This window comes from Oreochromis aureus, linkage group 11, assembly GCF_013358895.1.
Source record: "Oreochromis aureus strain Israel breed Guangdong linkage group 11, ZZ_aureus, whole genome shotgun sequence".
In the NCBI taxonomy this organism is placed as follows: domain Eukaryota; kingdom Metazoa; phylum Chordata; class Actinopteri; order Cichliformes; family Cichlidae; genus Oreochromis; species Oreochromis aureus.
The window spans coordinates 38,096,519-38,218,414 of record NC_052952.1 but is presented as its reverse complement, the minus strand read 5'-3'; the positions used below and the strand labels follow the sequence as shown (position 1 = coordinate 38,218,414).

General features: G+C 41.5%; 3 protein-coding genes and 1 pseudogene across 4 annotated transcripts; 2 read left to right on the top strand and 2 right to left on the bottom strand.

Annotated features, from left to right (window-relative positions):
- Window positions 1-2,477: 2,477 nt before the first annotated feature.
- On the bottom strand, window positions 2,478-19,420 carry LOC120442752 (gamma-aminobutyric acid type B receptor subunit 2-like). Its single transcript, XM_039619909.1, has 9 exons — window positions 18,209-19,420; window positions 5,922-6,059; window positions 5,680-5,850; window positions 4,623-4,724; window positions 4,453-4,518; window positions 4,070-4,258; window positions 3,404-3,532; window positions 3,099-3,159; window positions 2,478-2,686 (listed from the first exon to the last, which is right to left on the bottom strand). Exons 1-9 carry the CDS (start codon window positions 18,452-18,454, stop codon window positions 2,478-2,480), a joined length of 1,311 nt encoding a protein of 436 aa, XP_039475843.1. The 5' UTR covers window positions 18,455-19,420.
- Window positions 19,421-20,701: 1,281 nt separating this feature from the next.
- On the bottom strand, window positions 20,702-26,425 carry LOC120442506 (annotated as a pseudogene).
- Window positions 25,848-38,694, top strand: LOC120442505 (collagen alpha-4(VI) chain-like). Of its 2 annotated transcripts, XM_039619034.1 has the most exons (9): window positions 25,848-25,886; window positions 28,122-28,229; window positions 29,090-29,677; window positions 29,938-30,495; window positions 31,591-32,205; window positions 32,535-33,095; window positions 35,028-35,579; window positions 35,866-36,441; window positions 38,283-38,694. In XM_039619034.1, exons 2-9 carry the CDS (start codon window positions 28,136-28,138, stop codon window positions 38,567-38,569), a joined length of 3,831 nt encoding a protein of 1,276 aa, XP_039474968.1. In that variant the 5' UTR covers window positions 25,848-25,886; window positions 28,122-28,135; the 3' UTR covers window positions 38,570-38,694. The 2 variants fall into 2 exon arrangements, with proteins under 2 accessions (XP_039474968.1, XP_039474969.1); XM_039619035.1 differs by lacking the exon at window positions 35,028-35,579.
- A 1,870-nt stretch (window positions 38,695-40,564) lies between these two features.
- Window positions 40,565-118,948, top strand: LOC116330551 (collagen alpha-3(VI) chain-like). Its single transcript, XM_039619907.1, has 26 exons — window positions 40,565-40,864; window positions 41,546-41,624; window positions 51,740-51,882; window positions 52,310-52,402; window positions 53,050-53,103; window positions 55,658-55,729; window positions 56,060-56,086; window positions 56,193-56,237; window positions 57,463-57,516; window positions 57,752-57,814; window positions 58,466-58,531; window positions 62,853-62,906; window positions 63,190-63,225; window positions 63,310-63,372; window positions 67,316-67,378; window positions 67,671-67,733; window positions 72,010-72,066; window positions 72,167-72,217; window positions 72,802-72,837; window positions 72,954-72,963; window positions 73,571-73,714; window positions 115,941-116,067; window positions 117,167-117,220; window positions 117,850-117,912; window positions 118,552-118,614; window positions 118,924-118,948. The coding sequence occupies exons 1-26, from the start codon at window positions 40,565-40,567 to the stop codon at window positions 118,946-118,948; spliced, it is 1,905 nt and encodes a 634-aa protein (XP_039475841.1).
- The last annotated feature ends 2,948 nt before the right edge of the window (window positions 118,949-121,896 follow it).

Genomic DNA, 121,896 nt, shown 5'->3' with positions numbered 1-121,896 from the left:
TTGAGGGTTTGGGTTTACACTGCAGTGGGCGTGGCACTCCCAGATGGCAGCAGCCTCCCCAACACACCTCAAAAGCAGAGCAGAAAATACTGGCAGGTGATTTTAATGTTCTGGCTTATTTGTGTACGCAACAGCATTAAGTCCCATATATCTTTCCCAAGGAGGTCAAAGTTGCAGCTTCCTGCCATCAGGTGTACAGGGAGTTATTGTGCTGATCGACAAAGACTTCCTGGCTGCTGAACAGGCTGGAGCTGCTGGAGCTGACGCCACCGATCATGGGCAGGTAGGAATGATGGAGGATGGGCAGCTGGACAGACAGACGGCGCCGCATGCTGACCGAAATCACAGACAGGAAGAGAAGCAGTAAATCTTCTTACACTTCAAATATTCATGTTCCTCTAATGTGTAATTTTCTGTTAACTAAATTTATTAAGGAAACTGATTGCCTTAAGTTTATATTTATGCAAGAAAACTGCACTGAAATTTGAAAATTTCATTATTCACAGAAATATGTTAATATTCAGATGAGGATAGGGCGCTGCTGGGATACTGCTACGCAAAGTAACCCCAACATGAAGAGGATATGAGACCTCTGGAATCTTGATACCCAACATGCAGACTGACAGCGAAACATCTGGTAGCTCAGTGCACCAACATCTGCAAGAAGTAAATGCTGTCACAACTAGAGGTTGATAAGGTACAACACAAATTCTACAGCAAGGGGGAGCCAGGACAGGTGGGCGATATCATCACCCTCACCTGAGATTGGTGAGTGTGACTGAAGGTGCGTGGAGTGCAAGATAAGCTGACCAGAAATAGGATAATGCTGTAAAATGGCAGCAATTTTCACGGAGATGCTTGGCTATAAGATGAACAGCCACAAGGAGTAGCATGGAGAAGGAAACTAGAGGCCAGGATCAAGGTAGAACGGAAGCAAGTTAGTCAGCTATCAGAGCTGCAGAAAGGTGTGATGAAGAAAGGGGTGCCTAAGAAGTACAGCAAGCAGTCCATACCTGAGACCTTGGAAACTGCCAAGCAAAGACTCACAGCTCTGGCTAAAGAGGTACACCAGAGAGATCGAAGGCAGGAAATCTCTCTCTCTCTAGGTTCTCCACAGAACCAGCCAAGGTGTACTCTCAGTGGCAGGAGAACAATATGAGAACAGCACCACCAAGGCTGGAAATGGGGCAATACTGGAAGAGCATATGGGAGAAGGACGCAGAATATAACAACAATGCCTTAGTGGATCTGAGAGCAGAGCACAGCAACCTCCCTGAACAGGGACCAGTAACCATCACAGTGGCAGACAACCAAAAAAGGGTCTGCAATATGACGAGTTGGACAAGACTGACACCTACTGGCTAAAGAAGTTGACTGCACTCCATTAGCGTCTGGGAGCACAAACGAACCGCCTGCTAATCAATGAGAGACACCTGGAATGGCTAACTGAAGGTGGGACAGTCCTGATCCTCAAGGACCCCCAAAAGGGACCGGTCCCATACAACTGGCCAATAATCTACCTCAGTACCACGTCGAAGAACCTGCCAGGCATCACAGAGGCTAAGATGAACAGACACATGGCTCAATACATGAGCAGAGCACCGAAAAAAATAGGCAGGAATACAAAAGAGGAGAAATACCAGCTACTGGTAGACCGAGCAGTCAGCCGAAACAGAGCAGGAAAAATGAATCATAAACAAGACTTTTAGGATGTTGTAACCTGGTGTTTCCAGGTGCAGTCTGAGGTTCACAGGAGTTCAGAAACTACAAGCAGACTGTAGCAGCTGACTTACCTTCTGGTTGATGCTGAACACCGAGTAGACTCTCCATGTTTTAGTGAAGAGCGCAGCAAAGCCCACAGTGTGCCCCACGGCAAGAGTCCACAGACGGACCTGCAGGGCCGGGACCCAGAATATCATTTTATCATACAGTTTGTGAGAAGGGCCAACCTCAAGCATTATAAACTGCAGTTCCTCCAACATCCAGCAGAGGCAGGAATGAGTCAGTCCTGTCCGGGTACGCCCCCATCCTCCCACAGTTTAAGGTGTGAATGTGAAGTGAATGGTTGTGTGTCTGTGTGTGTTAGCACTGTGAGAGACTGGCGACCTGTTCAGGGTGTCCCTGCTGGGATAGGCTCCAGGCAGAAGAGAATGGATAGATAGATATTAAGGAGGAATTTTCATAATATATTATGATTATTAAATATTTCAGGAGGACCTTTCACACATCACAACATAGTTTAATCCTTTTGCATCACCCTCCGTTAAAAGAGCTGTATGTTATCAGTTTGTGGTTGCCGTGTAAGACTCAGGTCAGGCGGAACTCACAGAACAGAGAACCCCAAACATCCAGTCCGACAGCGAGGCTTCATCCAGGCCGGAAAACAGCACCGAGGAGGAGGAGAGCAGGGCGCCCAGCAGGAGCAGCTCGTCCTGGGATGCACCGCCTGAGCCGAGCCGCCTGCAGGCAGAGGGCACTCAGTTTCTCACAGACGGTGTTTGCTGTAATGTGTCGATGAAATTACAGACGCCATACCGGTGTTTGTGGTTGATGATGACGAAGAAGAGGAGGATCAGAGCGATGATGACGGTCACACCAGCAGCTGATGATATGACGATGTACAGGAGGAGGCTGATGTGACGGTGCTGCAGAAGGACAGCAGGCTGGTCTTTAGCTGGTCCTGGACCTGCAGCATCAGCACATCTGATCAGTGTTTATCTTTGGTTCATCGTCACCGAGCAGCTTTAACGGTGTAATTCACTGCAGCTTTACAGCAAAAACAAATGGTTTACAGCTCATTTTAACTCTTCATCTCTTCAGTGTCACTTCCAGTTTTGATGCCTTTCAAAATAAAATGTAAAGTTTAGTTTCTGACCTTTGAACCTGAGCAGGTGGTGTATCAAGCGGAGTTGTTGGGTGCTGGTATTGAACTCCCCCACCAGGACACCACTGCTGACTGAGCACACACACACACATCATAGATTCTGTGACGTAGCATGAAATCTTTCTTTATGAGCCAGACTGACGGTGATATAGCACAAAGATGATATAGCATGGTATCATTGTTTATAACAAATTAATTTAGGGATCTTTGGCACCTTGAAACTGGACCAGCTCGATCGACGTCATTCTCTCCCCGTTCCAAAAGAAAACTGGACCCTGAAAGCACAAACATGTTCATGGTGAGCCGCACGCCGGAAAAAGGAGAGTTGGCCTTCCAGCTGGACCTCTACGCTCTGTTTTGAAAGGCCTGATGACCACTTCCTCTCAGTGACGCTCATTACTGTGTGACTGCTCACTGTGACTCCTTCGAACCGCGTGCTTCTCACGGCCTCCAGCAACATCCTCGCCACCTCCTCCTCGCTGACCGTCACGTTCCTGTATTTCTCTCTGTTTCGCACGCCTCCGTCGCCTGGCTCAGAGCTCTGGCAACGACCCAAACGGCATCATAGGCGAAGGAGTACAGCGAGCTGACCTCTGACCTCTCCTGTATCAGCTGCCTGAGGTAGGAGTCCTGGTAGTCCTGAGGAGTCTGCAGGACAAGGCCACCATTAAAGGACCATTCTGCTTTATTCTGAGGAAAAGTTGTCCTTTGATTAAAGCTAAATTTGGTTCTTCTCCTGCGAAGAGTGCTATATCTAAATAAAAGTTATTGTATCATCATTATTATTATCGTTATTATCATCATCATTATTATTACTACTATTTCAGGCTAACTCTCCATCTGCCCTGCAGAGATTCGGGGGGCTGTGAGGAACCTGAAGCCGTAACCTGCAGTTCCACTAATGACCACTTGAGGCCGACTTTGAGTGAGTCAGTACCCATAAATTTGACTCCCATGTTTTTGGCTTCATTTGTAGATGAAACCCTCACAGTCTGTGGGTTCAGTTTGCTAAAAAGCTCCTCCCTGGTGTCGCACTGTAATCCTTTCTCGCTGCAAAAGCCAACAAAGCATCAGTGGGGCCATCTTTCATATCCAGTCTGAGGGAGAGCAGTGGCCTAAAGCAGCTGCCTGCAGCTCTACAAGCCTGACTGTTGCATGTTTGTTTCAGTGCAAACTGTTTCTGACCCGTCCAGAGACTCCCGGCGTGTTGGCGTTGCCGAGCTCTCGGACCTGCAGCCGGACGGACCCGTCTGCCGCCACCAGGAGGCTGTTGGCCGTACAGCCAGAAAACTTCCACCCCAGCCTCCACCCAGCTGCTCCTCCGCCAGCGATGATCCACTGGTACCAAGCTCCAAACAGGTTCAGTCTGTACGCCTGAACATCACAGAGGAAACAAGAAAACAGGCTCGACTGTTTGAACCTCTTATTATCCACCAGGTCAGGATCGTGTCCATCACAGGCTTCTACGTAAAAATCTGGAAAACCCAGAAATGTTATTACAGAAAACCTGGAAGATTAAAAGGCCCTTGAAGTGTGTCCACATACTTTTGGCTCTGTAGTGTACTTACACAGCAGAACACCTCAGACACAGCCTCATCTTCCAGCTGTGCGATGATGATGCGAACGTCCTCATCCTTCAAAATAAGAGCGAGTAATAATCCTTGAGTTTGGGATGAGCTTCAGCTGCTTTGACTGCACTAAGAGACTGAAGTGAGCAAAAGTAAACGGACGCCCGTACCTTCAGTTTCTTCAGGCGGCCGCAGACGTCTCCAGAGAGGCTTTCTGTGACGGCGACGTGAACGCCGGCTTTCAGCAGCTGTCTGATCAGATCCTTCTTCATCTGCACAAATAAAAGTAGTCAGACGTGATGTCTCACAGCTGCTTCATCATGAGGAAGGCTCGACGCATCGTGGCTTTTTTCCACTAACATTCACAGACCTGTCCCTCTCCTTTATAGTAGTTGTACTGTGAGTACTTCATAAGTGAAAAAACTGCAAGTACATTTTAAGCCTTAAAGGTTTCATCAGAGACAGAGTTCAGATTCCTTCAACTTAAATCGGCTGGTTAGTTTGACCAACAGTGAAAATAAGAAATAGAACAACATAAAAGGCAGAAGAGGCAAAGTTCTCACACGTGAATCTGAAAACAAAGAATTTCTTTCTTTAAAACATGACTAAAAGTGTTTTATTATTCACCCCCTGTTACTCTCCTGGCAGTGGCAGAGCTCATCGTGCTCTCTTGGCTCCTGTTTTTAGAATTTAGGATTTTTAAATAAAATTCTACAAACTGCAGCTCCGATTCAGAGAAATGAAATAAATATAAGAGGCACTGATGATGGTGGTTAATTCCACAATATCAGAGTTTCCTGAAACTCTTCATTATTTCAGTCACCACTATAGACTGTATATAAAAGATGGACATAGTTATTGTGACATCAGCCCCTGGTTAGCAACAGCCTGTTTTTGAAGGTTCAGCTGTTTTCATCATTGAGATCCTAAGTTTTCGAGGTGGAGGTGAGAGGGCGGAGGACACAGCGCGCTCTCATGGTAAAGGATTGGTAACCAGAATGAAACGCTGCCTTAAATCCGGCCCTCCTGACTCCCAGAGGAACCACAGCCTCTGACTTCATGTTTCATTCAGTCAGACCTTAAACTCACTGAGACCAGAAAGTCATCAGAAAGACGTTCAGTGACTTCAGAGATCAGGTCAGCAGTAGTTTCATGTTCTCATAGACCAGTAAACACGCCCCCTGCTGGGCAGTAGAAAGAGTGCAGGTTTAAGGCTGAAGCGTTCACCTCGGAGAGTCTGGGTCCTTCCTGCGTGACCACGCCGACTCTGGTCCACTTGTAGCGCTGCAGCAGCTTCACGGCGGCCTGGTTGAGCACTCGGTCTGACGGCACCATGCTGAACAGGTTTCTGTACAACTTCCTGTTGGACAAGCCGGGAGCCGAGGCCGCAAAAGACACCTGGGAAAGTAGAAGTTACCTGTCATACACACGGCTGCATTACGTCACCAGCGTGAGGCTGAGGTCAGCACCTGCACCAGGCCGAGCGCCGGAAGAGCGCGAGCGATGAGCGCTGTCACAGGTGGACACACCCCTCCAAACAGCAGCAGGTACTGGGGCCCCGCCCACACGGCGTCAAACAGGGCTTTGAGCGCTTTAGCGGGGTCGCACTGGAAGACAGGTAAGAATAGATGTGACGTGGGGCTGAGTTCATGCATGTTTCAGCTATGAGAACATGGAGCAGGCTCAGAGGTTAAACGGAAACATCATCCATCTATTCAGCTTTGCAGCACCACCTGTGTCAGGTGTAGGCTTCAAAAAATGGACCTGAATATAACCCAAAATATTTTTAGAAGTCCGAAAAGGTTGATTCTGTTCATGTGGACGTCTTCAGCGGGAGCTCTTCAGTCTCAGCTGACTGCAGGTTTTACTGAGTGTCCGCGTCAGCGTCGTGGCTGTGAGGTCAGTTACTTTATCATTAATCTGCATATTTTCATGACCACTGATCAAAAGTCATGAGCACCACTCACAGACAGTTGGGGAATGGCTTCAATAACATCACTGAAAACTTCCAGATGAACAGAATTTACTTTTTGGGATGTCCTCACCTGGATGACGCGTCAAGAAACTTTTTGGATAACGTTTCCTTTTACATTCAGATCTTTTGTTTGTCCATTACCAACATAAAGCCTCTCAGTCAGGTGTCGGGACCTCTGCCGGCAAGTGCAAAATCTCCCAGAGGCTTCAGCTCGGTTTATCTCCAGTCAGACTGAAACGACTGCCAGCAGGTTAGAAATGTTTCATGAAGTCAGTCCCTCACTCAGCACTGAGCTGAGCCTGTCATGGGGCAAGTGGAGTTTCTGTATCAACATTTATCCTCCTCAGCAGTGCTGCACGTGGTCGATTTAGAGTCCACATTTAAAAAATGTGCATGTTTGATAGTTTGTGAGATACAATGAGGCTGAAAGTAAAATCAGCTGCTACTGATCTATTTTTGGTGAAAAGTTAAAGAATTTATTTATTTTATTAATTTATATTTTGCTTTGCTGTGTGAAATTCTGCAGTGAAAGTAAGAGAATAATAACAGATGCATTTGTTCCAACACAGGGAAAAAAATCAAATAGAAAATGTACTACATTTAAAAGCCTTTGCAGATATTCCTGTTTCCCAGGGGCCCCTGAATGCACCATGAACTATAAACTGTAAATAAACATGGGCACAGCTTCTAAATTGTAAGCGCCAGACATCTGCTTTATGTTTTTATTTACGATTGAGTTCATGTTTGTTTTATAATTCATAGATTCATTACATAAGTCATCTTTTCAGGATTAATTAATGTGAAAATATATGTGTTTACATAAAGTAATTTTAAGTTACTGTTTTGGGATTGGAACTTAAAAGGGGTACCTCTCACTTTAAGTATGTAAGTGCAATAGTAGCATGAAACCCTGTGTGAGAGGGAAGGGGAGGAGCATGGAGAGAGAGGTTAGGAGTCTCACGGTTTTCTGACCGTGTGCACAGGTAGTTATGTGTGCCTATGCCAAGAGGCACACATATTACTATTCGTCGGATTTATTATTCTTCTTATTATTATTAGGATTTATTATTCTTATTATTATGTGTGCCTATGACAAGAGGCACACATATTACTATTCGTCGGATTTATTATTATTATTATGTGTGCCTATGACAAGAGGCACACATATTACTATTCGTCGGATTTATTATTATTATTATTATTATTATTCTCCAGTTTCCGCCTGAAATTTTGCAGCGAATCTCGCCTCGCAGTTTTGAGACAAGCTTCATATATGTTACCTCATTTTGTGCGGCCGGATCTGGAATGGTGTGCTATGACTTTTGGTGTTTATGAATTTTATAGTTTTTAAATATTAATATTTTAGTGAAAATTTTCCCGCTCCTCTGCCAAACAGTTTTGACATTAGGGTTACATATGTTAGATCATTTTGTGCGGCTGGAGCTGGACTATTATGTTATGACTTTTGGTGTTTATAACTTTTATAGTTTTTAAATATTAATATTTTAGTACAAATTTAGGCCAATTCATCTTTTGGCGCCAAATAAACAGACTTCATTTGTGGTGTCTTGGCTCTCTCTAGTGGTATGCCGGGAGTGGTACAGCCTGTGTACCCTTATTTGGATTACCGTAATGATGACAATTTCAACGGTGGGCACAGCGTCGCTGCTTTCAGGAGCCCTTGGAATTTTTAAGGTTGCGCAAATCATTCAAAAGTTACGGTAATGCTTGGTGGAAAACTCAATATCCCACAATTCATAGCACGCCTCTACAGAGTGAACAATGGCGGCCACCACTTCGTTTTATATGTCTTTTATTCGTGTTTCTAGGTCACAAAATAAGCTTTTAAGATATTTTCAGGCGAGAATGTAGGTGTGTAAACTTCAAATATCTGCTTGTTTTATCAAGACATCCCATATTTAGCGACAGTGCTCTGACTACGTCGGTCCTGCCTGACAGCTAGCCGGCTACCTAGCTAGCTGCCGCGACTTGGCTGCAAATGGATAGCGAGGGACTCTCTCTGTCGTTTCACCTCCTGGTCTCTCGCAAATGCTCGCATAGAATCGGAGTTACAGCTGGATGTGGAAAAAATAACTGAGTTGTTTGGTGGTGGAGCTACAACAGAGGGCAGCTACCCACCGGTGTGTGACAGAAAGGACATGCCGCCAACGAGACATATGAGGCCGGGCAGGCGATTGCTAACGCGGTGGTCAATCATGGATCAGGGAAAGCGAAGGCAGGAGCGTGAGGTGAACTGAATTTCAGGTAAGAAGTTATGAACTGCACTCTATTTGGGTCAGATATAAACAGAGTTTAGGTGTAGTTTATTTTCGTTGTGCTGACTTTTTAATCGTACTGCGTGCTAGCTAGCACGAGGGGAGTTTATATACAGCTGTGTGCGCTAAGTTACTGACGTTGGACTTTATTTTATTCATAATGGTTAGTTCGTAGAGTTGCCGTACAAACGGAATCGTGCCACATTCAGAGAAAATATTACGATTTATTCTGTCGTTACGAAGCCTCCCCTGTCATTCTCTCGCCTGTTGAAACTTCAGTCATGAAACTGATCAATGATCGGCTTTTCTCTCTTGTTTGTTTATCGCGCTAAACAACAGCAGCACGTTTAAAGCTTGATCAGCTGTTGTTAGAATCATGGATCAGGAAAGCGAAGGCAGGAGCGTGAGGTGAACTGAATTTCAGGTAGGAAGTTATGACCTGCACTCTATTTGGGTCAGATATAAACAGAGTTTAGGTGTAGTTTATTTTTGTTGTGCTGACTTTTTACAATCGTACTGCGTGCTAGCTAGCACGACGGGAGTTTATATACAGCTGTGTGCGCTAAGTTACTGACGTTGGACTTTATTTTATTCATAATGGTTAGTTCAGAGAGTTGCCGTACAAACGGAATCGTGCCACATTCAGAGAAAATATTACGATTTATTCTGTCGTTACGAAGCCTCCCTGTCATTCTCTCGCCTGTTGAAACTTCAGTCATGAAACTGATCAATGATCGGCTTTTCGCTCTTGTTTGTTTATCGCGCTAAACAACAGCAGCACGTTTAAGCTTGATCAGCTGTTGTTAGAATTCATTTGCTTTTAATTTCTAGTATCAGCTGATGTTTGCTGCAGCCACAGCTGTAAAACGGCTGTTCCAAACCAGATATCCTTACTGAATCATCAGAGCTGAACAGGTGATGGAGAAACAGGTTTACCCTTAGGTGACATGAATGAGTTGAAGGAAGTTATGAACTGTTTCTGAGAGACAAACACCAAGCTCATTTTTTTTGTGTAGCTGACAGCTGGTAACTGTGCAGGGGCGGATCTAGCAAAGCTTTTGCCAGGGGCCAGGTAGGGCATTAACAGAGAAAGGTGGACACAAAGATATACTTTTCTTTCTTACTCTCATACAGGAGTGCAGAATTATTAGGCAAGTTGTATTTTTGAGGAATAATTTTATTATTGAACAACAACCATGTTCTCAATGAACCCAAAAACTCATTAATATCAAAGCTGAATGTTTTTGGAAGTAGTTTATAGTTTTAGCTATTTTAGGGGGATATCTGTGTGTGCAGGTGACACTTCCTGTGCATAATTATTAGGCAACTTAACAAAAACAAATATATACCCATTTCAATGATTTATTTTTACCAGTGAAACCAATATAACATCTCCACATTCACAAATATACATTTCTGACATTCAAAAACAAAACAAAAACAAATTGGCGACCAATATAACCACCTTTCTTTGCAAGGACGCTCAAAAGCCTGCCATCCATGGATTCTGTCAGTGTTTTGATCTGTTCACCATCAACATTGCATGCAGCAGCAACCACAGCCTCCCAGACACTGTTCAGAGAGGTGTACTGTTTTCCCTCCTTGTAAATCTCACATTTGATGATGGACCACAGGTTCTCAATGGGGTTCAGATCAGGTGAACAAGGAGGCCATGTCATTAGTTTTTCTTCTTTTATACCCTTTCTTGCCAGCCACGCTGTGGAGTACTTGGACGCTGTGTGATGGAGCATTGTCCTGCATGAAAATCATGTTTTCTTGAAGGATGCAGACTTCTTCCTGTACCACTGCTTGAAGAAGGTGTCTTCCAGAAACTGGCAGTAGGACTGGGAGTTGAGCTTGACTCCATCCTCAACCCGAAAAGGCCCCACAAGCTCATCTTTGATGATACCAGCCCAAACCAGTACTCCACCTCCACCTTGCTGGCGCCTGAGTCGGACTGGAGCTCTCTGCCCTTTACCAATCCAGCCACGGGCCCATCCATCTGGCCCATCAAGACTCACTCTCATTTCATCAGTCCATAAAACCTTAGAAAAATCAGTCTTGAGATATTTCTTGGCCCAGTCTTGACGTTTCAGCTTGTGTGTCTTGTTCAGTGGTGGTCATCTTTCAGCCTTTCTTACCTTGGCCGTGTCTCTGAGTATTGCACACCTTGTGCTTTTGGGCACTCCAGTGATGTTGCAGCTCTGAAATATGGCCAAACTGGTGGCAAGTGGCATCTTGGCAGCTGCACGCTTGACTTTTCTCAGTTCATGGGCAGTTATTTTGCGCCTTGGTTTTTCCACACGCTTCTTGCGACCCTGTTGACTATTTTGAATGAAACGCTTGATTGTTCGATGGTCACGCTTCAGAAGCTTTGCAATTTTAAGACTGCTGCATCCCTCTGCAAGATATCTCACTATTTTTGACTTTTCTGAGCCTGTCAAGTCCTTCTTTTGACCCATTTTGCCAAAGGAAAGGAGGTTGCCTAATAATTATGCACACCTGATATAGGGTGTTGATGTCATTAGACCACACCCCTTCTCATTACAGAGATGCACATCACCTAATATGCTTAATTGGTAGTAGGCTTTCGAGCCTATACAGCTTGGAGTAAGACAACATGCATGAAGAGGATGATGTGGACAAAATACTGATTTGCCTATAATTCTGCACTCCCTGTAAACACCAAGCTCCTTTTTTTTGTGTAGCTGACAGCTGGTAACTGTGCAGGGGCGGATCTAGCAAAGCTTTTGCCAGGGGCCAGGTAGGGCATTAACAGAGAAAGGTGGACATAAAGATATACTTTTCTTTCTTACTCTCATATAAAATATTTAGCTTTTATTAAATAGTTATCTGAATCTCACAACCAAAGTTTGTATAATAATACACAAGATTGGCTGTAGACCATTGTTCATAATTCAGAACACTGTGTAGAAATAACAAAAACAAAAAGTGAATGCATGTGTGAAAAGTGGTCTATAATGTAATGCTTCAAAGCGTGTTCATGCAAACATTGTCGGGTCTGCCGTGGTACAATGGGACTTCTGCTCATGAACCTGTGTGCACAGCGTCTGCAAATCGGCGCTGTACGAAGTAACTTCATCTTTACACAAAACTGTAAGCTGTCATCTGTGAAGCGTGAGCGGTGTTTGTTTTTTTACATAGTTCATGGTGGAGAATGGCTGCTCTTCTGAGTTTTGCTGTCTGTAGCCGTATGAATGGAAAACTACACAGATTAGCAGCGGCATAGGCACACATAAAATTTCTTCTGAAATTTTCGCTTTCTAGTTATTATTATTATTATTATTATTATTCTCCAGTTTCCGCCTGAAATTTTGCAGCGAATCTCGCCCCGCAGTTTTGAGACAAGCTTCATATATGTTACCTCATTTTGTGCGGCTGGATCAGGAATGGTGTGCTATGACTTTTGGTGTTTATAACTATTATAGTTTTTAAATATTAATATTTTAGTGAAAATTTTCCGCGCGCCTCTCTGCCTAACAGTTTTGACAATAGGGTTACATATGTTAGATCATTTTGTGCGGCTGGAGCTGGACTAGTATGGTATACACTTTTGGTGTTCATGACTTTTATAGTTTTTGAAATATTTAGATTTTAGTGCAAATTTAGGCCAATTTCCATAGAAACAGACTTTATTTGTGTGGTGGGTTGGCTCTCTCTAGTGGTATACCGGGAGTAGTACGGCCGAAATCTGTATGCTTGTTTTAAAACTCAATATCCCATAATGCATAGCACGCCTCTGCCGAGTTCAACAATGGCGGACACCTCTTCGTTTTAAACGTCTTTTATTCGTGTTTCTAGGTCACAAAATGAACTTTTAAGATATTTTCAGGCGAGAATGTAGGTGTGTAAACTTCAAATATCTGCTCGTTTTGTCAAAACATCCCATATTATATCTGACGATGTTGCCGGCTAACTAGCTAGCGTGGCTAGCGCCGCTAGCTAGCGCCGCTCGATGTGGAAATAATAACTGAGTTGTTTGGTCTTGGCTAACGCGCAGCTACAACAGAGAGCAGCTATCTACCGGTGTGTGTCAGAAAACATGCGGAACGAGACATAGGAGGCGGCGAGGGACCGCCGATCGACCGGTGGTAGATCGTGGATCAGGCAAACCTAAGGCAGGAGCGTGAGGTGAACTGAATTTCAGGTAAGAAGTTATGAATTGCACAGGAGTTTCTATAGAGCTGTGTGCGCGCTAAGTTACTGACGTTGAACTTTATTTTATTCATAACGGTTAGTCCGTAGAGTTGCCGTACAAACGGAATCGTCCCACATTCAGAGAAAATATTACGATTTATTCTGTCGTTATGAAGCCTCCCCTGTCATTCTCTGGCCTGTTGCAACTTCAATCGTGAAACTGATCAACGATCGGCTTTTCGCTCTTGTTTATCGCGCTAAACAACAGCAGCACGTTTAAGCTTGATCAGCTGTTGTTAGAATTCATTTGATTTTAATTTTGCGGCTGGTCCAAACCAGGAGATGTCCTTACTGAATCATCAGAGCTGAACTGGTGATGGAGAAACAGGTTTACCCTTTACAGGGCTCGCTAGCCCGGCGTCCCGGGCTAGCGATTTTTCCAATCGGCTACCAAAATCCATCTCAGCCCTGCCCGTCCGGGCTATCATGGGAGGAAAGATATGTCAATGCTTTTGCATTCTTTCGCAAATGTAGCTGAGTAATTATGTCATCGGCATCGATGAGCCACTGTCAATATGTGACACATTGAAATCGCGTTTGAATTTGGCGCTTGTTTTTGCTTTCACTTTCACTTTGCGCTAACTGTGTGTGAGAGCGACAGCACTAATTGGTAAGTCACAGATTAATTGCACACCAATTCCTCTGACATCGCCTTATCAATCGTTAGCTTACTATCAAACATGACAAGTGAAATCTCCTGCAGCAAGCTTAAACGTGATAGAGGCTGATTACGCAGAGAATTGCTGATCGTTATGTAAGTATGCATGTAAGAGCAGATGGATTTAAGCAGGTATTTTAGTTCTGCAGAGCCAAACAAGAGAGTCAGGGGTGAAGAAGGGCAGCCAAAGAAAAGCCAACCACAAAACGGAAAAGTTATGACAAATCAGACTATGAGGGAAAAAGAAAGCGCAGCTTTATGGTTTCATGGACTAAAGAATTTATGTGGCTGGAATACGACGAGCTAAATAACCTCATGTTCTGCCGGGTGTTGTTGTGAGTTTCCCTCGATTTCTGAGTCGACAAGCGCCTTTGTTACTGGGACCAGTCATTTTAAGAAAGACCCCATCAGAACCCATGACAAATGCAAGAAATGCATTATTGCCCAGTCTGCAATATCTTTCCCAGAACAAACACCAATTGCAAAAAGCATACTAAAATAAACCAAGCACAACAAGAAGTCCTGAAAAATCTGTTTAGAACAGCCTACTATGTTGCAAAGAGTGAACTACCACTGGCAAAATTTAGCAGTCTTTGCAAACTTCAAAAAAAAAATGGCCTAGATCTTGGTTGCACTTGCCTCTTACCTGTGATTTCAGTGGAAATGTCAAAAATAAGGATCTGACACAGACTGATTCCTGTTGTACAGTTCTTACAAGTTCATAGAAATTTGTTCAATTAGAACCAAATATTTGAGTTGATGATTGAAATTGTTGTTGTAATTTGTGTTTTAAATATTTTTTAGATTGATGTTTTGTTTCCTTTACAATATTATACTTTAATGTATAATATTGTAAAGGAAACAAAACATCAATCCAAAATTGTCCTCTTTTTTTTTTATTCGGCTACTTAAATTTATTACCAAAAACTGAAGAGTGCCTCCCGAAGGGCTACCAGGGATTTTGAAATTTTGCGAGCCCTGCTTTAGGTGACATGAATGAGTTGAAGGAAGTTATGAACTGTTTCTCAGAGACAAATAAACACCCAGCTCCTGTTTTTGTGTGTAGCTGACAGCTGGTAACTGTGCAGGGGCGGATCTAGCAAAGCTTTTGCCAGGGGCCAGGTAGGGCATTAACAGGAAAGGGGGACACAAAGATATACTTTTCTTTCTTACTCTCGTATAAAATATTTAGCTTTTTATTAAATAGTTATCTGCATCTTACAACCAAAGTTTGTATAATAATACACAAGATTGGCTGTAGACCATTGTTAATCATTTACTGTGTAAAATAACAAAAACAAAAAGTAAATGCAAAAGTGCATAAATATTTATTTTACGTGTTTGATGTGTGTGGCGGGCGTGGTCTGCAGTGCCGCTGCAGGGAGGTGGACCCACGGGCGTAAAGTCTGTGCTCTTCGGCTGTTTTTGGTGTGTGTCGGGCTGTCAGTTGAAAAGCTACAGCCGGCTGTGTGGGTACACCAAGCATGTGTGAAAAGTGGTCCATAACGTAATGCTTCAAAGAGTGTTCATGCAAACATTGTCGGGTCTGCCGTGGTACAATGGGACTTCTGCTCATGAACCTGTGTGCACAGCATCTGCAAATCGGGCTGTGCAAAGTCACTTCATCTTTACCCAAAACTGTAAGCTGTCATCTGTGAGGCGCGAGCGGTGTTTGTTTTTACCATAGTTCACGGTGGAGAATGGCTGCTCTTCTGAGTTTTGCTCTCTGTAGCCGTATGAATGTCAAACTACACTGATTCGCAGCGCATAGGCATACATAAAATTTCTTCTGAAATTTTCGCTTTCTAGTTATTATTATTATTATTATTCTCCATCTTCCGCCTAAATTTCGCACGTATCACGCCCGCAGTTTTGAGAAAAGCTTCATATATGTTACCTCATTTTGTGCGGCTGGATCTGGAATGGTGTGCTATGACTTTTGGTGTTTATGACTATTATAGTTTTTTAAATATTAATATTTTAGTGAAAATTTTCCCGCTCCTCTGCCAAACAGTTTTGACAATAGGGGTACATATGTTACATCATTTTGTGCGGCTGGAGCTGGGCTAGTATGGTGTGACTTTTGGTGTTTATAACTTTTATTTTTGAAATATTTAGATTTTAGTTCAAATTTAGGCCAATTTCTAGGCTCCTGAGAAAGATTCTGCTTTTGGCACCATAGAAACAGACTTCATTTGTGGTGTGTTGGCTCTCTCTAGTGGTATACCGGGAGTAGTACGGCCTAAAGGGCGCCATGCTTGGTGAAAACAATACATATCCCACAATTCATAGCATGCCTCTACCGAGTCAAACAATGGCGGACACCACTTCGCTTTTATATGTCTTTTATTCGTGTTTCTAGGTCACAAAATACACTTTTAAGATATTTTCAGGTGAGAATGTAGGTGTGTAAACTTCAAATATCTGCTCGTTTTATCAACACATCCCATATTAGCGACAATTCTCTTAAGTGTTGCTGATAGCGGTTAGTTAGCTAGCGCCGCTAGCTTTGCTTTAGCTAGCGCCTCGTGAAAAACCACCCAGGCTTGGCTGATAGTGAGGTGGCTAAAAATTTGTTTAATCGCCCGATCGCTCGGCAAGGGTCTGTGTCTTAGCTGGACTTATTTTTCGCTTATATGGGCCGATGATGCTGGTCGATGTGGAAAAAATAACTGAGTTGTTTGGTGGTGGAGCTACAACAGAGGGCAGCTATCCACCGGTGTATGACAGAAAGGACATGCCGAGCATCGAGACATACAAGGCGGTGAGAGGCTACCGCCGATCGACCGGTGTTTGCTAACGCGGAGGTCAATCGTGGATCAGGGAAAGCGAAGGCAGGAGCGTGAGGTGAACTGAATTTCAGGTAAGAAGTTATGACCTGCACTCTATTTGGGTCAGATATAAACCGAGTTTAGGTGTAGTTTATTTTTGTTGTGCTGACTTTTCAATCACTTACAATAACTCGTACTGCGTGCTAGCTAGCACTCACGGAGTTTGTATACAGCTGTGTGCGCGCTAAGTTACCGATGTTACCGATGTTGAACTTTATGACAGCCTCCCTGTCATTCTCTCGCCTGTTGAAACTTCAGTCATGAAACTGATCAATGATCGGCTTTTCTCTCTTGTTTGTTTATCGCGCTAAACAACAGCAGCACGCTTAAGCTTGATCAGCTGTTGTTAGAATTCTTTTGATTTTAATTTCTAGTATCAGCTGATGTTTGCTGGAGCATGAAGATGAAATCAGGAGATGTCCTTACTGAATCATCAGAGCTGAACTGGTGATGGAGAAACAGGTTTACCCTTAGGTGACATGAATGAGTTGAAGGGAAGTTATGAACTGTTTCTGACAGACAAATATACACCAAGCTCCTTTTTTTGTGTAGCTGACAGCTGGTAACTGTGCAGGGGCGGATCTAGCAAAGCTTTTGCCAGGGGCCAGGTAGGGCATTAACAGAGAAAGGTGGACACAAAGATATACTTTTCTTTCTTACTCTCATATAAAATATTTAGCTTTTATTAAATAGTTATCTGAATCTTACAACCAAAGTTTGTATAATAATACACAAGATTGGCTGTAGACCATTGTTCATCATTCAGAACACTGTGTAAAAATAACAAAAACAAAAAGTGAATGCAAAAGTGCATAAATATTTATTTTACATGTTTGATGTGTGTGGCGGGCGTGGTCTGCAGTGCCGCTGCAGGGGAGGTGGACCCACCTGAGCGGCACCTGCAATCACGCCTCTCGGGCGTAGTCTGTGTGCTCTCGGCTGTTTTGGGTGTGTGTCGGGCTGTGAGTTGAAAAGCTACAGCCGGCTGTTTGGGTACCGCAACCATGTGTGAAAAGTGGTCCATAACGTAATGCTTCAAAGCGTGTTCATGCAAACATTGTCGGATCTGCCGTGGTACAATGGGACTTCTGCTCATGAACCTGTGTGCACAGCGCCTGCAAATCGGCGCTGTAATGGTAACTTCATCTTTACACAAAACTGTAAGCTGTTATCTGTGAAGCGTGAGCGGTGTTTGTTTTACCATAGTTCATGGTGGAGAATGGGTGCTCTTCTGAGTTTTGCTCTCTGTAGCTGTATGAATGGCAAACTACACTGAATAGCAGCGGCATAGGCACACATAAAATTTCTTCTGAAATTTTCGCTTTCTAGTTCTGGATTACTGCTGTTTTTTGGAACTTTCATGCTTTTTAGGAAGGAGTTCATTGTTACATCCTCGGTTTGTAATAAATAAACAGTCTTCAAATCATAATGCAACTGGAAGCATTTCTTTTGGAAACCAGGAACACGCGTCAGCCATAGACTCCCTTTTTGAACTTGGTTTATTGGAAATTACCCTACATAAATGAAGCTAACGCTGAACTTGTTTTAACTTTAACATTCTTTCTATGACCAGCAGGGGGCGACTCCTCTTATAGAAGTCTATGTGCTCTGAGCAGAGTAACACTTTCCTGGTAGGTTTCAGGTCTTTCTGAATAAAACATGACTGCTTTTGTAAATTATAGTTGCATTAGAGTAAAAAAAAGGAGCAGAATGCAGGAGCTGGAGCATCTTCCTGACTGAAAAGTTGCTGCGTTTTACCCCCATAGGAGCAGCTAATCATCCCAGGTCTGAGACCCACCTGTGAGTCCAGCAGCTGGAGCTGGATCTCGTAGTTCCCCAGCGGTGGTGGTTGTTTCTTCAGGTCCTGCAGAGCCAGTCTTACAGCCGGAGCCACGCCCGCCGTCAGGTTCTCCCCGCCCGACCCGGAGCCGACCGGCATCAGCCACAGCACGGGCAGAGGGTGCCGACCCTGAGCCGGCCCCGCCGTCAGCCAGAAGACCAGGAGCAACCCCAACCCCTCCTGTACCTGTCCAAACCGACCCATTCCCCACTCCGCCTGCAGACGCCTGCAGGAAAACTCTGAGTAATCCTCTTGTGCTGTAAGCAGCTGACAGCCCGAGGAGGCCGACCGAAGAGATAAAAGGATCAAGAGCAACACAAGATGCCACCGGGATCACCAGCAGACTGCTCACACACACACACACACACACACACACACACACACACAGCTTCAAGCCTGCATGCTGAACTCAGATGAACTCAGGGAGGCAGATTCAAAGGGCTGCATGGAGAACAGCAGAGTTCATCCAGCTCAGTTTCTCTTTGAATCCACTTCCTGTTTGGTTTTGTGGTCCTGGGTCAGTGTCACTTCCTGTCCCCGCCCTCTTTAGTTTCACTTTTCTTCAGTTACCTGCTCAGCATACACACTTCCCCTCATCAGGTTTCGAGGCAGCTGCATGTTGGTACTCCTTATGTGTGATCATGTGACCCGGTTTCTTCACTATGCCGACCGCCTCCACCTGTTCGGTCCCTGCTTTGGATTAAAGATTTGGATTTTGTAAATCTGTAAAGGAGACGACAGCCGGCCCACCTCCTGAGATGAACTCCAGGCTTTTGTCCTCAATTCAGTTTCAATGCTTTTATTTATACAACACCAAATCACACCAACAGTTGCCGGGGCGGCTGCCCTGCAGGGTTTAGATCTCACCCTGGGTCAACACACCTGAATCACATGGTTAGTTCGTTATCAGGCCTCTGGAGAACTTTAAGACATGTTGAGGTCATTTAGCCGTTCAAACCAGCTGACACATCGAACACCTGCAGGAGACCGGCCCTCGAGGCCTGGAGTTCCCCACCCCTGCTTTACAGCGTCGTGTATGACTAACAGAGGCTCAGGTGTGCACCTGCCCGCCACCCAGCAGGCAGTGAGCTCCCGTTAACCTGACAGTCTGCTGCCTGAACGCTGCAGCTCTTCTTCTCAGCACGTTTCCAGCACTGTGATTTGGGGAATCCCACCTTGACCTTTCAGCAAATCACACCCACTCTCGAAACCCGAGCACACTTTGCATACATTTCTTATTCTATGGTAGTGTGTGAAAGTGAGGAAACCAGAGGGCTGCAGCTCCTCGAGGGAGACACCACAACACATACTGGTTTTTTTCTTACTTCCTGCAGATGCATCACTTACTGGAAATCCTAAAATCATCTGTTTTGTAAGGTTTCAATAACTGAACTGTGTCTGTTCAAAATGTGTGTGCAGCCTGGGCTGACTGTGGGCTCAAACATCCGAAACACTGAACTCAGTTTTCTCTGGAAATCCAAGTAATGAAGTCCAATAAAAACATCTCTCTGTGAGAGCCAGTTTGATGCGCGCTGACATTTTTGGGGTTCAGCACTTCAGCGTGAGCCACACAAACTGTGTGTATGTGTGAGGTGGCAGGAAACCGTTGTTAAAGACGCAGTGATGGGCTCGTCTCCAGCTGGTCAGCCTCACGTGTCTGAACGCTCTCGTGTGACACGCACAGCTACACGCTGACGTGGCGCTAATGTGGAAGCTCCACGCTGAGAACAAAGAGAGCTCAAACACAACAAACCTAAGCAGACACTTGATTTTTAAAGAAGCTAACAAAGGCCACGTGGCTAAAGCTACCCAGAGGTCAGCAGCCTCGGTACGAGCAAAGGATCGAAGCAGTTAGGGAGGGTGGCCGTCCTGCTGAGGCGTCAGGTAAAGGTGAGCTGCATGCAGAAAAGCTGCATCTCTAATGTTTAGCAAACCAGCATCATTATGAAATGTGGCTCCAGCTCTGCCTCCTCTTCATCACTTATGACATTATTCAGATTGTCACTAATGAGAATAACAAATTAAAAGCAAATCAAGTACAAATAAATTCAGTTGTGATGCAAGAAACTGAAATTAAAGAGAAAAAAGATAAACCTGATTTTACCACTTTTTATAACCCACAAAGAAACTTTTTCTTCTTGTAAATAAAATAAAAGTCACTTTTATTACAGACGGATGTTTTTTCTGGTTTTTGAAGCATGTTTTTATTTTGCAAACAGCAAAGTTCATCTGAGAAACACTGGCGTCCTGCTTTCTTATCAGCTCACACACAAATTAAACTCGGGGACTCTGAAACTTAAAAAGTTGATTTAACTCTGTGGGAGCTCCGGTGTGAGGTCATCTTCTCAGACGTGTTCAGTTTCCACCAACCCGGCTCTCCTTAGATTCAAACGGACCCAAACTCCCGTTCGTGGTCGCAGCCGTGGTGAGAGCTGCGCCTCCGCCACGACTTTTCAGGAGGACAAAGTTTCCGAGCTCCAAGCAGCTGCTTCAGAAATCTGAATCAACTCTGTCCTTTGGCCGCCTCTCTCGACCGACCGCTCTGACGGCCGGATCCTTTCCCTCTGCCGCCGCCGCCGCCTCCTCCTCCTCCTCGCTTCCTCCTGTGTCCAGGTCTCTGCCCGCTGAGCCCTCCGCCCTCCTCCCTGTTGGCCGCCTGTGCCCACAGGGCGTCGTAGCGGCCCGGCGCCTGGTACCCCGGCTGGTTGGAGTCCAGTGGATCTTTGGAGAGGAGGATCCAGATGACAGGCAGGTTCCTGCTGACCGTGAGGCTGTCGAGGCGGCGGTGGCTCCAGCGGCTCCCACACCTCCTCCACGGTGCCGTACAGGAGCTGGGTGAGCTGGTGCAGCCCTTCACACGCCGCTTCACGATCTCCGCGCATGTGATGGCTTTGAGACGCCTTCCCGCCGCGGTGAAGATGACCTGCCTGCAGAGTGGCCGCCCGAGGCCTCTGGCGCTGCTTCTACGCCGCCTTCCTCGGGTTGAGGTCGTACCTTTTCGTCAGCCGCTCGGGCTTTGGCCTCCATGCGGCTCAGAGCGTAGCGCAGCAGGTTGCGGATCTTGCTGCCATCTTTGACGTGGATCTCCGGCGTGTCAGGGGCAAGGTCGGGGAACGGACAGACGCACGGCTGCTCCACAGTGCGAGCTTTGCTGTAGTTCTCCATCTGCAAACACACAGATGACAGACAGATGTTACACCGACCGCAGTGCTGCATTCACTCCAGTCATGGTGACGGAGGCCGGCCCTGAAGCCGAGCGAGGGCGCCAGTTCAGAGAGATCTCTGTGCTCGCCGTCTAAACTTAAAGCACTTTAAGGTGAGGATGGTTTGTTATCTTTTCAGATATGAGATTAAGGACAGAAGACTTCATCTGACATCTCACTCACCCACAGAGACCCAGGTTACGTATAATAACCTGACAGGTGTGGCGCTTCGTTGTGCACTTTGAAAGGTGGGCCTGTTTTGCCTAAAGTCTAACAAATATATTCATTTGTCCCTTGTTGGCTCGAGCGAGTTCAGCCACTATTAAAACTTGCAGACCTTACATCACATCTGTAAGTATTCTTCTTTCCTCTCAGAGCAGCGCCAACAATCCCTGTGTCACACATCCAAACCTTTATTTTAGGAAAAGCGATTGGAATCCAGCACATCCTCCCAGAGGAGTCACATCTTACCCTGCTTCCTGCTTCAAATAAACTTTATTTAAACAGCAATCATTAAAGAAATAACCGTCTGACAGCGCTCCTGCTGCTGTGACCCGAGGAGCAGACAGTTTCTATTTTCCTGTCTGTGTTTCAGAACCTACTCAACACGTTTTCCAAGCAGCTGCTCCACCCGAGTGTCCCATCTCCTGCATCATCAGGTGGAGGTTTCTCACCAGCTGCAGGGTCACTGCTGCTCAGACTGGATCATAGAGCTGATGCTAAGTGAGGACCCACGCAGACTTTAACTCGATGAATAGTTTCACTGACAGGGTTAGTCTGCAGATTAGTACTTTTAAAAAGCGGAAAACAGAAAATATAAGAATGATGTGACATCATTAGACGCAACCTGAAAAAGTCATAAAGAGCTGCAGGGATAAGAAACACATCTGAGCTCAGGCAGGGCACACAGCACGGACACGGACACTCAGTACAGCCACATTTTCACCAGGTCCAGTAAAAGCAGCAGCGCTGCTGTGTAACGAGATAAGGGAGAGTTCGCGCTTATTGAGGCAAACGATAAGAGAAGTTAAGCTATGAACCAGTTTGTTTCTGTTAGAGCGAAGCTTTAAACCTGTCAGAGGTTTTCACGGAGACTGGCGCGATGACTTCAAGCTGTTTTTGCGTCCTGAGGCTGGAGCCGAGCCGAGGACACGAAACTTCCCGACACGCACTGCGGCTGCTCCGCTAGCTTAGCACTGCGGCGTTAGCTACAATGCTCCGAGCTAACCGGGGAAGCTAACGGAGACAAACCGCCCTCATTCACAGTCAACGTTACACGTTTATAGCTTACCGTAGTCTTCTCTCACACTACCGCATGTTTACTTCAGCCAACCGCTTTACTCTACCGTAACACGATACGAGCTGTCGTAAACTGCTGTGACGCCCTGTAGTTCAGCTTCATTGGACAACCCCAACTCTGTTCACCTGGACGTTTTCAGTGGGACAAACGTTTCGTCACCATCCAGGTGACTTGTTCAGTCTCAGCTGACTGCAGGTTTCCAACCTCATAAACTGGACATTTTCACAATGACTGTGAGCTCAGTTCCTTGATCAATAATATGCAAATTGTCATGACCATTGATCAACAACCACTGATCAAAGACCATTGTGCTGTTTATAAACCTGCAGTCAGCTGAGACTGAAGACGTCATCTGTTTCTCCCACTGAAAACATCCAGGTGAACAGAATCAGCCTTTTAGGATTTCCTTACCTGGATGATTGAGCATGCATTTATTGGACGAGTTTGCTCCAAGCGCCCAGTCTGGGTCCCATCAGCGACCAATGCAGAGAAAGAGAAGCTTTCATTAAAGTTTGTCAGCCAGTGAATTATTACATATGTCGTAATTTAGCTCTGCAGTTCAGATTTTTGTACAAACCTTTAATTTTATGAGGGAAAAAGTGAACATTTGTCGGCCAGTGTTACACATTCCTCACACTCTGAACCACTACACATATAATTATAATTATAACTATAATTATAAATGTGCTATACATGAGAGCCCTGCGACAGGCTGCTGACCCTGCCTCTCACCCTGTTCACACAGAATTTCTACTGAATTTCCTCAGAAAACAAATGTTCTCCTTCCAATGAATTCTTCCCATCCAGCTCTCTCTGACTCACGCACACACACACACACACACACACGCACGCACGCACGCACGCACGCACGCACGCACGCACGCACGCACACACACACACACACACGCACGCACGCACACACACGCACACGCACACACACACACCCTAACCCTGTTTGATTGTAAGAAATGATCGATGTTTAACTCTATAGTTTCCTTTTGCTCGTTATAGCTGTTAGTTGGAGCTAACATCCTGCTTTTTACATAATTCGTTTCTAGACTGTTTGTTTGCTCTGCAGTGTCACACATTAACATAGACGAGGGGCTCAGGAATATTACAGTTAGCAGTCCCTCTTCCATGAACTCAATCAGAACCATAAGGGAAAATATGACTGAGTGGGACCGTAGAAGCTTTGTGAAGCCTTGGAGCAGCTTTTGTTTTGGACAGCAGCCTCGCTCTGATGATCCCAGTGTGGAATTCATCTGGATTCATTCTGCTTGTGTTCAGGCAGAATTTCTGCAGAATTTCCTCAGAAAACAAATATTCTCCTTCCAACATGAACTCTTGCCATCCAGCCTCTTTCTCTCACACACACAGGGTTTTCTTTCCAGTGTGAGCAGGATCAGAGCAGACATGTGTTTTTAATCTTCAGCATCTCTTAATTTGCCAAATAGGGGGTTAGAGTGCAAAGTTTAGGTGCAGAATTTTCAGGACTGCCTTAAACCTGCAGTCTGTCTAATGGCCAGCAGGTGGTTTAATAAAGACCTCAAGGACCGAGCACAGACTCAGACCACGAGAACAGGTCAGAGGGTGCAACACTCACAGAGAGGAGTGGGTGGGCGGGTCGAGATTTCAAAGTCTGAATTCAGTTGTGTCGTTTGAAAACTAGACGAGAAATAGAAGCTAAAGTGAGTCCGAAGCGACCACGTCCCGTAGCTGTAACGATGAGGTGTCGGGGACACGGGGGATGAGTTACAGATGTGCTGCTGCTGCAGCTGGAAGACACACCTACTGGGATCAACATCTGCACACGGGAGGAGAGGGTGGGGAACCAGGCAAAGATAAGGGAAAGGAGGAGCTCTGGATTCATGGGAATGTGACACGGAAGCCTTGTTGCTATTTTTCTTCACATTTTTTGGATTCTCATCATGATAAGATTGTCTTTGTGAGGTTTTCAACAAAAGTCATTGTGAACTGAAAGAATCTGACATCATGGCCGCCTTTAAAAGTTTTTTTTTTAGCCATCTGATTTGTTTATTTTTGTGCTGTGTATTATTAGCTTACAGACTGCTGTTGCATACTGTTCTCTATATTTCAGCCAAGATATTGTATTTGCACAAAAGACACAATGCTAATTGGCCACTCCTTGATTTCTGTCAGATCATGACACAGATTTTAATGTTAGACAAAGATAAGCTGAGTAAACACAAAGTGTAGTTTTAAGGGGAAAAGTTCTCCAAAGCTACCTGCTCCCGTGTGAAACAGTAACCGCCCCTGTTTCAATAATGAATTCATGTGATTGACGGAGTTCAGGTTCACTGCCACACTCAGGCCTGACAAAGACCTCAGACAGCAGCACATCACAGCACCATCTGGAGCCTGACAGGGTCACAGAGACGTTTCTAAAGCTGTGAGACTCCAGCGAACTACGGTGGAGTCATTATCCACACATGGAGAAAACCCGAACAGTCCTGGATTCGTCACCGAGCGACCGGCCGCCCAAACCGGCGACTCATCCAGGAGGTCGCGGTGGCGGTAGTCTGACGGTCTGAATTCTGCTCTCTTCCAGAAGACCCTGAAGGAGGATGTCCGCCCATCAGGAGATAATAATGATCTTTCCTGGACTTCAATCAGACTGAGATGCTTTGGCAAGGTTTGTCTGTTGAATTGACAGAAAACAGGGTACCAGCGCTTTTCTTCTGTTTAAAACAGAGCTTCAAAGTGTTCTTGGTCCCTGAGAATTTCATGTGGACAGCTTGTTTCTAAAACATTTATGAGGGATCCAAATGCTGTAAGAATAGGGCACAGTAAGAAGCTCGGAGGACCCAGCAGTTACAAACTCTTCAGCAAGACTTTGACAGACTCTGAGATGGTTTTAAGCTCTGCTGCTGGAGCCACGTTCAGCTAAAAGCACACGGATGCTTCAATGTGACCAGAAAATCCTTTTGATTCACAAGTCAAACATGTAAATCCACCTCTAATGAGCAATATGACGGGAGGAGCCAGAGGAGGTGCGACCCTTCCTCCTCCACCCCCACCATCGCCCCTCTCCTCCTCTAAAAGCAGCCCTCAGCTGCAGCTCTGAGTCTGCTGTGTTTGGTTGCAGAGGTGCTGATGCTGCTGCAGCAGAGCTGTAAGTGGGTTCACGTCTTTCTCTCTTTAATCTTGTGCAGTCAGAGAAAATGTGCAGATTTTTCTGTGTCGGGTTGGGAAGTTTGGAATTTCCTGGAGTGTCAGAGAGGAAATGATTTCAGCTTTAAAAAGACTTCTTGCGTGAACAGTTTACCGTCTGTCTGCTCCTGAAAATATCACCTGATGATGTCTGATCACAGGTCAGTTTTGTTGTGATCATTGCTGTGATTTTGATTCTTCTCCGGAATCAGATGGTGTGAAAGCGGCTGCTTGTCTGCTGAGACAAGCGTGTTTCTCACCTTGGCACGCCTATGCAGCCGCCTCTTCAGATTGGGATTCATTTAAAATGTGCTGCTTGATGAATGTTCCTTGGATGGACTGACGCTGCTGACTCAGATCACTGGAGCACCAGCTTTTTATAGTTGTAGATTCATAGTGGCACCTGTGGCCAAAGCTACGCTATCGACATTCAGATCAGTATTGAGCATGTTTTTAGATCTGTCCACTTCAGTGTAGAGCAGGGGTGTCAAAGTCCAGTCCTCGAGGGTCGCTGTCCTGCAACTTTTCCATGTGTCCCTGCTGCAACACACCTGAATACAATCAGTAGGTCATTAGCAAGACTCTTTAGAACCTGACTGCATGCTGAGGTGGTGATTCAGCCATTTGATTCATGTTACAGCAGCTCATGAATGAATAAACATGGTGCAATAAAAGTACTGTTAGAAGTACATTTTCCAAACACTTACATTTACATAAATTAACCTGAGTAGGGTTATGGGTTGCCACCTCAGCATGCAGTCAGGTTCTACAGAGTATTACTAATGACCTACAAATTGTATTCAGGCGTGTTGCAGCAGGGACATGTGGAAGTGTCAGGACTGCGGCCCTCGAGGACTGGAGTTGGACCCTGGTGTAGAGAGTTAAGACGTGCTGTGTTTTACCTCAGCGGGTTTTTGTGGTGACTGAGTGTGATGCTGTTTGTTGATATGCTACAGAAATGCAGCCTCATGCGTGTTCTTATGTGCAGCTTACTCAGCTCATGTGTAAAAATTCATTCTGCCTACGATATGCACCAGGGCAATATTTAAAAAAGAATATTTAAATAATGTTATTACTTTCTTATACTTTTGCTCTTTATTTGCTTTAGCGTGTAATCAAAGTTTATATTTAATGAAAAAGGTTGAAAATAATTTTAGATCTCTAATCTCGCTGCTTTTCTCCAGAATCTATTATTAATATTAATTTTAAGAATAAAGTCAAAATATTGTTTGAACTTTTTTTTGTTAACATTTTGTTCCAGTACATGAGCGCGAGCTTGCATTTGCAGAATGAATAAGGTTTGACTTATGGTCTTTTTATTTTTATTTACTAGTGAAAATCCTCAATATTTAATGTATTAACAATTCTGATTTGAGTGTTTTAGAATGATTAAAAATCAAAGTCCCTGAAATCATTTCCAACTGACAGAATGAAAAAATGTTGGTTTGTGTTTTGTCTGTGTTATAATAAAAACAAATCTTTGGATTTCAGATTATTGTCTGACTCGAGGGAACCTTTCTTATTTGTCCTAAACACTTATCAAAAAAAGTGACCAGTGACAGATAATTAGTTAGAGACTTACAATAAAATACAAAACTAAATTTTGAAATTAAACTCCATATTGTGGGATTTTATCAATATTGGCTACGAAGTCACAAAACAATAAAATGAATATTTGTCAGCTATAAAAAGTAATTCATCCTTTGTAGATAAAGCCGGTTAGTCCAGTTATATATTTTACAGTCTGAATCCAGTCTGGGTGTTTAACACTGAAGCCTTTCACAGTATTTTATTATTCAGGATAATCAGTGAGAGAAATGACTTTTGTTAGTTTAGTCGGCGCTGAGAGGAACGCGAGTATGTAAGAAAGAAACATTAATTCATCATTTCATCGACACATGACGGGGGGCTAGACTAATATTCAGTTTTAGAGTTCATATTAACTGTTAATTGTAGCTAGGCTCAAAGTGTTAATGCTAGCTTATTTGAATAAAAAAACATTGTCATATGCAAAACTAGGGTGGCATAGGATTATTTTAGGGAGGCACATGCCACCCCATAGATCCGCCCGTGGGCAGACTTTGTGAAATTAACTGATTAAAAATTAAAGCCATGTCATTATGCGTGAAAGCATGTTCACGTGATTTATAATGTGTACATTGTTGTTGGTACACTTTCCGTCTTGTGGCTGGTGTAGGAGGAGAGAATCAAATGAGCGGTCCCAACATGACGGGGAGGACAGGTCTCCTCTTCAGCCTCATCACAGCGGCACTTTTCTGTGGCGTCGCTGCTCAGACAGTCAGAGGTAGGTACTTGAATGCAACATGCCAGGCTGTGTTTTTGAAACCTGAGTTTAGGTGCAGGATATTCCAGGTGGTCATGTGCTTTTGTACATTCATGTGATTGCTTTCAAAGACAAACTGTTAATTCTCAATGGCACGGTGTTGCTTCCAGACTAAATAGTCTATTTTATCCTTTTTAAAGGAATTGAGAAACCAATTTAATTCATTTTTCTACTGATATATTTCTGTTTACTCCATTAAAATGTGATATTTTTCAGTTTTCCACAGTGGTATAGCATTCAACTGTAAGCAGCAAAAAAACCCCAAAACAAATCATGAATATTTGATTCCTCAGTGATCTCATAGTGTGTACCGTAGAGCAGCGGTCCCCAACCCCGGGCCTCGGACCGTACCGTCCGTGAGTCGCTTGGTACCGGGTCATGAGTTGAGGCTCAGGTGTGAAATGTGTGGTTTTCAGGGTTTTATCAGTTTTCAGCGTTATTTTGTTATCGCTTTTATCGTTAACTCGGTTTTCCTGGGTCTTTTCACGTGTGTTATGAATAAATCTTCTTTTTCGGTACTAGTTTTATTTTGTTGTATTTATCCGCGACACCTTAAAGGCCGGTCCGTGAAAATATTGTCGGGCATAAACCGGTCTGTGAGGCAAAAAAGGTTGGGGACCGCTGCCGTAGCGGGTCAGTGGGATTAATAGTAGAGAACAGGAGACAGAACATTTTATACAGTAATACCTGTTAAAACTCCATAGTGTTTCATTAGTTCATCACAGTTATTGGACCTTAGCTGATAATGTTATTTGGGGACTTTGTGTCATCTTCCTGTAATACTTGTGTATGAACACTGATTTTCTTTTTCTGCTATCCAGAGTGTGAAAACGTCACCGTCGGTGACATCGTCTTCCTAGTTGATGGCTCGTCCAGCATCGATGATAAAAGCTTTCAGGACATCCGCACATTTCTCCGCAACACCATCCAGAGCTTTGAAATCGACCCCGACAAAGTTCAGATCGGTTTGGTGCAGTACAGCGATGATCCTTATCCGGAGTTCCAGCTGACGGATCATAGGGACAAGAATTCCCTGCTGGCTGCAGTGGAAAACCTTACCCACCGAGGAGGCGGCACAGAAACCGGCAAAGCCATAGACTTCCTCCAGAAGGAGTACTTCACCAAAGAGGCCGGCAGCCGAGCTGAGCGACGTGTGCCTCAGATTGCTGTGGTCATCACAGATGGCGAATCCACTGATGACGTATTGGAACCTGCCAGGAGACTGAGGCAGCACGGTGTCATCGTGTTCGCCATTGGGGTCGGACAGATCAAGCAGACACAGCTTATAACTATCGCTAACTGGCCCTCGGAGCGCTTCATCCTCACCACTGACAGCTACCAGAAGCTCCAGGATCAGACCAACAGCCTGCTGGAAACCGTCTGTCTCAGTCTGGAGGATCAGCGGCTAGGTAAAGAAAGCTGATTGGTTTATACAGTTTGCAGTGATCTCTTTATTTTACAATTAATTATATCTAAGAAACACCTAAATGCATTTTTGACATGGACACAAGAATCAACAGAAACCTGAAAATACACATTTTGCTTGGTCCATCCTCAGCTGTGCCTCTGAGCACTGTGAGGTAGTAGATCACATGAGCGCTAGGCTTGTTGTATACTTAAAACTCTGCATGAACTTGTAATAAAACACTTTTGCTTCTTTCTTCTTCAGCTTTGGTCGACAGGTTTGCAGATATTTTCTTCCTGGTGGACAGTGGAATAGCTTCAAATCAGTTTACCCTGTTTAGAAATGAGCTTTTCAGACTGTTGAATCGACTGGAACTTGGAGCGTCTGGTTACCGTGTCGGTTTGGCCCAGTACGGTCAGGACGTCAGAGTTGACTTTCGTCTCAGCACTTATGAAACCAAGCAGCAGATCGTGGCCGCTGCCCGACGTTTCCGACTGCGTTCACAAACAGGCCAACCACGAAATCTTGGACAAGCTCTGTCCTACGCTAAAGAGAACTTCTTCACTGCTGAGGCAGGAGGCCGTGCAGACCAGGGAACCCCACAGTATTTGATTGTAGTGGCTGGAAAAGATTCGGATGATCCTGTGTTTTGGTCTGCTGAAAATCTGAAAGACGAGGGGGTAATTATTGTGGGGATGGACGCAGGTGCGACACAGGATGCTCTGGACCGCTTTGCCAGCCCTGGCTATATCTTTGATTCTTCAAGAGTAACTCTGCTGATTGACCTGCTCACAACCCAGAGAGTGGAGACTGTCACTGAAGGTGAGAAAGCTGCCATCGGTTCATCATCATCATCATCATCAGTAACTACAGAGCAGTGTTTCTGAAGCAGCTATGAGTGCAACGATGGTTTATTATAAGTAAGCCAGAGTTTTTCAGAGGAAGCAGTCAGATCATCCCAACTAACGATGCAGAAAGTCTCCACAAAATCACCTGAGGTTATTTTTCCAAGGTATTTTTGCTCTTTTAAAACTAAATAGCTCTTCACTGTACTTTAAGACCCATTACTATCAACTGTGATCCAGGTGTACAAAAACCTGGATCTGGAACATGTCAGCATAGCTTTTTCTCTCTCATGTCACAGCAGACCATAAAAAACCTCAATGAAGGAAGGAATTCCACAATTTTTGTTCTTTTATTCATGGAGGCTAAGATTTTAGTAGTATGTTTAGGTCTGATGGTTGGTTTGGTGAGTGAAACTCAACCATGCCTGAAATGTGCCTGCAGCATTATCACCTTCACATTAAACTCACAAACAGTTTTAACAAAGATCTCCAACATCACTGTCTGGAACGCAGCGCCAAACCATGACAGAGCCTCCACTGTGTGTCACAGATGGCTGTAGACTCTCACTGCTGGGCCTCTCTCCTGGGATCCTTCGTACGATGTTTTGAACCATTGGAACCATTCATCTTCATCAGACCCGTTCCTCTGATCTTCAGTCCAGTTTCTGTGTAATTTTCATACCTCAACCTTGCTTTTATCGTGAAACCCACCATCGTCCATTACCCAGACCCTGCACACACACACACACACACACACACTTTAGCAGAGAAATCAACATATTTACAGCCTGTTTTAAAAAAAAATCTACAGCTTTTTCCCTTTTCATAGCAACGATATGGAAATTATTATTTTATAATTCATGCAGATGGAGTTGTTCAGGCTCAGTGCGTCTTGTCCCAGAAAACCAATATGGCAGCAGCTGGAATTCTAAACCTGAGCCTTTAAAATGCAATAGTCCTGAAACCTCTTTTATTCATCTCTTATGTACAATGTGTAACTAAATCTTGATGATTTCTGTTTCCAAACAAAGTTTCAGATGGGTCGACTAAACTGAGTGTGCTCCTTTCACAGATTGCAAAACAGCTAACAAGGCAGACATTGTGTTCATTGTTGATGAGTCTGGAAGCATTGGAGAGGAAAACTTCAGGCTGATGCGTGACTTCCTGCGCTCGGTCATCAGCGGCCTGGAAACTGGTCCATCTAAAATCAGAGTAGGCATTGTTACATACAACAACGTGCCGACTGCACACATCTCCCTCAACTCATTCAGAGACAAGGCAGACATTCTGCAGTTCATCAGCTTCCTGCCTTACCGTCAAGGTGGTACAAAAACTGGGGCTGCCCTACACTTCACCCTGAAAAACATCTTCACTGAAGAAAAGGGCAGCAGGAAGGATGTCCCAAAGGTAGCAGTGGTAATCACAGACGGTGAATCCCAGGATAATGTGACCGAACAGGCAATCGCTCTCCGTCGAGCTGGTGTCACAGTTTTCGCTGTCGGAATCAAAGAGGCCAATAAAGCCGAACTGCTGGAGATGGCATCTTACCCCAAGTCTAAGTTTGTTTTTACTGTGGACAGTTTCGTCAAGCTGAAACCCCTGAAAGAAACTTTGCAGGCAACCCTGTGCAACACCATCATCCAGATCGGGGTCCAGGACAGGGAAAGTGACGCAGAGACCAAAGAAGGTTTGAACTAAGCTTTCCTGATAAGTTGCCGTTAGTTTTCCCTGAGAAATGTTAACTTTTGTAGTAGCATTATTGATGCAATGCTCTGTGTTAATGTTAGAAGAATGTCAAGGTAGGTGACTGGATCTTACCTGATAAATTTCCAGATAAGAAAAAAGAGTAAGAAACCGCTCATCCATTATTAAGTTATAGTTGTTCACAAGCGGCCTGTAAAACATGCTGGGTGTAAATATAGTTTCTCAAACATTTCAGACTCTGAATGTTCAGTTCAAACTCGCTCTCTGTGACTGTGTGGGAAGATCTAACTCCCGTTGTTTGTTTCTCTTCAGCATGTAAAGAAAAGGACCAAGCTGACATTTTCTTCCTGATGGATGACTCAGGGAGCATTACAAATGAAGATTTCTCAGACATGCAGAAGTTTATCATTGAGATTCTTCATACCTTCCGTATTGGGCCAGACCATGTTCGCATGGGTCTTGTGAAATATTCAGATTCCCCCTCTCTACAGTTTGACCTAACACAGCACTCAGATGCTAAGACAATGGAAAATGTAGTGAAGAAAATCATTCACGAAGGAGGTGGAACAAACATAGGAGAAGCACTGTCATCCATGAAAGGACATTTTGAGAATGCAAAGACGAGCCGTGGCTACAAAGTCTCAGAGTACCTGATCGTCATCACCGATGGAAAATCCGAAGATAAAGTTCAAATTCCTGCAGAAGAATTAAGGAGGCAGGGGGTCATCATCTACGCCATTGGGGTGAAATCCTCAAATGATAATGAGCTGAATGAGATTGCTGGGGATCCAAAGAGAAAGTTTTTTGTCGATAGTTTTGATGCCCTGAAAACCATCAAAAATAACATCATCAGAGAGATCTGTATTCTGGAAGGTAATTAACTTACCTTGCTCAGGTAGACTTCATTTTATGGCACTTATCATTGAGATAATAAGAGGAGAGGATAGAGAAGAAGACCATAAACTATTTCAGAAATGTAGATTAGATGTATATATGTATTCCACTTTCTTTTACAGGACTCATGAGGCTAGCAAATTCCCTTTTTCACCCCCTTCTTTCACCCAAACTGGTCGCAGCAGATGGCCCCGCCCCTCCCTGAGCCTGGTTCTGTCGGAGGTTTCTTCCTGTTAAAAGGGAGTTTTTCCTTCCCACTGTTGCCAAAGTGCTTGCTCATAGGGGGTCATATGATTGTTGGGTTTTTCTCTGTATGTATCATTGTGCAATCTACTGTACAATATAAAGCGCATTGAGGCGACTTTAGTTGTGATTTGGCGCTATATAAATACAATTTAATTGAATTGAATTGAACTTTTTCAGAAGTGCATTTTTAAAAATGTACTTGTGAAAGAACAAAAAATATCAGTTTTCTCTGTTTTAGTAAGTCTCAAGCACTTGGAGAGTTCCAGGTATTTAACCCCAAGTGGAAGTGTCCCCTTTAACATGGTTGTAGTTCGGTTGAGTCACAAATGAGCCAATGAAGACCATAGACATCCCCCAGGACATAGTTTGTCATCTCATTGGGAGCAGGCCCCAATGTTGTCAGGCACACATACTAGCACAATGGGGGCCATATTGAGTACCATTCTGGGTTGCTGCAATGAAATGTTGGCAAAATGGACAAGCCTGTCAGGTCATTTTTGTCTCTGATTTCAATCCAGTTTTCCTAACACATTACCCTGTCCATGTCAGGGTACAGTTAGGTCCATATACATTTGGTCACTGACACAAGTTTTGTTTTTTTGTTCTTTTTACCTGTTTACTGAAACAAATTTAATTATAGTTATTTGGACATGGACATAATGTGTAGATTATCAGCTTTCCTTTGAGGGTATCCACATTCAAATTGGATGAAGGGAGTTTGAGCTCCTTAACATATGCGGCCCTCTTTTTTTTAAGGGATCAAAAGTAATTGGACAAAAGCTCAAAGGCTATTTCATGTGCAGGTGTGGGCGATTACTTAGTTATGTCATTATCAATTACTAAAAGGCCTGGAGTTGATTTAAGGTGTGGTGCTTGCATTTGGAAGATTTTTCTGGAAACAACACAACATGCTGTCAAAGGAGCTCTCCATGCAGGTGAATCAAGCCACCCTTGAGCTGCGAAAACAGAAGAAAAAAAAACATCAGAGAAACTGCTACAATATTAGGAGTGGCAAAAAAAATGTACCAAAAAAACTTCATTCATCAAGAATGTACACCCTACTTGTTTCCTTTGCATCAGTCTGCGTCTCCCACTTACTTTGTGTTTGTCCTGCAGCTCTGCACTGCTCAGGCGGTAAAAAATGCGCGTGCTTTTTGTAAGCTCGTTCCCGGCGTGTAACCAGGGCGCTCTGCCGTCAAGGGCGATGATTGTTAATGGTATCCATGTGACTGATGCAAGCCAGATCCTTTTATTTAGCAAAACTGTGATTAAATAGTTAAATATTATTGTTGAGAGGCACAGGTAGGACTCCACATGCACACACACACACATTAAAAAAAGAAAAGGTGCTCAAGCCCCTTCCGCTCCCCGCTCTGCACATGCCTGGTGAAGAGAAACCCCTTCACAGCAACCAAGTGAACAACACTCTCCAGGAGATATTGATACCCAAGTCTACCATAATGAGAAGACTGCATCAAAGTAAATACAGACGGTCCATGAGGAGAGAAGAGGGAGCAGATTAACTCAAATCTCGCTAAACAACAAAATAGCTGAGCAGAGAAGCTTTCACATGCTCAAAACTGCCAATCCTAGGCTCAGGTAGGCCCTGCAATTACCTGTAGAAAGGGAAAACCACACTAACCTCTATTTGTTTTTCATCCACAGCTTGTAAAGACACACAAGGCGACATATTTTTCCTAACTGACAGCTCTGAGAGGATCTCTGAGGAAGGCTTCCAAAAGATGAAAAATTTCACGAAATCTGTCATTAGCAAGTCCATCATTGGGCAGGATAAGGTGCATGTTGGTTTGATGCAGTACAGCACCACCTCACGCCTGGAGTTTGACCTCACCACACACTACAACCTGGAAGGAATGCTAAACACCATCGATGATATGGAGCAGATGAATGAAGGCACTCGCACTGGCAGGGCCATCACAGAAGTCTCGCAGTATTTTGATGCAGCCAGAGGAGGGCGTCCTTGGGTGAAGCAGTGGTTGGTCATTATAACAGACGGTAAATCCCAAGATAACGTCAGAGAACCAGCTCACGCTCTGAGAGACAAAGGAGTGGTGACCTATGCCATTGGAGTGGATAAGGCTAACAGTAGGAAGCTGTCAGACATCAGTGGCTCATCTCAGAGGGTCTTTATTGAGAATACCTTTGATGGATTGAAGGAACTCGAGACCAAGCTGGCCTTGAAGTTCTGTGAGAAAGGTAAGAGAGGCTGTTTTAAGCCATCTGTGATGTCAGACTGTCTAAAAAGTATTTTGGAGTAACCAAAGAAGGAGTCTGTAGAGATGTTAAATCATCCAGTTAATTAACAATTCAGGTTTTTTAAAAATTAAACCCATTAATATCTCAGCACGAATGGCTAATGATTGATTTAGTAAAATAAATATTAGTTAAAAAAATGTTTTGGCTTGTTTATATTTTAATGTGAAAACAAATAGTTGTGTCTGTCTTTGCTAACTTTCTCTCTGCCTCTTTTTCCTTCATCCAGATTGTAAAATAGAAAAGGCTGATATTATTTTTCTGGTGGATGGTTCTGGAAGCATAGATGAAGAACAGTTCAAAAGTATGCAAACCTTTATGGCTTCAGTTGTGAAGGAGACCACAGTTGGTGAGAATCTGACTCGTTTTGGAGTCATTCTCTACTCTGACGCAGCCAACTCCAGCTTTACTCTGAATAAAATTTACTCCAAAGGAAAAGTCCTTGAAGCTCTGCAGCAGCTGGTACAACCAGATGGAAGCACCTACACAGGTGCTGCTTTGGCATACTCGCTGCAGTACTTTAACGCTAAACATGGCGGCCGGAGAGAAATCAGGGTGCCTCAGATTCTCATGGTGATCACAGATGGAGCAGCTACTGACCGTGACAGACTGAAAGCAGAATCTGATGCTCTGCGAAAAAATGGGGTCACAGTCATCAGTATCGGAGTGAAGGACGCAGACAGGAAAGAGCTGGAGACCATGGCTGGTGGCGACACATCCAAAGTTTTCTTTGTTGATGATTTTAAGGATTTAATAACTCAGTACAAAAACATTTCTTCTGTCATCTGTGATTCCACTAAGCGAGGTAAGTGTATCCAGAGTGAATTATTATGCTCTTCAATTGTCTTTGTCAATTCAATTTTATCTATATAGCACCAGATCACAAGAGTTACCTGAAGGCGCTTTACACTGTAACATAAAGACCGCACAATAATACAAAGAAAACAGAGAAAAGCCCAACAATCATATGACCCTCTATGAGCAAGCACTTTGGTGACAGTGGGAAGGAAAAACTACCTTTTAACAGGAAGAAACCTCCAGCAGAACCAGCCTCAGGGAGGGGCGGGGCCATCTGCTGCAACCATTTGGGGTGAGAGGAGAAGAACAGAACAAAGACACACACAAAAAAAAAACCATTTTCATAACAGCAGAATGTATTGATCTCCTAAAATTGTGTGTTTGGCTATATTTAAGTGAGGGAGTCAGTTCAGTTACACTAAAGATAAATATGTGACAGCCTGCTACACTTGGAGAAACTTTTCCTTAACATTTCCATATATTCATGCAGTAATCATTAAGCAGCTACAATTTCCTCATTTTAATAGCTCTGTAAGTCCATATGTAAACGTATTATTCTTGATAGTGGACGCAGGCAGCACACAGTAGTGCTCCCTATTGTATCTGATGAATGAGGAGTGCACTGTAAAGTCTCGTGTTCATCCTCTGACCAAAGCAGATCCATAGCCATCCTTACAGACACATTTAATGTTCTGTGTTTGAGTTGCCTTTTGTGTGGTGTTTAATTTCAGTTGAAGTAACTGTTGTTCAGCCGTTGTTGAGCAGCGTAAGACACAAAGTGACAGTGCCAGGACATTGGAGTAGTAATTACAGAGCTACACAGATGTATAAATGTGAGCATTTCGAGTATCATATTTATGGAAGTTCTAGGGGAACATCTGAAACCAATTCTGAAAAAAAGAAAGGATACTGTGTAAAATGCAATGATTTTTAAATCTCATGAACCCATATTTGGATCACAATAGAACACTAAAAACAACCGAAAAAGCGTGCAAATTTAAGAAAGATATCAGTTCATTTTGAACTGATGGTAATGAGGGGCACGTTTCCCACTGTGTCAGTAAACATCTGGGAACCAGGGGAGCAGCTGCTGCACTTTTGGGAGAGGACCTATGTTCACATCCAGTGATTTCTGGCTCTTGAGCCCATGCAGTGATTTACATCACAGAATCATGCCTGTTATTAATGAATTGCTGCCTGAGGGTGAAACATTAAAGGCATCCAATGTTGATTTTCGGCCTTGTCCCTTTGCACACAGAGATTTCTCAAGATTTTCTGAACCTTTTGATGATATTATGTACTGTACATGATGAGATATTCATGACTGTACCCAGAGGAATATTATTCTACAATTGTTCCACAATTTGCCTCTAAGAAGCTCTTTTTATACTAGAGCTAATTAGATAATTCCCCACAAAATGTTCCTCCAGCTGTTTTTCTTTTGTACCACTTACTTTTCCAGCCTTTTGGAGCCAGATTTTCATGGGTTCTTTTGTTAATAAAATATAGTTTTGTGAAATGTGGAAATCATTGCATTTATTTACATTTTACTGTGTTACAGGTTTTTGTTGGGTTTTTTAGAATTGATTTATTTTCTTTATTCATTTCTTGTTTGGTATAATTTAAATTAAGCGCTTATTACCTCTTATCTGACCATGTTTCACAATCTTTACATGCATTTTTTAAAATGTTCCCCAAGTTCTTCATTAATATCTTATTTTTGGTTAACCGTTCTTCCAGTGTCATGATAGACTCTAAAGACTAACCAAAGAATTGGCATCAGGTTTTTGGTTGGCTTGTTGTGTATTAATGACGTCAAATGTCTCATTCTTGCTTTTTCTTTGGCAGCTTACAACCAGACAGACTTGGTCTTCCTGCTCGATTACTCGAGCAGCATCAACCTAGAAGAGCACAAAATGATAAACTTCACAGCAAGTGTGGTGGACAACTTTAATGTCAGTAAAGAGTTGGCACATGTTGGACTTGCACAGTTCAGTGACAAACCTAAAGATGAGATTCACCTTAACACGTACAACAACAAGACGAAGATGATTGGACATATCCGTAACAGGCCATATAAAGGTAGTGCTAAGGTTCGGAAATCGAGGAGGGAGACCAAAAATAACGACCACTGATCCGGCCGGGTGCAATTAGACGGCGTTTTAATGGATACACATGTGGAGTCCAAACACTGTGCAGATTCAGTGTTGAACTGTCTTACAATGGTCAGAACAAAGACTTTATAGGGTCAATCCAAAACCACAACCGTTCAGTCAACCCTTGACACAGTTTAAAAGAACATCGTCTTCGGCTCGAACCCAGGTGCTTCCTGTCACCATCCTGCCCAGGCTTATCTTCTGGAACATCAGGCCCACGTTCTGCACAAACTGTCACTCATGCAGGCACAACTTTGCAGTTATAGCAAAACATGATTAAACTCTTACCTATATAAATGAGTCTAACTAATATGTGTGTGTGTATGTGTGTGTCCACTTCTGCTGCCCTTTGTTTCACCCTTCACTTCATCAGCTAAACCTTGTAACCTTTCCACCAGACAGAAGGCCAGCACGTACACAACTGAAACTATGTGTGTGTATGTGTGTATGTCTGTACATGTGTGATCCTCACGGTGCACCTTAATTGACCTCAGCTTAAGCAACCAGGCTAAGACCATCCTGTGTGTGCCGATCTTGACTTATATGTAAAATGTATAAAACAAATGTTTCAATCTAATACAACTACTTAAAGCTTAATCAAAGCTTAATCAAAAATATAAATGCATAATAAAATGACAAACCAACTCAGACTGCTTTCAGTTTCACTTCAGCAAGCCTTGCAGAAGTGTTTCCTGTCTCATTTTGGCACAGAGTATATTTCCTGTCCCTGCAGCTCAGTTTCTCACCCACTGAAGACTTCAGTGTAAGAATATAAAAACATTCAAAAGCCTTTAAAATTATAGATTCAACTCAACAGTTTAAAGTGGTTCTTCTTGGACCTGTAATAAAAGCTTAATTGGGTGCCAATATGTTTAAACATCTAAATGCAATATCAATATTCATAATTAATGGAATGATAATACTGATTATAAAAAATAGCAGCAGAAATAGCAGCATAATATTCCAGCACTCCCAACAGTGGAAACGCTTATCTTGGAGAAGCCTTGGTTCACATTAGGGACTACTTTCATGAATCAAAGGGAAGCCGCAGAGACGTTCCCAAGAACCTGGTGTTGATCACAGATGGTAATTCTCATGATGACGTGGAGGATGCCGCAGAAGCGGTCAGGAAAATGGGGATTACAATATTCGCCATTGCTGTTGGAGATGTCTTTTACCTACAGCTCCTGCAGATCACTGGCACACCAGAGAAGGTGTTTAATGTCGACAGCTTTGACAGCTTGGCAAATATCAAGAAAAAGATCATTGACGAAATCTGTGGGACTGTGCCTGATGACGACCCCAAAATTGGTAAGTTGGAAAAAAGAGACGTCCCTGACTAGTAAGTTCATAATCAGGCGAACAGAAAATCTTTAAGTGACTATTTTAAAAGAGAGACTAAACCCAGACAGCCAGAAGATCCAAATCACCACTGTTTGTAATTAAATTCTGCAATTTCTGTATTTTAAATGGTGACTCAATGTGAGGCACCATTTATAACAGCAACTGCTTTCACACCACATTGTTCGGGGACAAGTACCTACCGGTGGTGGTCTGCTGCGTGCATTCACCCCACACTAAGTGAAATGCACGTCCCCGACTGTGAACACACCCAGTCTTCAGTTTGAGTAATTTCTGCTTGGTTTGCCGAGAGCTGCTGTTGTTATTGTAGATGCCTAATGTTTTACCTCTTATCATTTAAAGACTGTTACTGGTGCTGCATTCACAGTAAACATAAATCATCAAGTATCCACTCTGTTGCCTAAAGTTAGCAGTACTAGCACGAGCATCAGTACCTTTGATAGTTTAATCCTGTTGTTTGATTTAGTGAGCCCCTCTTGTCCACATGTTAATGTCTTTAGCTATAAAAGGTCAAAGACAAACATCCTTTCCCTGCTTCTCTTCCCATGTTCAGATTGCACCATCGACGTTGCAATAGGATTCGACATTACTGACACGAGTGGATCCAACAACATGCTGATCAGTGACTACATCCAACACCTGGAAGAGATTGTCCATCATATTTCACATATTTCAACAGTAGATAACTTGTGCTGCACTGGCGTTCCCCAGTCCCCGGTCAAGACCCAAATCGCCTTCCATTTGGTAGACAGTGATGGCAGGGCCTTGTATGATACAAGTTTTCCAGACTTCAGTGAGGACGTGTTGAAGAAAGTCTTGAGCTGGAAGTTGTCCCAGCCGACCTACTTTAACTCTGAGCTGCTGAATTTCTACAAGGAGAGGTTCAAAGCCAGGTCCAAGGCTACTGTCAAGGTGAGACATGTTTAGATTTGTGCTGTCAGCGTTAATCTTGTTAAAATGATGTTAACGCCATAACTGCAGCAAATCTCTGTTAGTGAGCTAGCGCTAGTGAGCTGCACGGTGCTAACACGTTAATGAGCTAACCGCTCTAACACGTTGACGTCGTGCAGCCCCACGCACGTGGCGATCTGCGGTAACTTGCTAACGGAGATTTGCCGCTTTAAAGCGGTTATGGCGTTAACGTCATTTTAACGAGATTAACGCTGACAGCTCTAGTTTAGACCTTTCAGAATCCTTCAGTTCTCATTTTCACCATGAAATTATCCAAGTAAATGAGTTGATATCCTGTGTTGCTAACATGCACGTGCTATTTTTCATCTTGTTAAAATTTAGCACATAAACTGCAGCCGAGGCTGTTGGGTAGCCAAATACTGGACACTACATTCAATTACATTAATTACATTACAAGTTTTTAGTTGCTGTTACCTAGCATGAAGACTGCTATTGGTAAAGAGCTTTGTTTATAACACGGGAGTATGTGGGGACTGACTCACTGCTGGAGCCTCTAGTGGACATTAGAGGAGCTGCAGTGTTTAGCACTTCTGCTGACTTCATTATTCAGCCCTGAAGATTACCACTTCATGAGACGTCATCCAAATTAAACTGTTGGACGTGGCTTACTCTGTCGTTTAGGTCTTGATGATCTTCTCTGATGGACTCGATGAAAACGTCGTGAGTCTACAGCGGGAATCAAAGCTGCTGCGAGAGTCTGGTAAAAACATGCAATTATTTACTAAGATCACTTCATTCCAAACTTTGCTTCTGGTTTTCTCATTGCGTCATCTTTACTTTTCATTGCTCATCTTTATTGACATCCCCATGCACTTTGATCTGATGTTAGCACACAAATTATTCAGTTATTATATTAGATGTATGGGCTAGTGTCCCATGTGTGTCCTAAAGCATAAAAACGCATGCTTTAATTTTAATTCTGGGCTACGAGGAAGGAAGTGATTAAAGTGGAGCAGAATAAGCGGAAGCACAAGAACAAGAACTTTCCTAAACAACCAGGAAAAAGTGGTTTGTGTAGAATGACAGAGAGCTGAAAGAACTGAATATAATATGTGGAATTACAGGGATTATTTTACATAACCATCATCTTATCATTGCATTAATTATCATTTCATCAAAGCGTTTATTGAAGCTGCTGGCATTATGTTATAATTTATATTATAGGGGTTATCATAATCAAATATTAACATGTTTATTACAGGTGCAGTTATAACTACTTTAAAATGATTGAGTTAAATATATATGTATCATAACTCATATGCTGAGTATATTGTTACAGTAAAATAGTAGCTGAGCAAAGGCCTGAATGTATTCAGCTTCTTGTGGTATTTGAGTTTGCTTAGTTACAGGTGACGTAAGGATGTCCAGTCCATGGTGACCTCAAAGGCCTTAGATCATCACCATATTCTTAAGAGTATGCCACAAGGAGGAACCTCTATGTTTGCATTTAATTCTTAAAATACATGAATGTTCTGTACATGCAAATTATGTGCTTGTAAACGCAAGAAGGGGCGTTACAATACCCTGATGTTATAAAAGCAATCTAGAGTGTATTTTGGGTAGAGATGTACAACTGTTTTGCAGTTTGCACCTCTCCACGCTGCGTGCATTAAAATCAATTGTTTGAACGACCTCTTCTGGACTATCATTGTTTTACTCTCATCCTCAATTTCGAACCCGTAACATTTGGTGCATTGGCCGAGGTTGAGGGAGATAAGTTGGAGAATGAGACTGAGAGGGTCCAAGGTGCTCAAACAGGCAGACACGAGTCAGTGGTCGAAGTGAGTGGACATAAGCCGGCTTATTCAAAGGTAAGGCACTACCTGTTGAATTATTTCCAAACAGTGCTGAATTGGTTCTGACAAAATTGAAAGTCTACTCACTGAAAATTACTGGTAAAGGTCTGTTTTGATTTTGGTGAAAATCTCATGAGAATTGAAGTTGAAGTAATGATAATGTAAGGTTAAGTGACAGTACTGATTAAAGGAAATGCAGTTGGACTGCTAAGGAAAGAGAATTTAAAGTAGTTGGACTACTGAATTTAGGATATAGGTCATTTGAAATCTGTATATGGTCATACAGTTATAATTGAATATAAAGCTGGGCTTGGACATCAATACAGTCGGTTTTGTGGTTTCATAGGATGTCTTTAAAATACAAGTAAATTTCTGTAGAACGGAACTGTGGGAAGTTCTAAGAAAGTGCATTGTTCGGAGGTGACGCCCCAATTTCCTGGGGACGCTCAGGATTTTCCGTTGACGGGATAGTCCGATTGGCAATCGTGGACAACTGGGGACGGTCCAAAATAGCTACTGATTGGATCAGTTGACCGTTTGGAACGGTGTTTGCACTTTTTTGGGCAGTAAAGCTTGGAGCTTGGGCGTTGGACGCTTTTAAATTTACTTAGGATATTTAGGATTAGAGCAGATACAGTTTGGAACTGAGACTGTCATTGATGATCAAAAACTTGGAGTTTGTCCCTTGGAGGGTTAATTCAAATTTTGTCTAAATTATGTAGGTTGTGCAATTTAAGGCCTTGTAAATATTATTTAATTTATCAGACGTCTCTGTGTTATAATTTCTATGTTTGTATATAGGCTCTGTCTGCCACGGGCACTGCAGCAGGCTGGTTATTTTGAGAGTGTGTCTGTGTCTATGTAAATGAGATGCCTGTGACTTATTTCGAGTGACATTTCCTGTTTACTAATGAGTGGCTAATGACTGACTGCAGAGCCTGGGTGAAGGACGACGTATATTGGTGTTTTAAGGGAAGAATTGCTTTTATTTCTACTTTGTTGGCATTACGGTTTGTTAAATCGATGACTACTTTATGATACATGTCTGTCTCATTTTGCATGTGTGCGATTGGCTTTCAAATGTAGTTTTGTAATGTAACCTGTACACTCCATGGAGGAAACAGACCATGGAGTTTTGGAAGAAGATAGCAGAGATATGACTGGCTTTACGTTTAGTCTTGTGTTGACTCCAATAACGGATGGTCAGACAGGGCTGGTTGAAACAGAGGTGCGTGTTTGCTGTGAAATAGGGGCCACTGACCATGACTCAAAACACAAAGGCTGTGAGATTAAAAATTACTGTGAGTAACGGTTTGACTTTTGATCAGGGAAATAATATGCTTACTTTTGGGTTTATGAAGATCTCGTAACAATCTGGGGGAGATGCCGGGGTAAAAAAGAGTGAGCTCGGACGAAGGGGTCCGAGAAAAGAACACCGTGAGTTGAGCAAGGTGTTTTAACTGACTCAGGATTTCAGAGAATCGAGTCAGCTGTGATCTCGAGTTTTAATGGTAAGTTGATTTTAAAGGAAAATCAATGTTTACCATGTTGAAGTAATTCTGATGATATTACTAGATGTGTTGTGATACAAGTGAAGAATAAGTTGTGTAAAGGTGAACACACGATTGTGTTGAGATGTATGGATCGGCTGCGGTCCACCTGATAAGTTAATACTGGGTAAACTGAGAAAATAAACTGTTTTTAAATCTTCACTGGCTGCAGTGAGATACGTGTGCTGAAGATTACTGGACCCAGCGAGGTCCATATGATGAAGTTCTTGGGCAGATAAATGACAGAAACAGTTTCTGAATTTTGAGGAGAATTCTGAAGCACTGAGGTTGAATTTTCTCTGTGCTTGGTGCGCTGTGTGGACTTATATCAGAGTTATAAGTCCAAAGGTTATGACCAGGAGGTCATTCATGGTGTTTAAAGAAGAACAGGAATTAGAAAAGGATATTTAATGTCATATTTTGTGTAAATTGAGGAAAACTCACCACATGTGTTCACCTCTTTTCATTTAAAGGGACACAGACATTAACACACACACAGTACTTGGGTGTGAGTTACTTCCTCTTTTAATTTTAAACTGCAACACGTGTTCATTGAACTAGAATTTCAGCAGTGGATGAGACAGGATTTAGGTTAGGGCTAGTCAAAGATAAAGATGACCTTTATTAGTCCCACAGCTGGGAAATTTGTTTTGTTAAAGCAAAAGTGCAAAGTTATGCAGCAGAAATTAGAAAACACTGGAATGCAATAAAATAAAGTAGAATAGAATAAAATAGAATACCAATACTATATACAGCTGAGTAAGAAAATACAAAATACAACTTTGTCAAAGAAAGAATTGCACATATAGCAGTCTTATTGGACGTATGAGGGTTCTGGTAAAGTACTAGTCCTGGTAAAAGTAAAAACTTAGGTTTAAAGTTTTATGCCCTGGAGGCCAAGAGTCGTGTGTAGAGAAGAACATGACTTAGAAACGGACATTTAAGGTCACATTTTGTCTAAGATGGGAGAATTGTCCCATATGTGTTTATTTCTCTTCTTTTTAAGAGGACAGACGCACTGAGTGTTGTCTACTTGCTCTTTCTGATTCTCAGCAAGCATGTTTGATAAAATACTCTTAGGAAAGCGTATTTTGAGTGCTTCTAAGTGTGTGAATGTTGTGAGTACTTGATTTGAATGATTCTGTGTGATTTGTACAAAATAATAAATAAGTAATAATAACTCATAGGCGAAAAGCGTGAATAGAGGAGGCCTGAGAGAGTGTGTGTGGCCAAACAGGAAGTCTGATTATAGCTGGGGAGAGACGTTGCAGCATGAAAAGAGAGCAATTAGAGACTGAATGTCTTAAGAAAAAGTAATAAAATATATTAATTACATGTTTTAGAAAAAGAAAGACTGAGAAAATAAATACATGAACTAACATTTACATTAATGAATAGAAAACACACGTACACAAATTGTTACAGGTGAAATGTTGGGAATAATCAAGAAGTGAGATAGCTTAATATACTGATGAAATGAAGAAAGCAGCTTACACTCCTTTGATTTCCAGAGTCAGTGTGTCCCCTCCCCTCATAGCACCCGTGCCCACTTGGCCCCCGTATCAGGCGAAGCATGGAAGGCTGGACAGCCCATGACGGGTAAATGGCCTGTATTTATATAGCGCTTTCTAGTCCCTAAGGACCCCAAAGCGCTTTACATATCCAGACATCCACCCATTCACACACACATTCACACACTGGTGATGGCAAGCTACATAGTAGCCACAGCCACCCTGGGGCGCACTGACAGAGGCGAGGCTGCCGAACACTGGCGCCACCGGGCCCTCTGACCACCACCAGTAGGCAACGGGTGAAGTGTCTTGCCCAAGGACACAACGACCGAGACTGTCCAAGCCGGGGCTCGAACCGGCAACCTTCCGATTACAAGGCGAACTCCCAACTCTTGAGCCACGATCGCCCGTGGGTAAGATCCCACCTCGAAACCCTGGGACAACCTAAGGCAAGGCGCAGTCACGATTGCTTGAACCTAGGTCCCTAAGTGAGCTTGGACTCACTGGAGAAGACGGGACTACAAGGGTAAAGCCGCTGGGGCAGAGGGGGAAATGTCATTAACAATGACGAGTGATGAGCCAAAGAGGGGAGACACTCACTGTCTTTCAGGGTGAATTGTTCCCTGAACCTGAAAATCAAGCTTTAACTTCTGGCTGAGGACAAGGAATGTTGTTATTTAAGGAGGGAGATCAAATTTGCGAAAGAGAAAAACTGACTGTTTAAGTGGAACCTTGTGAGGGAGTCTGAAAAACCACGAAAAGAAACATATACACAATCACACACACAAATAGAAAATGCGTTAACCTTAGAATACAAAAGAGCTCATGAAGATCAGATAGCAGGATGAGCATAGGAGTCTGTTTATCATGTTGTCCAACTCGCTTAGTGTGTAGTAAGTTTTCAGAAGAGAAAATTTAGAATTTAGTGTTGATGGTGTGCAAGTTGTGTGGTGTTTAACGAGATTTTCTGTGTTTTGAGCAGGTGAAATTATGTTAAGTTGACCTGAGAGAGTCAGGACCTTGAAGAACTTGTGGCAAAATGTTCTGTGTTTAAGATTGTTGAGGTTGTTGTTGTAGTGATGGGTTACTTCTATCGGTTAGATTTGTGTTGTTTTCTTATTTTAATAGAGGGAGTTTTATCAAATATGCACATGTCTAAGGGGGTTCATCATTTTTGTAACAGTGCACTTAGAAAACCTGTCAGGTGATTTTGTTTTGTGTTTGGATGAGCCAATAATCAGCTCTCTTTTTCTCATTTTTGTTCTAAGCAGGCCTGCAAAAGAGTGGATAACAGCGCTGAAAATTCTCGGTGACCTTCTCCAGATTACAATAGGCAGAGGAGAAGGCTAAGTCTCTGTCTAAAAGGATTGCCGCGAGCCAATCCAGTCTAAAAGCAGAAAGAACTATTTTCTTAAAAACAAAGTAAAACAAATAAATGAGTTGATGTTGCTGAGAGTGAAGACTGAATATTTGCGAGATAGTCTCCACTGTCAGCAATACCTGATGGTAATGCGTGTGAGTGAATGTGTGGGAATGGACAGGTGAATGAACGGACCAGGCAGACCATAGGTTGGACCGACTGGACACTGACAAAAGACTGGACTAAGGTTGGACACATGACTGATAATTGTTCTGTTTTAACTTTTCTTTTATAACACAGGTTGGATCATAAGTGGAGAAACTGAGTATAAAAGGTGATGTTCTGGTTAACACACAGGCTTTTGTTTCTAGGACGTTTCAAGGATGCAGGCTGTGGATGGAGCCAAGAAAGGATTTGACATGATGATTAATTTGATTTCATTCCTTAAATACAGGTTTAAGCTCCGGAGCATTTATACATAATATGATAGGACTAAACTTTTCTTTTAATTGCCTAACCTGAGTGAAGGATTTTGAGTTTGTAACACATGAGATGTGTCACAAAAAGGGGGGTGTTAATATATGCGATTAGCTACATGAAATGTGTTCTTTTAGGGTTACTAAGCAAATGTCTACGTGACCTTTACCTAACAACCTTTGTGATGATAAACTTGTTTACCGACTTGCTCTCTTGTAGAACATACAGACTTAGAAAAGGGGAACTTCAGCTCTGAGTTTGAGAATAACTCTGTTAAGTTGACAGGAAACACGTCGAGACAGCCATATAGGGCAAATGTATTAGAGCTTGTAATTAAATGTGGGACTTGAAAAGAGGAAGCAAATTTGGTACAGGACGTACTTGAGATGATCAGACGAGAGAAGGAGAAGGTCAGGAATAGTTTAAACTAAGATTGAGAAAGTAAATGGGGTAAAAGGGGGTGTAGCTTCAGGGCAGCTCACAGCCTGGCGTAAACGCAAGGTGCTGTCACACAGCTTAAGTTATTTGGGTGATTTATTTTATGACAAAATAATAAGGAAATATTAAAAATATACAACACGTTGAGAAGATCTCTTTTGTTATATTTTAGTGTTTAACATGGAAGATGCCTCTCTGGAGCTTCTCTCCTGATGCTACTCCACCAAAAGAAGTTTATTTATAGAGACTATGTCAGCTCCCAAACAGACAACAACAAACCAAGACTAGCAAAAACAATCTGAATATAAATAATAACAAATAAAGAACAATACAGAATCCAAATCTGAACCAAAGAACAAAATAGTGAAATGTGGATTATTGGGTTTTTCTCTGTATATATGAAGCATTTGTAATGTGTATCTGCTAATGAAGGCTTGTAGAGGCCAGTTTATACTCACAAACAAGTGCTCAGCCAGACTGAAAAACAGGAAGCTGTAGTGCACAAGGCATATTAATAAATATAGATACAAAAAGAGGAACTCCCCATATAAACAACGTTGAAAATGTGTGAAGTATAAAGTACCGAAATAACACTATATAAGTCACAGCTGATGATTCTAATGTTAGAGAGCTCTTGCAACTGGCGTCTGAGCTGTGCAGAGGTCTCTCTTAAGACAGGTACTTATGTAGGTTAGCATGAGGTTGAGTCCAACAGAAGCAAGGCACCCTAAATGTGCACAGCATGCAGCAGGGGCTGCCAAAATAATATAGGAAACAGCACATGTAGGGAGAGAACACCCACTAAAAGTTCTGACTACACATAGTGTGGTGGCTTATGTGAACTTGCAGGCGTTCACTATGACATCGTTAGCACAACAGAGTAAAGTTTTAGATGCTCGAAATCTGACATTTACACATGAAGGAATCAATATGGCAGATTTAATGGGATTAGGAGGACCTAATTATTGTACTAAGAAAGCAGAACTTGAAGGGAAAGTCAGGGAAGATTTAAAAGCAGAACCTGTTGGGATTGGGGATTTAGAGATTTTTTTATAGCTATCATATAATCTGCCTTAGGATGACTGTGTTAATAACGTGTTGTACAGTATTATTTTATGTTTGTCATAACAGTGATGTCTCTATTTACAGGTTGAGTTAATTTTATACACAATGCATAACTGTGCTTGTTTAGAGTTGATGTTCTATCCAAGAGGGTTTTAAGCTTCACTGGTGAGAGTGTCCAGGTGATACATGTTGAGGGAAGATGAGAACATAGCAGGTTAATTGCACGCACGCTACAAAACACATGATTTAAATATAGGCCAGGCCAAAGGCCTGGACTTGATGCAGCTTTCAACTTTACAGCTCCTAACTTGCAGGAATGGCGTGGAGTGTAATGAATGAATGCAAAACATGCTTACAGACACAAACATGACAGGGGTTTATTTTACAGGGTAAAGGTGGACCACAGGTTGCTTTGTTTCTGCTTAGCAACTACTGAGGTAAATGGTGTTAAAGATAAATATGCAATAAGTGAACAGGAAATGTGTAAGGGTGAGCCGGGTGAAACAAAATGTTGTAGATAATGGAAACTTGTCTAACGGGCATTAACAGTAACCTTTGCATGTTATGTATATGCTTGAGGCCAAAAGAGGCGTAAATCCAGATAGAAAACTTTGAAGTGTGCTTTTAGCGGAGATTTAGGCTGACAGGGGATGGTGTGTATTTTACTTGGGTTGTGTTTAATAAGACTAAAAGCGTTGCTCACACACATAAAGAGTATTGAGATTGAAGAAAGTTAATATAATGGATAGAGCCCAGAACAGGATAATACATAAGTAAAATCAAATGTAATGTTTGATTTCACTTTTATTGGGAAACAATCAGGCTAGAAATGTGAGTAACCTATGTTTAAACTGTGAAAACACTCTCCACATACATTAAAACTGTGCAACTCTGAGTGGGCCATGCAATCAAGCAACTGTTACATATCTGTATTAAACTAGCCAACATAGACTCACCACCACATGATGTTGCCCTGCAGCGGGGCAGAAAATCATTTGCAAACCAGGGATCTTATGTTGATTATCATATTCTTACTTATGTACACACACACACACAGAAGGGAAAAATTTCAAAACAAAACAAAAAAACAACTTCGCTTATCCTGTCAAGCACAGGAGCAAAATAAAAATCTCTTTGGGCTCTGTTAAAATTTCTTTAGTAAAGTGTAAAAGGCCAAACCTAAGAGGTTGGGCAACCCGAAAGTCCCTCCAGTATCAGGAGTTAATAGTCAGGAAACATTCTTCACTTTAACGCCTTTTTCTGAAAAACCACTGACTCATAGATGCAGATAGACATACAAGTGCACATACATCCAGATGTGCATTTAGACATTAAAAGTGTAGAGGCATGTACACACAGATTGGCAAACCGGTACAGAGTCTAACTGAAGAGCTTAACAAAGCAGACGTGGCAGTAGGGTTTATCATTTTGCCTGATATGATATTGGGAACCAACTTTGAATAATGACAGGAACCTTAGATGAACACAGTAGGTTAGTAAGGTGTAGCAGAGAGAGGGTCAGAGCGAAGGTAGTGGACCTGGGAATGGTGTAGTGACGTCTTTGGAAGACGTCAAAAGAGGGAATTGTGGAATTACAGGGATTATTTTACATAACCATCATCTTATCATTGCATTAATTATCATTTCATCAAAGTGTCTATTGAAGCTGCTGGCATTATGTTATAATTTATATTATAGGGGTTATCATAATCAAATATTAACATGTTTATTACAGGTGCAGTTATAACTACTTTAAAATGATTGAGTTAAATATATATATATCATAACTCATATGCTGAGTATATTGTTACAGTAAAATAGTAGCTGAGCAAAGGCCTGAATGTATTCAGCTTCTTGTGGTATTTGAGTTTGCTTAGTTACAGGTGACAGAAGGATGTCCAGTCCATGGTGACCTCAAAGGCCTTAGATCATCACCATATTCGGAAGAGTATGCCACAAGGAGGAACCTCTATGTTGCATTTAATTCTTAAAATACATGGATGTTCTGTACATGCAAATTATGTGCTTGTAAACGCAAGAAGGGGCGTTACAATACCCTGATGTTATAAAAGCAATCTAGAGTGTATTTTGGGTAGAGATGTACAACTGTTTTGCAGTTTGCACCTCTCCACGCTGCGTGCATTAAAATCAATTGTTTGAACGACCTCTTCTGGACTATCATTGTTTTACTCTCATCCTCAATTTCGAACCCGTAACAAATACTAGTGCAACCCCTCGGCCTCTGAGGAGACACACCTAAGATATCAATTTCAAATCCTACGTCGTCTTGTTCTCAAGTTATAACATCCGCAAGATCTTCAGCAGACTTACTGTGGCTCTGAGGTCACTGAGATTCAAACTAATCAAAGATTTTAATAGAAGCACCTATGGTATCAATTTGAAGCTCGAGTTATAGCGTTCACATCAGTGCCTTTTACAGCTGAGGGGTAAAAAGCACTTGGATCACTATCAGACTGGATCCATCTAATCTATGAGGAGAAGTTACTAAATATTTTTTTAGACCTAATCAGTTTGCTTGATTCAAATCCAGTGGAAATGTACGTACACTGTGTTTGTGAAGCCACACTGTTCCAGTCTGTTGTCCTAACTGTCTGCAGGGGTCAGCGCCCTGCTGGCCGTGGCTCTGAGGGGCACTGACCACGCTCAGCTACAGAAGGTGGAGTTTGGCCGTGGATTCGGGTACACTGATCAGCTCATAATCAGCATGCCGAGCATCGGCAGCACCATATTCCAACAGATTGTAAGTCAGTCATGTTGCTCATGAGCAAAGTGCATTTCTATCTTTTCTAAATGACAAAAAAAGCAAGTTTTAATCTTTAGTCTGAGTTAATAGGAGCCAAGTTCATGTTATTCATATAATGTAAAAGATGTGAGTGAATTTTACTCAGAATAACCAGTAAAGGAGTCATAATGTGAGATAAGAGGACCCAAGTGCAAAACATGGGAGTAAGTTTAAAGAAAAGTCATGTAAGCAACAAAGAAATCAAAGGAGCAATCCTCCCGTCACTGATCCAGGCTGACATAATTGTTTCTCTATATTATATATTTTAATGAGTCTCGATTCTCTGAAGACAAAAAGTTCAGTAACCGACGTTTGCCTCTTAAAGATCTTCACAAAGAAGCTTGCATTGTTCATGTATGTCCTTCGTCCCCTCGTCTGACTGCAGAGCACTGTGACAGCTCGGGAATGCTGCGGAGTGATGTGCAAATGTTGGGGAGACAAAGGCCCCCGTGGTCTTCCAGGCCCCCCAGGGGTAAAGGTGAGTGTAAAACCCCAACTTTACACCAGGAATGTTTTTCACTATAGAACACAGGGAACATATCACACATTTCAAATGCAAAAATTCATCATTGCATGAAACTGAGCAGCAGGTCGTAGGTCTGGACTGCAGGCATGCTGGTGCAACTGATGCATTCTGCTCTTTAGCATCATCCCACTCAAACATGAAGGCTGTATCTGAAAAACACGTCTGCACAGAGAACATGCTGCTCTGATACCTGTGTATAGCTTTCAGCACTGACGGAACCTGTCCAGATGTGCCAGCTGCCAGCTCCACAGGGCGGATGCTCCCTCTCCCACAGACCCATCCACACATGGACTGTGTGGATGGGTCTGACCTGAGATCAGTTTCCACTTTGCCTCAGTCCATTTTAAAAGAGCTCCTCTCTGCATGATGGAGCTTTAACCTGTTCATGTGGACGGCAGCCGGAGCTGCTCTGGTGTCCGTGACACAATCACTTTTAATGGCGTGCTACCTGATTGCCTAAACTCCACCTCTAAAATATTATTTTAATATATCACGTTACTGATCAGCTGACACTTAATCTAATTAGTTGTGAAATGTTTCCTGAAGGCTTTTCCAGCCCTTTGTTTTCTTTCTGATGGTTCTGTTTGCTTTATAAACAGGGTGAGGAGGGAGAGCGGGGTCATCCAGGTTTCCCGGGAGAAGAAGGAGTCAGTGTAAGCGCTTCTTTGCTCGCTTCATCCCACTACGAGCTCTTTCAGCTGTAAATGAGACAATCGCACAATGTACATTTTCAGATTTTCACTGTAAAAATTTCCAGATTGTTTTATTTTATTCAGTTATTTGTACATAATGTTCTCTGTTTTTGCACAGTCAAGCAGCGTGTCAGGACACGTTTCACTGCGTGTTGTACTCGTATAACTATGCATGTGACAAATCCAATCCAATCCAACTTTATTTATATAGCACTTTTAAAAACAACAAAGTTGACCAAAGTGCTTTCCAATAATAAAACAGAGATAGCAGTTAAAAACCATACATTAAGCATACAATGAAATCAATAAACAAAATAAATATATAATTGAAAAAGAAGATAAAAATAAATCAGTGTAAATATTAAATATCAAAACATGAGTAAAATAAACAATAAGATATACAATGAATAAGATTAACAAAGTAAAAAGATTAAGAATGGCCAACAGCTGACTAAAAACTTACTACAAACTGACTCTGATAATACTCCTAAAAAGCCTTTGAAAAAAAGTGTGTTTTTAAAAGTGATTTAAACATTTCAAGTGTTGGGGCCAGCCTAATATGGAGGGGCAGTTTGTTCCATAGTTTGGGGGCCACAACAGCGAAAGCTCGGTCCCCTCGGTGTTTCAGTCTCGACATGGGGACAGCAAGGAATGACTGGTCAGATGATCTGAGAGACCTGTGGAGTGTATCGGTGTAGAAGGTCTGACAGGTAAGAAGGAGCCAGGCCATTTAAGACTTTAAAAGGAAGCAATAAAATTAAATAAAATTTAAAATGAATTCTAAAATGGAAGGAGGCAAGAACAGGGTAATGTGCTCACGTTTGTGTGTCCCTGTCAGCAGGCGAGCAGCAGCATTCTGGACCATCTGCAACGTGATAGTGAAGCCTGATCAATACCAATATAAAGTCCATTACAATAATCAAGGCGAGTGGTCACAAATGTGTGCAAAACTCTTTCCAAGTCACAAAAAGAAATAAAAGGTTTAACTTTAGAGAGCTGCCTCAGCTGAAAAAAGCTTTTCCTCACCACTGTATTTACCTGTTTGTCCATTTTAAGAGCTGTGTCACATTTTACTCCAAGGTTGGTGACAATTGGTTTGACACACGATGTAAGAGGACCCAAGTCAGATGGAGGGACACCAGGTCCATTCGGCCCAAATATAATGACTTCAGTCTTCTTTTCATTAAAGTTTAAAAAATTCAGAGCCAGCCATGCTCTGATATCCTTAAGACTGTCTAAAATAGGCCTGAGGGGGTTAAGGTCATTGTGTTTCAGTGGTAGATAAATTTGACAATCATCTGCATAAAAATGAAATGAAACTTTATGTTTTTTAATAATATGGCCAAGGGGAAGTAAATAAATACTAAAAAGAAGGGGCCCAAGGATGGATCCTTGAGGTACACCACATGGGAGGGGGGCGGAAGATGAATGAAATTTACCAAATGAGACAGAAAAACTTCTATCAGAGAGGTATGACCTAAACCACTCCAAGGCAGTGCCTCTAATTCCAACATGATGTTCTAGACGATAAATCAAAATATTGTGATCTACTGTATCAAAAGCTGCTGTGAGATCCAAAAGCACAAGTAAGACAGACTTCCCAGAGTCAGCAGTTAGTAAGATATCATTAAAGACTCTCAAAAGTGCAGTCTCTGTGCTGTGAAGGGCTTTAAAACCAGATTAAAATACCTCAAAAATGTTTTGACTCTCTGAAAAAGTCTGCAGCTGTGAACACACTTCTTTTTCTAAAATTTTAGAAACAAAAGGAAGCTTTGAAATAGGTCTGAAATTACTCAACAAAGAGGCATCCAAGCCAGGGCGTCTCAGCAGAGGCTGGACCACTGCCTGTTTAAAAATTACAGGTACATGGCCTAAAGTCAGGCTGCTGTTTATAAGCCTTTGAATATAAGGTCCAATAGTGCCCCAGACTTCTTTAAAAAAGCGAGGGGGAAGGACATCAGTGGGAGAGCCAGACTTGATTTGGGTGACAATTTTACCCAGTTTAGATAGAGACACAGGTTCAAAATGGCTAAAAACTGCTAAAGGCGTAAAAATAACAGAAGGGTCATAAGAAGGGGGTGAAATATGTGCTCTAATAGATAAAATCTTCTCCACAAAGAAATTTAAAAAAGCTTCACAAGTTTCAGCAGAAGCTTCTGTACAGTTGGATTGGGGATAAAGGATCTTGAATCTGGTTGAAAAAACGTCAAACCTGAATTCATTTCCATTAAAAAATTTTGCTTTTAATTATTTATTTTGAATTTTCTAGTTTGTAGTTTGTGTTGTGTTTTGAAGGTTCTTCTTGTTAAAATTGAGTTCTTTTTTCCCACAATTGCCAACTGCTTGCTCCTGTTTATGGGTGCTACCTAAAAGCAGTTGACATTTACATTTTATTTAAATGCAAATGTATTTTTGAGATATTATTCATATAACATGATAACTGATAGATGGACCTACAGGACGAAGCAGACAGAGAGCTCGAACCAGAGTGGCTCACTTTGCTTTTGTGTTGCAGGGCGAGCGAGGTCGTCCTGGACTTCCTGGACTTCAGGGGATCCGGGGCTGTCCTGGGAGCAGAGGACAGAAGGTACGCAATGTGTCATACCTCTGAGAGGAGCACTGCTGAAGTCTGATCATTAATCGATCACGTACCGATGCAGAGGAAATGACGCTGCAGTCGAACAGACGAGTTCATGGAGATGCTTTTCATGTCAGACTGTGTGACGACTGATTTTTAGTATTAACTTTTGTTCTTAACATGAAAAACAAGTTTGTTTATAGTATGTTATAAATATATCACACAAATATTAAATATACCAGACGTTTCATCGAATCCAATAATAGATTCCTGTGAAGCCAGGCTGAAAAAGTCAAACATGAGCGCTTTAACCATTAAATCTGCTGTTTGTATCTGCAGGGCTACCGAGGCATCTCAGGCAACAAGGTGAGTGACTGAGGTCTGCTGACAGTGCTGCATTTACTGGAGAAGCGACAGTTTATCATAGATTCAGCAGTGAGACGTAACAGCTGATTCTGCTTCAACGCTACAGGGCGACGACGGCGAGGATGGACTGAACGGCATCGATGGAGAGCAGGTATGAACATCTGTGACTGAGGCCTTATGATCAGTGACGCGTTGCTAACGGCGTTACTTTTTCACTAACTAGTAATCTAACTAATAATCTCCAAAAGTTGAATCTGTTCATCTGGACGTAGCGTTTTGTGGGAGAAACGTTTCGTCACTCATCCAAGTGACTTCTTCAGTCTCAGCTGACTGCAGGTTTCCCCAAACCTTATAAACAGTACATTTGCATAATGACTGAAACCAGCCCACTGAAGGAACAATGGGCTGTGAGGTCAGTTCCTTAATCATAATTATGCAAATTCTCATGACCATTGATCAACAATCACTGACCAAAACCCACTGATCAAAGAACACTGATCAATGTCCATGAGTCCCATTCACAGAGAGTTGGGGAATGGCTGCAATCACAGCATTGTAAGATGGTGACAGATGTACCCTTAGGCCCCCTCCTCGATTCAGAGATGGTCTTTCCCTTTTCACGTAAATGGCCTCCTTGACTCCGCCCTCAAACCAGCGTTCTTCCCTGTCCAGGATGTGTACATCCTCATCATTGAAAGAGTGTCCACTGGGCTGTAGGTGTAAATAAACTGCAGAGTCCTGGCCTGACGAGGTAGCTCTTCTGTGTTGTAGCCAGAGGGGGTTTGGTTTCCCTGATGTATAAATCCTGGCACAGCGTGCATTCCGTTACTCTGTTTGTGTCGGGGACCTACAGGCCAGTGGACACACTGGTTTGAGTGGGGAGTTAAGGAGGCCCTGGAGTGGCTAACATTAGCTGAGGCTAATATTGTAATGATTTTTCTCCTCTTTGTGACTGAAACAGAATGTAGCCTGATAAACATCTGGGCTGTCCAGAGGACAATGTCCCACTGGTCGCTGACTGAGGCCTTTTTCCTTAGTGATGTGTTAACACACACCTGAACACTGCTTTGACAGACATGCTGACACCTGCTGATGATCAGTGAATTTATCATCACCTGGCTCCGTGTGGACTCGCACGCTTCCTGCTGTTCGATATAGTCATTTGAATGCAACTGTGGATTAAATTATACATATAATTTTAAATTAGATAAATGAATTATTACATATGAAAATTATTCTTTATATTAACATTTACACATGCTGTATTATCCTGGTGATTTACAAATCATGGTAGGAGAGTATGATGGTTTATGACTGTGGAAGAAGAAGTGAGACAAAGAGCAGGAGATGACGCGTGCTTCTGGTTTTGTTTGCAGGGAGACACGGGACACAGTGGACTGAAAGCAGACCGAGGACCGCCGGGAAACCCAGTAAACAAAAACCACTCAAAGTTTCTTTGGCTTCGTGCTACATCAGCTCTGATCGTTGTTACCTAATGAAATGATTGATTCATTTTACTGTTATTGTTTCTGCGACACCCTTTGTGTTGTTTCTGTTTTCGTTTTTTTAAACGTGTTTTGACTTCAGCTTGTAAAAATGAAGCTGTGAGCTGTTGACCTCTGACCTCTGGGTAGGTTGATTGACAGGCTGAAATATAATCTTTAGGGTACCCCGGGGACAAAAGGCGAGCTGGGGCTGAAAGGACAGAAGGGACTGAGAGGAGACCCGGTGAGTTTCAGTGCTTTCACTTCAGAAAAGTCGGCAGTCACATGGACTTTTTTCTCTTAATTATGTAATATGTGGGAGGAGGAGGGGGACGAGGAAGAGGAGGAGGCAGGTCAAGTTCAGGTCAATCAGACTGCTAAAGCAAAATAAACCTTTCATATTTCAGTTTTTTTGTTTTTACAAAGAAAACCTGTTTCAAATGCCAGAATATGAAAAATGTCCTGAAATAATGACACTCTTTAGTTTCTGCTCATATTTTTATGATACAAAACTTATGGTGAAGATATTTGATCATGTAGTTTGTCGGTGTCAGTCTGATCTTTCTAACAAATACAAATAAGCTGGAATTTATCGAGAGCGTTTCCAGTCTGATGTGATCACACACTACATTCACTCATAAAACACTTTATTTACAACAATAATCCACAAACGTCGTGCTGCCATAAAAACCCACCCATCACTTCTTTTGGCAGAACTCTGCATGTCGATGTTTTCTGAGGATGTTTTTGTGTGTTTAAACATTTAAATGTCACTAATGTCAGTTAAAAATGTAATATTGGCTCTTTCTTCTGTCGGAAAGCCCGACAGCTGATCGCAGCTGGGAAACAGCTGGAAGCTCCACTTCAAGAACCGAACACTGTTTTTGTCTGACAGGGCACCCCGGGTGTCGACAACAACAGACCAGGACCCAAAGGAGACCCTGGCAGCCCAGGGAGACCAGTAAGACACATCCACATCTTTATGTAAAAGCTGAACATTAGCCGCCATGATGTCGGCCGTTAGTTTATCGTAAATTATCTACAGAGACTAAAGCTGATTTTTCTTTTATCAGGCTGTAAACATTTTTAATATAAATACTAAATGGACTGGTTCTAATATAGCACTTTTTAATCTGTCTGAATGCTCAAAGCACTTCGTACAACATGCCTCATTCACCCATTCACACAAGCACTTTTTCACTCTCTAACATTCACACTCTGACGGATGTGTCAGAGAGCAGCTCGGGTTAGTATCTTGCCCAAACATCGAATTAGAAGATGACCTGATCTACAGTCAACACGAGTGTCTATGGAGACTGACTCACTGCTGCCTCTTCTGGGCATCAGAGGAACTGCGAGTTTTTGACACTAAAGTATTCGTTGGGTTTCAGGGGATGCAGAGCCTGTTGTTCACTGAGGATAGGTTTCCAGTCTGTCCCAGAGAGAGACAGACAGTCATTCACAGTCATACTCACACCTTCAGAATCACAAGTTAACCTAACGAGAATGCCTTTGGACTGTGGAAGTGAGCTGGAGGACACAGGGAGAACATGTGACACCCTGTCACTTCCTTTTCAGAAGAGAGGTCGCCATTGGATCAGACAGTTTCAGAAGTCCGTGTTCTTAGCTGACAGGAGTGCGTGGTGTGGTCTTCTGCTGCAGTACCCATCTGCTTCAAGTTCAATGTGTTGTGGATTCAGAGATACTCGAAGCAGTCTGGACGTTCTCCTCTGACCTCTGACATCAACAAGGCCTTTTCTCTCAGAGATCTGCTGTTAACGCTGCATGTTGTCTTTTCAGAGCTTCCTCTGTAAATGATTGTGTGGAAAGTCCCAACAGATCAGCAGAATAGTCAGACCAACCTGTCCTGTACCAAAGACCACACCACATATATACCTGCATGCATTCATTTGGTGCCACGTGATTGGCTGATCAGATATGTGGCCAGTGATTGAACATGAAAGTGAAGCCAATACAGAAGTATCTTGAACCTGGTCAGCAGGGGGCGACTCCTGTGGTCTGATTAGATAGAAGGCTATGAGAAAAGGAGCGTGCTACTCATCCCATCTCTGAACACTCTTTGATGGAATTATGGTTCCAGTTGCTAATTTAAAGTGTTTCTGAATAAAATGTGATTAATTTTACTTTTAAATCAATAAGCCCACCTGATGTACATCACAAATGAGTGAAGACAGACAGATAGACGCATGGATGGATGAATGGATGATAGATGGATGACAGATTGTCAAGAGATTTATTCTAAATGACACTTCTTCAGCTGAGAGTCTAAGAGTGAAGAGACACACACTGCAGATCTTTACTTGCAAGGGCGGTCACAGAACGCTCACAACAGAGTGGGGGCCCTGTGATGCGCGCTCTATTCTTGCACTTGTCTTTATTTATATGCAAAAATAATACAACAGTGAATACGTCTATTCATAGGCAGAGGAAAGTTAGTGCGCAGGGAGTGAAGATAAGAGTGGTTCAGGTGTATGCATGTGTGTTGTGGGATACAGAAAGACGCGGCCCCTCTTCTTGTTAGGGAGCGCAGATAAAAGTGTCCAGCTCTCCTCTTCCTGCTTGTTCAGCTATTATCACTGTGAGAAAGAATTTATAAAACAGTCTTGTAGTGGACAACAGTCTAAGTCATCAAAAGGTCAACATACAGTATTCTATCATATGCAAACTTATATCATTAAAAGCTTATACTGACTACTAAGTACAATTTTCCATTGACATTCCCTCCTGTTGTCAGTATAACTTTCAAGTGAGATATCAGTATGTAACATCTTGTTGTACAGTTTCTATCACACCATCATTAATCACACAAAGTCTTCATGCTCCAGCAGGTCGGGGTCATCATCATCATTTGTCACGGCTATGTATGCAGCAACAGTGGAAACAATTATACGGTTAATCATGAGTTTTAGACATGGCAGGATACATGTGACAAAAACACAAAATAAAAGTAAGAATACAAAAAGGAATAAATAGAATAAATAAGAATAAGAATACAAAGGAATTGCAAGTATTTCAAGTATTTCAAGTATTTCAAGTATTGAAGTCTATTGCACCGTTGGTTTTTAACAAAAAGTATTGCACAGTGAAAAGGGAGTAGTAGTCTTTTTAGCAGTCACGTGTATTACTTACATAGTCCTGATTTTGGGCCTGCTGGATCAGTCTCAAGGCGTTCAGGGCATCAGTCATGTTTGATGAGTGTACATTGTCTGATGTGTGTGTGTGTCATTTCTCACTCAATCAACAAGTGCGCGTCTGTTCAGGTGTGTGTTTCTCTTCATTCTGAGTCAGTGTGTCTAGGCCTGTCTCTACCTCTTGCTCTTCCCCTATGCATTCCTCTCCCTCTCTTTTGGCCTCTGAAGCCTCCCCTGTAGCCTCCACTGAAAGCTGTGAGAACAGTGTCAGTGTCGAGGGCAAAAACTGAGACCTTCTCTTTCTTTTTCACCACTGTCTGTGCATGGTTAGCATATTGAAACGCCTCATCTGCTGTGCCCGTATCTTTGCGTTACCCAATGCTTTTCTACATGAGACCTAATGGGTGGTAGTAATCCTTTAATGAAAGTGCGTTTAAATTGTTTTTTCTTTTCCTCTTTCTTTTTCTCCTTTCAGCTTTGGTTTCCCATGCTTGGAAAAGTTTATATTCTTCTTTACGTTTTAATTTTTCCTTTGGGTCTTTTGTTAATGTAATTTCTTGTTTCAGGGCAGCCCTCAGCTGGGTAACAGCTGAGGGATTGCATTTCCCTTCCCAGCTGTGGTTTTTAGCTTTTTGTGGATTTCTCCACCTATTTGCACTTATTCTACCTGCTCCGGTTTGTTGTTTTTCTAAATATTCCTCATCAGGTGTTAATTTTGCTTGTTTATTCCCCATTGTCAAAGATTTTGCTGGGCTGTCACTGGCACGCTTGACTTCAGAGTGGTTTACTGATACGGCCTTCGACTTCACCCTATAGGTGAAGCGGTACCAGTTTTATGAGATGAAACCCAACCGTTCTCCTTTGTCACCAGTACGTGAGCCTCAGCAAAGAAAACAAATAAAATAGAAGTAGTTCAGCAGCGTATTGTGCTGTAAAATCAACTTACTTCTAGACACATACACACATACACACAGATAGACATTTGCGCGCTAATTTGTTACGAAGTATTTAACAGCTACCTCTGAAACTGGTCTAAACTTAGTTCTTTTTGGCCTTTTGGCGAACTTAACCTATTTTACGCGTTTCTTTAATAATTTGTCACGAGATAATTTCGGCTACCTCTGAAACTGGTCTAAACTTAGTTCTTTTGGCCTTTTGGCGAACTTAACCTATTTTATCATTTTATTTTACGCGTTTCTTAAAACCTTCGTGGCCGTTTTACAAAATAGTGTTTCTCTCACCCTCAGACGTCTCACTGGTGATTCGGATCGTCAGACTGAATCCCACCGCCGTGGACCAGACTAAAAACACCGGCCTGGACCCGAATTTAAACGTCCCAGGGCTTTCGACCTCGTCTAAGAGGGCTGTGCACAGACTTCGGTGCTGGCTTCCCACGGCGTCAGGAATCAGTTCTGGATCCTTGGAACAGAGTCACAGATAACAGTTCTGATATTTCTGATCCGGCTCGAAGGACCAAAATAAATGTCAAGAGATTTATTCTAAATGACACTTCTTCAGCTGAGAGTCTAAGAGTGAAGAGACACACACTGCAGATCTTTACTTGCAAGGGCGGTCACAGAACGCTCACAACAGAGTGGGGGCCCTGTGATGCGCGCTCTGTTCTTGCACTTGTCTTTATTTATATGCAAAAATAATACAACAGTGAATACGTCTATTCATAGGCAGAGGAAAGTTAGTGCGTAGGGAGTGAAGATAAGAGTGGTTCAGGTGTATGTGTGTGTTGTGAGATTCAGAAGGACGCGGCCCCTCTTCTTGTTAGGGAGCGCAGATAAAAGTGTCCAGCTCTCCTCTTCCTGCTTGTTCAGCTATTATCACTGTGAGAAAGAATTTATAAAACAGTCTTGTAGTGGACAACAGTCTAAGTCATCAAAAGGTCAACATACAGTATTCTATCATATGCAAACTTATATCATTAAAAGCTTATACTGACTACTAAGTACAATTTTCCATTGACACAGATGGATGGATGGATGGATGGATGACAGATGGATGGATGGATGGATGGATGACAGATGGATGATGGATGGTTGACAGATGGATGGATGGATGACAGATGGATAGATGGGTGGGTGGATGGATGAAGTTATCAGAATGTTTTCTAATCCACAGGGTGATCCTGGTTCAGACGGGTACGGGGGTGACGGTGGACTCGATGGAAACCCGGTGAGATTTCTGAGTTCTCAGATAAAACGTTCTCCTGTTTCTAAGAAAAGCTGTTTTCATGAGGTGTGCAATGAGAAGAGAAGTGATCCTCATACAGAGACTCAGATAAGAAGGTGGGCTGGTCTGTGCTGCAGAAAGAGTTCAGGATGATGATGGTGACCGAGAAGAATCTCAGCATTTAAAGAAATAAATGCTCATTTGAAGCCCTGACAAAAGCAAAGTGCTTCCACAATCCCAGCAGACATTATCACTGACAGTAAACAACAGTTTTTTTCTTGTGCAGGGTCGTAACGGAAGAAGAGGTCCCAGTGGTGAGAAGGTAGGAGAAGATATGAAGCAACATCAAAGCCAGAATTATACAGTATATCTGTGACTGTACACAGATACCTGACTCTGTTTGCAGGGGTCACCTGGCGAGAAAGGAAACCGAGGACCTTCTGGTATCCCAGGTGCTGCTGGGCCACAGGTGAGAGTTCAGTTCTGTCGTGACGGTATGCTTTGTGTGATTGGACGCACAGAAGGATGACCTTATTTGTGAGACCGCGTACATTTAACTCAGAAAAGACGCATCTGCCTCTGCCGTAGTTTAACCTCTCCTCCCCGCACTCAGCCTTCCTGTCACATCTCTGCTCTTACTCTCTGAATGTTGTGGGAACGCTGACGATCATTCAGACTGGGAACACCCTCTGGACCAAGTCCTCTGGTTAATACTCAGACCTCCATGTCATTCTTTTGTCAGTTTATAGTACATCCTCCAGATTTCCTCTCCTCACATGTGCTAGAAGACAATGTTAAGATAAGATAAACTTTTATTAGTCCCACATGTGGGAAATTTGTTGCAGTAATGGATGCAAGGCCACGGGAACTCATAGTTTGTGTAGGTCATGGAGGAAGCTCGCCCTTTTTTCTGTCTATATAAGAGGAAACTCTCCAATACTTCAAATAAAAAAAAAATCCATGGAAACATCTGTGTGAGCAACACACTCTCTGCTATATTACCTCAGCAGTTTTCATTACAACCCCCGCAAGTATATTTGGTTTGAAATTTAAATGAACTTTACCAGTTCTGATAAAAAGAGTGATCAAATATGCAGCCAGAATTATGCCAGAAGCTTATCGACAGCTACCAAAAGCATCTGTGAACAACTTTGTTTGAGACATTTAGCCACGCTCTACAATCATTCCACAATCGAAAACGTTCAAAGAAAAGCTCAAAATGAACATCTGACCACAACTGTGTGTAAGCAGTATGCATCGTTTCCAAGCTGCAGGGCCTGTAAAGGGATCTCCACTGCCTTGTAAGACCCCTCGATGTTTTAGAACTAATAAGCTGTTTCGAATATTGAAGTCTCAACTGTTCAAGAGCCGTGATTCAGAGCCAAGGTAACAGAGTTTACAGTTTAGGCAGTAAACTGTAAATGTTCTCCAACAGGCTGCATCTGGTTGAATCAGCATGAAATTCCTGGAGGATCATTAACAGCAACTATACACATTATTCCTTATAAGTTTTGTTTTAGTTCAATAGGCAGAAATCCCCACAGGACTCGAGTAATGATCAGTGGTGCCAGTTTAGTCTGTGTGTGTACATCACTCCGGTTACACATTGGCTTTCACTCAGTTGGATTTGGCAGATTTGCGCTGGATTTGGCCCATGGACAGACTTCCAGAGAAATTCGGTGGAACTATTTACGAAAAGAGGAATCATCTGTTCTCCACATTTGTTTTTTCTCTGTCAACCACAAAGCCAGATAGGATGCAGTTGCAGCTCTACTTGTTATCAGTTAGTCACTTAACAAGAGCTGTTTCTCATTTAGTGGAGTATATTTGTGAACACATGTTGTATAACAGCCTCATGGGCAGTGTTCACATAGACAGACTGTGATATTCATAGTCTGCACATCCATGCCTAGCTTCAGATTGTACTTCCCCAAGACATGACCACACTTATCCACACCACATTTCCTGCTATTAGTGATGGCAAATTACATAAGAGCCATTATTGCAGTCCTGGTAGAATTACATCCTATTTTAGATTTTACCAAATATGTTTAAATCACTTCATGTTGTAACTTCTGTTTGTATCTCAGAACACCAAAGCTGTTATCCTGAACCCACACGGCTCAGATCAGAGATTCAGATCCTAGTACAGGCTCAAGTGCTGTCCAACCAGCTTCTTGTTTTAGTTACATTCAATTGGATCCAATGGGTAAACAATGTAAAACGTCTGACAGGTCAGAAAAGAAAAACATAAATGTAAGATCAACACAAACACTTTAATATTTCTTAAACTCTGCAATTCCACAAGACCCTTTAAAAACAGGAGTATTTCCACTGTGTAGACATGTGTGGGTCACAGTTACCCGAGTCTCGTACACTCTCTGTGTAGCTTCTCAGTCATCCAGTTGAGGGTCGTCTAAGGAAGGTTTCACCTCTCATCCCAGAAGCTCTTCGGTTCCAAAAGAACAGTTTTAAAGCTGTAGAAGGGACAAAGGTGAAACGTCTTCAAGAAACTTAAAGAACTCCAGTCGCTTTCTTTCACAGCTCCTTAGACTATTTTCTCAAAAGAACATATGAAATCCTGTGCTCTTTAAGACGAGAGCAGCTGTGGTGTGATGATGTGTGAATGATGCTGAAGTGTCCTACTGTCACGCTAACACAGTGTTTCTATGTTTCCTATGTTCTCGTTTGCTATTGTTTAGTTTCCTCGTTCTTCCAAGTGTAATCATTTGTACTTCTTGTTGGTTTAGTTTGTTCCCTCCCTGTTTGGTCTGTCACGTCTCTCGTATGTTTCTGTCTCTGGGTTTTATTCATCTGTTTTCTTTCCTCCCACCTCATTATGTTGGATCTCTCCCCATTCACCGTGTGTTTCCACCGTTTTCCTTTGCCCATTGTTGCATCGTCCCATATTGCTGCGAGTGTCCCCACTTTTCCTTGCTCTTAGTTGCTTGTTCCTCACTTTCTCAGTTGTCTAGTTTCACGTCTGAGTTGCGTTTTTTTTGCATTTGGTGTTTTGCCTGCTTTAGTTAATTCTTTTGAGTTTTGAGTCCTGCGTTGGCTCCTCCCTCTGCCTGCCACACAGCGCTCAAATGACACCAACCAAATTCTTAAGGCAGGTGTTCCACGCCATTTGGTCAGGGACACACAAAATTATTCCAGGTGAATTACTTAGCCTCAGGCCCTGGTGACTGAAAAACGTCTGGTCTTTCCATAAGCTGTGTCCCAAAACCTCGGTCGCATCCTTCAGAGGCCGCATTCTTCAGAGGCCGCATTTGTAGACCGATTACGTCACAGCCAGGCGACGAAGGCTGTCCCAATTCAAAGGCTGCTCCAAACGCGGCCGACAAATGCGTCCTTCATTTCCCCGAATTTGAAGGATGGGTCAGTATCCTTCGTGGCCCAGCCTATCCCAGAATTCATAGCGCGGCCCAGCCAATTCCAGTTTCCAACAATGGCGGCCGCTACTAAGTTTTAAAATTACTCTTATTAATCTTTCTGGGTCACAAAATAAACTTTTAACATATTTTCAGGCGAGAAAGTAGCTGTGTAAACTTCAAATATCTGCTCGGTTTCTCAAAACATCACATATTTGCAAAAGTGCTCCGACATTTTCGGAGACGTCTTTTTTCCCTCGATAGCTAGCCGTGGCGATAACAGCGAACTCCCGGTACATTGTTTTCAACCTCTCGCGGTCTTTGGCTACTCAGGTTAAACATGATATATAAGTCTCTTAGATAACTTAAAAATGTTTTTGTTTGGCTTTTTTCAGTGTTTTATTTGTTCCTGAGTAAATCGGTTTGGCTGAGATTAAAGTTATTAGATTAGATTAAATAAAACTTTATTAATCCCTCGGGAGGGTTCCTCTGGGGTTTTCACACAGCTGAATAAACGTGAAACAGAAAACTGATTAAACAGAAGTGTGAGATGATAGAGAATTGACTCCAGTATCCTGTTATATATACATAGACTCCCGGCATCCATACTAGGAAGTCGATACATAATTATATGACATCATGCATGATGTCATGAAGTTTGACTGTAGAAAGGATTCTGGCAGGCGCATGCAGACAACCACACACGCTGCATGACCAGATTGCACTGATTTGCTTTGTTTGTCATATTTCTGTAATTATTTTTTGATGGAATGTTTTCCAGGATGGGCGTCCTACTGCCCTTGTTTTTTTCTTGTTCTTTTCTTTTTAAAATTTACTAATTTTATTATTTTTTTCCAACACTTTTTGTTTTAGAAGCAATACAAGTAAAGTGTAGTGCCATAAATATTATTATCAACGTACACTACAGATGACTAATAGTCTATAGCCATGCAGACTATCCATCAGTGGATCATCAGTCATCATTGATTGGCAGAGGTGTAAATAATCACCAGTTATCAAACTGTGTTGACCCTGCAGGGCCCTGCTGGGGAGAAAGGGGAACCTGGACCCAAAGGAACACCTGGTTTTCCAGGAAATCAGGTGAGTTCCTCAACTAGGCTGTACTCATGCATCACTGACCAACAAGTTCAATTATGATTTACTGATTGTGTTTTTCTAATTAAGTATGTGTCTGATTAAAGGGAGTTTTGCATGAGGAAAAATACTAACATTGCTTTTTTTTACGTTTTTATTTTCTTATTCTTTTCCATGTTGCTTTAAAGGTCTTAGACATTTAAAGGCTTTAGTATTTCCAGTGGCTGCAACATAAAGAGTGTTCAGTGTTTGCATGATGTGAATAGAGTGAACAGTGGCAGCTCTGCTCCTCCCACAGGGTGAACATGGATCTGTTGGAGAACCAGGGCTACCTGGAAGTCGTGGCCCTAATGGGCAGAAGGTGGGTGACATCACTTCCTTTCTTTGCATTCAGGAAAGCTTTTAACCAAAATACTAGTGATGGCCAAATGAAGCTTTCTGAAGCACTGAAGCTTGTATCGAAAAACGGTTCATTACTCGAAGCTTTTCAACACAGTCCTCTCCGGTGACATCTGGTGGCGAAAATTATGAAGAGCAGCTTGAATCTGCAAAATAAAACGGACTGCTTAATTATCACTGCTCACTCCAGGGGGAGTTCTCTCTGATATTGCGTTGCTTTGAACATGTAATTGTTTTTTTTTTTTCCTCGATTGGGGGCTGAAAAAATTGTAATGCTTATTTGCTTAATACATTTTGATCAAGAAACTTTACTTATGTAAACATGCACCATGGTGTGGCCTTTCTTTGCTTATGACTCCTTGATGTTGGTATTACAATAAGTGAGCAATATATATAATATACATATGATAATGTACAGCACATTATGGAGTATGCTCCTGCTGTGTGAAGTCCTGCCTCCATCTACTTGTGCATTTAATCACTGGACAGCTGGACAGGTATGTTCATACAAAATATTAGATTATGCCAATTTTCCTATATATATTTTTGACCTAGGGGTAGGATTGATTGTGAACTGGAAAGGGAAAATGCTTAGGGGGCTGAGTACGGCTGGGTATCGTCACTGATGTGTAGAATCATTTTGATTCGATACAGGATCCGATTCAATTTGATTGGAATCTGGAAAGTTTTACCTCGGACAGTCAGAAATATTACAATTCTGATCATTTATCAGTATATATCCATATGTTTGTATCTATTAAAAGAAAGCTGACACTTGTGAGACTTAATTAGAGATGTAAACAGAGAGTTATGAATTCTGCAGCTTCAGAAGCCAGCGAAAAAAAAAAAAAAAAAAAAAGGTAAACACAGCGCGGACCCGCCGACACATCAAAATGTGATTCTGACACGTCGGCTCCGCGCTCTGTGTTTACGTTTGTATGTTTTAGCTGTTTGGTGTTTGACGAAATTTTGTGAGGTTTAACCTGAGATGCTGGCGTTTCAGGCAAAATAATGTTTAATTTACAAATCGACTCAGGATTTTAATGAATCAATATCACTTTATTCAATTTAGAATGGATTGTAATCAGAAAAGCGATAATCAAAACCCACCCCTAACCATGAACTTGCAAAGTAAAAACACGATCTATGTAAGGTAGCCCTTTTGTTATTTTCATTTAAAAAGAGGATTAGTTTTACTGTGCGCTGGCCGAGTCTGTTTCTTTTCTTAGAAATAATTTCTCCTGCCCAAGAGAAAATCCTCTGGCATGGAACAGAAGAGGCTGTGGAGTGCAGAAACTACACTGCAAGTTGGTAGATATGCAGGTATACGGTCTTATTGGTCCTGCAGACTATCACCTAAAAACAATAAACAAAATGATTTTCTAAAATGTGTAGCAATGTAATTTACGTATAGTGTGAAATACATTTTTTTAGTCTTTATTAGCTTTAATTCACATGGAAGTATTTCTAAAGTCATATGCTGTAATGATATTTACATTATGAAAAGATGATTTTGGACATTTCACGTTTTTCACTTCTGCAGATAAAATAAATTGAGCAAAATCAACTCAAAATCCCACGAATGATTCACTTCCTTATCAACCACTGAATCACTTGTGTTCTAAATGAAGCTTCGGACGACACTGATCACGTGACTCTGGCCAAACGACACAGTGCTTCTGCAATGTGTTGTTTTTTGGGTACGCACCGGAGCGCCAGCTTCAAGCGGGCATTAGTCTAATGGATAGATTTAATCAATAAACCGTTCTTATGTAAACATGCACCATGGTGTGGTATTTCTTTGCCTGTCACTTCTTGATGTTGGTAAATAAAATAGATCCAAAATACATATAATAACATACAAAACATTATGGCGCATGCCTCTGCTGTGAGGTCCTGCCTCCAGGTACTTCGCTATCTGTCACCATCAACACACTCCACAAATCCCGTGAATGATTCACTTCCTTATATCCATTTGAATCAGGTACCGAAGCAGTTACGTGCGTAATGAAGCTTCGGACGTCACTGGTCACGTGACTTTTGCCAAACGAAGCAAGCCTCGACACAGTTGCCGTTTCTCAATTCTCAAGTACGTGAGTACGTACTCGCCGAGAACGCGAGTACGTACTCACGTACTTGAGAATTGAGAAACGGCCTTTGTCTGAGTTTCGGACGAAATGCATTCTGGGACATTTAGCTGTACCAAGTCCACACAAGTCACCACCGATGCATGCTCGATAAAACGGGCGGAGCGAGAACACATCCGGGACTTTTTCGCGTTCTCGGTTTGATGCGTACTTCGAATTGGAACAGTACTCGGTCTCCGACTGATGACGTATCACGAGTACACGAGAACGCAAGTACGCACAAGTACGCATATTGAGAAACGGCAAGTGCTTCTGAACCAGTGTGTTGTTTTTTTCGACACACGCTCCGGAGCGTCAGCTTCACGCGTGCCATCACTACAAAATACCCATGTAGCACGCGGCTAGAAGTCAAAATCCAACCCTTATCCAACTACAAGCCTTATGGCCCCAGTGGGATTTTAGATGAAACAAGGTGTGGAAACAGACTTAATATTAACTGAAAGCGAACTGCTGGTAAACAGTACAAAAACAAAAGGCAAAGGAGAAACTAACAATAACCTAAACTGGGTGAGCTAAATATAAAAACACTAGAACAAGAACAAGGACCTAGAAACCTGAAGACCTGACATGAATCCATAAACCTAGAAGCGTGGAAACAAAGCAGACGATTGGACGAGGAATGAGTGGAAACACACACACTAAATACACACAGCAGGTGATGAAGTGGAAACACATGGGGAAACAGCTGATTACAATGAACACAATGAACAGGGGACACCAGACCTCTTCAAAATAAAACAGGAAACAATGAGACGGAGACATGACAACATGAGCTTGACAACATAGACACGCAAACATGAAACACGTGAAGGGCGAGGGAGACCTAAACACACGGGGTGAAGACACAAGGGGACTGTAATAAACAATAAAGTGTAACAGCAACCCCGGTATAATAGTGTAGAATTATAGGAATTATTTTAGGGTTACTGTTCATAACCATCATCTTTATCATTGCATTAATTATCATTTCATCCAAGCATTTATTGAAGTGCTGGCATTAGGTTATAATTTGTATTACAGGGGTTATCATAATCAAATATTAACAGGTTTATTACAGGTTCAGTTATAATCAGTTGAATCTATAATTTAAAGGTTTCTGAATGTTTTTATATTCTTACACATAGTCTTCAGTGGGGGAGAAGCTGATTGCAGGCTGACAGGAAACGGTGTGCTTTTGCAAAAGTGAAACCAAAACCAGAGTTTTGATGATGCTATTATCATCTTTTATGCATTTATACGTCTGATTAAGCTTTGATTAAGTTTTAAGTAGTTGTAGTAGATTGAAATATTTGTTTTATACATTTTACATAGAAGTTAAGATCATCACAACACAGGATGGCCTTAGCCTGGTTGCCTACGTGAGGTCAACTAAGGTGCAGAGAGCAGATGCACACTCTGTGTACGCACAGACACATACACACACACACTGTTAGGGTGTAGGTGAGAGTTGACTGATGAAGCAGTAGATGCACGATGCGAGAGCTGAGCTGGCTTACGGAAACCACCGGGAGAAGATGGAAGCCAGTGTACTTTTAATTGTGCCTTAAGCTGTCAAATAGAACATTTGTGGTTTTGAAGCTGATGTATGTGATGACGCAATGAGGGGGCGTCACTAAATATACTCTGATGCATATAAAACTGTATTTTGATGTTAGGAGGATGAGATTGTGGGGCTGTCTGCTTACAGAGTCCGCTCATTCTCCCACGCGTGTCATTTCATTAAAATCATCGTCTTTACCCTTTGGACCAGTGTGGTTACTTGCATTCCTCCTGTGTGTCCTTCCCTATATTTTTGAACCTTAACAATAGAAATGAACTTAGATAACTAGATGAACTTAAACATAAACCATAAACATCAAAATGTATAAAAACTCAAAACGCTGGGTCAAATGGCCCAGGATCGTGGCATTTGGCCATAAAGCACAGCAGCAGTTTACATGTAAATGTTTAAAATAAGAATCAAACTGGATTTAGCCTGTAAATAATGTACATAATTTTTTTTTTTTTTATAAATGGAAAGATATTTCGGCAGGGTTTTGTTGGATGGGGGTGTAAGTTCTGATGGAGAAATGTCCATGGTTGTTATTTAAGGGCCAACCAGGAGAACCAGGTGTGAAGGGTGTGCGGGACCACGGGACCCAGAGGAATGCCGGTAGGATCCCGAACATGAGCTGAGTTTGTGTATATCTGTATATCTATAATTCAATGCATTTATCTCATGCAAGACTCTGACTTTCTCTGTGTTCAGGGTCTGGATGGTCGTGACGGGTTTGGACCTGAAGGACCGAAAGGTTCCAAGGTAGAGCTGAACCTTTAACATCATCAAACAAAAATGAATGGATTCTCATTTCTGGAAAAATCTGTTTTCATCAACAATGAAAAGCAGCAAGAAGAACGCCACACGATTTTAGTTTCAGTTATTCGTTTGATAGAGGAGAAGATGTCCTGATGTTTCTGTCTGCTCACTGGAAGCGTGAGCGACATCTGAAGCTCGGGATACACTGGGGTTTGTGTCACTGGTGACCCTCACCCCAACTCTGTGCTGTCAGAATCTGTAATTTATGTTCCCTCCCAAGTTTTATAAGAACCTGGAGAACCTCGGTTTTACCAGGATTGACGAAAAAGGAACGTTCATCCATTTTTACTGGCAGTGGTGCATTGATTGAGGTCTGGGAGTCTGTTGAGATTTTGGGGCTTAGCAGAAAAATACAGCTTAATATCATCTGCATAGGCATGGAGATGTCTTTGGTGCTGTTCAGCTGGATGATGATGTGGGTAAAACTGTCCAAGTATGAACAAATTTACACATGTGGCTGAACATTTTAGAAAGTCGTCTTTGCTGTCTTAATCGTGAAATCATTGCTTCTTACTTTCTCTGTATAGGGAGATGCTGGTTTTCCTGGTTACCCTGGTATACCGGTGCGTCCTTCAATTTTCCAACCACTGAAACTGTAATGCTACCATGTGGTTCAGCCAAAGTAATTTAGAAGTATGTTGGACTCCGCGGTGATTGAGACATGGCATTTTGTCTTCAGGGCGACGAAGGTGCGAAGAGAAGAGGAGGACGCCGCTAGAGCACGTCCTGATTACTGATCTAGGACGAATTCAGTTCAGAAAGCTGGTAATGACACAGCATTACAAAATGCTGGGACCACTGTCCATAGGAACAGATAATATTCCAGCCACAGGGAAGTGATGCAGCGTTTTCTAGTAACGCTGCATGCTCTTCAGTTGTCAGAGCTTTTTATATGTGGGAGGGGGAACAGGCATCAAAGTGAAACTGGCACCATGTAAAGGAAGCGGGTCTTGCCGTGTGGAAGCCAGAGATAAAAGTCAAATTTGATTAGCTGGCCCACCCAAATATAGTTACAATAATCTCTGATTTTCCTCCATCCAGGGCCCAAAAGGTCCTCCTGGGAACAGAAGCCTGTCTGTAAGTCCACCTTTAAATCACTTCACCTGCCGAAAATAACATATGTTGTTACAAAAAACATTTTCTGTCATCTCAGGAATGCCAACTCCCACCGATCTTTTTGCACTGCAGCAGCGTTTCGTCGAACATGAATCGAGCATTATGTTGACGGTGTAAAATGACCAGAAATATAAAAGATATTGTAACACGGGGATTTTATTTCTGTTTCACCTCATGCAGACATCTGCTTCCTCAGCAAGGATGCTGGCGACTGTGTGAATTACACCGTCAAGTGGTTCTTCGACCACAAACGCAGCGTCTGCTCTCGCTTCTGGTACAGCGGCTGCGGAGGCAACAAAAACCGCTTTGAGACACAGGCAGAATGTGAGAGAGTTTGTCTGTCAAAGCACAGATGAGGCGTTGGGCCACCGATCTCCACTGAGAGTAGACACAGCAGAGCAGCAGAGCGACCTCAGAGCAGCTTTGTCCACAGTGGGTTTTGTTCTGGGCGGTTAAAATGTTCCAAGACTTAAAACAACATCACGAGGAGCCGCCTTTTCTTCCATGTATGGTTAGTTTAGTTCACTCCTCTGAAACTACTTTACTGAAATGGAATAATTTTTTTTATGTCACAGGGTGCTATTTTTAAAGGGTTTTTTTTTTCTTTTTAAATACTTTAAATGCTTCCAAAATTAAGAAAAGCCATCATGAGAATGTGATGAAAAATGATTTTATGCCTAAAACATGAATTATGTTTAACAGATGCCAAAGGAATCAGGACTGGGCTGTCCTTTTGCGTGATACAAATTTCGACGTTGGTACAGTGCTTTTGCAGCTGCAGCCGTGCAAAACACAAATCTATGAGAAAATTTAGAAACATCAAAAGTTAAAGTGAAAACAGCGCCATCTAATGAAACGCTGCCCCCTGCTGGTGAACATTTTAAAACCTGCCTTTAAAAGTCCAAATATTTCCAGGGCTTGAAGCAGCTCCTCTGAAACAGCTGTATGTATTTTTGTAACTCCACTGTTATTTTGTACTGTTTGTTTCTGAATAAAAGTTTCTGTTTAGATAAAAGTCCGACATGTGTCCGTGTCTCTGTGTGTCTCTGAACACTTCAGGCATGGTGGCAATTACAAAGCTTTCATTCAAAACTGTTATGAACGACATTCTGGTAGCGACGGACTGTGGTAAACATGTAGTGCTTATATTACTGGATATGACTGCTGCATTCGACACAGTGGATCATGACCTGCTGATCTCTCAATTACAGCATTGTGTGGGCATTTCTGGCTTGGCACTCCTGTGGATAAAATCATATCTCTGAAACAGGAGCTTCTGTGTTAAGTTGGGTTCGTCATCATCCTCTGTGGCCCCTCTGCCATGGGGTGTACCACAGGGATCTATTCTTGGGCCATTTCTGTTTTCGTTGTATCTCTTGCCACTGCGGGTGCGATCTTTCGAAAACACAAAGTCTCATTTCATCTATATGCTGATGATTGCCAGCTTTATTTACCTGTCATTCATTCTGATAGCTCCCAAATTAGACTCTTGCTTGATTGCCTTAGCGATGTTAAGTCATGGATGGCTCTAAACATTTTAAATTTTAATGAACGTAAAACGGAAGCAATTCTGTTCAGCCCGAATCGTTCCTCTGATACCCCTGATGTTGACCTTGCTGCTCTGCTGACACGCCTGCAACTAGTACAGAATGCTGCGGCACGGTTTTTAACTGGTAGAAGGAAATTTGAGCACATTACTCCGGTTCTGGCCCCCCTGCACTGGCTTCCAATTGAATTTAGGATTCATTTTAAAGTCCTTTTATTGGTTTTTAAATCTTTAAATGGTCTGGCACCTGTATATTTGTCTGATTTGCTAAAGCCCTATGTCCCCACTGGTTCGCTCCGGTCAGCTGAGCAGCTGTTGCTCTCAGTCCCCAAATCACGGCTGAAACTGAGAGGAGACCGAGCGTTCTCTATCGTGGCTCCAAAACTTTGGAATAATCTTCCTCTTCACATTAGGCAATCGACATCAATGATGGTTTTTAAATCCAGATTAAAAACACATTTTTATTCGCTGGACTTTGACTCAGTGGTTAACTGACTTGTATTTACTTATATTTTATTGTTATTACTGTTTATTATTTTATCGTATTTATTATTCTTATTGTATCTCTTATATTTCTCTTGTTCAGCACTTTGGTCAGCCTTGTGTGTTTTTAGAGTGCTTTATAAATAAACTATGATGATGATGATGATGATCACGCATACACACACACATGGACTCAGCGTCAGCACATCCAGCCTCACAGCGCTCACTCGCTCATAAAAGCTTATATGCAAACATATAATCAAACAACACCAAGCACCACATATTGCAGCCCATGGAGCCTCTCGCCTCACTTTACACTGATGTATTTTTTTTTCTCATCCGTGCAGCGTGCAACATTAGCTACACACACACAGCTATAGGTGTTTGTTACATGGAACGTGCATGGAGCTACTCCAGAGAGAAGAGGGTAAAGATATTTAACCAGCGTGAAAAACTACAGGCAGACATTGTTTTATTATTGACACATAGTGTCATGAACGACTGTGTGCAGGCAGAACAGAGAGGACCCAAACGCAGACCCATACACTGAGTGTGTGTGAATGGGGGTGCGTTTGTGTGACTTCCTGCTGATCACAAAGGGTCATCTCCCCTCACCCCTCTATATGGCTTAGCTTTTACCGTATACAAACATAGGTGAGGAGATAAAGAGCAGGAAGTAAAACATCCTCACTAAACAAGAAAGCAGAACCCTCACATAGAATGTGCCTACAGTTACACTGTAGCCCCCCTCAACATTCAACAGGCTGGGGAGGGGAACAGAAACAGAAGAATGTCTTTGATCATGCAGTTTAAGGCAAGGCTTACAAATTTAAGTACAATAATGGCAACATTTAACATTTTCAACCTAAGAGAGATGCTGAGATGAATACACAGAAGGATAACGAGGAACACACGAGGAACACAGCTGACACGAATAACCATAACGAGATAGGGGAAGCAAAACTGAACAGAACGAACACGAACAAACGAAACACGAGACTTTCACAATAAAACAGGAAACAGAGGAACATGAGATATAGAGGGCAAAGACACGGGGGGAATTCTAATAAACAAATTTAAACAGACCAACCCAGGTATTATTGAATAAACTGTGGACCTAAAACATAAATAGTATTACAAAATGACACAAGACACAAGAAAACTCCAAACACTGGGTGATATGACCCGGGACCATGACACACAGACCTGTCACAGGTTTCCTAACGTGTTCTCAGCCTGCTATAACTCTAGACAAAGGGGGGTAGCAATTTGAATACATAAAAATATTAATTTGACAGTACTCAGTACACAGTTATAGATCCAGAGGGCAGATTCCTAATCATTTAATTATCTATACTCAACAAAAAGCTATGTATTGTAAGTGAATATGACCCAAATGTTGATGACCCTTCATTCTTCCACTGCACTCTCTGAACACCTAGCTTACTCACTTGACCTCATCTTTGGACTAAATGAAGAAATGTTGAACAGGCTCAACACAGCAGGACCTCAGCGCAGTCCACAAATATAATCAAACAGTATATGAGTGACTTTGGCCTTTGCAATGCATGGTGCTCCCTTCACCCCAACAGTAAGGAATATTCTTTCTTCTCACATGTTCATCACTCCTCTCGTCTGGATTATTTTTTGGTCAGCAGCTCACTGCTGAGTGACATCTCAGACACTGAGATTCACCCTACAGCTGTCAGCGATCATGCTCCTGTGTCTCTAACACTAATACATAAGAAGAACACTACGCCAAGTAAAAACTGGAGATTTAACACATCACTGCTCAAAGATGAAGACTTTATTAAATATTTTCACTATATTTAGACTATAATGACACTTCTGGAACATCATGATCAGTTCTCTGGGAAGCAGGGAAAGCTGTGACGAGAGGTAAAATCATTTCTTTCTCATCACATAAAAAGAAAACTAAAATATTCAGGAATTGGAAAAAAAACATCAAATCCTTAGAAGAATCCTACGTGTCCGACCAAGATCAGGAAATACTGAACAAAATACACAAAACAAAACTAGAATAAGAATAAACCTCATTTTTTAGGATTTCTATGAAACTTTATATTCACCACAAATAAACCCATCTATAAATGAAATTGACGAGTTTCTTGACATCGTAACTCTTCCAAAATTACTAGACAGCCAAGCAATGGCACTGGACTCACCGCTGACACCAGGTGAACTCCAGGAAGCCCTGATAAGTATGCCCAATAATAAGGCTCCAGGTCCAGATGGCTTTCCAGCAGATTTCTGCAAAGAATTCCGGAAAATTCTGGCACCAGTATTCACAGAGTGTTGCAGGAAATCAAGGAAAATGGCAGACAACCACCAAATTCTGCAAACATTAATCTCCTGCTAAAACCAGGCAAAGACCCTGTATATCCCTCAAGCTATCGTCCAATATCCCTTATAAATGTAGACCTCAAAATAATCTGCAAAGCTCTCTCAAAAAGATTAGAGAAAATGACCCCCCTTTTAATTCATCCTGACCAAACTGGTTTCATAAAGGTAGGCACTCATCAACAAATACACGTAGATTACTTAATTTAATAGACTACTCAACAACAGACACATTGAAACCACAATATTGCCTCTAGACATCTAGATGCAGAAAAAGCGTTTGACAGAGTTAAATGGAAAGTTTTATTTGCAACTCTACACAAATTTGGTTTTGGAACCTCTTTCATAAACTGGTTAAAAATATAATAAAACTCCCCAACAGCCTGTGTCAGGAAAAAAATGACCAAACATCCTCCAGCTTCTGTCTCCTGAGGGGCACCAGGCAGGGATGCCCACTCTCCCCCACTAGCAGCAGCAGTTAGACAGGCCAAAGTGATTAAGGGCATAAAATGTAAGAATGTAGAACTTGGAAAATCCTGTGTGTCAGAGAGGAAATAATTTCAGCTTTAAAAAGACTTCTTGCGTGAACAGTTTACCGTCTGTCTCCTCCTTAAAATATCACCTGATGATGTCTGATCACAGGTCAGTTTTGTTGTGATCATTGCTGTGATTTTGATTCTTCTTTGGAATCAGATGGTGCGAAAGCGGCTGCTTGTCTGCTGAGACTTTTAGTGAAGCTCAAACTACAGACTGAGCTGCAGCAGCTCACGGTGTGTCAGAGCGGACCGTGCATCAGCTGCAGCTGCTCCAACATACTTCACCCTGGTACCCACAAAGACCAGAGTGTTTCTTACTTTGGCACGCTTACACAGCCGCCTCTTCAGATTGGGATTCATTTAAAATGTGCTGCTTGATGAATGATGCTTGGATGGACTGACACTGCCTTATAGCCCGCATGCTATTTCGACCTTTATGTCAGATCTCAGATCTTTGTGCTTTAATCAAGGACCTTTTTGATTATTGTTGTTAATTTTGAAAATAAAGTCAAGATATAACAGTAAAGACATAAATCTAAAAGTACAAATTCAGAGTTAAAGTCGAAATACTGTTTACTCTTTAATCCTGATATAGTACTTTGAGATCTCAAATCTTTGACTTTGTTCTTCAAATTAACAATAATAATAATAATAATAATAATAATAACTAAAAAAAGTTGCATTTCCTGTGAAAATGCTGTGTGAATGCCTTGTAGTGGAATCGGAAAACAGCAGAAGATGGAGAACAATCTGCTGAGAAAAGCTGAAGAAGCTGACGTTTGTGCTGAAAACAGCTGAAGAATCTGGAATTTGTGCTGAAAAGAGGTGAAAAAGTTAAAGTGTTCACTGAAAAAAAATGTTGCCATAAGCATGACTTGAACCCTGGTCTCCCCCTCTGAGAACTGCTGCTCATCTCACTGAGCTAAAACACAGCTCAGCCCTGAGAACCAGATCAGCAAAGACACTAGTGATTTGGTCCCAGTCATCAAACTGGGCCAAAGAAAATGGCATAAAAACCTTAATATTTCAAAAAGTATAACAGTTATGAGCACCAAAAGATATAGCAGGCATCAACTGAAGGAGCTGAAAAATTAGCTGACAAGAACTGAAAAAGTTGCAATTTCTGCAGAGAAGAGGTGAAATAACGCAAATCTGTGCTCGAAACAGGTGAAGAAGCAGAAAAGAAGTGAAGACACTCAACCTTCTGGGTCAAATACTGTGATTGAGCAAAAATACTATGATTTGGTAGAAATACTATGTTGTAACACAAATACTATGATTTAGCAGAGATAATATGATTTGGCAGAAATACTAAACTTTGCCACAAATGTTATAATTGAGTACAAGTACTATACGATAGCAGAAATACTATAATTTCTCTCAAATACTATGAAATAGTAGTAATACTGTGATTTGGCAGAAATACTACGTTTTAGCACAAAAACTACAACAAAGCAGAAATACTATTAGTTAGTAGTAATACTATAACATGACAGATATACTATGTTTTTGCACAAATACTATGATTTGGTATAAATGCTATGATTTGGCACATATATTATATTCAGCACATATACTATAACCTAACAGAAATTCTACGACTTAGTAGTAATACTATTACATAACTGATATATTATGATTTGGCACAAAAACTATTTTTCAGCACAAATACCATGATTTGGCAGAAATACTATGTTTATGCAAAAATACTATGATTTGGCAGAAATACTATGTTTTTACATAAATACTATCTTTTAGCAGATATTTCTGCTAAAAGATAGTATTTCTGCTTTTTAGCAGAAATACTGTGCTTTTGCATAAATACTATAATTTAGTAAAAATTCAAAAACAAAGCAGAAATACTATGATTTAGTAAAAATTCAAAAACAAAGCAGAAATACTATGATTTAGCAAAAATACTAAAACATAGTAGAAATATTATACTATGTTTTAGCACAAATAGTGTGATTTGCCTGTAATACTATGATTTAGCTGAAATACTATGATTGAGCAGAAGTACAAAGATGTAGCAATATCGAAACACACAGAGCGCAAAGGGAACAGTGGCTGTTAAGAGTCTGGACTTGGTATATCTAGGTCAGTTAAATTGGCTGCACCTGCTGTAATCAGCACTTACACACACAGACACAGAGAGAGCTATAAGTTTTCTGCAGTGTATTTCTGACATTCAGGATTCCCCTCGAACAAATGGCCATAATTTCCTAACCGTAGGGGCTAGAACGGTCATTCTGACACCGCTTTGTTCAGAAGAGATGGGGGAATCTGCAGGTCTTCATAATTCCTAATTAAAATACAAATTATTAAAGATATATGACTTGTAATACACTGTAACTGAGTACAGGCGAAGCAAAAACTGCCTTGACTTGCCCTCAAACAATGTTTTGTAACTCTAAATCTATATGGAGCATCAAAATCATTCTTTCAGTGTAAGAAACAGCAGGCTTTGGTGAACAGTCATGGGAATTTTCAGGTCTCTGTGGAAATCCATCAAAAAGATCTGATGAGAGAAAAAAGTACCTCATTTCCAGAGTTTGAAATCTGAAGAAATCTGAGTGAGGGACGAATTTCCTATCCTCAAACAAACGTAATTCATAGCCAAACGGTAATAGGTGAGAAAGAAATTCTTGAATTGTGAGCATCACGAGTGTCTGAAGATATACTGGCACAAGCCTCATGTCTTAATTTTGCTTCGTTAAGGAGATATGAGTATTTGAAAATGTGTCTCATTAGAGAAATCCAGCAGTGATTTTGAACAAACTCTCCATTGACTGTCTATGGAGAGTTTTCAGACTTTGTGTTGCTCTGAGGAGATTTCCAAAAATTCTGTAAGTCCCATGTTAGGGTTCAATGTTGAGAGAAGAATCCATAAAAACCACGGATCCAGGCGTGTGCAATTTAGACGGCATTTTAATGAACACATGTGTGAGTTCAACAACCCAATCAGTGTTGAACTGTCTTTCTCATATTCAGACAACTGTTTTATGGGGTTAAGAATTGTACAGCCCCCTTTTCTGTTACTAGGCAGATTTACGTCACACCAAAACCACAATGACTTTTAACATAGAACATCATCTTCGTGTCGACGGCTGATGCTTCCTGTCTCCATTCTCGCTGTCGCTTATCTCCCGGAACATCAGTTGCACTTCCTCTAAGTACTTGACACACTTCTGCATTTCTGCCCTACCAAAATAGACCTGTTATGGTGTGTGTGTGAGTGCGTACACGCAAGCAAGGCGCGTGCATGCTGTGTCGGCGTGCGTGTCATGACCTCTCACTATTTGTCTGTCTGTGCGTGCAGAGTTTGCATCTGCTTTTCTGAACCTTAGTTGACCTCAACTTAAGCGACTTGAACTTTCCCCTATCAGTGATCCCTATAGGTGTACTCTACTGAATTAATGTTTTGATCAAAAGCCTCTACTAAAAGCTTAAATCAAAGATAAATGCATACTAACTCTTTGGCTCTTTGGCTTGCACTCGCTCTGCTTTCGGTTTCACTTCTGCAAAACATGCTCTGCAGACGCGTTTCGTTTCCTGTCTCATTTTGGCACAGAGAGTATTTTCCTGTCTCTGCCCTCTACACAGAGATCATAAAAGCATTAATAACATTTAAATTATAGATTCAACAGAACCATTTAAAATGGTTCTTCTTTGGACCTGTAATAAAGACTAATTTAATACCAATATATTTGAACATCTGAGTGCATCTGAATGCAACATCACATGAAATGGTAATGATGATTATAAAAATAGCAGCAAATAATAGCAATAAAATATTTCTATTCCCCACACTCCCACTCTCGACCTCTGGACCACCAGAGGTCGCAATACATTTATGTTGGGTCACTCCTTGGCCCATTCAACTGTTTCCCTGTCCACCCCTGACGTCATGGACATTTAGGATCACTGTTCTTAGCTCTGACCCTCTCTTGGCATCCTGTGACTTAACAAATCAGACAACCTCATGTCATCTAGGTGGTCTTAGTTATAAAATGCCCGCTCCCACTTGAGAACACTTCATGCTTAAGTGGTCTCTGCTCCTCTTCTGGGTCCCACTCTGGTGGAAATCTGGCCACCTGCAAAGGAAACAAAACACTTTCTCCCTACTATGCTCTAAGTTACTCTGTTCCTCGATTGTTCTCAAAACATGAACCTAATTTCGTATTTGGTTTTGACTTTTATTCCTATATAATCTTAAACATCACTCATCTCAATCTACAGCTTTCTAACAGTCTTACAGCACTGCTGTCATACGTTTCCTGTTTTTCCTTATCTGATCATCAACATCCTGTGCACAAAACTGTCCCTGCTGCTGCAAGTGCCTCTCATCTAAAGTCACCTCTCACCAGCAAAATCATCATAAAATCATTATAAGGGCTTATTCTACTAAAAGGATAATAAAAAACAACCGCTTTAATCACTCAGTGTAAGCACATAGTTAATTGCTCCTAGATAAACTTCATCATAGCTAAAAGCTGAACTCTAACAGTATTTTGAACTCCCATTTTCTGGGTGATAACCTGTTTGAATATATCATTTTATTTCATTTTGCTGCTTTTAAATGTAATGACTCCTTCTAACTTAAACTTTATCAGACTTAACCAACATATATAAGCTTTCTCCCTTTGCTTCTGTTTTCTGTATTTCTGTATTCTGTAACTGCTTTTTATATAAGAGGACTAAGTTAGAGCTGCATCTGTTATCTCAATATTTTATATGTCACTCAGTTTAGTTACAAGCAAAACTCCTATTCAGTTCCTCTTTCTGTCATTTGTTATTGGGCCAACTCAAATTCAGTTAAAAGCTAAAGGAATTTCAGGCCCTAGGCCTCAAATCAATACTGTCCTGTGTGTTGATGAACTCTGTATGTCTGTAAGCGTGTGCAATCCTTCAAAACTCAGGTCATTCTCACAGTAGATTGGCTAATCATAACGTTAACCAAAAGTTTATGACCCTCAAGAGACGACTCTCTGAGCCACAACTCCGTTAAAGGCACCAAAATGCAATGTGTATGAAAAAATCATTTCTACATATATAATCTCCAATATTATTCATTTGAGTCAGCGAGACTTTTAACATCCTCATAAAAAGCTCTCCTCTACCCTAAAGCCTACCTTATAACAACATTCTAGCATTATGTCACTGTTACAACTTATCCTAAAAATCAAAAAGAAATCCCACATTTTCTACTCATAAAATCGTCACTATCTTCCCCAAAGCATATCCTTTATTCCCACAATTTCCCCTTTAATTTGGTGTACAACTTCTTTTTAACCCCAGCAATTTATCTTCTAAACAGAATTCAGTTCATTTTACTCCTTTCTTTAGAATTAACAATCTCTGCCTCAGTTTTACCATATCTAAATTATCAAACAACCCCAATCGTTATAAAATCCTAGTAAAACCCGTTTCACATTAAACAAATTAAATCTTAAATCCCTCTCTTTTTTGACACATCTCATGTGGCAAAAAACTCAACATGCTCCACCCAAGCTTAACAAATTAAAAGGAAAAAAGGTTAGTCATTTCATTTCCCAGAACAGCTCAGCAATTCTCCTCTCCGGTGTTTTGCTCCAGCCCTGAAAACCTGTGTTTAAAGAACAAAATCAATTTAATCATCATGTCAAATCTCCTTCACTCGTTGCTCCATGCAAGGTCTGGATCCTTGGAACTTCCTGAAAACAAAACCTGTGCCTTACATTTCATACTCAACTCTCCCTTTATGATCTAGTCTGTGTCATGACACAAAATAAACTTAAACAGAACAGTTATTAATCATGTGTTACCTCCGTTAATGGTAACTTGAGTTACATCAAACAATGTTTCCCTTTTAGCATTTTATAATGTAATAATATGGTCTAACCCAAATCAACAAAGCAGAAATTCACCCAAAGGAACATCAGCATCCCCAGATTTAAGTCTCCCACTTCTCCTGTTTGTCAACCTTTTATTTATTTCCCCTTGGTCCAACCACTCACATTCACTCCCATGCATTCACACATGATATTTTTTTTGCTGATCTGCAGCCCTCCGCAAGACGTCATCAGATGCTCCACATCAGCAAAATGAGCTCAATCATTCGTTTTATTTCGTTTTCCTGTTTAGGAAAATAGTTCTCTATACTTTTGACTGGATTGAATCGATACAATCCATTTTTAGACAGAGACTTGCCGCCAATCAGTCTCTGATTGTAATCAATTATAATTCTGTAAAGCCCACCTGATTTTCGTACTTGGTAATTTTGTCAGCGCCGTCCGTTCACTCTCTTCCAGGCCTGCTTAGAACAAAAATGAAAAAAGAGAGCTGATTTAGCTCATCAAAGTACAAAACAAAATCACCTGACAGGTTTTTCTTTATAAGTGCACTGTTACAAAACCCCTTAAACATGTCCATGTTTATTAACACTCCCTCTTTAAAACTAAAACAACAACCTCAAAAATCTTCAACAATCTTAAATTTCACCCATAGAACACACCCAAAACGTAAAAAAGCTACACCGTTTTGTACACGAGATCCCCCTTTAAGCACTTTACCAAACTCACATTCAACCTTAACATATAAGCACGTTCTCACAATATGTCAACACTAATTTATAAACCTCTTAATCAAATTTGCACCTCTGAACAATCTACCCCTCCTTTAAGGCCTCAATCACACACACACAGCAACCTCCTCTGTCCACATTCACACGAGCTCTCAAACTTTTTCCATACTCAGCCATATCTCAACAATTTAACTTGGCAAAATAAATACATGTTTAAACTTTATCACATTATTCGATTATTTTCATTTTCTCTCTATACTAATCACTTACTTTGATCAATCAGTGCAAGAGCACTCCTGAGTCACTCTTATAAACACTCCTCTTTTGTTTTTGTTTTTTTCCATAACTCACTCCCTTGTCATACAGCTTCGTTTGAGTTATTCCACAACTCTATTTTATCCAAGTGTGTTTTAAGTGTATTTTCTCCAACATTCACACCATTTTAACCCTCATGAAATTAGCAGGCTGATTTAATTACGTATGTTTGTGTTCTTAGCCAAGTTTTAATCACTATCTATACATTACTCTTCATGAGCTTATCTCTGTAAGGTTAGTGCATTTTCTGTTTGTATGTGTGATTCTTATAAATGTTTCTTTTCCAGTGTTCCAAACTCCTTTTGACAGGGTGTGTTTTCTCTCTTTGGCTCATCACTGGTCATTGTGAATGACATTTCCCCTTCGTCTGTGCCCAGTGGCCTTACCTGTTAAATCCGTCTCCTCCAGTGACTCCAAGGTCACTCCGGGACTTAGGTTCGAGCAATCGTGACTGCGCCTTGCCTTAGGTTGTCCCAGGGTTTCGAGGTGGGATCTTACCCGTCATGGGCTGTCCAGCCTTCCATGCCCGCCTACTACAGGAGCCAACTGGGCAAGGGTGTTATCAGATCTAGGGGACACACTGGTTCTGGAAATTAAAGGAGTGTAAACTGCTTTCTTTATTAAACTTTCCAACAATAATTTCACATGTAACAGTTTGTGTATGTGCATTTTCAATTCATTAATGTAATTGTTAGTTCCTGTATTTATTTCTCTCAGTCTGTCTCTTTTCTAAAACCTGTAATTAATATAATTTTATTACCTTATTACTTTTTCTTAAAACATGCATCCGCTTCATCTTCTTAGAATTTAACTCTGTCTATTTCTCTGGGTGCTCCCCTGACATCATCAGTCACACACACCTTCCTCTCACACACACTTTTAAATATTCTAACCTCTTTCAGACGCCATGACTCGTCTCACACACACTGCCTTCTCGCTCTCAAACTTCCATTTTCCACTCACTCAGACAAATAATGCAGAGTCACTCAAATCACATACTGACAACCTTCACACGATTAAAATCACACAAAATACGCTTTCATACGAGTATTTTGGACATGCCTTCCATGATCAGAAAGAGCAAGTCAAAAGGAAAAAGAAAAAGAAAACTGAAACCTCTCATCGTCTCACAGCTTCTCCCCACACACACATAACTGAAAATGAACACACCAACATTTATGGCTCACGAACTATACATCTATCAAAATTCAGTCATTTACTATACATCCACACTAATATATTCAAACTGTATTTACACTCTCATAATAAGCAAAACCAACCTCTTATATACAGGCATTTAGCAAAAAGCTCAGTCCTCTCGAAAACTGAAACCACCCTCTCTGCGCGTCACTGCTGCTCATTTGCATTTACACACCATCAGTGCACATCCGGCTGTGCATCACTGACACAGAGACTGATCTTACTCATAGATCTCATATTTTATATTACAGACGTCTTTAATTACAACTGCACAGATTTTTTTAGGCCTTTTCAACTCCTATGTAATTTCGATAATAGAACATAACGGCTCCAACCGATCAGTCCCAGACTTTTTGTGCTCAATTCACCAGGGCGGTCCCAGACTGTCCTGTCCAGATCTCTAAACCTAACTTAATTTGCCAGCATACCCAATAAGCGCAAAAATAGGAGACTCTAACTCCTAGCAATTTCAGAGGTTCCCAAGTTCTCTCCCGCTGTCGACGGTACTATCCCTACTCTTCAGGGTAGGCCAAGGGTCAGCGTCCTGCCCAGGTGCAAGCGTTACCAAGGAGAAAATGCGCTTCTTAACAGACGCCGCTGTCGTCCTAGAAAAATTTATAATAATTTGAAACAACAATCTACACCCGGATCAGGATTAAGATTGAGGCAGATCTCCGTTGTGGACATAAAGGGACTTGAACCCACGAACTGACCATCACACGTAGATCAAATGACCAACGGGCTTCACCCCACACAATGACCAAATTCCCTATCCTTCTAAGTTCACTTCGCAGTCCAACTGCTTTAATTCTCTTTTCATTCCTTTATTCTCATTACTCAGTACTGTCACTTATAAACTTCCATTTCATTATCATTACTTCAACCGGTAAACTTCATGAAAACTTCACCAAAATTAAAAAACAGACATTCACCAGTAATTTTCAGTGAGTAGACTTTAATTTGACATGTCCAATCTAGCACATTTTGGAAAATTCAACAGGTATGTGCCTTACCTTTGTTTAAGCCGACTTATGTCCACTCACTTCAGACCACTGACTCCTATCTGCCCATCCAATCACCACAGACCCTGGATCTCTCCATCTACACCAAAATTAATTCCCTCTCTTCACCGGAACGAGCCCCCAAATGTTAGGGTTCAATGTTGAGAGAAGAATCCATAAAAACCACGGATCCAGGCGTGTGCAATTTAGACGGCATTTTAATGAACACATGTGTGAGTTCAACAACCCAATCAGTGTTGAACTGTCTTTCTCATATTCAGACAACTGTTTTATGGGGTTAAGAATTGTACAGCCCCTTTTCTGTTACTAGGCAGATTTACGTCACACCAAAACCACAATGACTTTTAACATAGAACATCATCTTCGTGTCGACGGCTGATGCTTCCTGTCTCCATTCTCGCTGTCGCTTATCTCCCGGAACATCAGTTGCACTTCCTCTAAGTACTTGACACACTTCTGCATTTCTGCCCTACCAAAATAGACCTGTTATGGTGTGTGTGTGTGAGTGCGTACACGTGCGGCGCGTGCATGCTGTGTCTGGCGTGCGTGTCATGACCTCTCACTATTTGTCTGTCTGTGCGTGCAGAGTTTGCATCTGCTTTTCTGAACCTTAGTTGACCTCAACTTAAGCGACTTGAACTTTCCCCTATCAGTGATCCCTATAGGTGTACTCTACTGAATTAATGTTTTGATCAAAAGCCTCTACTAAAAGCTTAAATCAAAGATAAATGCATACTAACTCTTTGGCTCTTTGGCTTGCACTCGCTCTGCTTTCGGTTTCACTTCTGCAAAACATGCTCTGCAGACGCGTTTCGTTTCCTGTCTCATTTTGGCACAGAGAGTATTTTCCTGTCTCTGCCCTCTACACAGAGATCATAAAAGCATTAATAACATTTAAATTATAGATTCAACAGAACCATTTAAAATGGTTCTTCTTTGGACCTGTAATAAAGACTAATTTAATACCAATATATTTGAACATCTAAGTGCATCTGAATGCAACATCACATGAAATGGTAATGATGATTATAAAAATAGCAGCAAATAATAGCAATAAAATATTTCTATTCCCCACACCCACAACAATGATAGTGACATTTTATGACAGCCAGCAAAAATACCTACGTTTTGATGTATAATTTGTGGGAGTTGAGTGAAAATTGAGCGAGTAAGAAGAAGTTGTTCGGACATGAAGAGAAAATTCAGAAAAGACCAGTGGCCACTCTAAGTTAGTTGCATAGCAACCATAACAACGCATGTATTTTCTGAAAAATCACAAAGCTGCAACTGAAAACTTAAAGAGGTATAAAATTAAAATGGTAACAGATATGAAAAAGCTGAATCATACATGAATAGCCCAATCATTTGAGAACATTTTAAAGTTTGAATGGAGTTTCTACGTGAAAGTATGAGGATGTTGTTAAGTTTCAAAACCAAGCAAGTTTTAGCAGAATTGTGGAAGTTTCCCATTCATTTCAATGAGACAAAAAAAAGGAAAAAAGCTTAATATTTTAAAAAGTATAATAGTAATAAACACAAATGAATAGGATGAGGGACCTATGGATTCTTTGATACCCAACATCCACAATGACGGCGAAACAACTAGTAGCTCAGTGTTCCAACATTCAAAAGAAGGGACTGCTCTCACAGCTAGAGATTGACGAGGTACAACATAAATGCTACGGCAAGGGGGAGCCAGGACACCAGCTCAGGGGGGAGATATCATCACCCCCACCTGAGATTGGGTACCAAGCCCCAAGTGCGATAGGAGAAGGATCGCACTTGGGTGTACTCTCAGTGGCAGGTGTGGGGAATAGAAATATTTTATTGCTATTATTTGCTGCTATTTTTATAATCATCATTACCATTTCATGTGATGTTGCATTCAGATGCACTCAGATGTTCAAATATATTGGTATTAAATTAGTCTTTATTACAGGTCCAAAGAAGAACCATTTTAAAGGGTTGAGTTGAATCTATAATTTAAATGTTATTAATGCTTTTATGATCTCTGTGTAGAGGGCAGAGACAGGAAAATACTCTCTGTGCCAAAATGAGACAGGAAACGAAACGCGTCTGCAGAGCATGTTTTGCAGAAGTGAAACCGAAAGCAGAGCGAGTGCAAGCCAAAGAGCCAAAGAGTTAGTATGCATTTATCTTTGATTTAAGCTTTTAGTAGAGGCTTTTGATCAAAACATTAATTCAGTAGAGTACACCTATAGGGATCACTGATAGGGGAAAGTTCAAGTCGCTTAAGTTGAGGTCAACTAAGGTTCAGAAAAGCAGATGCAAACTCTGCACGCACAGACAGACAAATAGTGAGAGGTCATGACACGTACGCCGTACACAGCATGCACGCGCCAAGCACGCGTGTCGCACTCACACACACACCATAACAGGTCTATTTTGGTAGGGCAGAAATGCAGAAGTGTGCCAAGTACTTAGAGGAAGTGCAACTGATGTTCCGGGAGATAAGCGACAGCGAGAATGGAGACAGGAAGCATCAGCCGTCGACACGAAGATGATGTTCTATGTTAAAAGTCATTGTGGTTTTGGTGTGACGTAAATCTGCCTAGTAACAGAAAAGGGGGCTGTACAATTCTTAACCCCATAAAACAGTTGTCTGAATATGAGAAAGACAGTTCAACACTGATTGGGTTGTTGAACTCACACATGTGTTCATTAAAATGCCGTCTAAATTGCACACGCCTGGATCCGTGGTTTTTATGGATTCTTCTCTCAACATTGAACCCTAACACAGGGGAACAATATGAGAACAGCACCACCAAGGCTGGAGACAGAACAATACTGGAAGAGCATATGGGAGAAGGACGCAACTCATAACAGCAATGCTCAGTGGCTAGTGGATCTGAGGGCAGTGTGACAAAGTGGCTAGGACTGGATTCATTTACCATTTGTCAATTGCATATATTGTTATTTTGTGTTCTGTTATCCTATAGTCTATCACAATGCTTTAATGTAAACACAGCACATGTAACCTTGGCTCTACATACTAGTGATGGCCCGCTTGAAGCTGACGCTCCGGAGCGTGTGTCGAAAAAAACAACACACTGGTTCAGAAGCACTGTGTCGAGGCTTGCTTCGTTTGGCAAAAGTCACGTGACCAGTGACGTCCGAAGCTTCATTATGCACGTAACTGCTTCGGTACCTGATTCAAATGGAAGGAAGTGAATCATTCACGGGATTTGTGGAGTGTTTTGATGGTGACAGATAGCGAACCACTGATCATTCTACTGAGAGATTTGGTTCTGTTGTGTGGGAGTATTTTGAGTTGATTTTGGTCGGTGGGTTTTCCAGCTTTGTGTTCTGGGTGTTTGCTTTTGTTTTGTGCGTGTTTATTTTATCTGAAAACGGGACAAACTTAAAATGTCAAAAATGTGCTTTTCATAATATAAATATCATTAAATAACTTCAGAAAAACTTCCATTTGACTCGTAACATTTAATGTTATAAAAAGATATATTTTATTTTAAAAAATAATCTTAAAATGTTAGTCTACAAAATGTGCAGCAATTTAATTTATTTATTCTCTTTAGCTGATAGTTTGTGGGGCCCAGTTAGACTGTTTAACTGCATCTCTACCAGTTTCTCTGCACTCCAGCCTCTTCTGTGCCATGTGAAGGGATCTTCCTTAAGGCAGGAGAAATTATCTCCACGAAAAGGAACAGGTTCGGCCATCGCACAGTGGAACTAATTCTCTTCTTAAATAAAAATGAAAAAGGGTTTCCTTAAATGCATCATGTTTTTAATTTGCAAGTTCATAAGTATTTTTCCTTTCCAGTTCACAGTCAATTCTACTCCAGGTCAAAATATGTATAGGAAAATTTCCCTAATATAATATTATTTATAAATATACCCCTCCAGCAATTAAATGCATAAGTACATGGAGGCAGGACCTCACAGCAGAAGCATACTCCGTAATGTGCATTATTATATGTATGTTATATGTAACGTGGTATTTTTCAATTATTGTATTTACCAACATCAAGAAGTCACGAGCAAAGAAAGACCACACGGTGCATGTTTAAACAAAGAAAGTTTACTGGTCAAAATTATTTATTAATCAAATAAACTACATTTTTTTAACACCAAAAAATACACGTTCAAAGCAACACAACAGCAGCCCAATATCAGACAGGATTCCATTCTGTAGAGTGAGCAATCATTATGAAGCAGTTGGTTTTATTTTGTGGATTCAAGCTGCTCTTCATATTTTTGGCCACCAGATGTCACCAGAGAGAACTGTGTTGAAAAGTTTCGAGTAATGAACCGTTTTTCAATACAAGCTTCAATGTTTCAGAAAGCTTCATTTGGCCATCACTACTACATACTATCCCGGGTCTGTTTGTGGTAGCATTGATTATATTCATTTCATCTGTGCAAATGTACTTAAAGCTAAATGTCACTTCATCATTAATTGATTTGAATCTTTCATTTGTTTATGTAGTTTGGTTATACTTACCATTGTGTGTTCCTTTGAGCAGGTCCTATGTGTAAAACAGGTATGTGGGAAGGGCTGCCCCAGTACTTCCTGATTTAATAGGATATGATGTCACTGATCATGTCAATTGGGTGTAACCAAATGAAGGGGTGTTTCTTTTGTGTAAAGTTGTTTATTTCATTTAAAATAACCTCATGAGTCAGATTAAGTGAAGAGATTGACTTTTCAAACTGTTTAGTTGGGTGAATGAGTTTGTTAAGTGGAAAAATGATTTTATTCCTGTTTCTTTGTCTAGACTGTTATTTAGTCTACCCTGTTTTCCCAATGGTAGAGGTTAATGAGATCCAGGTGTGAGTGGAATTCTATATAAAGCAGGTGAGATTTTGACTGCCAGGTTCTTATGTTTTTATGAAACAATTGTTGAAAGGCGACGCCAGAAAATAAAGAACACTTAAAAGAAACTTGAACAGTCTGCAGATGCTGTCTTCCTATCACTTTCCATGCTGCTTATGTTATGCTACTTCACAGGCACACTGTAAAATGTAATTCTAGCTGTTTGTTATTTCAACATATTATTCTATATCAGTTTGACGATAGATGACTGAAGTTGTTGTTATAACATAGAATTACAAGTTAAAAACGTCCCAATTACACCAAAAAAAGCTAACTTGAAAACTCATGTCCAGCTAAATCAGCAACTTATGTGAACTTGACAATGTGGGTAAGTTGAGCACAGCAGGATTCAAAACTGCCTCATGTGACTGCTACCGAGGTGCATCATGGGGAATTGGCGGTTAACGACATGCTCACTTTACTTGGACGTTTTCTAATCGTCTTCTTTGGAATATGCTTTCAAGGTGAGTAACATTGGTTATAACTATAAGGAAAGAGAGCTACAAAAGTTGGAACATGTTTTGAATCTATGGCATGATGTGTGTTTTTCTTTTTACCGAAATGTTTGCTTTAGCTAATGTAACTTTAGCCAACAAGGTCCAGCTTGTATGTCATGACCAAACTTGACCTAATAAACTGACATATGGCCTTTTTTATGGGTTTAATGTGGCACTGACCAAATCACAAGTATTGTGCCGCTAGCTTTAAGGTTGTGCACTCAACCACTGTTGCGATATTAGCAAGCTAACTCAGCTAATTAATAAAGCTTATTTCATATTGTCTCTGTACTTGTAAATTTCTTTCAAGTTCACAGGCTGTTGTATTTTGGTGGAAGTTCATTTTGGCAATATTTCCAATAACTGACTGGGTTCAAAAAGAACTTTTGGCAGGACTCGGATGCTTGTTGTCATCTGTTTACCCCTATGTAATCACTTAAGTTGTTATTAACTGCTGCATGCTAAGCTGCAAGAGTGCACTGAGGATTGAGACAAAATATGGTCTACAAACCAGCATTATATTAGTTTTATCAGATAGTCCTCCAGTGTGTTTATTTTTTGCTTTAATTATATTGTGCAGTTATTTGTTACCCTGAAATGCTTTATGCTTAACAACAGCTCACTATTTTGACTTATTTTTGAACTCTTGTGATCAGTATGACTAGATTGTGTGAGTTTCCATACTAAAAGAGCTGTAGTGATAAAATAATTGGCATCAGAGACACTGATTTTTGGCATGGTATACTGCAGAAGTTTTTTTTTTTTGCATAATTTACCTTTTAATTAAACTGCATTCTCTGTATTGTAACAAAACTAACATTGTTTATATGTCAGAAAATTAGCAAACATGAATAAATGGCGAAAACAATATAATTATAACATATATTTTATTTGACTTATTTTAGGTCTGTGAAGCCAAACTTGATGCTGGGGATTTATTTTTGTCAGTGGAGTCAAATGGTAAGTTATAATTTGTGCATTTTGTCATACTGGAAACACCACAGATTATATTGTAACTTAATAGCTCTGTAGAACAAATGATATAAAGATTGTAGTGTCAGGGTACTTCTTAAGAAGTAATATGGCACTATTGATGATCACATGCAGGTGGCATAAACTAAATATTCAGACGTGTTACCAACAAATGATTCATTAACAAAAGCAATGGAGCAGACTGTTTAGGTTCTTGTGGTTGTAATAACATCCATAACTGCAGGTTTGTCATTAATTTATTTTCACAGGTCTAGATGATCACATCTGTCTTTGTCATTTAAATGAGGTGGACTTGCAAACTTTGCACTCTTTTGGGTAAATTGCTGTCCACTACATATACACAGAATGTGCACAGTATTTCAGATCTAAAAGGGAGTATGTAATGGACTTGCTGGCTTTAATGTAAAAAGCCTGTTGTGTAACTTTAATGAGGCATTTGGACTAAAACAGTATTGCTCATCAAGGTAAACATCTGAGGAATAAGGAAATTGTTACTTGTCCTTTTACTCAGTGTTCTTTTATCGCCGCATCGTTTACTAAAGTTTTACATCACATAAGTCATTTTCACAATCATTCTACTTTAAAAGATTTCAAGACAGAGCTTATTGTTCTCTGAACTTCCTTGTTTGCTGAACGGCAGGTAAAGTGCATCTTTTTGTTTGTTTGCTTTTGTGTGTTTGTGTTTTCTCTAATAGGCCTCAGATGACTGTTTACTTAAATTTGGGTCTCAAAGAATCTTTTTTTTATTCTGCCTGTACTCTCCACCCCTCTTCCTCTATTGCTCAGGTTGAAGCAGAATTTGCCCGTCTTACATCTGTTGACCTGAAAGGGTTCCTTTTTGCTGTGCTTGACCATTATGGAGAGGTTCGTGGAGCTGTACAAACTCAAGAGCGGCATAGGAGGGCTAACTAGGCTCATAAGATGCTTCAATGATGATGTAAGTGTTCAACTGCGAAATGTTCTCCTTTGTTTAAGTTTTAGGTTATCCAGTTCAACTGATGAACTCATTGAAAGAAAGCTGATAAGTAAAGTCTGTCATCATATTTCACAACTGGACATTTAGTGTGGTACCTTTTACAGAATCTGTGTATATTGGTGGTAGGTTGGATATCATATTCTACTTGAATGTCCTGATAAGCCTGATTCAAAATCTCCAATGATAATCATATATTGATGGAATTATGTATCAAAAAGCTGTGAATTTGGAGCTGTCTACATGCTTCATAAACACTGTTTAAAAAGTGTTTTGTTTTCTTTTGACTTCTTTGACCAGAGCCCTACACAAAGGAAGAGGACAGAGGACCTCATTTTCTAAAGGAAGATCCCTCACACACTTTCAAGACTGTGAAGGTTAGCATTGTTTCTTTTAGTAAATTTAATAATGACAGCACCACAGTGGATTTTAAATGAAACATGTGGCATCTATGAAACAATAGATGCCACATGATAACATGTGTACTTTTTCCTCACCAAATGTATTATTACAAGATCTTTGACACTGGAGTTGGTCTGGGTTTCAGAGAAACTAACTGGCAAGCTAGCATTGATATTATTAGTGTCTTGTGTTTATTCATGTCTTCACCAGGGTCTTTGACATTTCGCTGCTGTACTGTTCACTTCAGCTTTACGTTTGATTTCTCACATTGTATATTGTAATGGCAGAGAGATATTAGGATATTTAAGGGGCTGCAGTGGCGGCTACAGCTGTGGGGGCAATACTTTGGTGAAATGTCCTGGACCCTGGAAAAGAGACTGTGTAGACTGGGTAAGCAATTAAAGGTTACTGGCCGAGAGTCATTGGGCAGCTGGGTAAAGGTGGATGTTGATATTCAGTGCCAATTATGCAACCTGTTCAGCCATGTCTATATGCTCTTTTTTCATGCTGTTAATATAGGGGGAAAAATAAACTTTAATCAATAAACTGATTAAAGAAGCATTGTCTATGGAGCCATAATCTGATCCTGCAGTTTGCACATTTCATGTATTCTCAGCCAGATTTGGTTTAGAGCACAGCCAATATTTAGCATAAGTAGATTTAAATTCACACACTGGTGATGGCAGCTACATTGTAGCCACAGCCGCCCTGGGGCGCACTGACAGAGGCGAGGCTGCCGGACACTGGCACCACCGGGCCCTCTGACCACCACCAGTAGGCAACAGGTGAAGTGTCTTGCCCAAGGACACAACGACTGAAACTGTCGGAGCCGGGGCTCGAACCGGCAACCTTCCAATTATAAGACGAACTGTCAACTCTTGAGTCACGATTCAGTCATCCACCCATGTGTGTGAATGACTGAATGTGTAAAGCACTTTGGAGTCCTTAGGGGACTAGTAAAGCACTATACAAATACAGGCCATTTACCATTTAAATTGAAAATTTTGTTTGATTTCTGCAATTGAAGACATGCTCAGTTATTTATGAACATGGTCTTTGTTTAAAGCAAGAAATGGATTTGTAACATGGGGGTGCATATCTCATTCTGAAAAAACTTTAACAACTAATAAGTGTTACCCAAAGCCAATCACCATCATCCAAAGCATCAGTATGGCTCTTCTTTGGAAAGACATGAATTCTTAAGCACAAAGAATGTTGTGTAATTGTAATTGTGTAATTTTTATTTATTTTTTTTGTCTTTGAACCCTTTTATAGCCGACAGGTATTGAAGACACGTTTTCTAAGAGGATGAAAGTTGGCATTGCGATGGTGAAAGAAGAAGACATCATCGATGTGTTGGTTGTCCTTGAGGCGGCAGTAATCCGGTCTAATCTGAGGGATGTCTCAAGTGCCATTTCCATGCTGATGGGCCTTCTTTTTGCCCTCAACATAGACCATCCAAAGGAACTTAAGGACATCTTTGAAGTCATTCAGAACATCCTAATGAACATTGGTGGAAGGCAGTGCATCTCACTAGTGCATGGTCTAAGAAACAGACTCTTGCAGAAAGCCATGCAGAACTGTAATTGTATGCTCCTTAGTGTTAAGGACAGTTTTATTTTACTGTTTGTTTTTTTATTCTTGCAAGTTCTCATTCTCACTTTTGTATGTCACTAAATGACTACACTTTACATTCCAGATTAGACAATTACTCATTTGTTCATGGTTTAAGAAACTTATGTGAACAACAATATAATGCTGGACTTTGCAGATGCTTATCTCATGCAAGTCAGTAGTTTTTCCTTTGTTTTGCAATTGAGCAGACTCAAACTGATGTTCCTGAAATATCCATATTATCAAATGTTTCAGAAGCATGCACTCATTTTCAGAGATATTGGTTCTGTGGAATTTGTTGCAATTGTAAACGAAGACAAATACAAGAGTTTGATGTCTTAGTTGTTATAAACTGATCTTTACTGTCACTTATCAAAGGTTTTGTACTATTTTAATATTTCAAGTTTTATGCTAACAGGTGTGACTGAGCACAATGAAGTTTAAAAATTTTGTAAATGTAAAGAATAACTTTTCTAAAATAGCAAGTGTCCCGTTGATACATTACATTAATGCAGACTTTATGTTGTTACTTCACAAGAATCACTACTGCTCCTAGAGTATTGGTCAGAATTTAATCTTCACCCAAACTGGGCTCAAGACCAAGTTCAAATTTATTGTTTCACAGGGAGCAGCCTTTGAGTTTTGATGGATTGTGAGCCTGATGAGCTACGCCACTGATTTTTCTGTTTCTCAGATGACTAAGATGGCACAATAAATGGTGAATGTTGAGTAATTGTCTTGTCATGTTCTTAAAACAAACTTTCTGTATGAAATGATCAGATAGACTTTAATGGAATCTGTTTTTTTTTTTTTTTTTGTAAACAACAGAAAATTAATTTAAAGGAATGTAGGTATTTAAACCTGAGATCTAAGATAAACCTAACAGGTAGTTTTGCTGAAATGGATGTTAGAAAGCTAAAAAACAAAACAAAACTTAAGATGTTTAATATACATTTTCTTTACATCCAGTCAATCAACTCTGATAATTAAAATGAAACTGATTTACAAGTTCACTCAGCTACCTTAAGGAGCTCAGTTAATTAATAAACTTAAATCAACTTAGCTAACAGATTATGTTAGTTAAGCTAAAATAGATTCCTATGTTAAAAGAACTACTAAAGTATTTGAATTAACTAAAAAACCCAAGTCAACTGAACTAGGACAAGAGTTTAAACAATAGATTATTTTAATTTAGCTGAAAGGGTTTTCCCAAGTAAAGATGACAATTAAAGGAGTTGAACTGACTAACAAATCTCAGTCAACTAAACTAAGATGAAAGTTTAGACAACATGTGATTTTTCATTAAGATAACAATTGGTTGTGTTATAAGAACAAACTCTATTTCTTGACTTAACTTAAAATTTTAAGGCAGCCCTTTACCTCATATTTTTAAGTTGAAACAACAAGTTATATTTTACAGTGCAGACCACAGCGACCTCCCTGAACAGGGTCCAGTAACCATCACAGTGGCAGATATCCAAGAAAGGGTCTCCAGTATGAAGAGTTGGACAGCACCAGGCCCTGATATGGTTCACACCTACTGGCTGAAAAAGCTGACTGCACTCCACGAACGCCTGGCAGCACAAATGAACCAGCTGCTAGTTGACGAGAGACACTCAGAATGGCTAACCGAAGGCAAGACAGTCCTGATCCTCAAGGACCCCCAGAAGGGACCGGTCCCCCTCCAGTTCTCAACTGGTCACCGCTCCTTTCTTCTGACGTGACGACCTTCTCAGCTGCTGCTCTTCTTTCTTCGGCCTCCCAGGTGGACTACTGGTTGGCCTGTTGCACAGGTGAGAGGATTTATTCTGCCTCTGCTCGTTACCACCTGTGTCAGTTGAAGACGAGTTTTCCTCTACCAAACTCTCATGTGCTGGTGCACACTGCGACCAGTGATACCAGGTATCGCCTTTCCCTTTCAGTTGAACTGCTGTGGTTGTTCTGGCAACGACGTCATAAGGACCCGTCCAGCGTGGCTCCTTCCACTTGCGTTTGATAACCTTCAGCCACACCACCTTTGCTTCTGGGGTCACCTGGTCCGCTGCATGCAGTCCAGAGGTAACCTGTTTTGTGAAACTGGAGACAAGACACTTCACTTCATCCCAATATTCTGCATGAGACCTGTTACTCCTGGTGGTGTGTTCCACCGGAACCTCTGTCCAAGGTGCTGGGAATGGCCTTCCCGTCTGCAACTCATGCGGCGTGAACCCTGTGGACTTATTAACAGAACATCTTATAGTCATTAAAGCAATCGGTAGAGCTGAAACCCAGTTTAACCCCGTCGCTGTGCAGATTTTAGATAATTTGTTTTTCAGATTCAAGTTCATTCTTTCTACCTTCCCCTGAGACTGAGGATGGTAGACGGTCCCAAACCTGTGTTTTACTCCCAACATCTTCTCTACTTCCTCCAGGTCTCGATTTTTAAAGTGAGTTCCATTATCTGATCTAATGCGCCTTGGAAACCCATGCCTGGGGATATAATGATTGATTAAGCACTTAATCACGCTTTTGGCATCTTCTTTTCGGGTGGCCCACGCTTCTGGCCATCCTGTCAAATTATCTACACACACTAACAGATATCTGACTCCCCCTGGGCCCACATTAATCATGTCAGTAAAATCAATCACAATTTCTTCTCCTGGCCTCTCTGGCAGGAGAAACTTACCTGCTTCTGGTTTTACCACTGGTTTTGGATTGTGAGCTCCACAAATTAAACATGTTTGGGCTTTTTCCTTTATCATAGCTGTTAGGCCTGGGTGCCACCAGTGACACAAATTTCTCTCCATCTGTGCCACTCCCACGTGGCCAAGCCCATGTGCCTCAGTTATCTTCTGTCTGGTCAGTTTGTCAGTTAAGACTGGTCGTCCATCAACTCCTCTCCAAAGACCACCCTCTTTTCGGGCTCCTTTGCTCTGCCACACCTCTTTCTCCTCCAGAGAAGCCTCCTCTTGGGCCTGTCTGGCCTCCTCCAACATATTGATGCCTGCCTCCTCTTTAGCAGTTACCTGCACCATTTGCTGTCGTCCTTTATAGCCTGCTGCTTCCTTTGCGGCTTCATCCGCTTTCTGATTTCCTCTTGCAACCATGGTATTTGCCTGAGAGTGTCCTTTACATTTGATAATGCTCACCTCACTTGGGTCGTGCAGGGCCCTCTCCAGTTCCTCCATCTCCTTCCTATGGCAAATAGGAGCATTTGTTGCTGTTCGGAAGCCTGCTCTCTTCCACTGCTGGAGTTCCACGTGGGCTGCTCCAAAGGCATAGGCTGAATCAGTATAAATGTTCACTCTTTTGTCTTTGGCCAGTCTCAAGGCCCTACTCAGTGCAATGACTTCTGCTCTCTAAGCAGACTGTTGTCCCTCAATTCTCCCTGCTTCTTTTACCTCAAATTCAGTTCCTTGTTTGCAGACTATAGCATAGCCTGCTTTCAGTCCTTCTTCATCCCGATGACAGCAGCCATCTGTGAACCAGTCCTCAGCTCCAGGGATAGGTTCCGCTTTTAAATCTTCCCTGACTTTCCCTTCAACTTCTGCTTTTTTAGTACAATCATGAGGTTCCCCTGCTCCCATTAAATCTGCCATATTGATTCCTTCATGTGTAAATGTCAGATTTGGAGCATCTAGAACTTTACTCAGTCTCTGTTGTGCTAATGATGTCATAGTGAACGCCTGCGAGTTCACATATGCCACCACACTATGTGTAGTCAGAACTTTTAGTGGGTGTTCTCTCACTACATGTGCTGTTTTCTGTATTATTTTGGCAACCCCTGCTGCATGCTGTGTGCATGTAGGATGCCTTGCTTCTGTTGGGCTCAACCTTATGCTGACATACATAAGTACCTGTCTTCCTCCCTCTTTTTTCTGAAACAACACACCATTTATTATTCCAAGTGTTACAGAAATATCCAAGTAAAATGGCTCATCATAGTTAGGTGTAGCCAAATCTGAGGCCCTTGACAAGTCTTGTTTCAATGAAATGAACGCGGCTTCAGTGTCGAGCGTCCATGGCAGTTCAGCCTTAAGATTTCGAACGCCCACCTGTTTAATCAAATCCCGTAAGGGAGCCGTCCTTCCTGCATACAGGGAGTGCAGAATTATTAGGCAAATGAGTATTTCGTCCACATCATCCTCTTCATGCATGTTGTCTTACTCCAAGCTGTATAGGCTCGAAAGCCTACTACCAATTAAGCATATTAGGTGATGTGCATCTCTGTAATGAGAAGGGTGTGGTCTAATGACATCAACACCCTATATCAGGTGTGCATAATTATTAGGCAACTTCCTTTCCTTTGGCAAAATGGGTCAAAAGAAGGACTTGACAGGCTCAGAAAAGTCAAAAATAGTGAGATATCTTGCAGAGGGATGCAGCAGTCTTAAAATTGCAAAGCTTCTGAAGCGTGATCATCGAACAATCAAGCGTTTCATTCAAAATAGTCAACAGGGTCGCAAGAAGCGTGTGGAAAAACCAAGGCGCAAAATAACTGCCCATGAACTGAGAAAAGTCAAGTGTGCAGCTGCCAAGATGCCACTTGCCACCAGTTTGGCCATATTTCAGAGCTGCAACATCACTGGAGTGCCCAAAAGCACAAGGTGTGCAATACTCAGAGACATGGCCAAGGTAAGAAAGGCTGAAAGACGACCACCACTGAACAAGACACACAAGCTGAAACGTCAAGACTGGGCCAAGAAATATCTCAAGACTGATTTTTCTAAGGTTTTATGGACTGATGAAATGAGAGTGAGTCTTGATGGGCCAGATGGATGGGCCCGTGGCTGGATTGGTAAAGGGCAGAGAGCTCCAGTCCCACTCAGACGCCAGCAAGGTGGAGGTGGAGTACTGGTTTGGGCTGGTATCATCAAAGATGAGCTTGTGGGGCCTTTTCGGGTTGAGGATGGAGTCAAGCTCAACTCCCAGTCCTACTGCCAGTTTCTGGAAGACACCTTCTTCAAGCAGTGGTACAGGAAGAAGTCTGCATCCTTCAAGAAAAACATGATTTTCATGCAGGACAATGCTCCATCACACGTGTCCAAGTACTCCACAGCGTGGCTGGCAAGAAAGGGTATAAAAGAAGAAAAACTAATGACATGGCCTCCTTGTTCACCTGATCTGAACCCCATTGAGAACCTGTGGTCCATCATCAAATGTGAGATTTACAAGGAGGGAAAACAGTACACCTCTCTGAACAGTGTCTGGGAGGCTGTGGTTGCTGCTGCACGCAATGTTGATGGTGAACAGATCAAAACACTGACAGAATCCATGGATGGCAGGCTTTTGAGTGTCCTTGCAAAGAAAGGTGGTGTTACGGGTTCGAAATTGAGGATGAGAGTAAAACAATGATAGTCCAGAAGAGGTCGTTCAAACAATTGATTTTAATGAATGCACGCAGCGTGGAGAGGTGCAAACTGCAAAACAGTTGTACATCTCTACCCAAAATACACTCTAGATTGCTTTTATAACATCAGGGTATTGTAACGCCCCTTCTTGCGTTTACAAGCACATAATTTGCATGTACAGAACATTCATGTATTTTAAGAATTAAATGCAAACACAGAGGTTCCTCCTTGTGGCATACTCTTTCGAATATGGTGATGATCTCAGGCCTTTGAGGTCACCATGGACTGGACATCCTTCTGTCACCTGTAACTAAGCAAACTCAAATACCACAAGAAGCTGAATACATTCAGGCCTTTGCTCAGCTACTATTTTACTGTAACAATATACTCAGCATATGAGTTATGATATATATATATTTAACTCAATCATTTTAAAGTAGTTATAACTGCACCTGTAATAAACATGTTAATATTTGATTATGATAACCCCTATAATATAAATTATAACATAATGCCAGCAGCTTCAATAAACACTTTGATGAAATGATAATTAATGCAATGATAAGATGATGGTTATGTAAAATAATCCCTGTAATTCCACAATTCCCCCTTTTGACGTCTTCCAGAGACGTCACTACACCATTCCCAGGTCCACTACCTTCGCTGTGACCCTCTCTTGCCGCCCCCTGACTCAGCAAATCAGACAATAACCTCCTGTCCTCTAGGTGGTCTAGTACTAAACACCAGCCCCCACTTGAAAACACTTCATGCTTAGGTAATCTCCACTCCTCTTCTGGGTCTCTCTCTAGTGGAAATCTTCTCCTGTAAGGGATAGAAAACAAACAGCCTCTCTCTGCTACACCTTACTAACCTACTGTGTTCATCTAAGGTTCCTGTCATTATTCAAAGTTAGTTCCCAATATCATATCAGGCAAAATCACAAACCCTACTGCCACGTCTGCTTTGTTAAGCTCTTCAGTTAGACTCTGTACCGGTTTGCCAATCTGTGTGTACATGCCTCTACACTTTTAATGTCTAAATTCACATGTGTATGTATGTGCACTTGTATGTCTATCTGCATCTATGAGTCAGTGGTTTTTCAGAAAAAGGCGTTAAAGTGAAGAATGTTTCCTGACTATTAACTCCTGATACTGGAGGGACTTTCCGGGTTGCCCAACCTCTTAGGTTTGACCTTTTACACTTTTACTAAAGAAATTTTACCAGAGCCCAAAGAGATTTTTATTTTGCTCCTGTGCTTGACAGGATAAGCGAAGTTGTTTTTTGTTTTGTTTTGAAATTCTTCCCTTCTGTGTGTGTGTGTCTACATAGGTAAGCATATTATAATCAACATAACATCCCTGATTTGCAAATTATTTTCTGCCCCCGCTGCAGGGCAACATCCTACATCATTTGTGGTGAGTCTATGTTGGCTAGTTTAATACAGATATGTAACAGTTTCTTGATTCCATGGCCCACTCATAGTTGCGCAGTGTCAATGTATGTGGAGAGTTCAATACACATTTCTTGGCTAATTATTTTCCCAATAAAAGTGAAATCACACATTGCATTTGATTTCACTTATATATTATCATGTTCTGGGCTCTATCCATTATATTAACTTTCTTCAATCTCAATACTCTTTATGTGTGTGAGCAACGCTTTTAGTCTTATTAAACACAACCCCAGTAAAATACACACCATCCCCATGTCAGCCTGACTCTCCGCTAAAAAGCACACTTCAAAGTTTTCTATCTGGATTTACGCCTCTTTTGGCCTCAAGCATATACATAACATGCAAAGGTTACTGTTAATGCCCATTAGACAAGTTTCCATTATCTACAACATTTTGTTTCAGCCGGCTCACCCTCACACATTTCCTGTTCACTTATTGCATATTTATCTTTAACACCTTTTACCTCAGTAGTTGCTAAGCAGAAACAAAGCAACCTGTGGTCCACCTTTACCCTGTAAAATAAACCCCTGTCATGTTTGTGTCTGTAAGCATGTTTTGCATTCATTCATTACACTCCACGCCATTCCTACAAGTTAGGAGCTGTAAAGTTGAAAGCTGCATCAAGTCCAGGCCTTTAGCCTGGCCTATATTTAAATCATGTGTGTTTGTAAGCGTGCCTGCAATTAACCTGCTATATTCTCATCCTCCCTCAACATGTATCACCTGGACACTCTCACCAGTGAAGCTTAAAACCTGTTTGGACGGAACATCAACTCTAAACAAGCACACTTATGCACTGTGTATAAAATGAACTCAACCTGTAAATAGAGACATCACTGTTATGACCAACATCGACCTCTGCACAGCTCAGACGCCAGTTGCAAGAGCTCTCTAACATTAGAATCATCAACTGTGACTTATATAGTGTTACTTCGGTACTTTATACTTCACACATTTTGAACGTTGTTTATATGGGGAGTTCCTCTTTTTGTGTCTATATTTATTAATATGCCTTGTGCACTAAAGCTTCCTGTTTTTCAGTCTGGCTGAGAGCATCAGGAGAGAAGCTCCAGAGAGGCATATAACAAAAGAGATCTCCTCAACGTGTTGTATATTTTTAATATTTCCTTATTATTTTGTCATAAAATAAATCACCCAAATAACTTAAGCTGTGTGACAGCACCTTGCGTTTACGCCGGGCTGTGAGCTGCCCTGAAGCTACACCCCCTTTTACCCCATTTACTTTCTCAATCTTAGTTTAAACTATTCCTGACCTTCTCCTTCTCTCGCCTGATCATCTCAAGTACGTCCTGTACCAAATTTGCTTCCTCTTTTCAAGTCCCACATTTAATTACAAGCTCTAATACATTTGCCCTATATGGCTGTCTCGACGTGTTTCCTGTCAACTTAACAGAGTTATTCTCAAACTCAGAGCTGAAGTTCCCCTTTTCTAAGTCTGTATGTTCTACAAGAGAGCAAGTCGGTAAACAAGTTTATCATCACAAAGGTTGTTAGGTAAAGGTCACGTAGACATTTGCTTAGTAACCCTAAAAGAGCACATTTCATGTAGCTAATCGCATATATTAACACCCCCCTTTTTGTGACACATCTCATGTGTTACAAACTCAAAATCCTTCACTCAGGTTAGGCAATTAAAAGAAAAGTTTAGTCCTATCATATTATGTATAAATGCTCCGGAGCTTCAAACCTGTATTTAAGGAATGAAATCAAATTAATCATCATGTCAAATCCTTTCTTGGCTCCATCCACAGCCTGCATCCTTGAAACGTCCTAGAAACAAAAGCCTGTGTGTTAACCAGAACATCACCTTTTATACTCAGTTTCTCCACTTATGATCCAACCTGTGTTATAAAAGAAAAGTTAAAACAGAACAATTATCAGTCATGTGTCCAACCTTAGTCCAGTCTTTTGTCAGTGTCCAGTCGGTCCAACCTATGGTCTGCCTGGTCCGTCCATTCACCTGTCCATTCCCACACATTCACTCACACGCATCAACATCAGGTAGTGGTAAACGTCCGCACAAATAATCACATTTTCCACTTTCAGTAAACTCAGTTAATTTATATACTCATCTATTTTCTTTTTAGTTGTTTCTAGGAAAATAGTTCTTTATACTTTTGGACTGGATTGGCTCGCTGCAATCCTTTTAGACAGGGACCCACAATCTGATCAGATCCCCACACGTAGCCTCTTTCCTTTGCCCATTGTAATTTGTAAAAGGTCACCTTACTTTTTCTTCTCCTGAGACTATTGTCAGCGCTGTTATTCATTCTTTTGCAGGCCTGCTTAGAACAAAATGAGAGAAAAAAGAGAGCTGAGTATTAGCTCATCAAAGTACAAATCAAAATCACCTGACAGGTTTTTTCTTTCTAAGTGCACTGTTACAAAACCAATCGGCCACCTTAAACATGTCCATCTTTATTAAAACTCCCCCTTTAAAAACAAAACAACAACCTCAAAAATCTTCAACAATCTTAAATTTCACCCATTCAACACACTACAAACCTCGCCAAAAGCTACACCGTTTCGTACACAACCATAACCCCCATTAAGCACTTTACCATACTCAGATTCAGCCTAACACCTTATAACAATGTGTCAACACTAATTTATAAACCTCTTAATCAAATTTGCACCTCTGAACAATCTACCCCTCCTTTAAGGCCTCAATCACACACACAGCAAGCTCCTCTGTCCACATTCACACGAGCTTTCAACTTTTTGCATACTCAGCCATATCTCAACAATTTAACTTGGCAAGAGAAATACTTTTTAAAGCCCATGCCATTATTCAATTATTTTCATTTTCTTTCTATACTAATCACTTGTTTTGATCACTCAGTGCAAAAGCACTGCTAAGTCACTCTTTTTAAACTACTTTAATCACTTTTTCGTATAACTGATTTCCTTGTCATCTAACTTCTTTTGAGTTTTTCCTCAACGTTACTTTATCCAAGTGTATTTTATTCAACATCCACACCATTTTAACACTCCTGAAATTAGCAACCTTATTTAATTACATATGTTTGTATTCTTAGCCAGGTTTTAATCGCATTAATCTTCATGAGCTTATCTTTATAAGGTTAGTGCATTTTCTGTTTGTATGTGTAATTTTATCAATGTTTCTTTGTGATCCTTGTGATCTTGTAAATGTTTCTTTTGCAGTGTTTCAAACTCCTTTTGACAAGGTGTGTTTTCTCTCTCTGGCTCATCACTGGTCATTGTTAGTGGCATTTCCCCTTCGCCTGTGCCCAGCGGCTGTACCCTTGAAGTCCCGTCTCCTCCAGTGACTCCAAGGTCACTCCGGGACTTAGGTTCGAGCAATCGTGACTGCGCCTTGCCTTAGGTTGTCCCAGGGTTTCGAGGTGGGATCTTACCCGTCATGGGCTGTCCAGCCTTCCATGCTGCCTTATACGGGGGCCAACTGGGCAAGGGTGTTATCAGGTCTAGGGGACACACTGGTTCTGGAAATTAAAGGAGTGTAAACTGCTTTCTTTATTTCATATGTGTATTAAACTTTCCAACAATAATTTCACATGTAACAGTTAGTGTACGTGCATTTTCAATTCATTAATGTAATTGTCAGTTCATGTATTTATTTCTCTCAGTCTGTCCCTTTTCTAAAACCTGTAATTAATATAATTTTATTACTTTATTACTTTACTTAAAACATGCATTCGCTTCATCTTCTTAGAATTTAACTCGTCTGCCTATTTCTCTGGGTGCTCCCCTGACATCATCAATCACTCACACAGCAGCACAGTATTTCCTATTTCTCTTTCCTGTTTCTACAGATTAATCAAACACTTGTTTTTTCATATTTACAGTCTACAAACCCTCTTTAGTTTTACTAAGTCTTGGTCTAAAAACAATACACCCTCTTCTCACACACTTTTCAGTATACTAATTTTTGCATTTGTCAGTTTTTTTTTTTTTTTTTTTTTTTTTGTTTTTTTTTTTACTTCATTCACACAATCCTTTCATAATCGTCTCACACACACTGCCTTTTCTCTCAGACTTCCACTTTTTCACTCATTCTCCTATTGTACCTACCCAGACTTATTATTACTTATATTACTTTGTACAACTCACACAGAATCATTAAAATCCAGTACAACATTCATACACTTATAATCACCCCATACACGCTTTCCTAACAGTCTTACAGGGAGTTTTAGAGAGAGTTTTATCAAGCGCCAGAGATCTCTATCAAACATGCTTGTTTACAATCAGGAAGGGAAGTAGACAACCCTCAGTAACTGCGTCTGTCCTCTTAAAAGAGAAAGAGTTTTATATAATCTTGGTATTCTTATTTTATTCTATTGTATACATCATTCTGTTCTATTTTATTTTATGGCATTCCAGTGTTTTCTGATTTCTACTGCATAACTTTGCGCTTTTGCTTTAACAAAAGAAATTTCCCACCTCTGGGACTGACACAGGTCATCTTTATCTTTAACTAGCCCAAATGAAATTCTAGTCCAATGCACACATGTGTTCCAGTTTAAAATTAAAAGAGGAAGTAACTCACCCCTAAGAATTTTATGTGTGTGTCAATGTCTGTGTCACTTTAAATTAAAAAGGTGAACACATATGTGGTGAGTCCCCCTCAATTTACACAAAATATGACATTAAATATCTTTTCTAATTCCTGTTCTTCTTTAAACACCATGAATGACCTCCAGGTCATAACCTTTGGACTTATAACTCTGATATAAGTCCACACAGCGCACCAAGCACAGAGAAAATTCAACCTCAGTGCTTCAGAATTCTCCTCAAAATTCAGAAACTGTTTCTGTCCTTTATCCATATCAACATAATTGTGAGTCCCCATTTACAACTTGTTCTTCACTTGTGTCACAACACCTCTAGTAATATCATCAGAATTACTTCAACATGGTAAACAATGATTTTTCTCTTACAATCAACTTACCATTAAAACTCAAGATCGCCGCTGACTCGATTCTCTGAAATCCTGAGTCAGTTAAACACCTACTCATCTCACGGTGTTTTTCTCAGACTCCCTTGTCTGAGCTCACTATTTTTTCCCTGGCATCTCCACCAAAAGGTTATGATATCTTCATAGACCCAAAAGTAAGCATCATATTTCCCTAGTCAAAAGTCAAACCGTTCCTCACACAGTAATTTTTAATCTAACAGCCTTTGTGTTTTGAAACTAAAAAGAGGAAGGAACAGCGCCCAATTTAAACTGCGCATGTTGTCACTCAACAACACCCGCACACAAAATGTAACTCTATATATCATCTCAAACTGAAACAAAACCCATCTAAAAATCCTAAAACCTCTTACTTCGACACCAAAACAAACATCACTTACAGACATATTTATTAATTAAATTATCTCAAAGTCCATTTCATTTCTCAGAACCCAAATAACGGTCCTAAGTATCAACATTTTATGTATCCTATCTCAAGACCCAGCAAAAGTCATACAGTCATGGCAAGAAATAAAACTTTACTTACAATATTGTAATAAACAAATCCAGCGTCTTAAATACAGCCCTCAGCAATGTCTAGCAGTCCCTATAAACTTCCTCATACTCTATTGACCTCTCAGCTGCCTTATTTGCATTCTCACACACACACACACAATCTAAAAATAATACCAGCCTGACTCACAGACTCAGACAAGTCTCTTAATATATTTACACAGACGTCCTATGATTACAACTGCACAGATTTTAGGCCTCTCATTTCAAAACCTACACAATTTCGACAATTTAAATTAACCCTCCAAGGGACAAACTCCAAGTTTTTTATCATCAATTCACACAGTATCAGTTCCAAACTGTATCTGGTCTAATCCCTAAATGTCCTAAGTAAATTTAAAAGCGTCCAACGCCCAAGGTCCAACCTTTGCTACCCAAAAAAGTGCATAAACCGTTCCAAACGGTAAAGTGGTCCAACCACTAGCTATTTTGGAGGTTCCCAAGTTCTCCACGATCGCCAATCGGACTATCCCGTCCAACGGAAAATCCTGAGCGTCCTCAGGAAATTGGGAGCGTCACCTCCGAGAAATGCACTTCCTAGAACATCCCACAGTTCCGTTCTACATAAATTTAATTATGTTTTTAAAGACATCCTATGAAACCACCAAACCAACTTTATTGATGTCCAAGCCCAGCTTTATATTCAATTATAACTGTATGCCCATATACAGATTTCAAATGACCTATATCCTAAATTCAGTAGTCCAACTACTTTAAATTCTCTTTCCTTAGCAGTCCAACTGCATTTAAATCCTCGTAGCAGTCCAACTGCTTTTCCTTTAATCAGTACTGTCACTTAACCTTACATTATCATTACTTCAACTTCAATTCTCATGAGATTTTCACCAAAATCAAAACAGACCTTTACCAGTAATTTTCAGTGAGTAGACTTTCAATTTTGTCAGAACCAATTCAGCACTGTTTGGAAATAATTCAACAGGTAGTGCCTTACCTTTGAATAAGCCGGCTTATGTCAACTCACTTCGACCACTGACTCGTGTCTGCCTGTTTGAGCACCTTGGACCCTCTCAGTCTCATTCTCCAACTTTTCTCCCTCAACCTCGGCCAATGCACCAAATGTTACGGGTTCGAAATTGAGGATGAGAGTAAAACAATGATAGTCCAGAAGAGGTCGTTCAAACAATTGATTTTAATGCACATAGCGTGGAGAGGTGCAAACTGCAAAACAGTTGTACATCTCTACCCAAAATACACACTCTAGATTGCTTTTATAACATCAGGGTATTGTAACGCCCTTCTTGCGCTTACAAGCACATAATTTGCATGTACAGAACATTCATGTATTTTAAGAATTAAATGCAAACACAGAGGTTCCTCCTTGTGGCATACTCTTCCGAATATGGTGATGATCTCAGGCCTTTGAGGTCACCATGGACTGGACATCCTTCTGTCACCTGTAACTAGGCAAACTCAAATACCACAAGAAGCTGAATACATTCAGGCCTTTGCTCAGCTACTATTTTACTGTAACAATATACTCAGCATATGAGTTATGATACATATATATTTAACTCAATCATTTTAAAGTAGTTATAACTGCACCTGTAATAAACATGTTAATATTTGATTATGATAACCCCTATAATATAAATTATAACATAATGCCAGCAGCTTCAATAAACACTTTGATGAAATGATAATTAATGCAATGATAAGATGATGGTTATGTAAAATAATCCCTGTAATTCCACAGTGGCTATATTGGTCGCTGATTTGTTTTTGTTTTGTTTTTGAATGTCAGAAATGTATATTTGTGAATGTGGAGATGTTATATTGGTTTCACTGGTAAAAATAAATCATTGAAATGGGTATATATTTGTTTTTGTTAAGTTGCCTAATAATTATGCACAGTAATAGTCACCTGCACACACAGATATCCCCTAAAATAGCTAAAACTAAAACTACTTCCAAAACATTCAGCTTTGATATTAATGAGTTTTTGGGTTCATTGAGAACATGGTTGTTGTTCAATAATAAAATTATTCCTCAAAAATACAACTTGCCTAATAATTCTGCACTCCCTGTATTTGTGCTAGTACAAAAAATAGTTTGTGTTCAGTATAAGACAGAGGAGAGCACCACAGGCCTAAACCCTGCAGGTCTGACAGCAGGAGGTGTATCAATCCTGTTTTCCATGTGGGAACAGTGTTTACACTGGAATTTGCCTTTGTTGGCTTTTTTGGATCAACTGTGACATTCAGCAGTACAACTGACACACAATAAAAAACAATAACTACACAACAAACTAACTATAGCCTCAAAACACGCTAAACGTCACTAATGTCTCACATATGAAAACTCGCTCTCTCTCTTTCTTTCGCTCGCCCGCTTTCCGTCACGGGTGTCACTCCTAAAAACGTCCCCTTCTCCCTAAACAACCAAATGTCACATGTTGCCATATCATTTTTTTTGATTGGCTGACATGGAAAACTCTAACACCAATAGGGAAGGGGTGTTTTTTCTTTTTCTTTTTTCACTCGCAAGCGGAGAGTGTTTGCTAGCGCTGTCTGTAGAAAACGCTGTTTTTACGTTTCTTCCCGCTGTAAACACCACTGTTTTGTTCAGAAAAAAACATCGCGTGTATTTTTGATCATAACTCTGGCTTTATGTGGGCCATCGACACAATTCAAGAACTGGTATATAGTTTGAAGTCCGTACTTTCGACCCAATTTGAAATGGAGACTCTGAGTCACTGCATCTTGTAGCTGTGTCGTCTTAAATTGGTCATGTGATTTTGACGCGCCGGTGCGTCCGTCGACCCCAGAGAGTTAAATGTTAGTCTAAATAAATAAGTCTTAAGATGATCTTTAAAAGAATAAATACAATCCAGGCAACGTAAAGATGGAGGGAGAGAATTCCACAACCTAGGGGCCACAGCTCTAAAAGATCTATCACCTCTGGTTTTAAAACGTGTTTGGAGGACTACCAACAGCCTTTGATTAGATGATCTCAGGCTGCGAGAGGGAGTGTGAGTTTCTAAAAGATAAGAAATATAGACAGGAGCGACATGATTCAAAGCTTTAAAAGTCAGTACTAAGATTTTAAAATGAATTCTAAAATGTACTGGAAGCCAGTGTAATGAGCATAACACTGGTGTAATGTGCTCCCTTTTTCGTGTCTTTGTTAAAAGCCTTGCCACAGCATTCTGGACTGACTGGAGATGGTCAAGTCCATCCATCCATCCATCCATCCATCCATCCATTTTCTTCCGCTTATCCGGAGCCGTGTAGCGGGGGCAGCAGCACAAGCAGAGAAGCCCAGACCTCCCTCTCCCCAGCCACCTCCTCCAGTTTATCAGGGGGAACCGCCAAGGCGTTCCCAGGCCAGCCGAGAGATATAATCTCTCCAGCGTGTCCTGGGTCTACCCCAGGGCCTTCTCCCGGTGGGACATGCCCGGAAAACCTCACCCAGGAGGCCCCCAGGAGGCATCCTTGTCAGATGCCCGAACCACCTCAACTGGCTCCTTTCGATGTGGAGGAGCAGCGGCTCTACTCTGAGCCCCTCCCGAATGGCCGAACTTCTCACCCTATCTCTAAGAGAGAGGCCAGCCACCCTTCAGCGGAAGCCCATTTCCACTACTTGTATTCACGATCTCGTTCTTTCCGTCACTCCCCACAGCTCGTGACCATAGGTGTGGGTAGGGGCGTAGATCGACCGGTAAATTGAGAGCTTTGCTTTTACACTCTCAGCTCTCTCTTCACCACAACAGACCAATACAGCGTCCGCATCACTGCAGCCGCTGCACCAATCCGTCTGTCGATCTTCCTTCTCCCGTAACGAACTAGACCCCGAGATACTTAAACTCCTCCACTTGGGGCAGGAACTCGTCCCTGACCCGGAGTGGGCACTCCACCCTTTTCCGGCTGAGAACCATGGCCTCAGATTTGAAGGTGCTGATTCTCATTCCCACCGCTTCACACTCGGCTGCGAACCGTTCCAAGGCGAGCTGGAGGCCATCATCCGATGAAGCCAACAGAACCACATCATCCGCAAAAAGCCAAGTGAAGGCCTTCCGCCACTTGGCTACGCCTAAAAATTCTGTCCATAAAAATTATGAACAGACTCGGTGACAAAGGGCAGCCCTGGCGGAGCCCATCACTCACCAGGAACGAGTCCGACTTTTTGCCGGCTATGCGGGCCAAGGTCTTGCAACGATTGTATAAGGACTGAATGGCCCGTAGCAGTGGGCCAGACACCCCATACTCCCGGAGCACCCCCCCACAGGACCCCCCGAGGGACACAGTCGAATGCCTTCTCCAAGTCCACAAAACACATGTAGACTGGTTGGGCAAACTCCGATGCACCCTCAAGTATCCTCGAGAGGATAAAGAGCTGATCCAGTGTTCCAGGACTAGGCCGAAAACATTGTTCCTCCTGTATCCAAGATTCGACTAACGGACGAACTCTCCTCTCCAGCACCCTGGCATAGACTTTCCCAGGGAGGCTGAGGAGTGTGATTCCCCTGTAGTTGGAACACACCCTCCGGTCCCCTTTCTTAAAGATGGGGACCACCACCCCGTCTGCCAGTCCAGGGATACTGCCCCTGATCTCCACGCAACATTGTAGAGACGTGTCAACCAGGACAGCCCTACAACATCCAGAGCCTTCAGGAACTTGGGGCGGACCTCGTCCACCCCAGGGGTTCTGCCACCAAGGAGTTGTTTAACTGCCTCAGTGACCTCGCCCCCAGAGATTGGCGGGTCATCCCCTTCGTCCCCAGACTCTGCTTCCGCCACGGAAGACGTGCCAGTGGGATTGAGGAGGTCCTCAAAGTATTCCTTCTTTCACATATCGTGAAACTTTATTCCATAATAAACACCAATAATGTGTTAAACATATCTGCAGTCTGAAGATGAGATGGTTTGTGTCACGTGACTGTGGAAGAAGAAGCGAGATAAAGTCGGAGCTGACGTGGAGAGAGGAGCAGGAGATGACGCCTGCTTCTGGTTTTGTTTGCAGGGAGAGACGGGAGTCGGTGGACTGAGAGGAGACCGAGGACCGCCGGGAAACCCAGTAAACAAAAAACACCCAAAGTTTCTTTGGTTTTGTGCTTCAGCTCTGATCATTGTTACTTAATGAAATGATTTCCATGTTTCATTTTATTGTTATCATCGCTGCAGATTCTCTGTTATTTCTGTGTGTTATAACTGGGCTGGGTTTTTGGAAGACAAGCTCTGAGATGTTGACCTCTGACCCTCCTCAGGGTATCCCGGGGACCAAAGGTGAGGCGGGATGGAAAGCAGAGATGAGACTAAGAGGGGATTCGGTGAGTTTCACTGCTTTAGTTTCTAAACATTTGAGTGAAAGCACTGAAGTGTCAGAGCTGTCCACATGTCCGAGAGCTGCAACCCCTCAGGTCACACGATCTGATATCATCGTGCTGCTGATACAACGAAACTAATGATGGTGCACGTTCACCAATCACTGTAGCGATGTCATAGTTTTGCAACGTGGAAACGCCATCACACCACATGACAAACCCTAACCATCACTCTACACTACTCCTTTTTTTAGATGTTTTTCCTGACTGTACGTGTGCGGGGGTTGTCAAAGTTGCAAAGTTATGACATCATAACAGTGTGAGTTGTCAGGTACAGTGTTGATTCTGGAACACGAGGATATCAGATAGACCCTGCTGGGTCGGTTATTTCATTGTGACAAGTGATGAAACAAACATGGTGGACACTGGCCGCCCTTCAGCAGCTTGTGGAGCCACCTTCAACATCAGAAACCTGAAGTAAAGGTTATATCTTTGACTTCGTCTGTCTTTCTCATCACTGTCGAGTAGTTTTGGCCCAATCGTCTTTACAGTGTTGCGTTCATTGAGGATTATGCAAAGCTTTGAGAAGATCCACCACAGCATCTCAGGCAAGCTGCGCTCTGGACTCTGATTGGACCACCGCAAGACTTTGACAGTAGATGACACAGGCGAGCAGTTTGAGTCTAATATCCAAAGTACCAAACAAAGAAAAGAGGAAACAAAATCACAAAATAAAAACTGAAAGTGCAGCTTTACTCTTACTCAAATGTAATTGGGAATAAACACTAAAACTAGAAACCACTGAACGCTGCTGAAGCCGGACAGAGGGAGCCACTCAAGGTTGATTAGAGAGACAGCTGTGAACACAGCTGGGTCTAATCAGGAGTAATGACACAGAAAACAGGAGCCATAACACTGAGACAGAGGCAAAGGCAGGAACTTGACATAAGTAAACAGACACGACTGATTTCACAAGGAAACAAAAGGATAAAACACGGAAATTAACTATCTAAATGGAAAGATAACATACACGTGAATAGACTAAATACAAGGAAACTGACACTGGAGGAAGAAACACGGTGGCAAAAACTGAACACAAGGCACAGGAGACGAGGAAATGGCAATATAAGACCAACGGTAAAGAAACACAGGGAGACGAGACTGGCTTCATACAGGGAACACACAGAGATGAGACAAAGACACAGACTGGGAACTAAAGGGAACAAAATGAAACGTGAACCAAGAACTAAAATCAAGGAAGTACTCGGAAAGATTTATACTGTCGGTATACCTTTCTCCTGTTTGTTCTTTATTTCTGTTGTCTACCATTTATATTCCTGCACAGTTGGTAAGGAGCACCCACAGTGTTGTTGTGCATGTACGACAGTGAAGAGCATCTAAACGATGTAGAACGAGTGAAAGCAAAGCTGAAAAATACATAATGAACTCATTTATCCAAATCAATCATGAACATTTTGTCTTCAAAGTTGATGTTAGAGGAACGGGTGGATTTGACTGTGATGGCAGCTGGGAAACAGCTGGAAGCTCCACTTCAAGAACCAAACACTGACTCTGGATTTGTGTGTTTGTCTGACAGGGCACCCGGGTGTCGACAACACCAGACCAGGACCCAAAGGAGACCCCGGCAGCCCAGGGACACCAGTAAGGCACATCCATACTCTGCATGTAAAAGATGGAAGTAGTGACCATGACATCACCCACTGGTTGGTGGAGTAGTACTTTGAAGCCACGACTTTATGGTCGGGTTTTTGGGGATCAGAGGTAACTGCATTTCCATGAGAAGGTGTCTGCTGTAAAGGGAACTCATTTTAGGAGCATTAAGTGAACATTAGAGGAAGTGCAGCTTTTGGGGTCTCAGAGTTATTTACAGAAAGAGTTAAATGTTGGGGCTGAACTGTAAAGTACAGTTGAGTTCATTTTCTACATCCATCTGGATCAGTGAGTGATGCTGGAGATGGAATTCTTCTGGTGAGCTCATCAGACAAACGACATCTCGTTCATGCTCTTACATGATGGCTGATTTGGAGTTACAAACCACTTGGCCTCTTGTATAAACAGATTTGTTCTTTAAGAGTTTCCTGATGTTTTCTTTTAGACACATAAGTGGGCTTAAGTATGCAAAGTACTGGGGTCTGACAGGGTTTTTATTCATGGGCCTTTTTGTTTGTTCTCAGTGTTTTTGGCAGCTCTCACAGACGACTCTGGGTATTTATAAAGCTTGTATGTAACAGTGTAGCATCAAACCTGTGTCATTAATCACTCTGATTGGGACCGAACTTTGAGATATTTAACCGCTGTGATGTGTATTTCCAAACTCAGTTTGCTAAAAGCTTACATCCCGTGTTTCTCCTAAACACATTCCTTGGATGAAAACACCCCGAGGAAGGACTTTTCACTTGAGGTCTATCAACCCATATGGAAATGAATAGTAAAACTTATAAAAGACTTGCATAAGATGTGGCCTACTTCATATAGTGAGTAATATAAGGCTTATATGATTTACTCATGAAAGTGGCCACTTTCTCATTACTTTCATATATTGTTTTAGTAAGTATCCAAAACATACAAGTTTCATTTATATAATTTTTCAAGGGATCTTATATCTGTTTTCACTCTTGTATGCTTTTCATACAAGTTTCACACAAGACAGATCTAAGATTTATATATATATCTTTTCCATATGGGAATCTTCTGCTTATCTGAAGTCAGGCCGCGGCGTCAGTAGGCTTCTCCCCAGACACATTTTCCAGTTCCTCCTGGGAACATATAAGACATTCCCAGGCAATGTTTTCTAATCCACAGGGTGATCCTGGTCCAGACGGGTACGGGGGTGACGGTGGACTCGATGGAAACCCGGTGAGATTTCTGATTTCTTAGATAAACGTTCTTCTGTTTCTAAGAAAAGCTGTTTTCATGAGGCATGCAATCAGAAGAGCAGTGATCCTCATACAGAGACTCGGGTATACAGGTATACGACAGTATAAATAATGCCTGTCGACTTTAATTCAAATGTTCATTTAAAGTTCAGACTAAAACAAATTGATCACATAATCCCAGCACATGTTATCGATTAAAAGCACTGATAGTAAAAAGCTTTTTGGTTTTTTGCAGGACTTTTGTAGAGACGATGTGTTCCACACTTCAGGCAGTCACTGGATTTTCATCCAAGTTTAAAAACTTATATTTAAAGTGTTGGTTTTTCCAATTACTTTTAAAGCTTTTAAAAATGGGAGGCTGTGCATAAAAATGTCTGAAATTCCTGAACAGTTAATAAAACAGTGAATAAACAGTGAATAAAAAATAAAACCTCTGATAAACACTGTGAGTCAAAGCTGAAAGTCTGCACTTTAGTCACATTTTAATCACTGTCCCAAAGGTATGGACGCAACTTTAAATATTTTCTAAGAAATGATATAAATTCATTTCATTCATTCAGATTGATGACAATGATATACACTCGTAATCAGGCATCAGTGTTGTTGCAGGGAGACGGGGGGAACAGCGGCCAACCTGGACCCAAAGGAATGCCTGGTTTTCCAGGATCTCAGGTGAGTGCGTCACTTCATCTGTGCAGCCTATAGTGACTGATTTAAACAGTATCACTGCTCATTATGTTAATAGAGTGTGAACTGTTCCTCCTGCTGTCATGATCCTGGGTCCTTTTGACCCAGCGTTTTGTGTTTTCTATTATGGTACTATGGTTTCTGTTCCTCCTCGGTTTGTGTTCATGCTTTTCTGCCGAGCATTCCTGTGGTTAGTCCGTGTCTTTACATGTATGTGTTCCTGTTTTATTTTGAAGGTCTTTGTCTTATGTCAGAGTGTCCTGTTGACGTTCCCCCACCTCGTCAGCTGTTATGTCTCCCAGGTGTGTTCCTCCTGTTTCCCATCCCCTGATTACTGGTGTGTATTTATTGTGTGTGTTCACTGTCCTCGTTGCTGGTTCGTCTGTGTTGTTTCCCCTCAGTCTCCCTCGTCTCTCCGTTTGTATTTCCCCGGACCTTCCTGCACCTTTGTTTCTGGTTTGTTTTGTTAGTTTTACCCAGTTTAGGTTTTCGGTTTCATGTTCACCCGCCATTGCTGTTTGTACCCACTCCTGTAAATAAATACTCACCTGCACCAGAGCTGCCGCCTTTTGGGTCCTCTCTACAAACTCCACACGCCTGCCACACCGGGCGTGACACCTGCAGGGTAAACATGGATCAGTTGGAGAACCAGGGCCAGCTGGAGGTCGTGGACGTATTGGACAGAAGGTGTGTGACATCACTTCCTATGCCTCGTCAGTGACTGAGTTCTGATGGCACCCAGCTGTAAAAGTGACTGTGTTTTTAGGTTTTTAGAACTGAGTATGGTTACAGCTGACTCTCTTCAGTCAGACAGTGGTTTCTGTATCTTTCCTTTAAATGATGTCGAAGTACTTCCTGTTCGTTTACAACAGAGAAAGCCAACAGCACATAAACACTTCCTGTATCTGAAGTTCCCAGTTCAATATAATGTTCACACATATTAACATATGAGAGCAGATGGTTTTAAATGTTTTGAATAATCTGTTGTTGTTTAAGGGCCAACCAGGAGATCCAGGTGTGAAGGGTAATTCTGGATCACAGGGACCCAGAGGAATGCCGGTAGGGAATTTAACGTCTCATTTAATGGTTTTTCTTTATTGTCATGACTATTTACATTGTAGATTCTCACTGAATCAATCAGAATCAGAATACTTTATTGATCCCCAGGGAAATTATTTTTCGTTACAGTGCTCCATTATAAACAAACATTAACAAAGACAGACAATACACGAACTAAGAATAGCACAATATATACAGGCATATATATACATAAAAGTCACTTATTAATAAATAGCTGAAAGAACATGTGCAAGAAGGGTGTAGCTGTTGCAGTAAACAGTGTGTTAAATCCAAATCCAATTTATTTATATAGCACATTTAAAAAGAAAAGGTTTGTGCTGTACAAAACAAAGTGTAAAACACAAGATAAAACCACTGACACTTACATAAAACATAATAAAACACATAAACTATCAATATAAACACAACACATATATAAATATCAACTCACGCCAGTCTGAACATTATCGAAAAAGGTGTGTTTTCAAAAGCGTTTTAAAACAGGAAACGAAGATGCTCGCCTAATATTAAAGGCTGCATATTCCAAAGTTTTGGGGCCATAATTGAAAAGGCTCGCTCTCCTCTGCATTGTAGCCTTGATTTTGGGACAACCAACAGCAGCTGGTCAGCTGATCTGAGGGTCCGTGAAGGAATATAAGGGTGAAGTAACTCGGAAAGGTATGGGGAGCAAGAACATTAAGGCATTTATAAACCAGCATTAGGACTTTGAAATTAATTCTGTGATGAACAGGAAGCCAGTGAAGAGAGGACAAGATAGGTGTTACATGTTCATGCCTGTGGGTAAGAGTCAAGAGGCGGGCAGCAGCATTTTGAACAAGCTGAAGACGAGCAACAGACCCTTGGCTGACTCCAAGATAAAGTGCATTACAGTAATCAAGCCGTGTTGAAATAAAGGCATCTATTACCATCTCCATGTCACGTCTGGACAAAACAGGCTTCAGCTTTGCTATTTGCCCCAGGGTGGCTGTGGCTACAACGTAGCTTGCCATCACCAGTGTGTGAATGTGTGTGTGAATGGGTGAATGACTGGATTTGTAAAGCGCTTTGGGGTCCTTAGGGACTAGAAAAGCGCTATATAAATACAGGCCATTTACCATTTACCCCTGGGTTCAAAGACTGTGCTCCTGATGTTCCTTCGGACCCAGGAGTTAAGACTGTTTCATCTGGAATTGTTTATTCTTGGGCTATGTTTTTCAGCCAGCTGCCCGGCCACCTTCAGCTCAGTTACCTGCTCAGCAGTCACCTTCAGCTCAGTTTCCAGTGTCCCCGCTGCCTGTAGCCCAGTTGGCCGTCCGGCCTGTAGCTCAGTCGCCAACTCCACCATCACTTTCACCTCAACTTCAGTCGCTCTCTGTTCAGTCTTCTGTGTCGTCGCTAGCTCAGTCTACACTTCCACCACAATCAGCCCCACTACCTGTAGCTCAGTCTTCAGTTCTGTCAGCTACTCAGCCACCATCACAACTAGCATCACTGCAACCTTTATTACAGTCTATAGCTCAGTCAGTAGCTCAGTTAATTGCTCAGTCACAGTCTTCACTTGCCCCTCTTCAGGAGGCTGTGCCTACACTGCCCATTTTGGACTGTTTTTCTAGCGCTCACTCTGAGCAGAGAGACAAACATATTAATACTGAAATATTTCCTCATGAACTGGCTAGTTTAGAGACTGTTACTTGCTCCAGGGCCTCCCCAGAGGAGGAATTACAGACCTCAGCTGACTCTGGACCCCTGGAGGCTAAGAAGCCAGATAAGGACTGCACCCGGCTGTCGCTGCCTGAGCAGGGTCAGTGCTCTGCGCAGCTGCAGTCTGCTCTGTGTGTGCCAGAGGCCCACATGTGTGCTGGTTCTGCTCCGTGTGTGCTGGAGGCTGTTAGGGTTCAGAAATTGAGGAGGAAGACCAAAAATAATGACCACTGATCCTGCCGGGTGCAGTTAGACGACATTTTAATGAATACACATGTGGAGTCCAACACTGTGCAGATTCAGTGTTGAACTGTCTTACAATAGTCAGAACAAAGACTTTATAAGGGTGAAATAGTACAGCCCCCCCTTCTGTTACCAGGCAGACTCAATACAGCATACGTCAATGCAAAACCACAAACGTTCAGTGAACTTTGACATAGCTTAAAAGAACATCATCTTCGGCTCGAACCCAGGTGCTTCCCCCAGCTCGTCTTCGCTGTCGCTTATCTCTGGGACATCTGGTGTACTTCCTGGAACAGACTAACACATACGCACCCAAACTTTGCAGTTACAGCAAAACACATCTTAACTTCTTACCTACTAAATGAGTCTACTTATATGTATGTGTATGTGTGTGTGTCAGCTTCTGCCGCCCTTTATTTCACCCTTCACTTCATCAGCTAAACCTTGTAACCTTTCCACCAGACAGAAGGCCAGCACGTACACAACTGAAACTATGTGTGTAAGTGTGTCTCATCCTTAAATGCGCTCTCAACTCACCCGTTGCACTTCTGACCTTTCACCAGAACAGAGGCTCATCCCTACATGTAATAACCTAATTGGAACTATATATGTAATATGTTGAGTAAATGTTTTAATCAAGAGCCTCTACTGAAAGCTTAATCCAAAGATATAAATGCATAATAAAATAACCTGCTCTTAGCTTGCACTTAGACTCTGCTTTCGGTTTCACTTCCTGCAAAGCATGTAACTTCAAAAACATGTAACTTCCTGTCTTATTTTGGCACAGAGTTACTCTTTCACACTGCAGTCTGCATATAAACATTTAAGATTATAGATTCAACTCAACAGTTTAAAGTGGTTCTTACTGGACTTGTAATAAAAGCTTAATTGGGTACCAATATATTTAAACATCTAAATGCAATATCAATATTAATAATTAATGGAATAGTAATAATGATCATAAAA

Bases quoted from the DNA above. Each gene is read 5' to 3' on its own strand.
- LOC120442752 (XM_039619909.1), bottom strand. From the start codon at position 18,454: ATGGGTCGGTTTGGACAGGTACAGGAGGGGTTGGGGTTGCTCCTGGTC. The intron at 4,259-4,452 runs GTAAGTACACTA...TGTGATGTTCAG, and splicing joins TGTCTGAGGTGTTCTGCTGT to GCGTACAGACTGAACCTGTT. The intron at 3,533-4,069 runs GTCAGAAACAGT...CTTGTCCTGCAG, and splicing joins CGCCGGGAGTCTCTGGACGG to ACTCCTCAGGACTACCAGGA.
- LOC120442505 (XM_039619034.1), top strand. From the start codon at position 28,136: ATGAGCGGTCCCAACATGACGGGGAGGACAGGTCTCCTCTTCAGCCTC. The intron at 33,096-35,027 runs GTAATTAACTTA...TTTCATCCACAG, and splicing joins AGAGATCTGTATTCTGGAAG to CTTGTAAAGACACACAAGGC. The intron at 36,442-38,282 runs GTAAGTGTATCC...TTTCTTTGGCAG, and splicing joins CTGTGATTCCACTAAGCGAG to CTTACAACCAGACAGACTTG.
- LOC116330551 (XM_039619907.1), top strand. From the start codon at position 40,565: ATGCTGATCAGTGACTACATCCAACACCTGGAAGAGATTGTCCATCAT. The intron at 51,883-52,309 runs GTAAGTCAGTCA...GTCTGACTGCAG, and splicing joins GCACCATATTCCAACAGATT to AGCACTGTGACAGCTCGGGA. The intron at 67,734-72,009 runs GTGGGTGACATC...TTGTTATTTAAG, and splicing joins GTGGCCCTAATGGGCAGAAG to GGCCAACCAGGAGAACCAGG.